At 44.1% G+C, this 144,179-nt stretch overlaps 4 protein-coding genes across 6 annotated transcripts; 1 reads left to right on the forward strand and 3 right to left on the reverse strand.

Annotated features, from left to right (window-relative positions):
• Positions 1–53,810: 53,810 nt before the first annotated feature.
• On the reverse strand, positions 53,811–56,462 carry LOC109753754 (pentatricopeptide repeat-containing protein At2g33760). Of its 3 annotated transcripts, none has more exons than XM_020312678.4 (2): positions 54,538–56,462; positions 53,811–54,442 (listed from the first exon to the last, which is right to left on the reverse strand). In XM_020312678.4, the coding sequence occupies exon 1, from the start codon at positions 56,418–56,420 to the stop codon at positions 54,678–54,680; it is 1,743 nt and encodes a 580-aa protein (XP_020168267.1). In that variant the 5' UTR covers positions 56,421–56,462; the 3' UTR covers positions 53,811–54,442; positions 54,538–54,677. The 3 variants fall into 3 exon arrangements, with proteins under 3 accessions (XP_020168267.1, XP_040260187.1, XP_040260186.1); XM_040404253.3 differs by having other exon boundaries at positions 53,811–54,134; positions 54,288–56,462; XM_040404252.3 differs by having other exon boundaries at positions 53,811–54,200; positions 54,288–56,462.
• Positions 56,463–65,711: 9,249 nt separating this feature from the next.
• Positions 65,712–73,878, forward strand: LOC109753580 (probable CoA ligase CCL8). Its single transcript, XM_073510731.1, has 17 exons — positions 65,712–66,034; positions 67,089–67,261; positions 68,026–68,205; positions 68,524–68,725; positions 68,939–69,027; positions 69,224–69,292; positions 69,695–69,748; positions 70,027–70,134; positions 70,216–70,314; positions 71,270–71,362; positions 71,458–71,535; positions 71,624–71,725; positions 72,380–72,470; positions 72,598–72,671; positions 72,949–73,128; positions 73,496–73,549; positions 73,630–73,878. The coding sequence occupies exons 1-17, from the start codon at positions 65,839–65,841 to the stop codon at positions 73,666–73,668; spliced, it is 1,881 nt and encodes a 626-aa protein (XP_073366832.1). The 5' UTR covers positions 65,712–65,838; the 3' UTR covers positions 73,669–73,878.
• A 437-nt stretch (positions 73,879–74,315) lies between these two features.
• LOC109753801 (protein NRT1/ PTR FAMILY 1.1-like) lies at positions 74,316–76,776 on the reverse strand. The gene is made up of 4 exons (XM_020312732.4): positions 76,587–76,776; positions 76,112–76,329; positions 75,480–76,036; positions 74,316–75,395 (listed from the first exon to the last, which is right to left on the reverse strand). Exons 1-4 carry the CDS (start codon positions 76,678–76,680, stop codon positions 74,510–74,512), a joined length of 1,755 nt encoding a protein of 584 aa, XP_020168321.1. The 5' UTR covers positions 76,681–76,776; the 3' UTR covers positions 74,316–74,509.
• A 9,197-nt stretch (positions 76,777–85,973) lies between these two features.
• On the reverse strand, positions 85,974–88,542 carry LOC109753570 (protein NRT1/ PTR FAMILY 1.2-like). Its single transcript, XM_020312497.3, has 3 exons — positions 88,119–88,542; positions 87,795–88,012; positions 85,974–87,709 (listed from the first exon to the last, which is right to left on the reverse strand). Exons 1-3 carry the CDS (start codon positions 88,210–88,212, stop codon positions 86,255–86,257), a joined length of 1,767 nt encoding a protein of 588 aa, XP_020168086.1. The 5' UTR covers positions 88,213–88,542; the 3' UTR covers positions 85,974–86,254.
• Between the last annotated feature and the right edge of the window lie 55,637 nt (positions 88,543–144,179).

Genomic DNA, 144,179 nt, shown 5'->3' on the forward strand with positions numbered 1-144,179 from the left:
ATCGCTGCCGCACGCTCCTCTCCCTCTTCTCCATTGCAAAACCACCTCCTCTCCTCTCCATCATCTCCATTCCAAAACCACCGTCTCGCCTCTCCCTCTTCTCCATTGCAAAACCACCTCCTCTCTCCTCAGAGGAGGATCCCCTGACGTAGCCCATCCTGCCATTGAGACACTGACACATGGGTCCCACCAAGCGCGGGGCCCACCTGTCAGCGATCGAAAGGCAGGGGAACCTCTCCTCTCCATCATCTCCATTCCAAAACCACCGTCTCACCTCTCCCTCTTCTCCATTTCAAAACCTCCCCCTCTCCTCTCCATCATCTCCATTCCAAAACCACCGTCTCGCCTCTCCCTCTTCTCTATTGAAAGACCACCGTCTCTCCTCCCATCTTCCAAAGCTAGCACCGAACCACTCAGAAGGACATCTATGGAGGGGATGCAGCAGCGAATCAGGCAGATCGCCGGCGGCGACCAGGCAAAGTTAACCAGGTTAAAGGAGATCCTTACTTGGTTTGACAATGAGTGGGAGATTTCGAGGACGGTGAGGGCCATCTGGCAATGTATGCGAAAGAGCGAGACGACAGCGATGAGGGCGACGATGTACTCCTCGGTGGCAGTCACGCCGCAGTCCTTCGAGTTCATCGAGTATCTCCTCTGGGCGATGGAGCAGACAAATTCACCCGAGGCGAAAGTCAAGCGGAGGTGGTGGGCGTGCAGGTCGAAGGTCGAGCACCCAGGGATAACGAATCGATCGAGTACGGTGTGCCGTTCGTGAGGGTGCAGAGCCAGCCGGAGCCACAGGAGTATTCGTTCTCCCACCGCAAGAGGAGGCCAGATGGCACGGCGTTGCTTCCTCGCCGTTCTCCACGGTTCCCTCGAGGCTCGCCTCGTTTCAACGGCGTCGGTAGGGTTTAAGGTAAGCTTCGCACTAACCTAATCTTCCATCTTCTCATGCTTACAATCAGTGTGACAACTAATAAAAATCATGCTTACAATCAGTCTCCGAGTACTACGCCAATCACCCTAAAATAGCTCTGGACCGTTGGGTCAAAGTTGTGACACTGTGTACAAATAAAGAAAAATAGATTGGTGCTTCTTTCAGAAAAGAGTACACCCCTAGAAAACTGCCAATATAAGCTACTAGTATTTTTTTGAGTCTAAGCTACTAGTATTTGGTTAGAGGATTTGCTGCCGAGAAAGATCCATCCACAGTGAGCGCCACACATCCCACTGATGGTGGTGGATGCCAATGCTTAGATGGAGCAGGGTTGGTGTCGGTAATTTTTACTTGACACCTCGCACTCTGCATATATGCCGGTTCCATCCGTACATTTGTGCAGTTCCACCAAAATGCAGCTGAATAACACTGTTTGCACAGATAATGAAAAGGCGTGATTACATTATAGGGGCACTAGTTGATGAAACATACACTAATAAACAGAAGAAAATATTACATCATACTGGAAATCGACCGAAGTCTCCCCGATACACCTTCTGCCAGTGATGAACATCAGTGTACAACGGTAGTACAAGGAGGGGCCTTCAGACATTCAAATCTCTATTTTTTTGCAGATCAACTAAAATTAAGCACCCCAGTTTGCATAAACGCTTAAACATTAACAATGGGACTAGTTGATGAAACATACATTAACAAAGAGAAGCACTTTATTTATCTACATTGGAAATGAAATGATAGAGAAGACACTCGCTCTATTTTAACTGTATTATTACTTCATTTTATCAGTGACACTAGGGTCAAGCAGGTGGCAAACGAGGTGTACTGTGCGTCGCAAGGATGAAGGCCGGTGGTGCTTAGACTGGGATGCTGAAGCTGGCTCTTTCAGTCCCTATCTTCCCCCTATTGTTTCTGTGGTAGCATTTGGGTTGTAATCCAAACTTGGTCGAGCTGGTGCTGCGTCCCCCTACCTGCCTAGCTTATGTGGCGAACTTGTCTCCTACTAGTACTCAGTCCGTTCTAGTAGTAGTTGCATAACTGCCCGTTTACACTAAGATGTTGTCGGATAATGGTTCTCTGTGGTTGGGTTTCTTTAATGAAATCGGAGGGAACCCCCTCTTTCGATATATAAAAAAACAGTGGCACTAGCGGTGCCAAAACATTGCCTCAAATTAATAGTGCCACTAGATTAAGGTGCAAAATAATAACATTACAGCTTTATCATGGCAGTGCCAAAATAGTAGCACAAGGGCAGGATCAACATGTAGGATCTTTGGCAAACGGTCAGACCAAAGAGGAACATACCTCGTGATGGGAACCATATCTGTAGTCAACGCCATCGTAGAAGGGATGACACCAGTCACCAACATGGATGATTCAATTCATGGGACCTTTTGGTGCAGTTCACCTAAAATGAAGCAATGTCCCATGAGCTAGCAGCTTCTTCTTTTTTTAAGAAAAGGGCTCCAGCCCCGGTTCCATTTCCATCAGAAAACGAAACCCACAGAGCTTCTTCTTCATTAGTTGCAATAAAATTGAGCAACATCAAGGTTGGTTGTGAAGCTCCTGGAGAGTAGGCGGACCAGGACAGTTGCATCTCTAACGAAAAGAAGCAACTTATCTTAATGGGAAATTTAGCAGGACATGAAAAAAAGTGCCATTGATTCATATTACTAGAGGCATTACATTGAAAACAACATTGGTTTAACGTGTCCTTACTTTTAACAGTGCGACTGCTACATTTTACCAGTGGCATTACATAAGAGCGGCTCGGAGTAACAAACATCAGAAGAGGATATCTGGGTTGGTCCCATTTTTGTTCGGTATATAGCCACTTTATACTGTGTGAGGCTAGCAAATCTAGTGCTGGACTTACTCTGTTGACTTATCCCCCAGTCCCCACTTTCTTTCCTTTTTCAACCAATAGATCGAGTTTATATTGAGTTTGTACTGCGTTCCCTTTATTTCCCTTAGACCTAGAGACCAGTTGGATAGCCAGTCTCTGCTACTTTTCGCCCCCATTATTTCCTCTTTCGACCAAGTCCTAGATTCAGGTAACAAATCTTCCCCCACCCCCACCCCCTTTCTTCCTTGTTTGAACCAAGTACTACTAGATTGAAGTGCATGAACTAGTTTTACCTCTTAACGGTAAAAAATTAGGTGGTTTTCGAACAGCCGATCGATCCTATCTACACGAGGGGGCCTAAGAAATAGTAAAAGATACAAATGCAGCGACGTCAGGAGCTCGGGAAGTAGAGCAAGGCCAGTTTAGAAGTAAGTTATCCCTGAGGGTCGCCGGGATGTCGCTAGGTGGGCGGCGGGAGGCCGGATCTGCCCACACTACGGCGGCGAGGAAGAAGGGGTGGGAGGCCCTCCCTCGCCAGCGATGCTTGGGAGAGAACGGCAAGGCACGCTGATTGGGACGCGCCGGCTGTGGGTATGAGCCGTCGCCGAGGACGACCGCGTGAACGTTACACCTTCTCACCTTCCCCGGCGGAGAGGATCCTGCTGGATCTGTGACCAGCGGTGAGTAGAGAGAGAGTGTGTGGCCACCGCTATTGTGTTTAGATATGGAGAGGACGAGGCAGTGTGAAGAGAGAAACACTAGCAAGCAAGCGCGGAGGCTCCTGCCTTTATAGTGGAGTACTAGTTTTCTTTTGTCTACCGGCCGGAGCCGGCTTGACCTCGGCAATGACTGTCGAGAAGTCTTCATGCACGTGCCCCGGAGGCGCGGTTGTCGTCATTTTGATCTGAAGCACCGGATTATAACATATAACACGAAAAAATGCCACATGACAAGAAATCATAACCTCACTGCCCAAAGGAGACAAGATGAATCCCGACAGACAAACTAGACGAGGATCAAAGATCAAATTAAAGATAAACTCATAGAAAAGGGGTCCGTCAATAGATGTCCTAATTAACATAGCCGGCTTGACCTAGATGGCAGCCGAGTAGTCTTCGTGCATGTGCCCCCAATGACTAGCCCAACTCAGTTGTCCCTGTTTAACCCTCGCAGTGATCCGAAGCACATGACACCTAATTTTGCGAGATGACAAGAAACCTTTTTTTAGATTTCTCACCAGAACTACAACCCTGTACAACACAGCCTGCACAATATGTAGACGATAGCCAATCCAGGCGTGTCTGCTGGAGTCTGGTCACATGCATGGATGAACTGATCTTTCGTGTCTTGCAGGGATCGTCCAGGTACCAACGTATGCACTCCTACAACACTTCTCTAGTAGTACTATCGCCCGTCTCTCTCTTCTATAACTCACCCGACTTGCGGGGCCAGGGAGTGTGCCTATGATCGGTTCTCAATTGCGGTCCCACATGTGTGTGCAAATGCAATATGACGCGCGTTCCATTCGGAGAGCGGCGTGCCAGACCGACCGACCGTCTGGGGTGCGACGTGAACGCGACGGGCGTGCTGTATACTCCGTACATGTGTACCACCGTTTTCTTGAGGCTTTGCTCCATGGCGCAATCCATGGATACAAAATTAGTATACGGTACTATTTAAAGTCGAGGGCGGGGCTTTTCCCGCGCGGTAGGCGGGGCAGTTCCACCTAGTCGGTTCGACAGAGACGCGAGAAGATGAGGGAGTAGGCTGCTACAAATGTAGGGCTGTGTGATTTGACATCGAGTTACTTCTCGACAGGTGGGGGCCCGGTGATTTGACTTGTCATCATCATTTTAACTGCGGCGCTACGACCGGCGTGAGTCTCCCGATTCCTGACCACCTCCATACAGGTGCCTCTCCCGATGCTCCACCATGTAGAGGTTGGCTCTTTCTTGAGAGCCCACTCTTCCACTTTTTCCTTGCCTCTTTCCCCCACATATGCAAAAAAGCCATGTAAAGCGGGCTTATAGCCCACTATTGTACTTGATCCTACAGGTGCTAAGCCTGCCACATAGGCATAAAGTCTGATGTGGCAAGTTAATTAAGAAGAGAGAGACTAGTTTGGTGACCCCAGGAAGAAATGGTGATAAGCGCATGTACCTAGATGAAGCAAACTTAGCAACGAAAAACTAAGCACCTATGCATTGGGGACTTGAGTTGCTAAGCCATTTAATGCCCATAGCACCTCATCTAAGCACCATTTCATTGGAAGAGGTCACTCCTTGGCAAATACAATAAATACTACGAAGAAAGAGATGGAGAGAAGTAAACAAAAATACTCTTATAGCCAACCTTATAGCTAACCTTGTTGTATGAGTGACTAAGTGATGACTATGTATGACATGCCAACATCAGATAGCCTAACACACCGTTTTAAATCTCCAAGTGCGCAACCGCGCGAGCGAGGCGACGGTCGTGGTAGGCGCGACCATGATACGGGCTGCTGGCAGCCCTTGGATCTGAGATCGAACGGTCGCATGCTAAGTTGCTGAAAATTTGCAGAATAACCCTCCAGGATAGGATATTCACCCATAGGTCTAGAATCACGCCATGCAACCGTTCGATCTCAGATCCAAGGGCTCTCGGAAGCCCGTATCATGGGAGAATGGAAAGCTTCATATCACCTGTAATTTTCCCGATGCTTGACATGACATCGAAAGCCATTTAATTGGGCGTCGAGTAGACATGACATCTAATATGGCCCCCATAGTACTGTGCATGAATCCATTTATCCACCAGGCAAGCCACTACCCTGCCATTCGCACGCCCCCCCCCCCCCCCCACTCAACATTTGTACAATCGATAAACCGCTCCTACTCGTCCCATCCTTTCACATTACGGCAGTTCCACTAATCCTAACCCTCCTCCCAAATCCATGGCGTCCCAAATCTCCATGATCGGCGGTGAGTACAAGGTAAGAACCATCACCGGCGATGAGTTCAGCGTCATCTACACCCGTTCTTCTGCAACGGTGAAAGAATGCCTTGCTCGCTTCACACGCATGTTCGAAAACTCAAATGATGAGTGGATCGCTGGGCTAGATGTTGAGTACACCACAGTCCTGGGAAGCGAGAAGAAACTAAAGGAGGCAGAGAAGAAGAAGCCCGCCGTGATCCAGGTTTGCGTGCATGACTTATGCTTGGTCTACCACATATGCCATGCCGACGTTGAGTGCGAGGAATTTAAGAAGTTCCTCAAGGGCGGCCGAGTCAAATTCGTTACTGTAGACTTTAGGAACGACAAGGAAATCCTGGGTCGAATAGGCCTCGTTGTAGGCCAGCCCTTCGATCTCCAGAAGGCCGGCCTGGTGTCCTCCCTTGATCAGCCTTCAATGCTGACCCTGGCAGGAGCCATGGTTCATCCTTCGTACGGTAAACTAGAGAAACCTCCATACACGTTTCATCGTCATGCATGGCAGTGGAATGTACTAGATATAGACCACATCCATTACGCTGCAATGGATGGCTACCTTTGTTTCAATATCTACAAGGGTTGGATGAAGAGCAAGAGCCAAGTGTGCGGTTCAAGCAAAGAAGTATCGCCCAAGAGGAAGAGGGACAAGGACGAAGTCGAGGACGTGGACGAGGACGCCGAATAAGGTGGCAGTGTCATTGCTCATGGTGGTTCTAATGCAGTGTCTACCGGATTAGTTGCTTAGTTTAATTTCTGGTGTGCTTAGTTTTATTTGAGGGGTGTGTTGTGCTGAGCCCCCAGCAGAACTATGTTATGTTTCTTCTCGTTATATTTCGTACATTTCATCTTTTAGTTGGTATAGTACTACCACTCGTTTCTTGACATTATATACGTACAATATATATGGCCAACATCATATAGCCAGCAGTTTAGTTGTCAAAGAATTTTAGGGTGCTTAGTTTTGTCAAAGAATTCCAGGGTGCTTAGTTTTATTTGAGGGGTGTGTTGTGCTGGACACCATTAACTTATCATTGTGAGAATCAGCTTATTTTTGTCATGTAACATGGTCAACGGGTTTGACGTGAAAATAACAATGTCTAATGGCATTTCTGAGCAAACATCTAACTTAACGATGGCATTTTTTAGATATCTAATTGCATTTTTGAGCAGGCATCTCACGGATCGATGGCATTTTTTGAGTAGTTGTAACTTCTAATGGCAAAACTAAGTGGTGATACACAACTAGTGGAATAAATAATAAGAACCCAAGAATTAAATAGGTATGCTAATTTCTTTATTTCTTTATACCTTTGTGTGCGAAACAATATACGCTGCCTCCCCCCAGATTTTCTTTACAGAGGCAACATAGAACTATATGAGTGCCCTGTTAAATTTTGGAATTATTCCGGGTTCGTTTGGCCTTTTTTATACATTAATTGAGTTTCTGGTCATTTAATGTGCAGAATTCAAATTTGAACTACAAGCACATGCTCCCGTGCACCAAAGTTGACTGAAAAATCACATCTGTGTCCTCGGGTGAATTTCTAGGCCCCATGCAAGAAATGGGAATGAAATTCAAACATCCGGGCATCGTGGTTCGGCCGAGAACATTGAGAAGCTTGGTTTTAAAATTCTTGTAAATCCAAAACACGCCTGAAAGTCATGAAACTTGGCATGGTGTCATGTCATGGTACTACCATGCTGTGGTAAAAAAAATTGCAGAATAGGAACAAGTTTTGGTATAAGCTTTTTGCAAACCGGAGCTTCTCTCAAGAAGGCTCGTGGTTCTGAGAGGGAACGTGTCACCTTTGTGTGCATAATTCAAATTTTAAATGCAAGCACATGCTCCAATGCACCAAAGTTGGTTGAAAAATCACATGTGTGTCCTCGGGTAAATTTCTAGGTCCCATGCCAGAAATGGGAATGAAATTCAAACATCTGGGCGTCATGGCTCGGCTGGAACTTGGTTTTTTAATTCCTGTAAATCCGAAACACGCATGAAATTCATGAAACTTAGCTTGGTGTCATGACATGGCACCAACATGCTGTGGTAATTTTGCTGTCCGATTTGCGAAGGCGCACACATTAACAATCAACAAAGTCATTTTGGAACAAGTGTTGTCACGTTACAATCGGAAACACAAGTATTATTGAAACCGTGGGCGTTCTATTTACCATTTACGTGCCGCCACGCGTCCCCTTTTTTTATTAGCTAGGAGGCGCCGTGCAGGGTAGCTATTTGAGTATGAGAGGCGTGCGATCAGAACCCTGCGCGTGCTTATCGGGAGGAGAGCCCTTTGACCTCCATCTGCCGTCCACCTCTCTCCCAAGGTCTCCATTAATGGCACCCGAGCCTCTGTTTAATGGTGTGGCAATGTCTCACTCGACTGAGATTTAAGAGAGAAAAAAGAAAATCTGAAAAGAAAATTTTGCACGGATCTTGATGTAAGATCCGATGGACCTATATAGCATCTACTGCGACTTATAGCAAGACTGATGAATATATATAAGGACGACGAGAGTGGATAATAATTGTCTTACATAATTAGGAACATAATTAAAAAGCCACATGCGGCTACGCCCGAAATACACAAGGGCAAAAGAAGAAGGAAGACGCATACAACGATCTGGCTCGCTGATCTCTACTTTCTTTATGCGCTGCAGGTCGCGGAGACTAGTTCTCGCAAAAAGTGATGATCTCTTTCATCAGTTTCATGTCCTTAATACGCTGCTTGGCAGCATCCACGGATTCCTCCACCAGCCTGTTGTGCTCGATGCGGAGCATGACATTCTCGTCCATAAGTTTCTTGACGATGATGCCTGTCCTCTGCAATAAGGCAGCGGTCTCCTCCGCCTGCTTCGCCCTTCCGGCGATCTTCGCCCTCAGCAGGTCGCGCTCGCCCCGGAGCTTCGCATTGCCCTCCCCTAGTTGCCGGATGATGCCGGTAGCCTCGTCCTGCAACCTCGCCCAGCCGGAGATCTGATCCATCTGGCTATGGACCATCGCACGCATGCCCTATAAGAGTCCTCGCCTACCCGCGAGAAATTTTCCCAGGCCACCGCGGCGCGGCGGGACCTCCGTGCTGCTTCGGCGGTGCGGCGGGACATCTCTGCTGCTTCCGCGGCGTGGGCGGACCAGTCTGCTACATCGACGGCGCGGCGGGACCTCCGTGCTGCTTCGGCGGCGCGGCGGGACCTCTGTGCTGCTACTGCTGCGCGACTGGACATGTCGGCTGCTTTTGCGGCGAGGCGGGACATCTCTCTTGCTTCCTCTTCCATGCTCACCTCTCCCTGGTGGAAATCTCTCGACCCAGAACTCACGCTGGCCATGGCTTGATTGACTTGATTGTTTTTTGTGGATGAGGAGTTGAGGAGGAATGTGCAGTCATCTTAGCATAGTAGTATTTATAACCGAGTACTACTAGTACGCTCCTAAGTGGGAAACCATTTAGGTTGTGATCGGTGTGAACAGGTTTGCAATTAAATATAGCGTGGTAGTAGTAGTAATTTGGAATGTGACGAGACGCGCTCAAAATTTATTGGCGGTTCTAGTTTCGAAGTGCGGCACTATTCCCGGATGGCGTAACGTCGGCACGTTTTCTCGGCCGTGGTGTAGCATATGCCATGGTACTAGTTCTTTTTCTACTGTTGCGTACGTGCAAAAACTGGCACCGTCAGATACATAACTTACGCTTGGCGTTCGACAGGAATAGCCTCGTGGCGAGCTATAGACTAGTCTTTTTTCAGACGCATTACACCTATCTCTCGGGACTTCTCGCACGCACCATCACTGCTCCCTAGGTCGATGCCACCCACATACACTTGTACTCTGAGAAGAGGTGCACGCATGCACTCGTCCTCTCTCACACACGCATCTGTAGCTACGAATTGTAGTGTTCTCAACTATCCGATTGGCTCTATCATAGGTTTCACGTTGCTCCTTGGCCTTGAGATTGAGAAGTTTAAAACGCGGAGGCTAAGATGGAGGCGCGAGGTTGTGGTTAATGTGCGGGCCGCACACGGCACCAACACGACACGAGCTTCGTCTGCCTGGTGCGCATGCAGTCGGGTGAGTTGTCCAAGTATAGACACAACCAGGCCCTCGTTGGTATCCGCGCCTCGACTTTGGCTGGTCATAGTGGAGAGTAGCATAGACTAGTTACTAGTCTATGTTACTAGTACCTTCATAGTGGGTAGTGTCATATAGTATATGCATAATTTGGCGACGACCGCTCTTTATATGTACCACTTTTTTTCTTTAATTACATCTTGTTAGTTTTGCTCCATGGCGCAATCCATCGATACTACTACTGTACAAATGTATACATTTTTTAAAAGGCTAGAGGGCAGGGTAGTCTAGCTTGGTCCTTTTCACGAGAGGCGAGGGCCTTTGTGATTTGATGGCTCATTACTGCTGGAAGGCGGGGCCTTGTGATTTGATTGCTCGTATAAATGTGCCGACGACCTAAGGAGGAGCAAAGAACCATGCGGTATACTCAAGTTTTCCACTGGAGTACGACGGAGGAGCACGAAACACGGCATCCCAGTTCCATATCCTCTACTTTCTACTCTTATTATATATTACTAGCAAGAGGCATTGTTCTATTGGCGATAAAGAATGATATAATTTGCTAGTGATCTCATTTTTAGCATTGTTCTATTCATGCCTCGCAGAGAAGGTGACACGTGCGGCCAAACACCCGAAGCAAAATAAGAAACACAGGAGCAAAAGAAGAAGGAGGATTATCACCCCAAAAAAAGAAGGAAGACGCACACACAAGTCTGGGGCGCTGCTCTCACTACATGAAGGGTCGCTGGCCGCGGAGTCGTAACTGCTTCTTCATCGCCTCCACGACCTCCATCTCCTTGCGCGTCTCCTCCGCCATCTTCATCATTGTGTCCATGACACGGGATTTCTCGACGCGAGCCTTCATCATCTGTTCCACGGCCGCATTATGTACCTTCACAGCAGCCGGGTGCTCGATGCGGAGCTTCGCCAACTCCTCCTTCTGTTCCATGACGAGGGCCTGCAACATCTTCATCGAGGAACTACTATTCTCATGCAGCTTCTTCCAGCCGGCGTTCTCCTCCTTCAGCAGGTCGAGCTCGTGGCAGAGCTTCGCCATGTCCTCCTGAAGTTGCAGGATTTCGCCGGTCGCCTTCTTCTCCAAGGCAATGCTCTTCTTCAGCAGCATCACCAAGCTGGCGGTCAACTCCCCCTGCTCATTGAGCTCAGCAGGCATGTCGTCGAGGCTCTCCTTCAGCAGCTCCACCAAGCCGTGGATGAACTCCTTCTGCTTATTGAGTTGATCGGGCATCCCGTCGAGGGATAACGACTCCAGCGCCGCCAGCTTGGCATGTTCGCCTCCGCGTCTAGGGCGCTCCTGGGAGCCATCGCCTGCCCGTGAGAGATCTTTCGAGGCCTCTGTGTGGCGGAGAGCCCTCTTTTTTCCGCAGCCTTGGTTGCCACTCCCTTGTTACGAGTAGTTCTCGACCTGGAGCTCTGCACACCGGCCATGGCAAGGACGGACGAAGGAGGACTTATGAGGAGGAAGGTAGAGTAATTTTCGGTTAGGTAGTTCCCCTTTTTATAACCTAAGTACTAGCACTAGTACTGAAACCTGCATAGTGGGAACACGTTCAGGTTTGGTACGTACTGGTAGGTGTGAGCAGGCTTGCACTTAATTGTAGCACTAGTACTTTCGAATGTGATGGGAACAAGGTAAAGATTAATTGATGGTTTTTGGTTTCGAGGCCCGAAACGGCTCCCGATGAGTTTAGTGGAACATAAATTTCAAGTAGACTACACTGCTCAGATGCGTAAATATTATGTTACTGTCAAAAATTGGCACAAAATACGAAGGAGACCAATGGAAGTACTACTAGCAACCCATGATTTAACTACTCGCATGCGCACAGTGGAGTAGTAATGTCTTTATTCCGCCCTCACGTCCACTCAATTTGCATGCGCTGTATTAATTGACCATCAATGAAGTGAAGGACTTTACACGCGTCAAATTATCACATGGGGTGGATCTTGGTACAAAATTATGTCAGCCCGTGTACCCGCGTGTGCGTGCGAGGGAATGAGTGCGTGCGTGGCATGCGTGCACATCTTCGCTTCATGCATGTACCGCCAGTGCGGCTCAGGGAGGACGAGTACATTCTTCTGGAACCAGCATCACGTCACTGTGATCAATCCACACAAGGATGTTGCGACAACGCCTCCACATGTGCCATGTGGCTTCATGAACTGTAAGAGAGACACTGTGTAGCGTGCCATTTTGTTTTGCACATACTCGAAGTACTAGTAAGGTACACGTGCATTGCACGCGTCAGATTTTGCAACCAAATTATGAATAAATACCACACTGTAGCATGTAAGCTCTGAGTCATATATGCCTGATGTAGACCTTCGTTTAATTCTTATAGCTCATCTCATCCAAAATCAATTATTTTTATAAAACAAAACCTAGGGCCTCTTTGATTCGTAGGATTTCCAAAACGCGGGAATAGGAGGAACATGGGATTAGAGTGGAATGTCGTCTTGAATCCTACAGGATGGTACGAGTGTTTGATTGTGCATAGAAAAAACGCAGAATTCTTTCAAAGAGGTTTGAGTGGATGGGATGTTTCCTATGAAATCTAGTGCAAATGAATCATATGGAAAAATTCCTATGGTTTACAATCCTACAAATCAAACAACCAAGATAGGAAAATTCCTAAGGATTAGAATCCTCCAAAATTCCTTCGAGAATCCTTTGAATCAAAGAAGCCCTTAATCTATGTTATGATTCATGGAATTGTGCGTTGTAAAGCATAAAGTAAAAACAAATAATGGCAATTCAACTAGAAAAAAAGTTTGGGCAGTTATGATACGGAATTCTAGAACAAAGGACCACTTGTGTTTTGAGATTTGTGCATTATGCTTAAGTTCAACCATGGAGTCTGCTAGATTGTACATGTGGCAAAATCCGATGGGGGCTAGAAGATGGTGCAAGGGGCCGAGTGGAGCGAGACTATGAAGGAGTGCACAACTGCGAGATCGATATTTAGAGAGAGGGGGCGAGAACGTGCACTGTTGCGCGCAGTGGCGGAGCCATGAAAAATGTCCCATGAGCTAGGGGGCCAAGCATTGCAAATCCTTTACGAGGAGGGCCAATTCATCAACTTAAACCATTTTTACCAGCAATTGTCTAATGATCACATTCATATTAGCCTCGATATATAGTGATGTTAGGGGGGGCATGGCCCTTGCTGCCCCTGTCTTCACCATTGTGCGCGCGTGTGAGAGATGAAGCGGAAGGCATGGATGATGAGAGGGCGGCGTTGGATATATATTTAATGTGGGTGTATTAGCTATATATGTAATCCTATATATAGAGGTATAGATTGATCGATGTGGACGTGGGAAAGAGGGTGAGACCTCACTAGATATATAGATTGATCGGTTTATGTGGAAAACTATGAAAGACCTAGCTATATACACACACATAGAGGAACATCGATCGTTGCACATGCACGTGAGAGATAAAGAATGCCCGATATGATGGAGAGGGGGATGTGTGTGTGTGTGTGTGCCTTCATGGGAGACCGACCTGAAGAGAAAGATTGCATGTGTGCGATGGATAATGCCAACTGGTAGTGTGTGTGTGCATGCATGCACGAGAGAAAGTTAGTGGTACAATTATAAAGAGAAGACCAATGTGTGGGTGTAAAAGAGTAGGTGAGGTCATAATCAATGTAAAGTTGAATCCAAATATTTGAATAAGATATCATGATGTTTGAAACCCATGCATGCATGAATATAACGGAGATCTGCGCGGTGTGGTTTGGAAACGAGCATATGTTGTAATGTATACACATTGAACAAGGTCGGAATGGTTTGAATTTGAGATACCAATGGCAGACATCGTTTGGCCACATTGCATCCGTGCATGGACACACTATTCTAATTGGAGATGATGGGTGGCTTTCGCATCACATATCTATATCTATACCCCTATATATATTATATTGTATATTTTTTATATAGTGTGCGGATAACTTTAACTTTGAAATATGGTCGTTGGATGAGGCCAATCCGATGGTGCAGAGCTCGCAAATTTGAGCACTACTGGCCGTTGGATATCATCTAGATTCCACCAGATTTTGCCACATGAACAATCTAGAAGACTCTATGGTTGAACTTAAGCATAATGCACAAACCTCAAAACACAAGCACTTCTTCTTTGTTCTAGAATCTTCCGTATCAGAATTGCCCAAATGTTTTTCTACATGATTTGTTTTTACTTTATGCCTTACAATGCACAATTCCATGAATCTTAAAATAGATTAGCTTTCTTATAAAAACTAGATGATTTTGAATGAAATGAACTATAAAAATTAAACGAACATCTACATCATGCATATATGACTCAAAGCTTACATGCTATAATGTGGTATTTATTCATAATTTGGTTGCCAAATCTCATGCGTGCAATGCACGTGTACCTTACTAGTCTAAATGGTGTCTGTGTGTTGTGCGTGTTAAACACATTGTACGTAGTATATCATACTAGTCTAAATTGTATTTTTTTTCTTTTGGGTACACGTTATGCTTGTTCTCCCGAAATTTCAAGCCGCGCCTTGTTATGCCGAAATTTCAAACTAGCGTCTCTGTCTATGGTGCTGCGAAACTCCCGCCTCTTCAACCTGCGCCTTGTTAGCCCGAAATATTTAAGATAAATCTTTGTCTCGTTGTGCTCCGACAACTCCCTCCATCTCAACCCACGCCTTGCTATTCCAAAATTACAACGCACGCGAAAACTCCCACCTCCAGTGAAATCCCGACACGCGAAATGCCCGTGATACCCCTGAACCGAAAGAACTGCCTCAAATCGGTGGGGGGTACTTTCGTAACTTACCCCACATTTCGGACAAGCGCGTCCCTAAGCCATGGTTCCCCACTCCCATCCCATCGGCCCACCTATTCGTACACCGAGGCCGGGAAAACCCGTGAAGCCCCACACCCTCCTCCGTCCGCCACCTAGCCAGAGCCTCTTCCCCGACGACTCGTCCACAGCAACACCTCGACGTCCCTCATCCACCGTACCAGATGAGGATCCGTCGTCGATCTGGTCGTCCCGCCGGTTCAGCCACCCCGTCCTCCACCTCCAAGGAGCTGCCCCGTTGTTCCCCTCGTCTTTCACGCCACCTCCATTCTGATACGTCTCCAACGTATCTATAATTTTTGATTGCTTCATGCTACATTATATTCTGTTTTGGATGATTAATGGGCTTTGTTATACACTTTTATATTATTTTTGTGACTAGCCTATTAACCGGAGGCCCAGCCCAAACTGCTGTTTTTTGCCTATTTCAGAGTTTCGCAGAAAAAGAATATCAAACGGAGTCCAAACAGAATGAAACCTTCGGGAGAGTTATATTTGGAACGGAAGCAACCCAGGGGACTTGGAGTGCACGTCAGGGGATCAATGAGAAGATCACGAGGTAGGGGGCGCGCCTACCCCCCTGTGCACGCCCTCCACCCTCGTGGGCCCCTCGTGGCTCCCCTGACCGACTTCTTTCACCTATATATATCCATATACCCTAAAACCTTCGGGGAACAGAATAGATCGGGAGTTCGGCCGCCGCAAGCCTCTGTAGCCACCAAAAACCAATCGGGACCTTGTTCCGGCACCCTGCCGGAGGGGGGATCCCTCATCGGTGGCCATCTTCATCATCCCGGCGCTCTCCATGACGAGGAGGGAGTAGTTCACCCTCGGGGCTGAGGGTATGTACCAGTAGCTATGTGTTTGATCTCTCTCTCTCTCGTGTTCTTGTGGTGATACGATCTTGATGTATCGCGAGCTTTGCTATTATAGTTGGATCTTATGATGTTTCTCCCCCTCTACTCTCTTGTAATGGATTGAGTTTTCCCTTTGAAGTTATCTTATCGGATTGAGTCTTTAAGGATTTGAGAACACTTGATGTATGTCTTGACGTGCTTATCTGTGGTGACAATGGGATATCATGTGATCCACTTGATGTATGTTTTGGTGATCAACTTGTGGGTTCCGCCCATGAACCTATGCATAGGGGTTGGCACACGTTTTCGTCTTGACTCTCCGGTAGAAACTTTGGGGCACTCTTTGAAGTACTTTGTGTTGGTTGAATAGATGAATCTGAGGTTGTGTGATGCATATCGTATAATCATGCCCACGGATACTTGAGGTGACATTGGAATATCTAGGTGACATTAGGGTTTTGGTTGATTTGTATCTTAAGGTGTTATTCTAGTACGAACTCTATGATAGATCGAACGGAAAGAATAGCTTCATGTTATTTTACTACGAACTCTTGAATAGATCGATCCGAAAGAATAACTTTGAGGTGGTTTCGTACCCTACAATAATCTCTTCGTTTGTTCTCCTCTATTAGTGTCTTTGGAGTGACTCTTTGTTTCATATTGAGGGATAGTTATATGATCCAATTATGTTATTATTGTTGAGAGAACTTGCACTAGTGAAAGTATGAACCCTAGGCCTTGTTTCAACGCATTGCAATACCGTTTGTGCTCACTTTTACCACTTGTTACCTTGCTATTTTTATATTTTCAGATTACCAATACTCATACCTACCATCCATATTGCACTTGTATCACCATCTCTTCGCCGAACTAGTGCACCTATACAATTTACCATTGTATTGGGTGTGTTGGGGACACAAGAGACTATGTGTTATTTGGTTGCAGGGTTGCTTGAGAGAGACCATCTTCATCCTACGCCTCCCACGGATTGATAAACCGTAGGTCATCCACTTGAGGGAAATTTGCTGCTGTCCTACAAACCTCTGCACTTGGAGGCCCAACAATGTCTACAAGAAGAAGGTTGTGTAGTAGACATCAAGCTCTTTTCTGGCGCCGTTGCCGGGGAGGTTAGTGCTCGAAGGTATATCTTTAGATCTTGCAATCGAATCTTTTTATTTCTTGTTTTATCACTAGTTTAGTCTATAAAAGAAAACTACAAAAATATGGAATTAAGGGTGCCTCATATGCTTCATCTTTTTAATGTCTTTCGTGGAAATGATGGGAAGGAAAATTGTGCTCAAGTACTAGAAGAAGAATTACATACAATGCTTGGCATAAAATATGTGAATGATGAGCATGATTGCAATATTGTTAGTATGAATTCTTTGAATACCCATGATGCTAATGATATGCAAACCCACAAGCTTGGGGATGCTATGTTTGATAAAGATGATATGTTTAGTCCCCAAGTTTTGATGAGCAAATTTATTATGATGAAAGCATGCCTCCTATTTATGATGATTATTGTGATGACACGTATGCTATAAAGAATAAAGATAACCATGAAACTTGTCATCATAATTTTAATTTTCAATTGGATTATGCTTCACATGATAGTTATTTTGTTGAGTTTGCTCCCACTACTATTCATGAGAACAAGTTTGCTTATGTGGAGAGTAGTAAAATTTCTATGCAAGTAGATCATGAAAAGAATGCTTTATGTGATGGTTATATGGTTGAATTCATTCATGATGCTACTGAAAATTATTATGAGAGAGGATCATATGCTTCTACATATTGCAATAATATCAAGTTTACTCTCTATGTGTTGAAAATCTTGAAGATTTGCTTGTTTTACCTTCCTATGCTAGTTGATTATTGTTCCCATAAGTTGTTTGCTCACAAAATCCCTATGCATAGTAAGTGGGTTAGACTTAAATGTGCTAGTCATATGCTTCATGATTCTCTCTTTATATTTCAATTCTTATCTTTTATGTGAGCATCATTGAAATCATCATGCCTGGCTAGGGGCGTTAAACGATAGCGCTTGTTGGGAGGCAACCCAATTTTATTTTAGTCTCTTGCTTTTTGGTTATGTTTAGTAATAAATAATCTATCTAGCCTCTGTTTAGATGTGGTTTTATGTTTTAATTAGTGTTTGTGCCAAGTTAAACCTATAGGATCTTCTTGGATAATGGTTATTTGATCTTGCTGAAAATTCCAGAAACTTTCTGTTCACGAAAACAATTGTTAAAAATTACCAGAACGTGATATGATACTGATTCCAATTGAAGAAGATCAATAAACAAATTATTTAGGTCTTCCTATTTTGTAAGAATTTTTAGAGTTCCAGAAGTTTGCGTTAGTTACAGATTACTACAGACTGTTCTGTTTTTGACAGATTCTGTTTTTAGTGTGTTGTTTGCTTATTTTGATTAATCTATGGCTAGTAAAAGAGTTTATAAACCATAGAGAAGTTGGAATACATTAAGTTTAACACCAATATAAATAAAGAATGAGTTCATTACAGTACCATGAAGTGGAGTTTTGTTTTCTTTCGCTAACGGAGCTCACGAGATTTTCTGTTAAGTTTTGTGTTGTGAAGTTTTCAAGTTTTGGGTAAAGATTCGATGGACTATGGAATAAGGAGTGGCAAGAGCCTAAGCTTGGGGATTCCCAAGGCACCCCAAGGTAAATCCAAGGACACCAAAAATCCAAAGCTTGGGGATGCCCCGGAAGGCATCCCCTCTTTCATCCTCATCCATCGGTAAATTTACTTGGAGCTATATTTTTATTCACCACATGATATGTGTTTTGCTTGGAGCGTCATTTTATTTTTCGTTTGTTTTGCTTGCTGTTTGAATAAAATACCAAGATCTAAAATTCTTGAATGTTGGAGAGTCTTCACATAGTTACATAATTATACAACTACTCATTGATCTTCACTTATATCTTTCGGAGTAGTTTGTTGTTTGCTCTAGTGCTTCACTTATATCTTTTAGAGCACGACGGTAGTTTTATTTTGAAGAAATAGATGAACTCTCATGCTTCACTTATATTATTTTGAGAGTCGTAAACAGCATGGTAATTTTCTTAAATTGGGAAATTAATCCTAATATGTTAGGTATTCAAGACTAGTAAAAAACTTTCTTATGAGTGTGTTGAATACTAAGAGAAGTTTGATGCTTGATGATTGTTTTGAGATATGGAGGTAGTGATATTAAAGTTGTTCTAGTTGAGTAGTTGTGAAATTTAGAAATACTTGTGTTGAAATTTGCAAGTCCCGTAGCATGCACGTATGGTAAACGTTATGTAACAAATTTGAAACATGAGGTGTTCTTTGATTGTCTTCCTTATGAGTGGCGGTCGGGGACGAGCGATGGTCTTTTCCTACCAATCTATCCCCCTAGGAGCATGCGCGTAGTGCTTGTTTTTTGATGACTTGTAGATTTTTGCAATAAGTATGTGAGTTCTTTATGACTAATGTTGAGTCCATTATACGCACTCTCACCTTTCCACCATTGCTAGCCTCTTCGGTACCGTGCATTGCCCTTTCTCACATTGAGAGTTGGTGCAAACTTCGCCGGTGCATCCAAACCCCGTGATATGATACGCTCTGTCACACATAAACCTCCTTATATCTTCCTCAAAACTGCCACCATACCTACCTATTATGGCATTTCCATAGCCATTCCGAGATATATTGCCATGCAACTTTCCACCGTTTCGTTTATCATGACACGTTCATCATTGTCATATTGCTTTGCATGATCATGTAGTTGACATCGTATTTGTGGCAAAGCCACCATTCATAATTTTTCATACATGTCACTCATGAGTCGTTACCCATCCCGGTATACCACCGGAGGTATTCATATAGAGTCATACTTTGTTCTAGTATCCAGCTGTAATCATTGAGTTGTAAATAAATAGAAGTGTGATGATCATCATTCATAAAGCATTGTCCCAATATAAAAAAAGAGAAAGGCCAAATAAAAAAAGGAGGCCCAAAAAAAGAGAAAAAAAAGGGACAATGCTACTATCCTTTTACCACACTTGTGCTTTAAAGTAGCACCATGATCTTCATGATAGAGAGTCTCTTATGTTGTCACTTTCGTATACTAGTGGGAATTTTACATTATAGAACTTGGCTTGTATATTCCAATGATGGGCTTCCTCAAATTGCCCTAGGTCTTCGTGAGCAAGCAAGTTGGATGCACACCCACTTAGTTTCTTTTGTTGAGCTTTCATGCATTTATAGCTCTAGTGCATCCGTTGCATGGCAATCCCTACTCCTTGCATTAACATCAATCGATGGGCATCTCCATAGCCCGTTGATTAGCCGCGTTGATGTGAGACTTTCTCCTTTTTTGTCTTCTCCACATAACCCCCATCATTATATTCTATTCCACCCATAGTGCTATATCCATGGATCACGCTCATGTATTGCGTGAAGGTTGAAAAAGTTTGAGATTACTAAATTATGAAACAATTGCTTGGCTTGTCAACGGGGTTGTGCATGATGAGAGCATTTTTGTGTGACGAAAATGGAGCATGACTAAACTATATGATTTTGTAGGGATGAACTTTCTTTGGCCATGTTATTTTGAGAAGACATAATTGCTTAGTTAATATGCTTGAAGTATTATTACTTTTATGCCAATATTAAACTTTTATCTTGAATCTTTCGGATCTGAATATTCATACCACAATTAAGAGGGTTACATAAATTTATGCCTAGTAGCATTCCGCATCAAAAATTCCGTTTTTATCATTTACCTACTCGAGGACGAGCAGGAATTAAGCTTGGGGATGCTTGATACGTCTCCAACGTATCTATAATTTTTATTGCTTCATGCTATGTTATATTCTAATTTGGGTGATTAATGGGCTTTGTTATACACTTTTATATTATTTTTGGGACTAGCCTACTAACAGGAGGCCCAGCCCAAACTGCTGTTTTTTTGCTTATTTCAGAGTTTCGCAGAAAAAGAATATCAAATGGAGTCCAAACGGAATGTAACCTTCGGGAGAGTTGTTTTTGGAACGGAAGCAATCCAGGGGACTTGGAGTGCACATAAGGGAAGCAACGAGGAGAGCACGAGGCAGGGGGCGCGCCCTCCACCCTCGTGGGCCCCTCGTGGCTCCCCTGACCGACTTCTTTCACCTATATATATCCATATACCCTAAAACCTTCGGGGAATAGAATAGATCGGGAGTTCGGCCGCCGCAAGCCTCTGTAGCCACCAAAAACCAATCGGGACCTTGTTCCGGCACCCTGCCGGAGGGGGGATCCCTCATCGGTGGCCATCTTCATCATCCCGGCGCTCTCCATGACGAGGGGGGAGTAGTTCACCCTCGGGGCTGAGGGTATGTACCAGTAGCTATGTGTTTGATCTCTCTCTCTCGTGTTCTTGTGGTGATACGATCTTGATGTATCGCGAGCTTTGCTATTATAGTTGGATCTTATGATGTTTCTCCCCCTCTACTCTCTTATAATGGATTGAGTTTTCCCTTTGAAGTTATCTTATCGGATTGAGTCTTTAAGGATTTGAGAACACTTGATGTATGTCTTGCCGTGCTTATCTGTGGTGACAATGGGATATCACGTGATCCACTTGATGTATGTTTTGGTGATCAACTTGCGGGTTCCGCCCATGAACCTATACATAGGGGTTGGCACACGTCTTCATCTTGACTCTCCGGTAGAAACTTTGGGGCACTCTTTGAAGTACTTTGTGTTGGTTGAATAGATGAATCTGAGATTGTGTGATGCATATCGTATAATCATGCCCACAGATACTTGAGGTGACATTGGAGTATCTAGGTGACATTAGGGTTTTGGTTGATTTGTATCTTAAGGTGTTATTCTAGTACGAACTCTATGATAGATCGAACGGAAAGAATAGCTTCATGTTATTTTACTACGAACTCTTGAATAGATCGATCCGAAAGAATAACTTTGAGGTGGTTGTACCCTACAATAATCTCTTTGTTTGTTCTCCTCTATTAGTGTCTTTGGAGTGACTCTTTGTTGCATGTTGAGGGATAGTTATATGATCCAATTATGTTATTATTGTTGAGAGAAGTTGCACTAGTGAAAGTATGAACCCTAGGCCTTGTTTCAATGCATTGCAATACCGTTTGTGCTCACTTTTACCACTTGTTACCTTGCTGTTTTTATATTTTCAGATTACCAATACTCATACCTACCATCCATATTGCACTTGTATCACCATCTCTTCGCCGAACTAGTGCACCTATACAATTTACCATTGTATCGGGTGTGTTGGGGACACAAGAGACTCTTCGTTATTTGGTTGCAGGGTTGCTTGAGAGAGACCATCTTCATCCTACGCCTCCCACGGATTGATAAACCTTAGGTCATCACTTGAGGGAAATTTGTTGCTGTCCTACAAACCTCTGCACTTGGAGGCCCAACAACGTCTACAAGAAGAAGGTTGTGTAGTAGACATCACATTCCCACACCGCCGTCTTCACCTGCACCACCGGAAGAGCATCATCATCACCGTTTCCTCGGATGAAGCTGCGGCCTAATCGGTGCCACCAAAGAGGTTGTACACTAATCGCCGCATTTTCTTCTTGATTCGATCTCACGGTGCTGCCGGTGCTTGGTCCCGAGCCGACACGGCGCGGCTCCATCCACGACGGCATCGCCGGCCACTTCCTCCACGGTGTCGCTCCCTCGGCGGCGACGTCCACATCAGTAGGAGCTGCTGCTGCTTTAGCTCTCGCTCGCGCTGCTACTCTGCTCTTGCTCTCGGTCCCCTGCCTGGTCTGCTCTTGCTCTTGCTCTTTCTCGCGCTGCTGCTCTCGCTCTTGCTCTTGCTTGCGATGCTGCTCCGATTTAGCTACACTTCAGTCGACTGAATCGACTTTTGGGTCAGTCGATTTTCAGGTGGTGGGGGCGCTCACCGAAGTTAAGGAAGAACCAGCCGCAGCGGGGAGGGGGGCTCGCCGGAGAGGTACCCCACTATCTATCTTAGGGTTCAGGGTGGGGCGGTGGTCGCCGGCGGTGGTGGGGCGGTGGCGTGGGGATCGCCGGAGAAAAAGCTCGGCACGGGGGGGGGGCCTACAGGGATGGCCGGGGCGGCGGTGGACCGGCGGTGGGGAGTGTTTTCGGGGCGGGCGGGGCGGCGGGGACGGCTATTTGGCCGGTGGTGGCTGGCGGCTCAGGGTGGTGGAGGTTGAAGATGAACTGCAGGCCCTTGATTTCGTATCCAACAGCTGCAAAATCGACTGACCAGAGATGAAAAAGTCAGTCGACTAACGTGTAGCCTCACCACTAGTGCGTTCAGTTTCGACAGTAAAATTCAGTTTCGGCAGCAAAATTCAGTTTCGACAGTTAAGTTCTGTTTTGACAGTTAAATTCAGTTTCGACAGTTAAGTTCAGAGATGAACGGCTGATGTATACATCTAGCACTTTGTGTTTATGTATTTTACGTCATCTATTGGAGAGGCTATTAGAATTCCACTCAAGTTAACGTTGTCTCTCTTGTCCTGCTTTAGCCTCGGCGTCGTACAACTCACCGGAGCTGCTCCAACGACGAAACCCTCCATCACAGTGGAGCAGTACCTTAGGCTCCATCTCCAGACGTCTAAGATCTTCTTCCCCTCCTCTGACAGCCAAGTCAGCCGGAGCATCCTCACCGGCCAACCCAATCACGCTGAGATCGACATGGCTTCGCCAAAGAGGTTGTACACTTGTTGCATATCTTTTTTACTCTACATGTTATATATATTGTCCACTGAGCACACGGAGTAACGGGAAATATGATTATTTTATCCTACTATATGACAAGCAGTGAGGTACCAGGCAACTTAGCTATCCGTGATGGACTCTCTTGAACGCCATCATTATTTATCTCTGCGGGTTTGAGCTGTGCATTTGTCGACGGCCCTGGGAGTTGAGCTAGTAGCAGTGGCCTGGGTCCAAAGTAATAGAAGTAGCACAAAAAAACATTTTTTTTAGTGTAGGCTTTTCCTTGCTCAAGCCTGCCTACTGGAATCGCCAGTGCTTCAACGAAAAAGTGAATGAAAAACATAGGAATTGGAAAGTTTTGTATGGTACTACTTTTCATGAATTTGGTGCAAAGGAATGGAGCAAAGGAAAACTGTAGGATTTGTTCCTTTAGTGTCTCCTTGAAAGAAAAACCGTAGGAATTTTAATTTCCACTTGTCCTCCTTTTCAAATTCCTATTCATGAAGCACAAGACTAAGAGATAGTAGCATAATAGCATTATAACCGTACATTTTCTTGTGGTTTGACTTAATCTCACCATGCTTCTTTGCATCCTGTGATCTTCCAATTCTTGTGAACCAAACACCCAGATTGGCAGAAATCCTGTGTTTTTAAATTCTCTGTTTTGCACGTGCATTCCTATCCTATTCCTGTTTATTTCCTATCCCTGCATTGTTAGAATCCTCAAATTCAAACAAGCCCTTACACAATTACTTCTATTACAGATATGTGTCAAAGAAAGCCTTGTGTGGTTTGTCCTGCTCCTGCAGTGCTGTGTTCCACCCCAGCTCAGCTGCTCCAACGACGGAAGGGATCACCACAGCAGGGATCCGCTCTCCAGACTGTCTTTTGCCGCCTCAGATCTTCTTCCCCGCCGTTGGCAGCCACGACAACTACATTACCATCATCAACTGAGCAGATGACCTTGAGGACTACACGGGTCCGCAAGAGAGGTCGCACTCTTCCGTGTCTGCTTACGTTATGCATCGCTTAATATGATGACATGCTACTTTATCGTCGTGTTCACCTATTAGACTCCGAGTCAGGTCCAAACTTATGCTGAAACTTGAGTTTTTAAATGGTTGTGGGGTACATATTGGGGCAGCAATCAGTACTATCTATCTACTATCTGGTTAATCTCGGGTGTCTACTATGAGTTTCATGTTGGGTGCAAACAAACATTAAAGGAGCCATTATCTGTATTTTTTAACTAAAGATATTATCTGCCTGCTATCATTGGTTTTGGATCTATCCACAGTTTGCTACCATCACTCTGGATTTGTGCATGCACTCCTTACATAATCTCACTATGTTTTATTCCTATGCATGTCAGTTATTGTACACAATGGAACTGAACATGTAGAGCAAAAGAGAGGAGCCTTGCGTGGCAATAAAATTTCATGCAGACGTCGCTCCATGGTGGGTGCAAAGGCAGCCCCCCCTCCACCCATTTCGGATCGTAATCAAGAGGAAGATAACTGTTCTGAGGGGGATTCAGAAGCAGAAGACCACTCCTATTTACCCCATGAGGTCTTCACTCTAATTTGGCATGCTGATGTTGGTTATATCATGCATATGGTGCCTTGCATTACTTACTTTATACATCAAATATGTCAACTGCTTAGTTTAGACATGCTTTGTGTGAATGCCATATGTTTAGTTTATTCATCGTTTATGTGAATTATGCAATGCCATCTTGTTTAGCCAGGCATCATATATGTGAATTTTGCAATGCCATCCTGCTTAGCCAGTCATCTTATATGTGAATTATATCAGGCCATCCTTTTTTTCGTTACGTATTACATTTGTCAACAATGTTAGTACATTCAACTACTCTTCGTGTGCATCAGTGCTACCTCTTGAGCACTGCGTTGGTTTTCCCTTGAAGAGGAAAGGGTGATGCAGCAAAGTAGCGTAAGTATTTCCCTCAGTTTTTTAGAACCAAGGTATCAATCCAGTAGGAGGCTACACACGAGTCCCTCGCACCTACACAAACAAATAAATCCTCGCAACCAACGCGATAAGGGGTTGTCAATCCCTACACGGTCACTTACGAGAGTGAGATCTGATAGATATGATAATATTTTTGGTATTTTTGTGATAAAGATGCAAAGTAAAATAAAAGGCAACGAAAATAACTAAGTGTTGGAAGATTAATATGATGGAAAATAGACCCGGGGGCCATAGGTTTCACTAATGGCTTCTCTCGAGAGCATAAGTATTTACGGTGGGTGAACAAATTACTGTTGAGCAATTGACAGAATTGAGCATAGTTATGAGAATATCTAGGCATGATCATGTATATAGGCATCACGTCCGAAACAAGTAGACTGAATCCTGCCTGCATCTACTACTATTACTCCACACATCGACCGCTATCCAGCATGCATCTAGAGTATTAAGTTCATAAGAACAGAGTAGCGCTTTAAGCAAGATGACATGATGTAGAGGGATAAACTCATGCAATGTGATATAAACCCCATCTTGTTATCCTCGATGGCAACAATACTATACGTGCCTTGCTGCCCCTACTGTCACTGGGAAAGGACACCGCAAGATTGAACCCAAAGCTAAGCACTTCTCCCATTGCAAGAAAGATCAATCTAGTAGGCCAAACCAAACTGATAATTCGAAGAGACTTGCAAAGATAACCAATCATACATAAAAGAATTCAGAGAAGATTCAAATATTGTTCATAGATAAACTTGATCATAAACCCACAATTCATCGGTCTCAACAAACACACCGCAAAAGAAGATTACATCGAATAGATCTCCACAAGAGAGGGGGAGAACATTGTATTGAGATCCAAAAAGAGAGAGGAAGCCATCTAGCTAATAACTATGGACCCGAAGGTTTGAGGTAAACTACTCACACTTCATCGGAGAGGCTATGGTGTTGATGTAGAAGCCCTCCGTGATCGATGCCCCCTCCGTCGGAGCTCCGGAACAGGCCCCAAGATGGGATCTCACGGGTATAGAAGGTTGCGGCGGTGGAATTAGGTTTTTAGCTCCGTATCTGGTAATTTGGGGGTACGTAGGTATATATAGGAGGAAGGAGTACGTCGGTGGAGCAACATGGGGCCCACGAGGGTGGAGGGCGCGCCCCCTTACCTCGTGGCTTCCTGGTAGCTTTCTTGAAGTAGGGTCCAAGTCCTCTGGATCACGTTCATTCCGAAAATCACGTTCCCGAAGGTTTCATTCCGTTTGGACTCCGTTTGATATTCTTTTTCTGCGAAACTCTGAAATTGGCAAAAAAACAGCAATTCTGGGCTGGGCCTCCGGTTAATAGGTTAGTCCCACAAATAATATAAAAGTGTATAATAAAGCCCAATAATGTCCAAAATAGAAGATAATATAGCATGGAGCAATCAAAAATTATAGATACGTTGGAGACGTATCAAGCATCCCCAAGCTTAATTCCTGCTCGTCCTCGAGTAGGTAAATGATAAAAATAGAATGTTTTATGTGGAATGCTACTTGGCATAATTTCAATGTAATTCTTCTTAATTGTGGTATGAATATTCAGATCCGAAAGATTCAAGATAAAAGTTCAATATTGACATAAAAAATAATAGAAAAAAGTCCATTTTACTATCCTGAATAAAATGGGTCGTCCACTTAACCCCCTGATCTATTTTTCGGCCTCTTCTACCCCCCAAACAAACCAAAACCGGACAAAGCACCCCCCTGGCTGGTTTGTCTCCACCTGTTGCTGATGTGGCACTAGTCAACGGCGGTTTTGACCTGGGTGGGGCCCCCTTGTCAGGTCTCTCTCTCTCTCGGGTCGCCGCACCCCGCTCGACCTCGCCTCACTTCTCCGCGGTGTCGACTCCGTCGCCATCCGCCCCGTCACCGCTCCGGCCGCGCGCCTGCGCCGCCCCGCCTCCTCCCCGAGCTTGCGCCGTCGTCCCCGGCCGCCCCCGCGCGTTGCACGCCCCGGTCGCCGGACCCCGCTCGCCCTCGCCTCGCTCCTCCGCGGCGTTGGCTCCGCCGCCATCCGCCCCGTCGCCGCTCCGGCCACGCGCCTGCGCCACCCCGCCTCCTCCCCAAGCTTGCGCCGCCGTCCCCGTCCGCGCCCTGTGCCGCTCCTCGCCGCTCTGCACTGGCCGCGCCCGCGTCGCTGCGCCTGGCCGCGCCCGGCCTCCCCCACTCGGCGCGCTGTCTCCGCCTGCCCCAGCGCCGGTCCGGCCGCCTGCCGGCTCCGCGCGCACCGGCTGCCACCGCTCTGGCCGGCTGCTACTGCAGTAGGGGGGCGCCCCTTTTTTTCTTCTATTTCTTTGATTTTTTTTAAAAAACTGATGAGTGGGACCCATGTAGCGACCAGACCTCAAACAGTCTGATCTACCGTGCACCAGTGTCATCCCTGGATCAGTAATGCTGACACGCACAGTACTTGGAGGATTTATAACAGAGTAGCAATCACACACTTATTACATCGAGTATCTCAAGAGAGAAATAAGTATGACAAATATGGCTTAAGGCCATCTAGAACGATAACAGCGGAAGACTTGGAAGATAAGTGAGTCCATCAACTCCAACGGCATCACTGAGTATAAGACCACGACCTAAGGCACCTTACTCGTCGTCTGAAAAGTCTGCAACATGAAACGTTGCAGCCCGAAAACGGGTCAGCACATGGAATATGCTGGCAATGTAACACATAGAGAGTAATGAACAGAATAATGCTATACTACATGCATATATGGCTGGTAGAAGGCTCTATGGTTACAGTTTTGCGAAAAGCCAATTTTTCCCTACTGCAAAGGAATAAATTTTATTTAACTATCATGGTGGTTGTTAAACATTGAGAATGGTTGACAGCATTCTCAATCCCAATTAAGTATCATCATCAAAACCCAACAAAATTAATTAAAGTAACATGATGAGATTCACATGATAATCCAGATACTAGATACTCAAGGTGTCCATAACCGGGGACACGGCTAACCATGATTAGTTTATGCACTCTGCAGAGGTTTGTGCACTTTTCCCCACAAGACTCAATCTCCTCTGTTAGATTTCTCGCACTACATGGTGTTTGAGAAACGGATGACCGAGACACAGTCTTTCAGAAGTGTTTGCACTTTACGAATGGGTAGACAGTACCACCTACATCCCCTACATCTGCTAGTCTACCACTGTAAGAGTTCACACGACCTACTCAACTATGCTAGAGCCCATAATAGCTTGTGGCTGCACACGGAAGTTTCTAGCATGAATAATCTCATGATCCCTTTGAGCCTGGGTGGCGGTCCAAAGAAAAACAGGCAGTCCTAAAATACCCAGGTACCTCAATCCACCCAGATGTGTGTTTTAGTTGCCACCTTAAGTTTAACCATTAATTAACAATCTCACATCTGTCATGGTAACACTCAAACCCAATCCACGTCTACTAGCATAGCATAACGATATAAGCAACGTAGAAGTAACTCCCAAGGGTTTGATAATAAACAGGGCAATAGGTACTACCTCATCTACTTCCCAGAACCCACAATTTAATTAGATCCTAATCATGCAATGTTTGAGGGTCGATCTAATGCAATAAAACTGGGTAGTAAAAGAAGTATGATCAAAGTGTTACTTGCCTTGCTGATGATCCGTGAAACCTAGAGATTCGAAGTAGCAAGCGGCGCACTTCGGGTACTCTATCGCAAACAAACAAGCATACAGTAAGCACTCAACTAATGCATAAGTAAAACTCAAATAAAAGATCTAACCAGAAAGTTCAACTTAAGAACTCCGGTTTGCAAAAAGAATCAAATCAAACGAAGCAACGAAAGTCAAACGGCGAAAGAAACAAGCTTCGTTTACTAATCTGGATCTAGGTCAAATTTTACAGTAGCAAAAACTTGTTTGAGTTGGTTAAACGGAAAGAGAATTTCGAGACGAAACTCTAGGCGCTTGAATCGCCTGATTCCGATACACGAGCGAAAAGTTAAACTAAAACGAAAAACAGATCGGAAATCGCGATCGGGAAAAATCGCGGAAAATCCGACGAAAAAGAAAACTGACGAACAATTAATCGAACGGACGTTCGTTAACAGCAACTAAACGGTGAACACGTTCGTTAAAACGAACGGACCGGCGAACGTTCACTAACTAACTAAACCAAAATAAAATAAACCGATCTATAAAAAATTAACCTAGGGTTTCAAAATAAACCGAATCGGTTTTCCGGCGAAAACCGGCGCGGCGGCTACCTCGGTCCGGCGGGATTCGGGGGGGTCGGGCGGGGCTCCGGCGGGCTTCGGGAGAGGGCAGCGAGGGGCGGCGGGGCTGCGGGTGGGGCGGCGGGGTCGACGGGAGGCGACGGCAGCGATGTTCGGCGTCGGGGCGGCGGCTCCTCGCGGCGGCGGCGTTCGGCGACTCCGGCGGGGCGGGTTTTGGCGGCGGCGGGTCCAGTCGGGGGTGGCGGGGAACGGGGCGGCGGTGGCGGTATATATAGGTGGGGGAGGTGGCTTGGGGGAGGGGGCGACCTCGGGGAGGAGTCCCGGTCGGACTCGCATCCGGCGGCGGCGTCCTAGCGGACTCCAGGTGGGAGACGGCGACGCGGGCATGGGCCGGCCTGGCTCGGCTAGGCCTCGGCCCAGTCGGGCGCGGGATCTCTTTTTTTTTTATAAATAATTTCACCGAAACAAAAAAAATCCTAGAAAAATAAATAAAAATCTAAAAATGCCAGAATAAAATTTTCACCGTCTAATTAAAATAATTAGAACGAGATGAACAATTTCTTGGCCCTAAAAATGCAGTTTTGAAAACGTGCAATTTTTCTAATGCAAATAATGCAAATAAAAATCCGATAAAATCAAATATTTGATTTTAATATTTTTCCTCCAATATTTCAATTATTTTGGAGAAGTCATATTTTCTCCTCTCATATATTTTAATATGAAATATTTTTCGGAGTGAAAAATAATTAAAACCAAAAATCCTCGTTTCATTATTTGATAAAAATCAAATATGAAAACCGGGAAAATCCCCAACTCTCTCCGAGGGTCCTTGAGTTGCTTAGGATTTCGAGGATTTGCCAAAATGCAATAAATATGCTATGCAATGATGATCTAATGTATAACATTCCAAATTAAAAATTTGGGATGTTACAAACCTACCCCCTTAAGAGGAATCTCGCCCTCGAGATTCGGGTTGGCTAGAAAATAGGTGAGAGTGGTCCTTTCGTAGATCTTCCTCTCGCTCCCAGGTGGCTTCGTCCTCGGTATGGTGACTCCACTGAACTTTGCAAAACTTGATAACCTTGCTGCGGGTGACTCGGCTGGCATACTCAAGAATCTTAACTGGTTTCTCCTCATAGGTCAAGTCACTATCCAGCTGAATCGCTTCCAAAGGCACCGTATCTCTCAGTGGTATCTCAGCCATCTCTGCGTGGCACTTCTTCAACTGGGAAATGTGAAATACATCATGAACTCCTGACAATCCTTCAGGCAATTCCAGCTTGTAAGCAACTTCTCCCATACGCTCCAAAACTTTGTATGGTCCTACAAAACGTGGCGCTAACTTTCCCTTAACTCCAAAGCGCTTAACTCCTCGAAGTGGTGATACTCGTAGGTAAACTCTGTCTCCGACTTCGTAAACTGTCTCCTTGCGTTTAGAATCCGCATAGCTCTTCTGCCTGGATTGGGATACCTTGAGTCTATCGCGAATCAACTTCACTTTCTGTTCAGACTCTTTAATCAAATCTGGTCCAAACAACTGGCAGTCTCCAACTTCGTCCCATAACAATGGTGTTCTACACCTCCTTCCGTATAAAGCTTCGAAAGGGGCCATCTTCAAACTGGATTGATAACTGTTGTTGTAAGAAAACTCTGCATACGGCAAATTGTCATCCCAACTAGATCCATAATCTAGCGCACAAGCTCTCAGCATATCTTCCAAAATCTGATTGACTCTCTCGGTCTGTCCGTCGTCTGTGGGTGAAAGGCTGTACTGAACTCTAGCCTGGTACCCAAAGTTTCATGTAACTGATTCCAAAACTTTGAAGTAAACTGGGTTCCTCTATCTAATACAATGGTCCTCGGAACTCCATGCAGACATACGATCCTGGTCATGTATATCTTTGCCAACTTAGCACTGTTGTAAGTGGTCTTCACTGGGATGAAATGAGCTACTTTCGTTAAACGATCGACTACAACCCATATTGAGCCATAGCCTGAACGAGTCCTTGGCAATCCAGTGATAAAATCCATTCCTAACTTGTCCCACTTCCATTCGGGTATCGGCAATGGCTGTAATAGTCCTGCTGGCTTCTGATGCTCTGCCTTCACTCTCTGACATACATCACAAACTGCTACATACTCCGCAATATCTTTCTTCTTTCGGTCCACCAGAAAGTATCCTTCAAATCCAAATACATCTTGGTATTTCCTGGGTGAATCGAATACGGTGAATCATGGGCCTCTTGCAGAATCAACTTCCTAATCTCGGGGTCGTTAGGCACATAAACGCGGTCCTCAAACCATAATGTATCGTGCTCGTCCTCACGAAATCCCTTGGCCTTTCCTTTGCTCATGTTCTCCTTTATCTTGGCAATCTCCTTGTCGGTCTTCTGAGCTTCCCTGATCTTATCCATCAGAGTAGACTGAATTTCTAATGCTGCTACATAGCCTCTCGGAACTATCTCCAAACATAGCTCGCGAAGATCCTCGGCTAATTCTTTCGGTAACTCTCCGGTCATGAGTGTGTTGACATGGCTCTTGCGGCTCAACGCGTCTGCTACTACGTTAGCCTTTCCGGGGTGATAATGCAATCTCATATCATAATCCTTTATGAGCTCCAACCATCTCCTTTGCCTAAGATTCAACTCCTTCTACGTGAAGATGTATTTCAAACTCTTGTGATCCGTGTACACCTCACAGTGGTTTCCGATGAGAAAATGTCTCCATGTCTTTAGCGCATGTACTACGGCTGCTAACTCCAAATCATGCGTAGCGTAATTCAGCTCATGGGGCTTAAGCTGTCGTGAGGCATATGAAACAACTCTTCCTTCCTGCATCAGCACTGCTCCAAGTCCTCGACGTGAAGCTTCGCAGTAAACTTCATAATCCTTGCGCTGATCTGGCAAAATCAACACTGGTGATGTAACCAAACGTTTCTTCAATTCCTGAAACTAGCTTTACATTCCTCCGTCCAATTGAACTTGGTGTCTTTCTTCAATAGCTTCGTCATGGGTTTTGCAATCTTCGAGAAATTCTCAATGAATCTCCGGTAGTATCCTGCGAGTCCAAGAAAACTCCGGATTTCTCCAACTGACGGGGGTGATTCCCAGCTTGTTACTGTGTCAACTTTGGTGGGGTCTACTGCTATTCCTTCTCCGGATATAACGTGTCCGAGGAATCCAACTTCCTTCAGCCAAAACTCACATTTGCTGAACTTGGCGTATAACTGATGTTCTCTGAGCTTCTCAAGTACCAAACGCAAATGCTCCTTATGCTCCTCTTCGTTCTTTGAGTAGACCAAAATGTCATCAATGAATACTACGACGAACTTATCCAGAAACTCCATAAACACTTTGTTCATCAGGTTCATGAAATAAGCAGGTGCGTTAGTCAGACCAAATGACATAACGGTATACTCATATAGCCCATACCTGGTGGTAAAAGCCGTCTTAGGTATATCCTGCTCTCGAATCTTCAACTGATGGTATCCCGATCGCAGATCGATCTTGGAAAATACCTTAGCTCCTTGCAATCGGTCAAACAAATCATTGATCATCGGCAGTGGGTACTTGTTCTTGATGGTCACTTCATTCAGTCCTCGATAATCAACAACCATCCTTAACGATCCATCCTTCTTCTCCACTAGAAGCACTGGCGATCCCCAAGGTGAAGAACTTGGGCGAATATAGCCTTTATCCAGTAACTCCTTAATCTGCTTCTTAATCTCCTCCAAATCTTTTGCGGGCATTCTGTACGGTCTCTTAGATATTGGCCCTGTGCCTGGCAAAAGTTCAATCAAAAACTCAATGTCTCTATCCGGTGGCATGCCTGGCAACTCTTCTGGAAATACATCCGGGTAATCCTTCACCACTGGTACTTCCTCCTATACAACTCCTGATAAGGAATTTACTTGAGTCCTCTTCGGCACATGCCGGGATACATACTTAATCCTTCTTCCTTCTGGGGTGGTAAAAAAAATCGACTTACTGGCGCACTCAATATTCCCTCCAGACTTCGATAACCAATCCATGCCTAATATCACATCCAATCCTTGCGATTCCAGTACTATTAGGTCCGAGGGAAACACGTAGTTACCAATCCTTAATGGTAACCGATCACACCATAAACTAGCCATATACTCTGCTCCTGGCGAGGTTACTAACATGGGTGACCTAAGGGCTTGGGTTGGCAGTTTATACTTATCCACAAATCCCCTTGATATGTATGAATGTGATGCACCAGTATCAAAAAGAACGAGTGCAGTAAATGACTTAACCAAAACCTTACCTATTACTGCATCTGGCTGAGTTTCAACCTCCTCCACGCTAACATGGTTCACATGTCCTTTGTTGAAAGGGTTCGGCTTCTTCCCGGAGCTTCCATTGCCATTTCCATTTTTAGCTTCGGGACATTCATTAGCATAATGCCCAGTCTTCTGGCACTTGAAACAAGTGACTTGGCTCAGATCTCTCTTGGCTGGGGTTGATGGGTTGGTACGGTTCTGGCCGTTGCTTCCTCCATTCCAGTTACCATTCTTGGGTCCACTATGGTTGTGCGAACCTCCTGCTCCATGGGTATGCTGAAAAGGTCCTCCCGAATTTGGGGTAAAACGTGGCTTCTGATGAGCTCCAGAATTGTATTCCCTTGTCCATACTTCCTCTTGCGGCTTTCAATCTGCTGTTGCTTCCCTTCAATCATGAGAGCTCTATCTACCAACTCCTGGTAGTTGTTGAAGGTTGCTACCATCAACTGCATACTCAGCTCATCATTCAGTCCTTCCAGAAACTTCTCCTGCTTGGCTGCATCTGTAGCAACGTCATCTGGAGCATAACGTGCTAACTTACTAAAGTCCTCCACATACTGGCCTATGGTGCGTCCTCCTTGGCGTAGGTTGTGAAACTCACGCTTCTTCATAGCCATAGCTCCTGCTGAAACATGGGCAGTACGGAAAGCTTGCTGAAACTGGTCCCATGTGACAGTGTCAATAGGGTGTGTGGCTGTGTAATTCTCCCACCATGATGATGCGGGTCCATCAAGCTGATGTGCGGCAAAACGCACTCTCTCCGCATCTGTGCATCCTGCAGTGGTCAACTCCCTTCCAACTTTGCGGAGCCAATCATCTGCAACAATCGGCTCGGTGCTGCTGGAAAACACCGGCGGGTTCAGTCTCAAGAAACGGGTTAAGTGATCAATAGGGGGTGGTGGTGGGTTGTTGTGGTTGTTGTTGTTGTTGCCTTGGTTCTGTACTAACACTTGCATCAGGGCATTCTGCTGCTAAATCAACTGAGTGATCTCCGGTGGGAAAACAAATCCGATGTCGCGTCTCGGAGGCATCTGATAGGTTTAGAAAAGATGAGAATTTAGAATAGAATGAGGTCTAGAGAGAAAACACTACCCATATGCTCATGAGGCAAACACAATCAATATCACTCAATCAATTCAAACAAGGCATACAATCGATCTAACTATCGTTACAAAGTGCTCGGACTATACTATATATACATGGGGGAATACTACTACTGATTATGGTGGTCTACTAGAAATTTTGTTCGGTCGAAGACTCCATGATATTTGCTCTAGCTTCATCAACAAAATCATCTTCACTGGGGTCCGAGTTGGTGTCGTAGATGATGATGTAGTTATCCGGGCAAGCGCAATCATCATCTTCTCCTCCTGGTGCTGGGTCTCCCATGAATACTCCGACCTTCTTTATCAGGTCGTCATTCTTCTCCACCAGTGCGATGATTTCCTCCATATAATCCTCGCGTGTAGCCTGAGTTCTTCCTCCAACTCCGTGATCTTGGTCAATGCCTTCTTCAGATCTATCATGTCTGCGCACATCTGGTTCTCCTGGCGACGAATGTGTTCGTTTTGCTCCTGGATGAAAGCTGCAATTGATCCATCCTTCTTGGTGCTGATCATCTCCCATTGCTCATCCCCGCGTCCACAAATCTGATAAATAGTATCCTTAAGCTCCCTGTGGTAGACTTCCCCAATGCGTCCCATAGTGATGTCGGCTGGGCCTCGGCCCAGTCGGGTGCGGGATCTCTTTTTTTTAATAATTTCACCAAAACAAAAAAAATCCTAGAAAAATAAATAAAAATCTAAAAATGCCAGAATAAAATTTTCACCGTCTAATTAAAATAATTAGAACGAGATGAACATTTTCTTGGCCCTAAAAATGCAGTTTTGAAAACGTGCAATTTTTCTAATGCAAATAAAATTGCAAATAAAAATCCGATAAAATCAAATATTTGATTTTAATATTTTTCCTCCAATATTTCAATTATTTTGGAGAGTCATATTTTCTCCTCTCATATATTTTAATATGAAATATTTTTCGGAGTGAAAAATAACTAAAACCAAAAATCCTCGTTTCATTATTTGATAAAAATCAAACATGAAAACCGGGAAAATCCCCAACTCTCTCCGAGGGTCCTTGAGTTGCTTAGGATTTCGAGGATTTGCCAAAATGCAATAAAATATGCTATGCAATGATGATCTAATGTATAACATTCCAAATTGAAAATTTGGGATGTTACAACCCACCTGCAGGTCAAATACCACCTTTGGCCGTGTCCACGTCACCATCCGGTCTGGGTAAACCACTTAGGGTGTTTTTTTTGTCCGGTATGAGATTGTTTAGGGGGGTAAAGGAACCGAAAAATAGATCAGGGGGTAATGTGAACCACCCACTTTTTTCAGGGTAGTAAAATGGACTTTTTTCAAAATAATAATACTTCAAGCATACTAACTAAGCAATTATGTCCTCTCAGAATAACATGGCCAAACAAAGTTCATCCCTGCAAAATCATATAGTTTATTCATGCTCCATTTTCGTCACACAAGAATGCTCTCATCATGCACAACCCCGATGACAAGCCAAGCAATTGTTTCATACTTTAGTAATCTCAAACTTTTTCAACCTTCACGCAATACATGAGCGTGAGCCATGGACATAGCACTATGGGTGGAATAGAATATGATGATGGGGGTTATGTGGAGAAGACAAAAAAGGAGAAAGTCTCACATCAATGAGGCTAATCAATGAGCTATGGAGATGCCCATCGATTGATGTTAATGCAAGGAGTAGGGATTGCCATGAAACGGATGCACTAGAGCTATAAATATATGAAAGCTCAACAAAAGAAACTAAGTGGGTGTGCATCCAACTTGCTTGCTCACGAAGACCTAGGGCACTAGAGGAGGCCCATTGTTGGAATATACAAGCCAAGTTCTATAATGAAAAATTCCCACTAGTATATGAAAGTGACAAAACAAGAGACTCTCTATTATGAAGATCATGGTGCTACTTTGAAGCACGAGTGTGGTAAAAGGATAGTAACATTGTCCCTTCTCTCTTTTTCTCTTCTTTTTTTTGGGCCTTCTCTTTTTTATGGCCTTTCTCTCTTTTTTTTATTCCTCACTTGGGACAATGCTCTAGAAAATGATGATCATCACACTTCAATTTATTTACAACTCAATGATTACAACTCGATACTAGAACAAAGTATGACTCTATATGAATGCCTCCGGCGGTGTACCGGGATATGCAATGAACCAAGAGTGACATGTATGAAAGAATTATGAACGGTGGCTTTGCCACAAATACTATGTCAACTACATGATCATGCAAAGCAATATGACAATGATGAACGTGTCATGATAAACGGAATGGTGGAAAGTTGCATGGCAATATATCTCGGAATGGCTATGGAAATGCCATAATAGGTAGGTATGGTGGTTGTTTTGAGGAAGATATAAGGAGGTTTATGTGTGAAAGAGTGTATCATATAACGGGGTTTGGATGCACCGGCGAAGTTTGCACCAACTCTCAATGTGAGAAAGGGCAATGCACGGTACCGAAGAGGCTAGCAATGGTGGAAAGGTGAGAGTGCGTATAATCCATGGACTCAACATTAGTCATAAAGAACTCACATACTTATTGCAAAAATCTACAAGTCATCAAAAACCAAGCACTACGCACATGCTCCTAGGGGGATAGATTGGTAGGAAAAGACCATCGCTCGTCCCCGACCGCCACTCATAAGGAAGACAATCAAAGAACACCTCATGTTTCAAATTTGTTACATAACATTTACCATACGTGCATGCTACGGGACTTGAAAACTTCAACACAAGTATTTCTCAAATTCACAACTACTCAACTAGCACAACTTTAATATCACTACCTCCATGTCTCAAAACAATCATCAAGCATCAAATTTCTCTTAGTATTCAACGCACTCGTAAGAAAGTTTTTACTAATCTTGAATACCTAGCATATTAGGATTATTTAAGCAAATTACCATGCTATTTAAGACTCTCAAAATAATATAAGTGAAGCATGAGAGATCAATAGTTTCTATAAAACAAATCCACCACCGTGCTCTAAAAGATATAAGTGAAGTACAAGAGCAAAAACTATATAACTCAAAAGATATAAGTGAAGCACATAGAGTATTCTAATAATTTCCGAATCATGTGTGTCTCTCTCAAAAGGTGTGTACAGCAAAGATGATTGTGGTAAACTAAAAAGCAAAGACTCAAATCATACAAGACGCTCCAAGCCAAACACATGTCATGTGGTGAATAAAAATATAGCTCCAAGTACAGTTACAGATGGAAGTGGACGAAAGGGGGGATGCCTTCCGGGGCATCCCCAAGCTTTGGCTTTTAGGTGTCCTTAGATTATCTTGGGGTGCCATGGGCATCCCCAATCTTAGGCTCTTGCCACTCCTTGTTCCATAATCCATCAAATCTTTCACCCAAAACTTGAAAACTTCACAACACAAAACTCAGCAGAAAATCTCGTGAGCTCCGTTAGCGAAAGAAAACAAAAGACCACTTCAAGGTACTGTAATGAACTCATTCTTTATTAATATTGGTGTTAAACCTACTGTATTCCAACTTCTCTATGGTTTATAAACTATTTTACTAGCCATAGATTCATCAAAATAACCAAACAACACACGAAAAACAGAATCTATCAAAAACAGAACAGTCTGTAGTAATCTGTAACTAACGCAAACTTCTGGAACTCCAAAAAATCAGCCAAAATAGGAAGACCTAGACAATTTGTTTGTTTATCAGCAGAAATTAGAATAAATATTTTATCACGTTCTGGTGATTTTTTATAATTATTTTCGTGAACAGAAAGTTTCTGGAATTTTCAGCAAGATCAAATAACTATCATCCAAGAAGATCCTATAGGTTTAACTTGGCACAAACACTAATTAAAACATAAAAACTCATCTAACCAGAGGATAGAACAAATATTTATTCCTAAACAGAAGCAAAAATAAAAAAATAAAAATAAAATTAGGTTGCCTCCCAACAAGCGCTATCGTTTAACGCCCCTAGCTAGGCATAAAAGCAAGGATAGATCTAGGTGTTGGCATCTTTGGTAGGCAATCCATAAGTGGCTCTCATAATAGATTCATATGGTAATTTTATTTTCTTCCTAGGGAAGTGTTCCATGCCTTTCTTTAATGGAAATTGGAATCTAATATTCCCTTCCTTCATATCAATGATTGCACCAATCGTTCTAAGGAAAGGTCTACCAAGAATAATAGGACATGATGGATTGCAATCTATGTCAAGAATGATAAAATCTACGGGCACATAGTTCCTATTTGCAACAATAAGAACATCATTAATTCTTCCCATAGGTTTCTTAATAGTGGAATCCGCAAGGTGCAAGTTTAAAGAGCAATCATCAAAATCACGGAAACCTAGCAAATCACACAAAGTTTTTGAAATTGTGGAAACACTAGCACCCAAATCACACAAAGCATAGCATTCATGATCTTTAATTTTAATTTTAATAGTAGGTTCCCACTCATCATAAAGTTTTATAGGGATAGAAACTTCCAACTCAAGTTTTTCTTCATAAGATTGCATCAAAGCATCAACGATATGTTTAGTAAAGGCTTTATTTTGACTATAAGCATGAGAAGAATTTAGCACGGATTGCAACAAGGAAATACAATCTATCAAAGAGCAGCTATCATAATCAAATTCCTTGAAATCCAAAATAGTGGGTTCATTAATATCTAATGTTTTGATCTCTTCAATCCCACTTTTATCAATTTTAGCATCAAGATCTAAAAACTCCGAATTTTTGGAACGCTTTCTAGGTAAAGGTGGATCATATTCAATCCCATTATTATCAAGATTCCTATTGCAAAACAAAGATTTAATAGGGGACACATCAATAACTTTTAGATCTTCATCTTTATTTTCAAAGTTTTCCGGCTTAGCGGCCATCTTATTAACTAAGGTAGCCTACTTATCCGATATTTCAGCTATTAACTTCTCAAGATGAGCAATTTGGGATCTCAAACCATCAAATTCTTTAGACATATCATCGAGCTCTTTATTCATATAACTCATAAAGCTTTTTTGTTCCTTAACCTCGTTTCTAAAGAAATTATTATGCTCAAGTTGTAAGACCATAAAACTCCTGACATTGCCATCGATCTCTTCCAACCTTTTAAGGTGAAGATCACCAAATTTAGGCAGAGCCATCGTGACAAACAAGCAATCCAACACACGAGCAAACAAGAAGCAAGCAAAAAAGAGGCGAACGAAAAAAGAGAGGGCGAATAAAACGGCAAGGGTGAAGTGGGGGAGAGGAAAACGAGAGGCGAATGGCAAATAATGTAATGCGGGAGATAAGGGTTTGTGATGGGTACTTGGTATGTTGACTTTTGCGTAGAACTCCCCGGCAACGGCGCTAGAAATCCGTATTGCTACCTCTTGAGCACTGCGTTGGATTTCCCTTGAAGAGGAAAGGGTGATGCAGCAAAGTAGCGTAAGTATTTCCCTCAGTTTTTGATAACCAAGGTATCAATCCAGTAGGAGGCTACACACGAGTCCCTCGCACCTACACAAACAAATAAATCCTCACAACCAACGCGATAAGGGGTTGTCAATCCCTACACGGTCACTTACGAGAGTGAGATCTGATAGATATGATAAGATAATATTTTTGGTATTTTTGTGATAAAGATGCAAAGTAAAATAAAAGGCAACAAAAATAACTAAGTGTTGGAAGATTAATATGATGGAAAATAGACCCGGGGGCCATAGGTTTCACTAGTGGCTTCTCTCGAGAACATAAGTATTTACGGTGGGTGAACAAATTACTGTTGAGCAATTGACAGAATTGAGCATAATTATGAGAATATCTAGGCATGATCATGTATATAGGCATCACGCCCGAAACAAGTAGACCGACTCCTGCCTGCATCTACTACTATTACTCCACACATTGACCGCTATCCAGCATGCATCTAGAGTATTAAGTTCATAAGAACGGAGTAACGCTTTAAGCAAGATGACATGATGTAGAGGGATAAACTCATGCAATATGATATAAACCCCATCTTGTTATCCTCGATGGCAACAATACTATACGTGCCTTGCTGCCCCTACTGTCACTGGGAAAGGACACCGCAAGATTGAACCAAAAGTTAAGCACTTCTCCCATTGCAAGAATGATCAATCTAGTAGGCCAAACCAAACTGATAATTCGAAGAGACTTGCAAAGATAACCAATCATACATAAAAGAATTCAGAGAAGATTCAAATATTGTTCATAGATAAACTTGATCATAAACCCACAATTCATCGGTCTCAACAAACACACCGCAAAAGAAGATTACATCGAATAGATCTCCACAAGAGAGGGGGAGAACATTGTATTGAGATCCAAAAAGAGAGAGGAAGCCATCTAGCTAATAACTATGGACCCGAAGGTCTGAGGTAAACTACTCACACTTCATCGGAGAGGCTATGGTGTTGATGTAGAAGCCCTCCGTGATCGATGCCCCCTCCGGCGGAGCTCCGGAACAGGCCCCAAGATGGGATCTCACGGGTACAGAAGGTTGCGGCGGTGGAATTAGGTTTTTGGCTCCGTATCTGGTAGTTTGGGGGTACGTAGGTATATATAGGAGGAAGGAGTACGTCGGTGGAGCAACATGGGGCCCGCGAGGGTGGAGGGCATGCCCAGGGGGGTAGGCGCGCCCCCCTACCTCGTGGCTTCCTGGTAGCTTTCTTGACGTAGGGTCCAAGTCCTCTGGATCACGTTCATTCCGAAAATCACGTTCCCGAAGGTTTCATTCCGTTTGGACTCCGTTTGATATTCTTTTTCTGCGAAACTCTGAAATAGGCAAAAAAACAGCAATTCTGGGCTGGGCCCCCGGTTAATAGGTTAGACCCAAAAATAATATAAAAGTGTATAATAAAGCCCCATAATGTCCAAAACAGAAGATAATATAGCATGGAGCAATCAAAAGTTATAGATACGTTGGAGACGTATCAAGCATCCCCAAGCTTAATTCTTGCTCGTCCTCGAGTAGGTAAATGATAAAAACAGAATTTTTGATGTGGAATGCTACTTGGCATAATTTCAATGTAATTCTTCTTAATTGTGGTATGAATATTCAGATCCGAAAGATTAAAGATAAAAGTTCAATATTGACATAAAAATAATAATACTTCAAGCATACTAACTAAGCAATTATGTCCTCTCAAAATAACATGGCCAAAGAAAGTTCATCCCTACAAAATCATATAGTTTAGTCATGCTCCATTTTCATCACACAAGAATGCTCTCATCATGCACAACCCCGATGACAAGCCAAGCAATTGTTTCATACTTTAGTAATCTCAAACTTTTCAACCTTCACGCAATACATGAGCGTGAGCCATGGACATAGCACTATGGGTGGAATAGAATATGATGATGGGGGTTATGTGGAGAAGACAAAAAAGGAGAAAGTCTCGCATCAACGAGGCTAATCAATGAGCTATGGAGATGCCCATCGATTGATGTTAATGCAAGGAGTAGGTATTGCCATGCAACGGATGCACTAGAGCTATAATAATATGAAAGCTCAACAAAAGAAACTAAGTGGGTGTCCATCCAACTTGCTTGCTCACGAAGACCTAGGGCACTTGAGGAGGCCCATTGTTGGAATATACAAGCCAAGTTCTATAATGAAAAATTCCCACTAGTATATGAAAGTGACAAAACAAGAGACTCTCTATTATGAAGATCATGGTGCTACTTTGAAGCACAAGTGTGGTAAAAGGATAGTAACATTGTCCCATTCTCTCTTTTTCTCTCATTTTTTGGGCCTTCTCTTTTTTTATGGCCTTTCTCTCTTTTTTTTATTCCTCACTTGGGACAATGCTCTAGAAAATGATGATCATCACACTTCAATTTATTTACAACTCAATGATTACAACTCGATACTAGAACAAAGTATGACTCTATATGAATGCCTCCGGCGGTGTACCGGGATATGCAATGAACCAAGAGTGACATGTATGAAAGAATTATGAACGGTGGCTTTGCCACAAATACCATGTCAACTACATGATCATGCAAAGCAATATGACAATGATGAACGTGTCATGATAAACGGAATGGTGGAAAGTTGCATGGCAATATATCTCGGAATGGCTATGGAAATGCCATAATAGGTAGGTATGGTGGCTGTTTTGAGGAAGATATAAGGAGGTTTATGTGTGAAAGAGCGTATCATATCACGGGGTTTGGATGCACCGGCGAAGTTTGCACCAACTCTCAATGTGAGAAAGGGCAATGCACGGTACCGAAGAGGCTAGCAATGGTGGAAAGGTGAGAGTGCGTATAATCCATGGACTCAACATTAGTCATAAAGAACTCACATACTTATTGCAAAAATCTACAAGTCATCAAAAACCAAGCACTACGCGCATGCTCCTAGGGGATAGATTGGTAGGAAAAGACCATCGCTCGTCCCCGACCGCCACTCATAAGGAAGACAATCAAAGAACACCTCATGTTTCAAATTTGTTACATAACATTTACCATACGTGCATGCTACGGGACTTGCAAACTTCAACACAAGTATTTCTCAAATTCACAACTACTCAACTAGCACAACTTTAATATCACTACCTCCATGTCTCAAAACAATCATCAAGCATCAGACTTCTCTTAGTATTCAACGCACTCGTAAGAAAGTTTTTACTAATTTTGAATACCTAGCATATTAGGATTATTTAAGCAAATTGCCATGCTATTTAAGACTCTCAAAATAATCTAAGTGAAGCATGAGAGATCAATAGTTTCTATAAAACAAATCCACCACCGTGTTCTAAAAGATATAAGTGAATTACTAGAGCAAAAACTATATAACTCAAAAGATATAAGTGAAGCACATAGAGTATTCTAATAATTTCCGAATCATGTGTGTCTCTCTCAAAAGGTGTGTACAGCAAAGATGATTGTGGTAAACTAAAAAGCAAAGACTTAAATCATACAAGACGGTCCAAGCGAAACACATATCATGTGGTGAATAAAAATATAGCTCCAAGTAAAGTTACCGATGGAAGTGGACGAAAGAGGGGATGCCTTCCGGGGAATCCCCAAGCTTTGGCTTTTAGGTGTCCTTAGATTATCTTGGGGTGCCATGGGCATCCCCAATATTAGGCTCTTGCCACTCCTTGTTCCATAATCCATCAAATCTTTCACCCAAAACTTGAAAACTTCACAACACAAAACTCAGCAGAAAATCTCGTGAGCTCCGTTAGCGAAAGAAAACAAAAGACCACTTCAAGGTACTGTAATGAACTCATTATTTATTAATATTGGTGTTAAACCTACTGTATTCCAACTTCTCTATGGTTTATAAACTATTTTACTAGCCATAGATTCATCAAAATAAGCAAACAACACACGAAAAACAGAATCTATCAAAAACAGAACAGTCTGTAGTAATCTGTAACTAACGCAAACTTCTGGAACTCCAAAAAATCAGCTAAAATAGGACGACCTAGACAATTTGTTTGTTGATCAGCAGCAATTGGAATAAATATTTTATCACGTTCTGGTGATTTTTTAAAATTATTTTCGTGAACAGAAAGTTTCTGGAATTTTCAGCAAGATCAAATAACTATCATCCAAGAAGATCCTATAGGTTTAACTTGGCACAAACACTAATTAAAACATAAAAACTCATCTAACCAGAGGCTAGAACAAATATTTATTCCTAAACAGAAGCAAAAATAAAAAAATAAAAATAAAATTAGGTTGCCTCCCAACAAGCGCTATCGTTTAACGCCCCTAGCTAGGCATAAAAGCAAGGATAGATCTAGGTGTTGGCATCTTTGGTAGGCAATCCATAAGTGGCTCTCATAATAGATTCATATGGTAATTTTATTTTCTTCCTAGGGAAGTGTTCCATGCCTTTCTTTAATGGAAATTGGAATCTAATATTCCCTTCCTTCATATCAATGATTGCACCAATCGTTCTAAGAAAAGGTCTACCAAGAATAATAGGACATGATGGATTGCAATCTATGTCAAGAACGATAAAATATATGTGCACAGAGTTCCTATTTGCAACAATAAGAACATCATTAATTCTTCCTATAGGTTTCTTAATAGTGGAATCCGCAAGGTGCAAGTTTAAAGAGCAATCATCAAAATCACGGAAACCTAGCAAATCACACAAAGTTTTTGAAATTGTGGAAACACTAGCACCCAAATCACACAAAGCATAGCATTCATGATCTTTAATTTTAATTTTAATAGTAGGTTCCCACTCATCATAAAGTTTTCTAGGGATATAAACTTCCAACTCAAGTTTTTCTTCATAAGATTGCATCAAAGCATCAACGATATGTTTAGTAAAGGCTTTATTTTGACTATAAGCATGAGGAGAATTTAGCACAGATTGCAACAAGGAAATACAATCTATCAAAGAGCAGCTATCATAATTAAATTCCTTGAAATCCAAAATAGTGGGTTCATTAATATCTAATGTTTTGATCTCTTCAATCTCACTTTTATCAATTTTAGCATCAAGATCTAAAAACTCCGAATTTCTGGAATGCCTTCTAGGTAAAGGTGGATCATATTCAGTCCCATTATTATCAAGATTCATATTGCAAAACAAAGATTTAATAGGGGACACATCAATAACTTTTAGATCTTCATCTTTATTTTCAAAGTTTTCCGGCTTAGCGGCCATCTTATTAACTAAGGTAGCCTGCTTATCCGATATTTCAGCTATTAACTTCTCAAGATGAGCAATTTGGGATCTCAAACCATCAAATTCTTTAGACATATCATCGAGCTCTTTATTCATATAACTCATAAAGATTTTTTGTTCCTTAAGCTCATTTCTAAAGAAATTATTATGCTCAAATTGTAAGACCATAAAACTCCTGACATTGCCTTCGATCTCTTCCAACCTTTTAAGGTGAAGATCACCAAATTTAGGCAGAGCCATCGTGACAAACAAGCAATCCAACACACAAGCAAACAAGAAGCAAGCGAAAAAGAGGTGAACGAAAAAAGAGAGGGTGAATAAAACGGCAAGGGTGAAGTGGGGGAGAGGAAAACGAGAGGCAAATGGCAAATAATGTAGTGCGGGAGATAAGGGTTTGTGATGGGTACTTAGTATGTTGACTTTTGCGTAGACCTCCCCGGCAACGGCGCCAGAAATCCTTCTTGCTACCTCTTGAGCACTGCGTTGGTTTTCCCTCGAAGAGAAAAGGGTGATGCAACAAAGTAGCGTAAGTATTTCCCTTAGTTTTTGTGAACCAAGGTATCAATCCAGTAGGAGGCTACACACGAGTCCCTCGCACCTACACAAACAAATAAATCCTCACAACCAACGCGATAAGGGGTTGTCAATCCCTACACGGTCACTTACGAGAGTGAGATCTGATAGATATGATAAGATAATATTTTTGGTATTTTTGTGATAAAGATGCAAAGTAAAATAAAAGGCAACAAAAATAACTAAGTGTTGGAAGATTAATATGATGGAAAATAGACCCGGGGGCCATAGGTTTCACTAGTGGCTTCTCTCGAGAGCATAAGTATTTACAGTGGGTGAACAAATTACTGTTGAGCAATTGACAGAATTGAGCATAGTTATGAGAATATCTAGGCATGATCATGTATATAGGCATCACGTCCGAAACAAGTAGACCGACTCCTGCCTGCATCTACTACTATTACTCCACACATCGACCGCTATCCAGCATGCATCTAGAGTATTAAGTTCATAAGAACAGAGTAACTCTTTAAGCAAGATGACATGATGTAGAGGGATAAACTCATGCAATATGATATAAACCCCATCTTGTTATCCTCAATGGCAACAATACTATACGTGCCTTGCTGCCCCTACTGTCACTGGGAAAGGACACCGCAAGATTGAACCCAAAGCTAAGCACTTCTCCCATTGCAAGAAAGATCAATCTAGTAGGCCAAACCAAACTAATAATTTGAAGAGACTTGCAAAGATAACCAATCATACATAAAAGAATTCAGAGAAGATTCAAATATTGTTCATAGATAATCTTGATCATAAACCCACAATTCATCGGTCTCAACAAACACGCCGCAAAAGAAGATTACATCGAATAGATCTCCACAAGAGAGGGGGAGAACATTGTATTGAGATCCAAAAAGAGAGAGGAAGCCATCTAGCTAATAACTATGGACCTGAAGGTCTGAGGTAAACTACTCACACTTCATCGGAGAGGCTATGGTGTTGATGTAGAAGCCCTCCATGATCGATGCCCCCTCCGGTGGAGCTCCGGAACAGGCCCCAAGATGGGATCTCACGGGTACAGAAGGTTGCGGCGGTGGAATTAGGTTTTTGGCTCCGTATCTGGTAGTTTGGGGGTACGTAGGTATATATAGGAGGAAGGAGTACGTTGGTGGAGCAACATGGGGCCCACGAGGGTGGAGGGCGCGCCCAGGGGGTAGGTGCGCCCGCCTACCTCGTGGCTTCTTGGTAGCTTTCTTGACGTAGGGTCCAAGTCCTCTGGATCACGTTCGTTCCGAAAATCACGTTCCCGAAGGTTTCATTCCGTTTGGACTCCGTTTGATATTCTTTTTCTGCGAAACTCTGAAATAGGCAAAAACAGCAATTCTGGGCTGGCCCTCCGGTTAATAGGTTAGTCCCAAAAATAATATAAAAGTGTATAATAAAGCCCAATAATGTCCAAAACAGAAGATAATATAGCATGGAGCAATAAAAAATTATAGATACGTTGGAGACGTATCAATCAGCCATTTGACACGGTGATGGAAAATTCTGGAGTGAAAACAAGGTCTTCAGAGCAGACTATGCTATCTGACGAAGCGCATATCTCGCTGGTTACGGATAGCTCCTCGGAGGAGTATTCAGAGACAGATGACCAGTCCTATTTCCCCCCAGGTGTATGCTCTAATTAACTTGGCAGGGTTATGTTGCTCATATCGTGCATATGGTGTCTTGCATTGCGATGTCATTTGATTAGTTTAGACATGCTTTGTGTGAATGCCACCTGTTTAGTGTCTAATTACCATATATGTGAATTATGCATTGCCATCTTGTTGCAAGACATTATATATGTGAATTATGCAATGCTGTCTTGTTGCAAAGGCATTATATATGTGAATTATGCAATGCTATGCTGTTGAGCCAATCATCATGTATGTGAATTATATCATGCTTTCATTTTTTTGTATTACGTGTTCCATTTGTCGACAATGTTTGTATATTCAACTACTCTTCCTGTGCATCAGCCATTTGAAGCGGTGATGGAAGTATCTGGAGTGAAAACAAGGTATTCGGAGCAGACAATGCTACCTGTTGAAGCAGACATCTTGCTGGATACAGAGAGCTCCTCAGAGGAGGATTCAGAGACTGATGACCAGTCCTATTTCCCCCCTGAGGTCTATGCTCAAACTTGGCAGGGTTATATTACCCATGCCATGCATGTTGTCTTGCATTGCTTAGTTTTTACATCATATATGGATTGCCATCTGCTTACTTGCTTACTATATAAATCATATATTTGAATTATATCATGCCATCATGTTTACATACACAACATCTATCTGAATTATGGCATGGCAACCCATTTAATAAAGACATCATATAGTTATATCATCTCATCCTGTTTAGTGTTTACAGTCATCATATTTTGAATTATGTCATTCTATCCGGGAATTATATCATGCTATCATGTTTCCATAGGCGGCATGTATGTGAATTATGGCATGCCAACCTATTTAATAAACACATTATATAGTTATATCATGTCATCCTGTTTACATAGTCATCATATTTTGAACTATTTCTTTCCATCTTTTTTAGTTAGCCATCACAATGTGAAATTGTATCATGCTATCCTGTTTAGTTAGCCATCATATATGTGAAATTGTGTCATGCTATCCTGTTTGGTTAGACAACATAAATGTGAATTATTTCATGCCCTCTTTTATTCCCCACTATCCATTGCACCTGTCTATCATACAATGTCTGTACATTCAATTACTTTTCTTGTTTATCAGCCATTTGAATTGGAGAGGGTGATGGTAGTATCTAAGGGAGTAACAACACGGTCTTCAGAAAAGATAGTGCTACCAGTTGATGCAGATAGAACCACGGTTGTACTTGCCCAAGAACCAGCCCCACCACACATAACCCAGACTCTCGCAGATTGTACCCCTACCCAGTTGGACAGAGAACCAGCTACACCCCTTCTAACCCCAACCCCAGCAGATAGTAACCCGGTTCCAGTTGACACAACACCGTCTCCACCACAGAGCACCCAAACACGAGCAGTTAGTAAGGGAACTGCAGTGCCCAAAGCACAAGGACCACCACTCCGAATCCCAACTCAACGCTTAAAGGAGAAGAAGAATTGTTCTCAGGTCAGGTTCTGTAGCTATGGTTCATACTCCTTTGCTCTTGCACCACTGTATTTACTCAGACCAACTATTTTCAAATTTGAAGGATGGAATTGAAACTCCAATGGCGCAACAGGTATGTTTTAAACTTGTTTCTTTAACTGGTTTGCTGTTGTAACTTGCTCTATATTGATTTCAGTTTCAATTGAATAAACAATTATGTTCTCATGTCATGCACATTACAAGTGTCTCTATGGTTTCCCACACTTATATTCTGTCTATTCTGCTTTGTCTTGAACAAATATTATTTGAACTGTGTCTCTATCTTGATTTGGCAACAAAAACTAGAATGATATAGACCATAAAGTGACCATGGTACATAGATATATGTTTGTTTCATGTTGTTATCCTGTGCACTTTACTACTGAACTAATTTACCAAAATGAGTTTCATATACAACATGGTAAACCTGTGATGTGTCTGCTTGTTTCTCTTTTAGAATGCGGACAAAATATTGGAGAACAGTACCCCGTTATGCAATGGTGAAGGAAGTAATGCAGATAAGGTTCAATATAGTGAGACATCCCTGTTGGTCTCCAAGAAAGCCGATAAAAACTACCTTGACGACAGTGAGAGAACCCATAAGTCCTGTCTTGATGTAGTGTTCGAGTTACTGGCCACTACTGCTGGCACAAGCTCTTCGAACTCGCTGCCTGAATCAGTTCGTCTTCTTGAGTCTCAGCTTCAAGTTGAAAGACATCGATTAGATGTGTTGCGACAGGAAGCTGAAGGATTGAGGAAGTCCGTGCATAATTCAGATGCATAATTTTTGGTGCAACAGCAAGCGCTGGAGGATTTAAGCGCCAAACAAGAGAAAGTTAATAAGCTTGCTAAGCATCTTGCCAGCATTATGGGTACCCAGGATATTGTTTCTTGAGATCTTCTGAGGTGGTTTCAGTTCTGGACTTGTTTTGCTGCGGCGTTTATTTGCACTGGTCGCCAACTTTGACAACCAGTGTATATGATATGTTGCTTTGTTCCCTATATTTGCACTGGTGGCGAACTTTGATGCCCAGTGGATGTAATATGTGTAATAGCCGTGATAGCCTAGCGTAAGTTGCTTGCTTATTTATTTCGTTGTTGTCTTGTTTATTTGTTTGCTTGTAGTCAGTGCTGTTCTTTTTCCGCGGTTTGCTAGTGGCCGCAATAACCTTTTTTTTAAACTAGGCCACAATAACCATGGGCTACATATTTACTGTAGTGACACTGGGCCTTCTACGGGCCGTAGAAACAATGGGCCTTCTACGGGGCGTAGAAACAATGGGCCTTCTACGGGCCGTATCATCAATGGGCTTTCTACGGGCCATATGATCGATTGCCCAAACATGGGCCAATAACATACCTCTTTATGGCCGTAAACGGGCTAGAGTTGGAATCGTCCGTTCATGGGCCGACCGTAATGGGCCGTCGTTAATCGGTCGTATTTAATAACGCTATGAAAACGGCCCAACGTATTAACGGGCCACAAACGGGCTGACTATAAGCACGGGCTGAATTTGGCCCACAAGCAGAAAATGACAGTAACGGGCCGTAAGTAACCGAATGCTGGAAATGAGCCCAAGAATAAATGGGCCCTGAGAAGGCCGAAATATATCATGGGCTGGAAACGGCCCAACGGAATAATGAGCCATTAATGGGTATAAAGTGATACACTGTTCATTACGGGCCAGTTTTACCATGGGTCGTTAATGGGCCGAGGGTTACTAAGGGCCTCATATGGGCCAAAAGACGTCATGGGCCATACATGGGCCGGAAGTTAAAACGGGCTGGAATTATATTGGACGGCCCAGATGACGCTACTGGACCTAATTCGGATAGGCCGTAAACGGGCCCTGGGTTAGCGGGTTGTAAATGGGCTATATGCGAACATGCCGTTAACAGGCTTGCCGTGGGCCGTCCCGCCACCTTTTGACCAAGTCAAACGGGCCTGGGCCTCTGTTGGGCCGTGCCACGTGTCGACGTATCATAGGCGCTTTGGGTCCAATGAGTGGATGACATCTGTCCCAACGGTGAGCCGACACGTGTTTCCTCCAGCCAATGATGATTTTACACGTGGAAAACCCCCATTGGTCGGGGCTGTTAACGGGTTATCGGATCCAAAACCGGACCCGATAGCTTAACGGCGTTCCGTTACGGTGGATGCCACGTGTCGGTCACCCTTGACGAAAGCACTTCTGTGACGCGCGATTTATCGTCATAGAAGTGGACACTTCTGTGATGATAATTTTGGTAATGTCATGGAACACTTCTACGACAGCACAGGTATGACTATCTTGATTCTGTCATAAATTTGTCATGGATGTACATGCATGACAGAAAACGTGACCTACTGTGACAAACACGTATCATCACGGAAGTGTATTTTTTTGTAGTGCTTGCATAATAACCATGCCACCGCTACAGCTATACTAAGTTTTCAGGTTAAGGAGGTGTACGGACCGTTAGTGAACAAAAGCCTTCCCATTATTTTGTTTAAACAGTCGAGTTCCTTGTGGTTGATTTTGTATCTTGCTCGAGGACGATCAAGGTTTAAGCTTGGTGGGGTTGATGAGTGATATTTTTGCACTAATTACACCGTTGTTTAAATCAGATAATTTCGGAATATCTGAGAGAATACTTAGATACTACCACTAATGACTAATTAATGCAAGAAATTGCGAAATCCTTTGTTTAATGTGTTTCCATAGGAAATGGACCCAGACATGAAAGAGAAACATCACAGGGAAAGAAGCACCAAGTGTGGTAGCCAAGCCAAGCCAATTGGGTTCTCCACTCGCCAGGAAGGCAACAGAGGAAACGACGACACACGATACGACTACGCGCTCGTGCCATCGGTCATACCACACGCCATCAACATCGTTGCGTCCAACCAAGCACACTTTATAAAAGGGCCCAAGTCTAATTCACAAGAGAGAGCCGCCATTGACAAAACATAGAACCATAAGCCATCAACAAACCCTAGCCGCTGCCATTTTCCATCTCATCTCCATAGCTATCACCGCCGTAGTCATTCTCTCCTGATTTAGCCATATTGTAATCGTAGTAACGCAGTCGGCAAGTATTGTAAGGCTATTCATCAATCAATCATTCATCTTTATGACATCTTCAATGATTTCTTCTTACGATCCGATCACAATGTGTGAGTAATTTCTTAAGGCAACACGTTGAGACAAGGTCTTGCAAACCTATGCATTTTTGCATGGGATCATTGGAATGACTTTGCTTGATTGATGTTATTCGTCTGTGTGATTCGCAACGGGGTTATCTTTTGTCTTCTTCTCGTTCTAAGGCCCTACAGGTACACATGATCCCGTAGATCGATCAAGGAGGTAAAAGGCGAGGATGCGTGGAACACTATTATGAAAACCAGTGACATAAAGAATTAGTATGATAGCGGAGAGCAATTCCTTGGGAATAAATGATGTGTAGTCATTAAACGTCCAATACTTTTGTCTGAAATAATCTTAATAACCAAGGTAACCCCGCTTGACGGTAAGGGAGAGCGATTGGACAACCAACTCCCACTGCAGGTCGTGACGTACTTTGGATGCACCCCCCACTTTATCGCGTTGTGAGCACATCGTAACGGTGTCTTCCGGGACTATGTTTACTATCAAGATGAGACCACAAGCACAAGTACATGGTTGTGAGTGTAAGTCCTCATACCCATGCCTATTTCCATATCATTGTTTACATCCAAAAGGTTGATAAAAGGTCCGATTGAAAACTAGAACATTTTGCAAGAAGCCGAGAACAATAACTTGTTTGAATCTTTGTCATAGAGTACATCCTCCATGGATTCGACACCCAAGGTTACTCCTTGGGGAAAAGGTAAGGGGACTTTGTGCAATCCAAACTGGATCTTAAAGTGTCATAAAAAAACACAAGGTTGTGGAGGAACAACTCCACCTTCGCTGCAAAGCGTACAACGCTAGACTTGAAGGAGGTACTTCAAGGTGACGTGCTAGATATCACTCTAGAGGCAAACATATGCTGATATGTCAGCAAGAGTTCAATCATAAACTCATAGAGCACAAGATCTAGTCCTAGATCTTAGATAAGAACACCAAATTCTGTTATAGATAGTGGGGTACATATACAAACTAGAGACGAGGATCTCTATTTATAGGCTTTGAGAAGTCTTCACATCTCAACTTCTACTTATAGCTAGAACACTCTAGAAAACATTGCTTAAGATACAATATTCCACTCATAGCTAGAAGACTTTAGAAAACAGTAACTAAAACTAAGAAACAAGAAAATACTATACTAGAGTAGAAGTAGAAGTAGTCAAATGGATTTGACTTATGATTTTATTTTTATTTTTCCTTCTCTATTGCTCCTCATCAGGTTTTCTACGGCATCTGGCGACGATGACAAGAAAGTCGAACCATCCAATAAGCACCAACCCCAATTACACGAGGGGGCCATGTTGGTGATGGTGCTGGTGTCCATGATTTGCTCTGATGAAAGCTGGTAGCATGCAAGATTGCAAGTGACAAAGATAATGTACTTCCCAAAGGACAATGACAAAGTAAGTCCATGCTCACAAGTTACAAGGGCAGTCTCCATTGAAGTGAAGTGTATTTTGCTCATTATTCCTCAACGGAATATAAAGTTTGGTACATGAAACTCAATAATCTTCTGGTCTTGGCCGTTTAGCAGTTGCAATTTACAAACTTACACACGACCTTAATGGGTGTCAGTCACCACTCACCAATGTGGGCAATCTTCAGAGCAAAGCTTCAAATGTAGTCGATTATACACAGCTTTTGCATGATAATTCTCCGAGCGCAATGAGTCAGGCACATAATCAACTCCGAGCACAAGAAAATAAGAAATGTATTCACATGGCAGATGGACATCAAAGAATCAACCTGCTGCATCGATTAGACAGATGAATTTGCTTCAGAAAACTGGTGTTGGACTTGATGTGCCCTCACCTGCAGGCATTATTGAGGACCGAGACAGAATTATCGAAAGCAAAAGTCCGACCACATAAGAATGGTACTTGGATGCATGCACTGTACCTCACTCTTCAGTCTTTCGGATGAGCTAGCAAAGAATACCAGAGCTGTTTTGTTGTCTTTCAGCATCCTGACCCTTTAAATTATGTTCGGAGTTCAGAAATATGTAGGTCGCTGGAATTGTGGATGTTCAGCAAAATGAGAAGCATTGGACCCATCTGACAATGAAATGGATGGAGGTAAGCAATCGTATTTTGATGCAATATCAGGACTGTGTATCACAAAAATCACCCCACAGCTTGAAGTAGAATACCCTGAAGAGGTTATCTTCTAGTACTGGTGATAACTGATGGCAGAATTCCAGGACAGGCAGTGTATGTGAATGTAGTTGTTCATTTCCAAGAAACTACTATTAGTACCAGGCAACTGTACCTAACGACAGATGAGAGTTTGTTACCAATATTCCAGACACGAACACTTGCCATCTTTAAAATGGTGAAAACGGTGCTTATCCCTGACAACAATCTCTCGATTCTCCACAGATGACATAAACTTGATGGCGAGATGGCAATCCCCGCATATCCTCAGGTTTTTTATTACTCTGATAGGAGTGGTGCTCCCAACGCTCATCATGAGCCCATATGCTACTGCCAGTTTTTCACTGTGATATCTAAGTGCACCCTCTCTCTCCTCCTCCTCTAACTCATGCAGAACTGACTCAGTTTCAGGCATGTAGCCAGCAGCACTAATCCTATGAATCAGTTCTTCCAAGTACTGGTAAATCTCTGTAGTCTGTGGATGAGACTTTTCACCCATGCGAAATAAATGGGAAGTACCTCCTAGCTCAATCAAGCTGAATCCTATCTGCTTCTTCAATCTTCTCTTGATCATGGTATTCCTCACCTTCTCAACATGGTGCATTTTACCAGACAGAGCATAAATATTAGAAAGCAAAACATGGTAAGATGGATTCTCAGGCTCGAGAGCAATCAATCGCTCAGCCACCTCCACCCCAAGATTAAAATTCTTGTGCATCTTGCATGCCCCAAGTACTGCTGTCCAAACTTCAGGCCCTGGCTCTCCAGGCATATAATCGCTTATAAATTGCATTGCTTCGTCAAGAAGTCCAGCCCTTCCAAACATATCAACCATAGAACAATAGTGCTCGATACGAGGGACCAGTCCATAGATCCTCTTCATGCAAGCAAAAGCATCACGGCCCTCCATAACTAACCCAGCGTGTGCACATGCAGATAGAACAGCAACAAACGTGACATGATTGGGTGGCGGCCCCTCGCGTCTCATCAAATGGAACAGCTTGATCGCCTCATGACCATGGCCGTGCATTCCATATCCAGCGATCATGGAAGTCCATGTAACCACGTTCCGCTCCTGGAGCGCATCGAACCATCTGCGAGCTTTGTCCACAACACCACACCTGGCATACATGTTGACAAGAGCAGAGCCAAGAAAAACACTGATGTCCATTCTTTCAGAAACAATACGTCTGTCCACTTCACGCCCCAGGTCCAGTGCACCAGCCTGTGCGCAAGCAGAGAGCGTGGCTACAAACGTCATGGAGTCAGGCACCGCCTTCACCGCCTGCATCTCTTTATACACCTCAATCGCCCGCTCGGCAAGCCCATTCTGTTCGTACCCAGAAATCATTGCATTCCAAGCCACAACACTTCTATCACGAATTGCATCGAACAGCTTGCGTGCAACACCCAGTTGGCCGCACTTGGAGTACAGCACAAGAAGCGCCGTCAGCACGAAACGGTCCGAGCCAAACCCGAGGAGGATGGAGTGCGCGTGGATGGCCGTGCCGGTTCGGATAGCGGACAGGTCGGCGCAGGCCTTGGCGACGGCGGTGAAGGTGAAACTGGAGAAAGGAAGGGCGGCGGAGAGGAGGATGCGGTAGAAGGCAATAGCGGCGACCGGGAGGCCGTGGTGCGCGGCCGTACGCGTGAGGGAGGAGAAGAGGAAGGAGTCGGGTGCGGGGTGGGAGGTCGCGAGGAGGTGCGCGTACGGGGCGGCGCCCGCTGCGACGGCGAGCGTGGCCAGCTTGGTGATGAAGGGGAGGGAGCGACTGTGGCCTGTGACGATGATGCGCGCGTGAGCTTGTTTCAGAGCGCCAGCACGAGGGCCGGCGAGGAGGAGCGAGCTGTATTCCGGCGAGGGGTGGTGGGAGTCCATCCCGGAGGGCTGGAAGCCTGGAACAGAATTGAGGAATTGAATATTCCCTTTCGGGCGGGAGCTGGTAAATACACACACGGTGGAAGGGTTCGCTTCAGCAACCAGATATACCCTTCTCAACATGGTGAACTGAAATATTTCAATAAGATTTTTTTGTGGGGAATTTCAATAAGACTTGAATTGTGCAGATTACAAAATTTTAGATTAATAACACATGAATCAAAAATTTAAACACATACGACTTACTCCCTCCGTCCCATAATATAAGAGCGCTTTGGAGTATTATATTTGATTGTGTATATTGGCAAAATGTTTATTGAATATAGGTAGAACAATAGAATGACGAATATTTTCCCATGCATGGTCCCAAGTGCAATAAGAGAGGAAGGAGGAAAAGAAGGGTGAAAGGTTTAAGGGCTACATGAAGATACAACCCAAATAGAGAGAAAGAGGGAGAGAGAGAAGGGGGATTGTCGTTGACGTGAAAGGCAACAAAGACCAAGCAAGCTGGGCTCACAAGGTTCATCGAGGATTTCAAAAGTCATGTTTACTGACACTAGCATCATGGAGGCGAACCAATAGAATTGGATCAATACTGTGCGTACCAACATCAATGAGCGTAACTCCAGAATTTGATCATGCAATCAAATTGTGCATGATTATTAGACTATATTTGATTCAACTCGTGTGAACTTGGAACACTATGTTGCTTGATTTTAAAAAAAAAATTGTGGAAATGTTTGTGATAAAATATTTATTTTTCAAGTTGTTTTATTTGGTGGAATGGAACAAATAGACTGCAAAATGATAATTTAAACAAAATTGATGGACAAGTGGGGACTCACTTGGATACCATGGTATAACGTGTCCCAAAAAATGGGCAAATGCAGTGGTTTTTTTGGAGATGCCCTTACATCCCGAACTGATAGAGGCAAAGTTGTCTCGTCTTTCGATGAGATGGTGGCTATCGTTTTGGAGGAAGTCGACTTTGACGATCCGACTACGAACGTGCGAGGACGTCGCGCCTTAGCAATCGCTAAACCAACTCCGAAAGGTTATTGACCACACCGGAGCACGATCAACCTGACCACGAAGGTCTGTTTCCTGCAGGCAAACGAAGAACAAGCAAGAAAATAAGATTGCAATCTGAATATTGCGAATATAAGAGGAAATCTTTATTGATCAAGGTGGGGTTCTGTGACGCATTTGTCTGGTCGTTGAACACAAACGAAGTACGCGAAGTTGCAGCTATGATGAACTTTAATTAAACAAAACTCAAAGTCTAAACGACGCCCTAAGGGCTGTATATATGGAGGAAGGGGGGGGGGGATTTCGTGGCCCTTGGAGGAGGGGTCCGAAACCAACCCTAACTCTTGTTTCCCCACACATATGGACTCTAAAAACAACCTATACTTAAGTATTTCAAAAGGGCCTGACCCAATAATAAGGTGACGCAGCACCTAGAATAGCCTCTGGACAAAATTTATGAAGTGGCATCTTGTATATTTCGTCCAAGGCTTCTTGCACTCCTTATGGTGGCTTCAAAGTCCTGAAATCATCACTTGTAACTCCATTCTTGTTCTTCTTGCGCATGCCATCATCTTCATGCTTGGTCTTGCTCCAGTGTTCATCCCTCTTATCCATGCCAGGCCCTTCATTTGTAAGAAAAACAAATGTATCCAATTTAGCCAGCATCATATTCTCATGAACATTAGAATCATTACCAAGAAACGAAAGTACCTGATAATTTAATTGGCGTGTGCGAGCTCTAGTAATTGGTCCAGTATGTATAGCAGCAGGGGCTGTGGGTGTAACATTAGTATTGATGTCCTCATCATCCTCCCCTTCTTAAAATGAAGTCGTCCTCGACGGAAGCTCATCTTCCTCACCCAAATAAGGCTTCAAATCTGCAATGTTAAAAGTGGGACTAACCCCAAAATCTGCAGGCAGCTCAAGTTTATATGCATTATCATCTATTTTCTCTAACACCTTAAAAGGACCATCAACACGTGGCATTAGCTTTGATTTGCGCAAATTAGGAAACCTATCCTTACGCAAATGTGACCAAACAAGATCTCCAGGTGCAAAGACAACACGTTTTCTACCCTTATCTCCAATAAGTTTATATTTAGCATTCATGCGCTCAATATTTTCCTTAGTTAACTCATGCATTTTAAAGATCAATTCAGCACGTTGTTTAGCATCAAAATTAACCTTCTCCGAAGATGGAAGAGGCAACAAATCAATAGGTGCACGAGGTAGAGAACCATACACAATTTCAAAAGGGCACATCTTAGTAGTAGAACGCAGCGACCGATTATAAGCAAATTCAATATGAGGCAAGCATTCTTCCCACATTTTCTTGTTATTCTTCAAAACAGCCCTAAGCATGGTAGACAATGTTCTATTGACTACTTCAATTTGTCCATCAGTTTGGGGATGACATGTAGTACTAAAAAGCAGTTTAGTCCCCAACTTAGCCCATAAACATCTCCAAAAGTGGCTAAGAAATTTAGTATGACGATCTGAAACAATAGTATTTGGCGCACCATGCAAGCGAATAATTTCACGAAAGAACAAATCAACAACATTAACAGCATCATCGCTTTTATGACATGGTATAAAGTGTGCCATTTTCGAGAATCTATCCACGACAACAAATATGCTATCCCTCCCCTTCTTTGTTCGAGGTAAACCTAAAACAAAGTCCATAGATATATCTTCCCAAGGAACACTAGGTACAGGCAAAAGCATATATAAACCATGAGGATTGAGTCGTGACTTAGCTTTTTGACATGTAGTGCAGTGAGCAACAAAACGCTCAACATCCCGTCTCATCTTTGGCCAAAAAAAATTTGTAGCAAGTACGTCCCCCGTCTTCTTCACGCCAAAGTGTCCCATTAATCCTCCACCATGCGCCTCCTGCAACAACAAAAGACGAACAAAGCTAGCTGGAAGGCATAGCTTGTTAGCACGGAACACAAAGCCATCATTAATAACAAACTTGTTCCATGTTCTTCCTTCTTTACAATTCTGCATTACATCTTTAAAATCAGCATCATGAACATATTGATCTTTGATGGTCTCCAAACCAAATATTTTGAAGTCAATTTGTGAAAGCATAGTATAGCGACGAGACAATGCATCAGCAATAACATTTTCTTTACCCTTCTTGTGTTTAATGACATAAGGGAAAGTCTCAATGAATTCAACCCATTTAGCATGTCTACGATTCAGTTTAGCTTGACTTTTAATACGTTTCAAAGATTCATGATCAGAATGTATAACAAATTCTTTGGGCCATAAATAATGTTGCCATGTCTCTAAAGTCCGAACAAGAGCATATAATTCTTTATCATAAGTAGAATAATTCAGACTAGGCCCACTCAATTTTTCAGAAAAGTATGCAACATGTTTACCATCTTGTAATAACACACCTCCTAATCCAATTCCACTAGCATCACATTCGAAAATCAGTAAGTTGGAGTAAAGGAGCATGTGTCAACTTATCTTTCAATACCGTGAAGGCTTCTTCCTGTGTGGTACCCCAAACAAAAGGCACATCCTTCTTTGTAAGCTCATTGAGAGGTGCAGCAATGGTGCTAAAATCTCTCACAAAACGCCTATAGAAACCAGCGAGTCCAAGAAAACTCCTCACTTGTGTGACCGTTTTGGGCTGCGGCCAACTCTCAATAGCTTCAATCTTGGCTTTATCAACTTCAATTTCCTATGGAGTAACAACATAGCCAAGAAAAGATACTCGGTCGGTGCAAAAGGTGCACTTCCCAAGGTTACCAAACAAACGTGCATCACGTAGAGCAATAAAAACAGCACGTAAATGTTCCAAATGTTCTTCCAAAAATTTGCTATAAATCAGTATATCATCAAAATAGACTACCACAAAAGGCATGACCAACCACTCATATAAACCAAACTTAGTTTTAAATGTTGTTTTCCATTCATCTCCTAATTTCATACGAATTTGATGGTATCCACTACGCAAATCAACTTCGGAGAATATTGTAGAGCCACTCAATTCATCAAGCATATCATCTAGCCTAGAAATAGGATGACGATAACGAATAGTAATATTATTAATGCCTATACAATCAACACACTACGCGACGTACCATTCTTTTTAGGCACTAGTATAATAGGAACAGCACAAGGACTAAGAGATTCGCGTATATAACATTTGTCGAGCAGCTCTTGTACTTGACGCATAATCTCCTTCGTCTCCTCTGGATTGGTACGGTATGGTGCACGGTTGGGTAGCGATGCACCGGGAATTAAGTCAATTTGATGCTCAATCCCTCGAATTAGGTGGTAATCCCGGTGGCACGTCTTGTGGGAAGACGTCAGCGAACTCCTGCAAAATGTTAGTGACAGCAGGGGGCAAAGAGGAAGGCACATCCTTGAATGAAAATAATGCCTCTTTGCACACAAAAGCATAGCAAACAGATTTGCTAAAATCTAGCTCATCAATATCAGATTTGGTGGCAAGTAAACATGCACTTTTCAATTTAATTTCAGAAGCAACACTAGTGGTTTATTATTAGGCTTCATTTGTTGCTCAAATTCTTTTGCCACAATCTGATTTTCACTCTTATTTTTCTCCTGTTTTGCTTTATTAGCTCTATTAATATCATCTTTCAAAATGGAATTAGGAGTCATATGAAGCAAAGTAATATTTTTATCCTTATGAACAAGAGTATACTGATTGTTTCTACCATGGTGTGCAGAATTTTTATCAAATTGCCCTGGTCTACCAAGTAATAAGGAACATGCTTGCATAGGTACCACATCACAATCAACATAATCAGCATATGTAGAGATACTAAAATGCACACGAACAGTATGTGTTACCTTAACCTTGCCGCTGTTGTTGAACCATTGGATGTAGTAAGGATGTGGATGTGGTCTTGTGGTAAGAGATAGCTTCTCAACCATCTCCATGCTAGCCAAGTTGTTGCAGCTCCCTCCATCTATGATAACGTGAATAGAACGTTCCTTCACAACTCCCTTTGTATGGAACACATTATGCCTCTGATTTTGCTCGGCTTGTGTAACCTGCACACTCAAAACACGTCGATCAACCAAAGATTCATACCTGTCAGCATCTTCAGGAGCCATGTATTGCGTCTCATGATCAGAATCATCTCCACCATGTTCTTCACGTGTAATAAGAGCCAAAGTCTCCTCATCATAGTCACTAGCGGACTCATACCCACCATCTCATCGAAAGACGGGACACCTTTGCCTCTATCAACTTGACACGACGATGCAACCGCAAATTCAACAAAGCAAAATACTGAAAAGACTATGCGAAGACTCAGACTGGTTTGGATATGATGAACTAACCCTAATTTTTTTGTGGCTTTTTCGTGGACTGTAGGTATGAAGAACAGACTCGATCTAAACTACGAAAAACTGTAAAATCTCACCGAGCAACCTGAAAATCTGATACCACTTGATAGAGACAGAGGTGTCCCGTCTTTCGATGAGATGGTGGCTATCGTTTTGGAGGAAGTCGACTTTGATGATCCGACTACGAACGTGCGAGGACGTCGCGCCTTAACAATCGCTAAACCAACTCCGAGAGGTTATTGACCACACCGGAGCATGATCAACCTGACCACGAATGTCTGTTTCCTGCAGGCAAACGAAGAACAAGCAAGAAACTAAGATTGCAATCTGGATATTGCGAATATAAGAGGAAATATTTATTGATCAAGGTGGGGTTCTGTGACGCCTTTGTCTGGTCGTTGAACACAAACGAAGTACGCGAAGTTGCAGCTATGGCGAACTTTAATCTAAACAAAACCCAAAGTCTAAACGACGCCCTAAGGGCTGTATATATGGAGGAAGAGGGGGGATTTCATGGCCCTTGGAGGAGAGGTCCGAAACCAACCCTAACTCTTGTTTCCCCACACATACGGACTCTAAAAACAACCTATACTTAAGTATTTCGAAATTACATGGGCTTGACCCAATAATAAGGTGACGCAGCACCTAGAATAGCCTCTGGACGAAATTTATGAAGTGGCATCTTGTATATTTCGTCCAAGGCTTCTTGCACTCCTTATGGTGGCTTCAAAGTCCTGAAATCATCACTTGTAACTCCGTTCTTGTTCTCCTTGAGCATGCCATCATCTCCATGCTTGGTTTTGCTCCAGTGTTCATCCCTCTTATCCATGCCAAGCCCTTCATTTGTAAGCAAAACAAATGTATCCAATTTAGGCAGCATCATATTCTCATGAACATTAGAATCATTACCAAGAAACGAAAGTACGTGATAATTTAATAGGCGTGCGCGAGCTCTAGTAATTGGTCCAGTATATATAGCAGCAGGGGCTGTGGGTGTAACATTAGTATTGATGTCCTCATCACGAACTTGAAAAACTAATTTCATTCATTTCACACAATTGTTATTCCTCAAGCAACTATTTTCTCAATTTAGCTATAGGAGAGACAACGATGAAAGAGAGTATCGCAACCCGGGATTGCTTCATGGGTGATGGGGAGGGAGGGTGGGGCTGAGATATTTTGTTTGGATCGCCGGTTGAATTAGACAACTGTCGAGCTCAAGACAGGACACCATAACCGACCGCATCGTCGAATCTCACCGGAGGTGGTGACAACGCGACTCACCATGACATAAATGCAGATGAGGGGGTGGACCTAGATTGGTTCCGGTCCAGGCGGCAACGTGAGGAGGAGGAGGAAGAAGAAGAGTAGCATTCCTTAGATTCATTTTCAACTTTTTTAGTCAACATTTACTAGGTGGTCCCTTCCTTGGACATGGACACAGACGCGAATCTGGTGAACATGGTTTCACGCCCACCCCTTATGAATAGTAAATTAAAAAAAACTAGAAAAATAAAGAAACAACCAATTTTTTTATAACATACATAGTCGACCGCTTTAGCTCCGCATGATGTTTTACAAAGAAATGGCATCCATTGTATTATGAGAAAAAAATGATAAATTGAAGCTTTATTAGAAAAAACCGTTTGATGAATGGTAAGGTCTCAATTGTATTTTGTTCACTGAGGGCTTCTCCAACGCCGACCCTCAAACCGCCCGCATTCGTCCAAAGCGCGTTGTCTGGACCGTGAAAGCCTTCCAACGCGAACCTGTATCGGTTCGCCGAGCGGTTAGGATGTGTTTTCTCCCGCAAATTGGAGATAAAGTGGGGGAAGTTTTGTGGGAGTCCGGACAGCAGACACGTAAGACTCCGACACCCCCGGCCTACCCAATCCCCCCTCGATCCCATTTCCTTCCACTCCGTCCCTCCCCCTTGCTTTGCATCCGCACCCTCCACCTCCGCTGCCGCTACTGCATGCCTCTGGCCGCCAAATAGGCATTGTCGGACATCTGCAACCAGCACTGACGCGCCGCTCGCCAACACGACGACGCTGTCCACCCTGGAGCCTTTTGTACCCAGGTACACTCTGCCGCCCTTTAGACGGCCCCCTGGCGGACACCACACTCGGCAGGTGTTCGATCAAATGTCATTGAGCTTATTTTCGAACGCTATGTCATTTGTTGTGCGATGCGTGGTTGGTCGTATCTGCAGATTTCGTAGATAGGAGCAGAGGGAGGACCTTCTGATAGCAAGTGCATGAATTGTTTCACGCACGAAAACACATTACGCTCTACGGCATATATATCATTCAACAACGTAATGTGAGGTCATCATCGTATCGCCGGTATGCTATTCATACCAGCGTCACCAAGTTGTAACATGGTTCGTCAACTAGAGGCAAGGTGGCCATTGCACGTAGCAGATGATGAGATCGTAAGTATTGTTTCCTCTTGCTCAACTTGTTGATTGATTCGTTCACTCAATGTTGACGTGCACATTCTGTAGCCCGCACGCGCTGCCGTGACGTACCACAAGACAGAGACCGACCATTTATGTACACACACTGTTGTATGAAGCTGAATGGGGAGCATGTGTGGGAGGGCATGATCCGTTGATGAAAAACTTGTTGGACATCCGGTTAATCTAGTCAAATTTGAGACATTATTATACTAGACTTAATTTTGCATGCTATGTATGGATGATTTGTGATATTTTCTATCCGAACTTTGATGAATATCGGCCGGTTTGCATGAATTTCGTCCGATTAGTTCAAATGTGGGTTGAAATGTATTCGGGCAGTGTTGGATGGCGGCCTCCCGCATTTGTGTCCACGGACTAGTCCCCCTGTCCACGGATGGATGCGGGAGGAAATTTGCGGGCCGCCGTTGAAGATGCCCTAAGAATAATATGTGTGTCAATACTTCACTAAACTTCACACGTGAGTAAAATGGTTTGCAAAGTTTGATACCCCATTTTTTTTTAATTTTCCTAGTATTTTTTTTGTAAATTTACTATTCACGTGATGTAAGTACCCATATTCATCTTCGTATTTTTGCTAAAACCGTCCACTTTACAACTCTTATCATTTTGCAGGTTTTGACCTTTGTCCTTTTCTTTTCTTGCACTTGGATTTGCCTCGCGCGAAAGAGATTGAAATACTAAACATTTGAACGCCAATTTTAGGTCAGAACACATGGCGCATCAGCGTGCACGCTTCCTCCTGTCCATCAAAGAAAGACCACGAAGAAAACATATGTCTTAGTCTGCAAAAAAGAAAAAAAAACCTTGGTTGTCGGTTCTCGCATGTATGTTTCAGACTCAACATGAGACACATGAAAGAGGCGCTGATCTTCTGACGTAAGTCATGTGACTTTGGGTCACTGATGTGTGAGCCAGCCCTTCAGATGGCCTAATGATTTTAAATCACCCAATTTAAGTCAGTCAATCATCTCTCTCTAAAAAAAAGAGTCAACCTCAACCACATAGTGAAAGGATCTATCTGTATATAGCTGCTCCCTCCGTCCGGAATTACTTGCCGCACTATCCATTTCTCCGACAAGTAATTCAGGACCGAGGGAGTATTAGCGAAGGGGGTTCGCAAAATGAACATGAAGCTTCCATCAGCTCGGCTAATCTGGGAAATCCATGCTAAATCAAACGACTGAAACTGCCTTTTCTATTTTTGCACACTCATGATTGCTTCCGTGTTCTATTGCACAGTACTCCCTTGTCCATCATATACGACCTGTGCTGTTCGTGGCGCAACCCACATCATCCATCAGCGCTGCAGTCGTGCACGGAAGCAGTACAACGATGTCGATGTCGCCCAGGTACCTGGAGTCAGTGTGACCCCCCGACGGAGCCGATCAAGCGGACCAGCCAGCCGCACCAAACCAACTCCACACCGGAGAAACCCGCGAGCGGCACCAGTACCAGCTACGCGGCGTGCGGCCCCCTCCCCGCTTGGCACGAGCAACCTCGTAGGACGCATCCTCCCCACGGCCAGCACCACTCCACCCCCAGTCCCCCACCTACCGGGGCAGCCCGTAAATGCGCGCGCAGGCGTGGGCGCGCGGGGGGGCGGTGGCGCGCTTGATGACGCCATTCAATTGCCCCACGGCCCACGCCTCCTCCCCCCACCTGCTGCTGCCGCGGCTGCTGCTGCTCCGCTCCTCCTCTTATAGCCTCCTCCCCTCTCGCCTCCGACGCCAATTCGCCTCGGACTCCTCCACCTCGCCAGCCTCAGGTCAGCCCCTCCGTCCGTCGCTCCTTTTCCCTCCCAGCCCTCCTTCTGCTTCGCCTTCGCACAAGGTGTTCGTCCTTTTGCCTCAACCCCGCGCGCCGTCCGGCTGTCTTGAATTGCCGTCGGCGGTCCCTCGCCGTCGCGTTGCTCTGGCTTAGCATCGCTCGCTCCGCGCTGAAGCTGATCCGTGCGCCACTCTTCCCTGCTCTGATTTGTCGGAGCTGAAGGTGTCCGCTGTTCAGCTTCACTGGATGCCGGCGCAGAGAGGGGAGAGTAGTAGCAGTAGCCGCCGATTCACGGGGTGGTCCCTTCAGGCGTCCGCGTTCTAATTTTGATGCTTCCACAAGGAATTCGGTGTACATCTGCCCGAATTCGAGTAGGATATGCTCATCAGTGATCACTCGAGCTGTTTCTCTAAAGAAAACAAAATGATCACTGGAGCCCTTGCGATGGTAGCACGGATTAATAGTCCTAATGGATTCAGAACCTGCCTCTTGGGCCTCGTGATGTCACGTTCTCTCTAGAACTATGCAGCATTAACTGTTAAGCTAGTACTGCTCCCATTACTACAGTTTGGAGGGCCAATTATTGATGAAATGACGAGGGGCTAAATAGGACAACATGAGCAAAAATGCATTGCACTTACATTTTGATAAGAGCTGGAGAGGCTAAACGACTTGCATGGTAAATCATAGGGAGTAGTGAACTAGTTATAATTGTGCAGCCGTGCCGCTTCCAGAATGACTTTGGCAATGCAGCAGTTCATAGTTACTCTTGTGTGTGTGGTCAAACTGGATGTTGCATTGTGGTTTGTAAGCATACTTCTCAAAGAAGTGGCCACAGGGATCAGGTTTATTTTGGTACTGTGGTAGTCGGCTAGGACTATTGGGCTCTCTATTCCCATTTGCTTTCAAACCAACTACTGCTTACTGCTTTCTATGGCACGCAAAGGCAGTTGATCATTCATCTCAATATCTGGTTATAGTTTGAAGCATAGGACTACATTTTCCATTTAGTTTTTTTTCCTGATGTTTCTATTATCTTGCTTGTGCCTCAGTTGACAGCACCAGACAGAGTTCTCGTACGTTTATGGAGGTTGTTCGAGAAGTCTATAAGCATGGCTCTGCACATGGTGCCCGTGCGGCTATAAGAGCTGACCAGAAGAGTTACAGCCTTGTCCAGCTTATTTCGTCTGCACTGGATGTCCACAATATTTTGTGCAGAAAACATGTACCACCAATCCTTTTTCCATATCGTAGTTTTTTGTGTATATTCACTTGAGATGTCCGTTAGCCATGAGGTGATTAGGATGACTATCCTGACCTTATTTCTAGGTCCTGAAATTGATAGTTTATTAGTTTCCCTTCTCCTTTTGTTGTTATAACTTTTTTCGTAAGGCTGGGACTGAAATTTTCAACTAATTGGGTTGACGTGATAATATGCAAGTTCAAGCTCCCCAAAAAGTGCAACTTCAAACTTTATGATTTAGCTGAACCACTCTTGGTAGGTTGAGTGCCTTCTGGACTTCTGGTCATTCCTCTTCTAATACAAAAGGACAATCATTTTGGTTAGGGTGCGGGTCTGAGACTGGGAGGGTATAACTACTTAAGCTATTAGTCTGCCCTGCCTTATCCTTGCATGTTTGCTAGAAGGCGTCACAAAAGTTGCACAAGTGTTCAATAGGGTTCTTCCCTATCATTTCCATAAAAAGATGACTGGACTGCACAAGTTAGCCTTTACAAAGTGCAGCCGAGTTTTTTTAGTAGCTCTAGTCAAACTCCAGTTATGTTAATGAAGGACATGTGCAGTCATTACTCTTTTTATGCTTCCACCTTTACTTCCCAAAAATATGGTAGTTCACCATTCAATTTTGTTATGACCAAGATATATAAGTCGACTGAGCTTTGGTTAACTTATCATTCTGTTAACTGTCCGATGCATGTTGATAATGCCTTAGAGAAAACTCGGTTAAACTATTCTTTTTAATGGCTCAGGATGGTAAAGATTCTTCTGTCAATGGAGCAAAAGGTTGCGGTGCTCGTATTGGCATCGTGGCTAAACCCTCTCCTGAATTTGTTGCTGGGATATTTGGAACCTGGCTTTCTGGTGGAGTTGCAGTACCCCTTGCACTTAGCTATCCTGAAGTTGAACTTCTGCATGTCATGAATGACTCGGTTTGTTCCAAATTTATTGCAGTATCCCCCCCCCCCCTCTTTAATATATCAGCTTAAGTATGAAACATTTTTATTTTCTAGTGGGATATTATGTATTATTTTTCACATTGCTGTTGTCAGCAAGGGTTGAATTTAGAAATAAAAGTTACAGAAGGTCATGTAGCAAGGGGTGTTCCTTAAATGCACCATAGAGGGGCTGTCTAGAGCCTAGACATCTTGTAGCATATCTAGATTTAAAAATTTGTTGTATACGCACATATGTTTACAGTACAATGGACTATCCGATGTGTCTTTGTTTCTAACTTCCGTAACTTACAGGACATTTCTATGGTGTTAAGCACAAAAGAGCATCATGGCATTATGGAAAGCATCTCTACCAAATGTTCCACTCGTTATTCTCTTCTTCCAACTGTGGAAAGTATACCTCCGAAGATAGATGCCCAAGAGCCTTTAAGTAGTGTAGTGACTTCATCAGTTTCTAGCTTAATGGCTGAGATTGACACTTTAAAGAAAATTAAAGGTGATTACTAATGTTTATTTTACCGCAAATTTATATTTCATTTATGTTGCTGCTTTTACGCTGATGTTTCACTAGTGGAGTATGTTCACTAGTTAATCATGAACATATGTTCAACAGTTAACCATGAACATATGTTCAACAGTTAATATTATTTTCCAAATATGTCGTATCCTCCTGCTATAAACCTAATTATGCTGGAATTTTGTTATGCAGGAGATGATCCTGCTCTTATCCTTTACACAAGTGGCACAACTGGTAAACCGAAAGGAGTAGTCCACACTCATGAGGGGATACTTTCTCAGGTGCATTTTATCATCTTTAAGTAGATCTATCGTACAGTTTTAGAAACATTCTAATTGAAATTAACACTTTTGGTTACTTTGCTGTTGCTATGAGCCTATTATTGATATTTCCGCACTCTTTTCATGATCCTTTTATTTATTTGAACTGGTCTGTGAGTCTTTAATATACATACCATTTTATTTACTGGTTTCGCAGGTTCAAATTCTGACAGAGGCATGGGGATATCAAAGTGAAGATCAGTTTCTCCACTGTCTTCCACTGCACCATATCCACAACAAATGCTAATACTAAATAATATATAAGGATCTTGGACCATATTCTACACGTACATATCAATTCGCATGATTTCCAAACAAGAACCTTCTTTTGTTATTTATTCAAGTATTCAGCTATACAGATACATGTTTGGATGATATCTCCTACTTTTCTTCCTTGGGAAATGGTTCATATCTTCAGTTAACTAGTTAAGCTTTCCCATACTGTAGTCATCACGCCTTTTTTTCAGGTTTAAAATGCCAAGCACACGCACTAGAATAGTAGTTAGAACCTCATCTAACTCACAATGTCTGATTGCAATTAGACAGCTTTCACACCCTTACTTCTGATTATTATATTTGGAGGAACCATTCTGCTTTGTCAATTTTATGAGGTCCTTAACTTCGATTACATGTGCATGGTCTTTTCAATGCTCTATTTGCGCCTCTCTATTCAGGATCAGTGGTAAGTACCCTCATTTACTTGTTGTATTACGTAAAATGCTTTATCTAGGAATCTACAATGGTTTGTTTGATCAATAGGTATTATGGTTTGGTTTAGGTGAACCATCTTCTGTAGCTCTTGGATTTATTTTCTGTCATCTTTTGTAGCTCTTGGAACTATTTTCTGGTCACTTAATGTGTCTATTTATTTGTTCTTTAGCCACGTAAGATTAATTGTTTCTAGCACATCTGTGGAGTTGCTTTCATGGTAAGTTAGTAACACATTTTCTCTGATTACAGGTCGAATTTTTGCCAAAATTCAGTGTGAGGGGAGTATGGCAGAGATGGCGCGAGTCATATCCCAACGACGGCAGTAAAAATGATGAGGCTATTACAGTATTTACTGGAGTACGATTCTATGGCATATACATATTTTCGTCGTCAAATTGGTTGAGTTGTTAGGGTGATTTGATTCGTCCTGAATGCCAGGTTCCGACAGTGTACACACGCCTACTGCAAGGGTACGATAGTATGAATCCTGATCAACAGTCTGCCTGTTCTTATGCCGCAAAGCAGCTGAGACTAATGGTAAGTCCCATGTATACGTTGTCACTAATTATATTGATTCCCTTATCTTGGTTTCAGCATTGAAATTTGAATGTTGAATGCCCCTTGTAAAGTTTGTTAATGATCTGGCTTAATCTTATCATGTCTTGCACTTCCTTTCTTTGCTGAGTACATCTGTACATGCAAACCACTGCATCTCTATTGTTTAGGTAGAAAGAAGAATATATCTTCCTATCCCTGATATGTTCCACCTGAAAAGGTCAACAATTCCCTATAAATGAGATTGAGAACTCAATCATATTCCTTCCCTTCCAAATTCTCTACGCTACCAGAATAACAAGGTTGTCAAAGCTGCTTCTTTTACGACCTTGAGGGACCTCTCTTGACTTTGTCCACCAATCTTCAAAGGAAGACCAAATAGTGGAGTGAATTGTGATCACATTGCGCCAGTTGAGCACTTCACCATAGTTAACATTGATCACTCCACACCCGACAATCTTCCCTGCAAGGTTTAGCTGAATACTACTCCAATGCTTCCCATTTCCACGGCCAAGAACCCTGAATTTCAGGGTTAAGCGTGGTTCCTTGTACCATGTCAAAGATATTGAGAACCTGGATGAAGACTGATTGTCAACAGGGTTTGATGCAACTGTGATTGTTAACGGGGTTCAATGTCCTTGATCCAAGCTGCATTGCCCAGAGCTTCTACCAAAGTTTATTTTCTGCCGTCTCGAGCGATGAAGACAGTTCTCTGCAGCCCTCTTTTTTGCACTTGCATTTGTGTCGAATTCTGGTGTTTTTCCTATTACTATATTTCTCATTTCTACTATTCAAAGAGGCCCTTAATAGTTTTAGCCTGCACGCTTTGTTAACAACTTAACTTTATCTTGATTTGCATTGATATTTATCTTGATTTGCATTGATATTACGCGAGTTCTCTATATCTGTGCTACTAACAGTCACTGAATCGCTGTAGATGTGTGGATCATCAGCACTTCCTTCCCCACTCATGAAACGGTGGCAGGAAGTGACAGGCCACCGTCTTTTGGAACGCTATGGCATGACTGAGGTTACAGCATAAACTCTTCCATCTGAAATCAGTGCACACTAACTTTGGTTTAATATGAATTTTGTAATGGCTCCTAACAGCTTATTTGGTTATAGTTTGTCATGGCACTGTCTAATCCATTGCATGGTGCACGGAAAGAAGGTACAGTCGGTAAACCTCTTCCACGTGTTGAGGTATGCTATGACTCCATTGTAGTTAGGAATATAGTCAAACTGATTTATTCTGTATTGCTTCATGGCATTTAAGCATCTTTTTTCTCAGGCCAAGATCATTATGGATGATGGTACTGAAACTAAAACTGGAGTCGGTGAGCTCTGTATTAAAAGTCCGTCCCTTTTCAAGGAGTACTGGAAAAGACCGGAGGTATAATTTCAGTTCAAAGAACCCTCTGCTAATTCATCACCCATTAGCTTCTAGATGCATGTGAAAAAAAACTGGAGTCCTTTTCGTACTTCTATCATATAAGAATAGTTATTGGTAGAGGAAGTCCGATGATTGCATCCTTAGTTTACTACTAATAGGTACAGTTTCTTGAATGTGTACAAGTTTTACAGTGCCATCATATATTCCTTCCCTCGGATGCTAATTACATTCTTTGATGCATGTAAGGAAACTGGATTCCTTTTCACGTTTTTTTTGTATAGATTCGTTATTTGTAGATAAAGTTTGATGATTGCATCCTTAGTTCACTACTGATAGGTATGGTTTCTTCAATGGTGTACAAGTTTTACAGTGCCATCATATGATTCCTTCCCCCAGATACTACTAATTACAGGATGTTATTGTTGCATTTGTTCAGCCAATCTGTAGTCCACTTGCTAAAATGCACATTTTCTTGTTTAAATACGATCTTATCTATTAATATAACTTATGAGGTGCTTTAGCATGTACTCTACTTCTAAGTTACACCATATGAAGTTATTATACTTTCTTACCTATAAAGAACCAAATGAAGGATTCATTGTTGTGAATTTAATACCATTGCTTTGTTATTCACATGACAAATTTCTGATGCAGGTTACAGCAGAATCATTTATTGATGGTGGGTTCTTCAAGACTGGTGATACGGTAACCGTAGATGAGGACGGATACTTCATAATTCTAGGGCGTAAGTACCACTTTACAGCCCTGCAGTTGCATGCTCTTCTGGTTTCCTGTTTTCATTTTGACAGTGATATTATGGCTACAGTAAAAGAATATTGGGATTCTCAGCCTCAATTGTTTTAATTGTGTAGGCACAAATGCTGATATCATGAAAGTTGGTGGTTACAAGTTGTCAGCGTTAGAAATTGAGGCGGTTCTGTTAGAGGTAAATTACCATTTTACTGAAAACTGCCTCTTCAAGTGTCTAAAATATTTGAAAAATTGGAGCAGCTACTGCACTGAAAGAACTGCTGATATTTATGAAGCTCTAATTTGTCTCCGTTCTCAGTAACGTTTTGCTTTCTCCACAGTAGACAATGAACGTTTTGCTTTCTCCACAGTAGACAATGTTATGCTAAAAGCTTCGCCAAAGGATTCTTGGTGCAGTTGATTAAAGTCCTACGTTACTCATCTTGCTTTATATGGTTTGCTTTGTTGTTCAGCATGACACTGTACTAGAGTGTGCTGTTCTTGGCTTGCCTGATGAAGCTTATGGGGAGGTCATATGTACAATAATTGTGCCCAAGGAGGACGCGAAGGAAAGGGCTGAACAGTCTTCGAAGCCAGCACTAACCTTAGAAGAATTGACAAGTTGGTCAAAAGATAAACTTGCTCCATACAAGGTTTGCCTACAGAACTTCCATTTTTCCCCAGCTGCTTTACAGTATTGCTTTCTTAGATGGTTTTCGCCGCCTAGTTGTTTTCTGTAGCTTTCTTTGCCAGGTATTATCAAGTTCGCAATTTGCGTGTTGGTCTATGCAAAGGGTGGTTTCCCATCTGAATTATATTTACAATCGCATCTGCTAATTCTAAAATTATTAATCCTCTAATTATGTTAATGAACATTCAGTTTCAGTAATGCCAACAAATATTTATCTGATAATTTTTAAGAAATTCACATATGGTACATGTTCATAGCTACTATCTTGTCAGCCCGAACACATTAAGTTTTCTCGTTATAGAGTTAATTCTTTTTCTACGCATTGGTAGATTCCGACGAGATTGCACGTATGGGACTCTCTTCCTCGGAATGCCATGGGAAAGGTGCGGAAATATATAATATGCTTTATCTTTAGGAGCATCTATGTTGAGTTTGCTACTGATTTCATTGTTGCTTATTTCAGGTTAACAAGAAGGAGCTTAAGAAATTATTAGAGGTGTAGCCATATTTACATTGATGTACCTATTTTTCAATCGCACCCTTCTGCGAGGCAGACATATAGTGGTGTCAGCTAATAATTTTGTTCTGTTCGACAATAATGATAATTTAGAGCAACTATAGTAAATGTGCAAGTAAATAATGCACACTATCCTATGATATCTTAAAAGCGAGAATGTGAAATAACTAGAAGTTCCATGTGCCATAGGGAAAAGCATAAGCATACATGTTATGTACTCCCTCCGTTCCTAAATATAAGTCTTTTTAGAGATTTCAACAAGTGACTACATACGGAGCAAAATGAGTGAATCTACACTCTAAAATATGTCTACATACATCCGTATGTTGTAGTCTATTTGAAATGTCTAAAAAGACTTATATTTAGGAACGGAGGGAGTACTTATTTAGTGTCGCCGTCCCCATTATATGATATGCTGAAACTTACCATCTATATAAGTTTTTGCTCATAATAAGGGAAGACTTAGTGATGTCTAAAACATGAGGGAAAATCATAAGCATAAATATTTTTGTGTGCTGTTTAGTTGAAATTAGATGGCTGAAGGTTTTTTTTTTCTGAGGAACTAGCCTCTCTGTTGAGAAGAAGAATGAGGTAAACATTTGCAAAAAAGAAAGAACCGTGTATACTCCGGCTTTGCTGATGAATGGCAAGGCGAGCCGCACAGATTTCTTCCGTGCCCGGGGAACTTTGAAACATTAACCACAGTTCAGAGCAGTTTGGTTCAGAGAAGGGAGAACCAACCCCGCAACCTGCGGTTTTTGCCCTCTGAGTTCAGACTCACGTTAAAAATGGCCTCATTGTGACACCCGAGCTCAGCATTACAAAACTAGGCCATCGGCCGTTCCCTCTCACCTTCACCCTCCTCCCACTCCACGTTCTTCCCCTCCTCGCCGTACTTCCAGGCGCACCAGAGGAAGTACACGAAGTTGACGGCGCCCAAACCGGCGAGCAGCCAGTAGTAGTAGTCGTAGTGGCCCGCGTTGAGATCGCTGGAGAGCCAGCTCGTCCTCCCCCCGCGCCTGCTCGCGTCGTCCACCACCTTGACGATCAGGCTGTTGACCAGGTTGCCCACCCCCATGGCCATGTAGAGCAGCGCCATGCTGAAGCTGGCCATGCTCTTGGGCAGCTCCGTGTAGAAGAACTCGAGCTCCCCGATCACGCCGAACGCCTCCGCCAGCCCCATGAGCGCGAACTGCGGCACCAGCCAGAACGCCGACATGCCGGCGCCGCCGCCGCCGGCCAGCTCCAGCCTGCGCCGCGCGCCCTCCACCGCGCCGGACACGGCCATCGCCGCGGTGGCCAGCAGCAGGCCCACGCCGACGCGCTGCTTCATGGTGAGCCCCCGCGGGTCGCCCGTCACCCGCCGCAGCGCCGGCGCGATCCACCTGTCGTAGCTGCCCGACCACAGCGACATGGTCACCATGTTGAACATGGTGAGGGAGCAGCCCGGCACGCGGAACTGGCCCACGCCGATGCGCCGGTCCATCTCGTTGGCCTGCAGCACGGCGTAGTTCTGGCTCATGGCCTGCGCCAGGAACACGGTGGACGACCAGATCGGCAGGATCCGGACGGCCGACTTGAGCTGCTCCACCTGGTCCACCGTGCACAGCCTCCTGCCGCCAACGTTGCCATCACGCTCTGAGGCCGCCGCGCCAGTGCCGGGTAAGTCCACGCCCCCGTTGTTGCTGATGATGCAGGCCTTGTTCAGGAACCTGAGCGGATTCAAATCAAACATCGCCATATATGTCACAGATGAACAATCATTGAGTCGATCATGCCTTTCACTCTGCACTCACCTCAACCTGTCTGTGGGGACAGTGAGCTTGCAGTCCTTGAGATGATGGTACACGCCGTCCTCCGTCTTCGCCGGCAGCTGCACCCTGTAGTTCCTGATCGCCGCCACGAGGGCGGCGCCTATCCCGGCGAACATTTGCTTGGACCCCTTCTCCTTGACGTAGAGGCGGGAGCCCAGGAGGAAGCTCACCGCGGAGAGCATCATGAGGCCCATCGGAACGGCGAACCCGGCCTTCCACCCGACGTTGTCCTGCACGTAGACGATCACGGTGACGGCGACCGTGAAGGCCACCCCGATGGACGCGTAGTAGGCGTTGAAGTAGGCCTGCAGGATCCTCGACCTCCTCTCCTTGGGGTGCCGGGAGAACTGGTCCGCGCCGAAGGCCATGGAGCACGGCCGGATGCCGCCGGCGCCGATGGACAGGAACGTGAAGCCGGCGATCAGCCACGCAAGGTGCCTCGGCCCCGGGGGCGCGCACTGCTCCCCGGCAAGGCCGACGCCGCACGGCGGTGGCCGTGCTCCGGGTATCATGGCGCTCAGCCATAGGAAAACGATCCCCTGCAGTAAGTGGTTCAAATTTAGCGCAAGTGAAGCATTGACACGGTCTTATTTGGGAGTAGCTTTTACGCTTACTGTTAGGCACGCGATGGAGCCTAGCGAGATGGCCATGAATCGGCCTGTGTACATGTCGGCTATGAGCGCGCCGGGAATGGGCGCGAAATTTGCCGCCGCAGCCCACACGAAGAGCGTCGCTCCGGCGGTGACGTTGCTCAGGTGGTACTGCTTGGTGAGGTACATGATCATGTTGGTGTTGAGCCCGAACCCCGCAACTTTCTCCAACATTTCATTTGCTGCGGATGCAAAGGTCAGAGAGAACACTATGTACCATTACAAATTGAAGGGATGTATAGTCAGTGAAAATATATGGAAATACTACATGGATGAACAGCAGTTGGGTATCCTACATGGATTGAAGGAAATCATGTTTATCCAGGGGACTTTCTTGTCTCATCAATGATCATTCTCAGTTGGGTGTCCTATTCCTACGGCAGTGCTGCACCTACCAGTCCATGCCGGGGCAGAGTAAGGGGAAAATATTAGTACATACCTATGATGAACGGCAGGGCTACGAATCCACCTCTCCCTTTCACTTTGTGAGCATCGGATTCGGACCTATGCGCATCGCCTTCCTGGGTTTCCATCGATCTTCTGCAGAGATAAAGGTCGGCAGCAGGTAGGTAGCTGGGGGCGGTGAACAGCACCAGCTCCCGTGCTGGATCGTATCCGTTGTTGCTTGCCGAGAGGTGATGGAGTTTCAAACTATGTCAGGATGCCTGCTGGGAAATGCAACTCTGAGATCGCCGAAGGAAAGAACATGCTCCTGCATTCTCCTTGGAAATTGGCAGAAAGGGGCCAGGAATGGGATAGGTGAAGGGGGGAAACGAGGGGCGTCTACAAGATACCACACATTCTTCCATTTAAGGTAGGAGAAGGGGAAGAAACTCGTGACCTTCTTGCATAAAAATAAAACCAACACACAGGAGGAAAAGTTGTTTTTAAAAAGACGCTGATAGTGAAAACGCGCGGTGCATGTATGCATGTATCATCACTTTAAAGGACGCGTCTAGCGGGCAAACGGCTGCCCGCTAGCGCCATGGAGCGGCCGATCATTTTAGAAATTTTTTGTCCTCTTCCTCAATTAGGAAAGCTTTTCACTTGATTACTTTTTTCACGACTGGCTAATGTATCCACGGTCATCCCACTGCCCATGCATTTTGTTCTGTTGTGCATTTAATTCATGGTTTTAAAATTCAAAAAGTCATAACTCCCTAACCGTGCATCGAAATTAAGTTCCGTTTTCACTATTGGAATCGTTGCGACGTGCTCCTCGAAATTAGATCCCGCATGTGTATGTTTCGGCGAAATTTTTTGTGTGCAACTTAGGCCCCGTTAGGTGCAACTGTGTGATAGTCGATGTTCAACTACCTGATAGTTGATGTGCAAATTTCTCCCGATGTGTGGTTTTCACTGATGGCACCTCCACCCCAAACTCCCTCCTACCAGTGAGATGTGCAACTTCGTCTGCTGCCTCGGCCAACTTCCTAGTAGTTGATGTGCAACTTTTCCCATGTCTGTAGATGCCCATTTTAAGTGTTTGTTGCCTTGACCAACTGCCTAGCAGTGGATGTGCAACTTCGGATGCTGCCCTAGCCAACTGACTAATAGTTGATGTGCAACTTTCCTTTGTACCTCGTGGATGTGTGGTTTTCATGCTAGCATCCCTTCCCAACCACCTCTGCTAATGAGATGTGCAATTGTACCCCCCCTCTTTAGGCAACTTTTCTTTACCCTCATGGGTGTGCAGTTTTTCACCATTCAATAATCCCTTGTGAGTGAGATATGCAACCTCGTCTGTTACCCCGACCAACTGCCTAGTAGTGCAACTTCGTCTGTTGCCTCTACCAACTGAAACTACACATCCACATATAGGGAGGTGAAGAAGTTGCACATGGACTTCTAGATTGTTGGCTGGAACAACAGACTGAGTTGCACATATTATTGGTAGGGAACAGTGTGCCAACAGTAAAAACTACACATCCACATGTACGGAGGAGAATAGTATATCGATTATTAGGTAGTTAGCCGGGGCTGCAGACTAGTTACACATCACAAAAAGTTGGTTGTCCACGTTGCTAGGGGGCAAAGCTCATAGGAAATTGGATCATGGAGCTTCAAAATTGGTTTTAAAAAAAGTTACACGGCGTAGTACTAAAGTTGCACCATGTAGTAATAGAGTTGCATTATATAGCACCAAAGTTGGCATCGGAAAATTTTTGTCGATACATACCCATGTGGGATCTAGTTTCGAAGATCTCGTCGCGTGGATTCCAAAAGTGAAAACATATTTGAATTCCGACGCGCGGTTTAAAAATTATGTCCTTTTAAATTTTTGTCATGCAATAATAAATCCATTGCCCACCTACCTTACATGCATGTTATCCTGACACACACAGCGCATACCCTACTAAACGACAGACATTTTAAACCGCGTGATGGAGAAAGACTCCGACCAAATGGCATCTGCCAACGCATACCGGCCGGCCGCTCGCGCTAACTAAAAAGCGCGCGTGCACGAACAAGAATTTAGGCACTTTAAATGTTTCTCTTGAAACTTTAATACTCCCTCCGTCTAGGTGTATAAAGACTAGCCACAATGGGTAGTAATATAAGGTAGTAACATGTGCATGTTACTACTCTATGTTACTACCTCTATAATGGGGAGTAACATATGTGTGGTAACATGCAACACTTCATTTATTAAGCTATAGACTCATCTTGCCTTGATATGTGTGATGTTACTCATACTAGTAGTAACTAGCTATGTTACCACATGCCTCTCTTTCTTCATTTATTGCTTGTCACATTATCTATTTTATCTAGATATGTGTGATGTTACTACCTATAGTACTCCCATTGTGGGTAGTCTAAGCCATCTTAGATTGCGCACCACGACCAAGGCGGAGGGGAAAACGAGAGAACTTAATGTCTTTTTGCTAATTAATAGCATTGAATACAATGAACTAACCACTGCATGTCATGTTTATTAGTCTCAAGTCATTAAAAGCATGCACGGCCCACATCTCTTATTTTATTTTGAAAAACCCCACACATTAATTAATTAATAATGTTATTACAATCGTTCATTACAAAATTCGCCACACAGGGCGGAACGCTATTAAGAAGAATCAGATCAGATTTACTTATAAAGCTAAACTTCGCAATTTCATGAGCCACCTTATTGGCATTCCGATTTATTTTCGCAATTTTAAAATTTTTAAGCATCTTTGATATATTCAAGACTTCTTTCTTCAGATCAACTAGCGAGGACCTGTCATGATTCTCATTTGCAAGGAAAGAACGGACAAAAGCACAATCAGTCTCCAAAATAATGGACTGGTGAAGAGTAATACCTATGTAAAGGCCTGCCAGGCAAGCACACAGCTCAGCTTCATTCACGCTGTAGCACTGACCCAGAAAGTCCCACGAAGATATAATTACTTCGGCAGATGAGTTCCTAACAACCACCCCCACACTGGCCGCATTAATACTCTCCACATAGCTGGCATCGACATTGATCTTGATATAATCTTCTGGTGGAGGTTTCCATCCAACCTGTTGTTGTGATGTTGCGAAAACTGGTGTAGCACCTCCCATTTTTCCTTTACCTTTGTTACTAGGAACAACCTCGACAATGTCGTGACAGGACATAAAAAAAGACCAATAGTTTACCACAAAAATTGCAGAAGCAGCAATGGATTCTTGCCCTTTTCCAAAGATTAAATCATTTCTCACGTGCCATGCTCGCCAGAAAAGAAACAAGAAATTAGACCCATGTTCACCCCCACACTGGCCCACATCTCTTATTGGTTGATATGTCACGAAATAAGAAACGAGGAGGGAGTTAATGTACCGTGCCTAAGTGTTTTAGAATTATTCGGTTTTCGTAAGGTGACTTACACACCTAGACAGAGGGAGTATGTTTTAGCTCTCATACCGTTAATTCGATTTACAATCCGGATTCATTGTCGTTCTTGTCTCGATGAGATCTTTGAAATTAGACCCATGTTGTTACGTCTTTTCGACATTATTTTTTTTGCTTTCAAAGTTGCCACCTGATTTTTTTTTGCTTTTATGAAATTCTCATGTAAACCGAACTTTGGTATTAACACATTGGTAAATTCAGTACAAATACAATGTCAGCTTCAACAATAGTGGGATGGCAACTTTAGAGTTCAGCTATGTATTTTTCTTTTCCTATCTTAATGAAATCAGTAGAGCTCTTGCCTTGCTCGTAAAAAAAGCATGCATCCATGAAGATGCTCTACACACTTTAATTCCATGGGCAACATCCCGTCGCGCTAAACATAGTGAGGGAATGTTTGCTCCTATAATTTCCGGCGAAAAAGTCATGACTTCAACCACTACAGTGCAGGGCATTTTACCTTGAGACCACATGGGCATATTCATAAAGGAATAATGTAGTCGTCCTTTACCGAGAGAAAATCGTGAGCCATAGTACTGAGACATGAACATACAAAAATAATAAAACCATCGGTTTTCCACAGCCGAAGAGAAAAGCCAAAACTAAAGAAAAGCGGTTTGTACCTCTCTAGATTTGTTGAAATGACAAGCCACACCACCTTGGCCAACGCCGCTCATTCACCGACCTAATTGAAGCAATTGACATCGTGCCAACAGTGCCAAAGCTTCCGAAGGGGCTTAATGTTCAAGATGCTGGTTATTGTCCAATTCAGAATGATAGATCTAAATTTTCACCTGCATGACGAGACTCTAATGGTTAAAGAGCTAAACATGAAATTGAAGCAGTTGACCTTAACGCCGCTCATTCACCGACCTAATTGAAGCAATTGACATCGTGCCAACAGTGCCAAAGCTTCCGAAGGGGCTCAATGTTCAAGATGCTGGTTATTGTCCAATTCAGAATGATAGATCTAAATTTTCACCTGCATGACGAGACTCTAATGGTTAAAGAGCTAAACATGAAATTGAAGCAGTTGACCTTGTACTGACAATCCCAAAGCCGTCCCGTGTGCCAATTGATGGCTCACATCTCTATGGAATCGCCTCTGGGAGGGAGCAACATTAAAGATGTCGGTTACCGCCCAATTCAAAAAGAAATATGCGTTTTCACCTGCAAGACAAGACTAATGGTTGAAGAGCTAACATGGCTCCCTAATGATACCACACACAATCAAGGAGAAAAAGGTGCCCAAAAAAGTCATCACATCTCTAGGGCAATGCCTCCAAGAGAGAGCAAAGTTCAAGATGTCGTTGTTGCCTAGTTTAGAAAGACAGATCTGACTTAGGACAAAGCTAGAATTTCAATTAATTTGTAATGAAGGAACTATATACACATCGACGATTAGGTAGCCAATGGCTCTACAAAGCCCCTCTCCTACATACACATCGATGATTAGGTAGCTTCAAAGCCAATATCAACTTGAGTAACAACGGTGATCGCCTAAGTTGTCAGCGGTTGGATAAACCCTCGGGTTTTGGAGTTTATTGTAACGGTCAAGATATAAACTATGCTTGTTCTTTTTTTTTGCGAGCAAATTTCTGAGATATTAATATTCAATCATGCCAGTACAACGAACATAAGAAATAATAAAAATTACATCTTGATTCGTATACCACCTAGCGACGACTACAAGCACTGAATCAAGCCAGTTTTAGGGTAAAAACCCTTATAGGGACGGATAGAGAAGACTTTACATGACCGCAACAACCTTTCTTCTCCAAAATTGCATACATATTGAAACAAATCATGATATGATCATTAAAATTCATGTCAAATGAATCCTAAAAAACAAAACACAAATAGTACTAATTGGTACATAGTTCATGAATTGATAAGCTCAAATTCAACAAACTCAACACAATTCGTCACAAATAAAACAAAGTTCATGGGGACTTAAGAGTTTGCTGGGATGGTAGGAATTCAGTGGAGGTGCTTCTGCCGCCACCGAGAAGCTGTAGGTCCACCATCTCTTTCGACATAGGCACAGTGTCGGTCTATGGACTCTACTGTTGCCGAATTGTCGGTCTTTTATCTTTCTGTTTATCAGACTACTGGTGTTTGGCTGTGTGCATCCTAGTTATGCAGAGGCCGGGTGATACTCTTAATGCTTTGTATCACTTTGATGCTACATTTTGAGATAATAAAAGCGCCCTTTATCGAAAAAAGTTTGCGGATAACTCCAGGCTCACCAGAATTGCATAGTTCATGCCTTCATGGATAGTTTCATGAGTTGTGACAACACTCTCAAGGATAAACCGCCCCCAGTGGACGGGTGCTTGCAGGGAGACAATAATCGATGACCAATGGGAGAAATTCTATTGGTTGTAACCTTGCTGAGAATCTTCACAGAACAGTTACTCAGACTTATAGGCCTGAACTTTCTCATATTCGTACCATCTGGCTCTTTAGGAATCAGAGTAATAATACCATAGTTAAGTTTTTGAATATCTAAAGCCCCACACTCAAAGTCTCTAACTAAAGCCATGAAATCATTCTTAATAACTTCCCAAAAATCTTGGTAAAAAAAGACAGTCCATCACGCCATGATGGCTTCTTTAATTTCCTTGTAGATAAAGCCTTTTCCATAAGTTCGTTTTCACTATTAGCAATTCCTCATTAGACCAAAAATGGTCCCCCCCAGGTGAATGTTAGGTCTAGGTTCAAACCCAAAAAGTTTTATAAAACTTAGTAGCAACCTCAAGCATATCTTTAGTGGAGTACACAGACCCGTCATGCCCATCCAGGACAGAGAGGTGATTTTTCCTTCTATGTTGATTGGCTACATCATGAAAATAAGCAGTATTTCTATCACCCTCTAAAATTTTCCTATTTCTAGATCTGCCACATGACAGTCTCCTCTTTCTTCCAAATATCCTGCAACTCAGACTTTTTTCTCTCATCCTGACGATATCCTCAGAAGATACCAAGTGTTGCTCTAAGAAAACATCCAAGATATCAAATTCCTGGAGTAAAGCTTATTTCTTGTCTTTCTTCATATCAGCTTCCAAATTAATATTCCACCCTTTAACTTTCTTTTGAATGTTACCCTTTAAATTTCTATCTAAATAATTTAACTTTAAATTGCCAAGTCTCAATTGCAGAAGAAAAGGGGAAAGGAGTGGACCAGATTTTATGAACCAATGGAACAAAATCAGGGTGCCATAGCCACCATTTTTCAAATATGAAAGGCTTGCCAACACATCTTCTACTAACATCAATATCAAGGAGGAGGGGACATGATCACTTCTCACCCTAGGTACATAGGGTGGTTAGACGAAAATGGCTATCCCAATCAGTGGAAGAGAAAACTCTATCAATCGTTGCAAAGAAGAGATTGATTATTACTCCGGGTATAAACCCTATTAGCTAGTTTACTTTCTGTGAGGGCACATTTATTAATCCAGTAATTGAATAAAAAAGGACCAAGAATTATTAACCACTCCAGAGGATTTGTCTTTAGCTTCTCTAACTAATTAAAGTCGCCACCAAACATCACATGATAGGATAACCCACTCATAGTGTCATGAAATTCAGCAATAAAATCAACTTTACCTACAACATAAGTTGTGTCATGAACTACAATAAGATGCGAGCAAAACCATCAGATCTGTTTTAACTGTAAGAATCATGTAATATTTTGTAAAAATTTAACCAAACTCAAAAGTATTTTCATTAATGCCTACAAGGAGGCCACCAACAGACCAACAACAAATAAAATATGCCAAGAATAACTGATAGAACCAGCTAAGGCGTTGAGAAAAGAATCTTTAGTCTCTTGGAACCCAACAAAGTCAGGTTTGAACTTAGTAATCAGGTCATACCTGTAATGTTCCAAAAAACACCAATTATGACATCGGGTGGGATAGGCTACAAAGCCTAGATTTGAGAGCAATATCTACATCAGCTATAGAACCAACAGTACCCGGTGTTTGTAGTTAGTAGATATAACAATTTTAGGAGTACAAACTCCAAAATTAGTACATAATCAACTAATTCTTCAGATAAGGAACTCTTAGGGTTTTGAGGAGAAAAATTTAAATATTGTTCGTCTCACTCCTAATCATGTCTCTAATGGTCTTTTCCGATTGCCAATCACACCTCCACTGGCTAAAAGTTTTTCCCCCTCCCCTCCCGCGGGCGTCCGGGAGGCAACCCTAGCGCCGCCGCCGCCACCCCTCCTTCTCCCTCTCCTCCCTCGCTGCCGCCATGGGGCACGAGCGGGCGAAGCCTGGTTGTCGCTGGCGGCGGCGGGGCCATTTCGTCTCCTTGCGCGGGAGGTGCGGCGCGGGCCGGATCTCGCCGGCGGGGATGTTGCGCTTGATGCCGGGCGTAGCGGTGCGGCGGTGCTCCGGAGTGGGCCAGCCATGGCGGCGTGGCGTCGGGCGACGGGCGGCATGGTGGTGGTGCAGGTCGGCGGGTGGCGGCGGCTGCCTCGCAGCAGCGCCTCGGCGCCACATCTGGCACTGCGGGTCGCGGGCGGCCCGTCTCGCCGTGGATCTCTGGTGGAGGGGCAGCGCGGCAGCGGTGGAGGTGGGCGGCCCCGTCCAGCCGGGCCCTTGCGGCTGGACGGCGGCGCTCGGCGCGGGAGGGCCTCCCTGGTGACCTCTCATGGTTGCGGCTCGGTGGTTCCGTGCTCCCTCCTCCTCGGCAGCGGGCGGTGGCCGGCGCTCTCTTGCGGATCTGGGCGTTCGGCTTCGGGGGCGAGACAGGGGGTCTCGGGGGAGCTGGTAGGGGGGACGGGTGCGCCGTTGCGTACCTCGTCGCCGGCGCAGAGGTGCCGGTCGTAGCCATAGGCCGCTCCTCCTCCTCCCCCTTCCCCCGGCCGACTGGGCACGGTTCCTCTTGAGGTAGTGGTCGCCGGTGGTTCTGAGGTGGTTGGGCTCGTGGATCTTGTCCAAGGCGTGACCTTTGGGGCTTCTCGGGGTGGTCTGGGGGCGGGGCGGCGGCCCTGGAGGTGGGAGTCGCGTTGGTTGTAGGCGGACTGCGCGACACGGATACGGGCGAGCAATCATGGCCGCCTGGGTGGCATGGTTGCAGGTGGTTGGCGTACCGGGGATGCAGCGGAAGGGTGGAACACCGGGGTTCATCACTTACCTGTCCGTACACGGGTCGACGATGGCGGCGTCCGCGGACGTCATGTTCCTCCTTGCAGGCTCCGTCGTGGTGCTCTCACTCCTCCCGTCTTGTTCCGGGTGAAAACCTGATCTTTGGGTCGGACGATGGCGACGGTCTGTGGTCGTGCCCTTCTTGGAGGCATCGTCTTGGAGCCCTCGGTCCGGCGTTGTCCATTGCACTTCTTCCCGGATGATCTCTCATCTTGATGGTGGTCTCCGTCGGCTACAAGCGGTTCTTTTGCTCATTTTGTTGATACTTGGTAGTCGTTGAGGTTATGTGTCGGTGCCCGGCATTCTTGTATCTTGCCTTGGGTTGTGTGGCGTGCGTTTGTATCGGTTGCTTGGATGTAAGTGTTGGTGCTTTATATATAAAGCGGGGGAAACCTTTTTTCATGATCATGTCTCTAATAATAGAGGATTTCTCAGCATCATTGCAACCAATTTTTAATAGAGAAAGGCGCGTGCGAGGTCAAAGCACAGCACGCCGCCCGCGGAATGCCTTGCCTAGCATTTCTGCTGTTCTTGCTTGGTCTCTTCCTCCCCCTCCTCAGCCGCCAACGCCATCACCATTGATGCTCGCTACTGTTCCTCTACTTCGACTGCATCCTCGAAACTCTCCGCATTGCTATTGATGAAAACTATGAAGCTGCCAATAAGCAGGCCGAGCAAAACGCCGCCGCCACCGCCGTGACTTTGTCATGGCCTACTGGAAGATATAATATGTTCATCTCCTATTTATGTCCTAGGCGTACTTGCTGCTCATGTTTACATATCAATATAAGCTTAATATTGTTTTTGCCATCATCATAAGTTATTTATGGGTTAAATCAATGGAAAATTGCTAATTTACTCAACACAAAGGAGGATGCAACTAGAAACATGTAACATGACCGAATGATGAATGATGATATAGACCGGGTGTATCCGTTGTTTCTACACTAACGTAGCACATCAATATCACAATTCACAATTCAGCAATTTCGCAAGAGAGAAAGGCGCGCGCAAGGTCAAACGAGCGCACCAGCACACTGCGTCACTGCCCGGCGAATGCCTTGCCTATCATTTGTGCTGTTCTTGTTTGGTCTCTTCCTCCTCCGCCTCCTCAGCCGCCAACGCCATCACTCTGATCTGCCCTTCCTCGCCGTACGCCCAGCTGCACCAGACGAAGTACACCAAGTTGGCCACGGACAGCGCCGCGAGAACCAGATAGTAGTAGTCGTAGCGGCCCCTGTTGAGGTTGCTGGACAACCAGCTGTCGCGCCCGTCCCTCCCGGTGGCGCTGTTCATGATCCCCACGATGGCGCTCCCCAGCACGGCGCCGAAGCCAATGCCGAGGGCGAGCAGCGACACCCCGATGCTGGACATGCTCTTGGGGAACTCGGAGTAGTAGAACTCGATCTGCCCAATCAGGTTCAACGCGTCGGCGAGCCCGATGAGGCAGTGCTGCGGCACAAGCCGCATCGCCGACATGTGCCCCACCGCGTGTTTCTGGTCCTGGAAGCCCTCCGCGATGGCCGCGCCGCGGCGGAGGGCCTCGGTTCGCGCGGCCACGGCCATGGCCACGACGAAGACCGCCAGCCCGGCTCCCATGCGCTGCCGCAGGCTGAGCCCGCGCGCGTGGCCGGTGAGCCGCGAGAGGGGCCGCACGAGCACGCGGTCGTACAAGGCCACCCAGACGGTGAGCGTGATGATGCCGAAGACGCTGTAGGAGGCGGCGGGGACCTCCACCTTGCCCATCTGCCGATCCATCGTACCTGCCTGCAGCACGGGGAACATCACCTGGGCGACGATCACGCCGGGAATGATCCCCGTGGACCATATCGGCAGCACGCGGATGACGGCCTTGGCGTCCTCCACCTGCTGCACCGTGCACAGCCGCCACGGGTCACACGCCGACCCGTCGCTGTGGAGCTCCTTGCTCGGGTTCCTCAGCACGCACGCCCGGTTCATGGACACCATCTTCTTGGTGGGAACTCTGGGTCTGGAGCCAGCTTTGTTGTGGAAGCACGACGCCTCGGCCGTCTCCGGCGGCAACACCTCGCGCCGGTTCTTGTAGCTGGCGACGAGCACCTGCACGATGCCCACCAGCACGCTCCTGTCGGCCTCTGCCTTGAGGTACAAAGGCGAGCCGGCCAGGAAGAGCATGAGAGCGGCTAGCATGAGCACGACGGGCACGGAGAAGCCGACGACCCACCCCATGTGGTCCTGTATGTAGACGATGACGAGGACCGCAACGACGAGGGAGATCCCCAGCACGGTGTAGTACCAGTTGAAGAAGGTCTGCAGCCTCCTCACGTTCTTGGTGCTATTGTCCCGCTTGTCCAGCTGGTCCGCTCCGAACGCCAGCGCGCACGGCCGGATGCCGCCCGCCCCGAGCGACATGAGCAGGAACGACGTGAACAGGAGCGGCAGCTGGCACGTCAGCATCGTGCACGCGCTCGGGTTCGCCGGGTCGCACCCCGGAGTCTTCTTGTACACCGGCAGGATCGCAGTCACCAATAGCAGGCACATCCCCTACAATTAACGTACACCAACAAGATCAATTAGGCTGCAAGATCGGTGCAAGAGGAACGGGCGGGGTGCACTGTGATCTGCTTACCGAGAGGCTGACGACGCATCCCACGGCGATGACCGGGAAGCGGCCGAAGAAAACGTCCGACAGCACGCCGCCGCCGATGGGCAGGAAGTTGGTGAGGGCGGACCAGAGGTAGAGCACCATGGCGCTGGTGGCCGGCGTCATGTCGTAGCGCTTGGTGAGGTATACGACCATGTTCGCTTGCAGCCCGTACGTCGCCACCTTCTCGAAGATCTCGTTCGCTGAGATTCCAGTCCATCAGAGGGTGTCATCTCATGAGCGTGTTAATTCGTACAGCAAAGGGAAGTTGGCTAACTAAGGTGCATGATCGATGCAAGGCTTGCTTACAGATGATGAACGGTATGGTTCTGAGGCCGCCCTTCCTCCTCGCCGCAGGGACAGGGACAGGGACGGCTGCTTCCTCCATGGCCGAGACCTCCATGCTCTCTGCCTAGCTAGCAAGTGCTCCTGCAATCCAACTGCAACGACGGAGAGAGCAAGATATATAGACACAGATACTTTGTAGACGCAACAAGAAGATCCCGGGAGATGCTTTGTATAGGCAACAAGAAGAAGAGGCCGAGCGAGGCGATTTATACGGGCAGCTGACCAGTGATGACATCAAAGCTCACCGAAGATGCACATGAAAAGGGATTAGAAAAAGAGAAGAAGAAGCAGCTGAGCAGCTCCTGGGCACGAGGGATAGAGACAAGTGCTGTAGCTCAGCACTCCGTACGCTAGTCTAGTAGTGTGCGGGCTAGCTGTGAACCATCGCTAACTGCCTAGGTTCCGGCGGAGATTGGGAACGGCCGGCCCTGCCTTTGAGCCCCGGCCGGACGATCTATCTGATGGGGCTTTTGAGAGAAGCTTTGGGGCATGCCGGACACGTCGCTTCGGCAGAGATGTGCATGCGTATGCATGTCGTTGGAATGCAGGTACTCGTACGTCAACGTATCCCCTCCCTTGCCAACCATGAGACGAGAGATTTGGTTGCGCAATTACATCGTCAAACTTGTAGCATTGCACTATAGCAATGTGAGATTGATGTCGACGGACTCAAGGATCTACGTTTTCAAGATTTCTCGTAGCTGGGGTCGCCCGCTTAGCAAGCCCCGCACGGTCATTTTCAGACGCTGTCCCGGCGTGGACTCTTTCTGACGGCATAACATTTTTCTCCACACATAATGACTTTAAAAATAATCCTAGACAACTTTTGAAAATAATAGTAGCTTTTAGATGATTTTTTTATAGCTACTGAATCAACTATTAAAAGAGAGTTGGTAAGTTGTCCTCACCTCCTCCCCCGTGGTTTCTACCTTAGTTTTTTTTTTCCTTTCCACGTCGCTCTGGTTTGAAATAAAAATATATACTTTGATTTCCTTGTCCTACTATAAACCATGTTCTGTATTAACTCAGTCAAATCTTCTCAAAATCCTGCATTAGCTCAATCAAATCAAATCAAAATCTCAATTAAATCAAACATTCATTGCCTTCCCAACACATAATCAATCAAATCAAATCTTAACAAAACCTAAACTAAATCAAATACTTTCATTGTCTTTCCTTACTTATACTCAAATCTTAATAACACCTAAACTAAATCAAACATTTTCATTTTCTTTTCTTAACTGTACTCAAAATCAAATCTTACCAAAATCTTGAATATGGTGGGTGTAAGGTATATGCTGGACACCATTAATTTTTAACACAGTACAGACACAGATGCTCATACATACGCACATACACTCACCCCTATGAACTCACGCACACACACGCTATCCCTATGAGCATCTCCGAGAGACTGAGCTGGCACATCATCTTGAGGTTGACGAAGTCGCTACGAATGCCTTCGTAGTCGATGGAAACATCTCCTCCCACTGAATGCACTTCACCGGAAGACCTGAAATAAAACCAGGAAAATGCGACCACCAATGCCAAGTCTATGACTTGAACCTTGGTGGGTTGGTTCCACCACACGGAATCTACTCCCTCCTCCTGTAATGTAAGACGTTTTTTTGACTACAGTAGTGTAAAAAAACGTCCTACATTATGGCACGGAGGGAGTAACCATCTGAGTTACGCTTAGTTCGCAGACACGACTGGTGTTGAGCCATTAGAATATGTATACCCCTAATGCAACGCACGAACAGTTAGCTAGTTATTATAACATTGTACAAGTTTCAGATTTTTTTACACGACTTCTCAAAAATGCAATTCATGGGTTTCAACCAGCCTAATTCAACTTCCAAGAAAATTCGCTAGCACCTTGTTCGCCTCCCATGAATTGGACTAAAAATTCAAGAGCTGAAATTGGATTCTTGGGAATCGTAAATTCCAAAGTAGAATCCCTTGAGTTACAATAGACCAACCAATTATTTACTTTTTGTCTCGAAAAGGCTGGACTTTATTCGCTCAAAATGGAGCATCAAAGGGATATAAACACAATGAGCACACACCCAGCTTCTGCTTAGCTAGGATGCACACGGCAACGTCCGGCATGATCGGCCCTCCTTGATCTGGTCATCGATGGGTTCCAGAACTGCTGACGGTTATCTTGCCCAGGAGGTCTGGATCAGATAGTATCCGGTCGTGCGCGTCCAGATCAGCCTATGAGGTTCTGAGGGCGCAGCATGAAGCTCTGGAGTTTGTTGATACCATGGAACATGCTGGCCTCTCGATTTCCATGGAGTAGATAGCGAAGGAGAAGGTCATGGTGGCTGAGATCGGAGGATTAGTTAGTCGGACAGGCCTTGGTGGCGATGGAGTTAGCCAGGTGTTTGATAACTCTCAGAAGCAGCACTGATAAATGGGGGGCGGCAGCATTGCAGGATTTCATTTTGGTGGTGCTCTTTGGGTGCCGAGTCGTGACTTTCAGGGTGAAAGGGGTGAAAGCCTAAGGTCCGACCTTCATTGGTTGTGCCTGGCAATTGCCTTGTTGAAGGAATTGTTTTGAGTGCTCGGACTTCCTCCAGGGTGAAAACCTAAGATCCTGGATTGGGCAATGACGGCGCTTGTGCATTGTTCCCTTCTTGAAGGCATTGCGTTTGGAGACCTCTTATGTTTTCTGGGTGTTATATTTGGTGGTGGTTGGTGTGCTACTGCTGAGAGGAGTTGATCGTTGTGGCGAGACCTTTGTTTTCCCTTTCTTTTTTTGTTTTTCTCCTTTGGATGTGTGCATCCTGGATGTCTTGTGACATTAGTTGCAGAGGCTGGGTATAATTGATATCTTCGTGATATTAATATATTCTCCTTTTTGGAAAAAAGCTAGGATGCACACAACAAACACCAACACCAACACACATACAAAAAAATCACTCCGACAACTAAACAAGTCAAATGAGACCAAAGCTATGCCTTGGTGGAGTTAAAAGGAAAAACTCTGAAGCGATCAAAACAATGATCAACAATCTACAACAACAACCATATATGTAGCAACCATCTCTTGAATCACCAGTACAACGAGAAGGATTCTCCAACAACAACGCCTTCAAGAAGGGAACGATGCTCAAAGGCCACCATCACCGGATCCAACCACCGATGATTAGATCATGGGTTTTCCCCTGAAGTACAAGTTCGAGCTAATCCAAGAAATGCCTTAAACAAGGTAATTACACAAGAAACATTGTCATTGTTGGATATAACTAGTAAGGGCCAGACCTCAGATTCTCACCACGGAGCTCGGGCCGATGCTTGAGAAGCACCACCAAATCGAAGTCATCTGTGTTGTCACCATCACTTACGTGATCCCAACAAATACATTCATCGCACGGTATTGGTGTGAGATGCTACGCAAGTGAAGACCATGATCACACAAGCAGGCAGTGGAGCCGCACCAAGAATCAATCGTTGATGGTGTCATACGCCGGGGTGGCTCAACGAGGGGAGTGCGACATAAGGCCTTCCAGGGGGGCACAAGGCCTAACTACAGGAGGGAGCCCTAATGAGAAGATAGTGTCCTGACGACCATCTTTCCTCCCAAGCAAAGGGCGGCGGCGCCGTAGATCACATCTATCCTCCTGTAAAACCCTAGCTTCCACCGTCTATATAAGGGGGGCTAGGGGCCTCTCAATCCCATCTATTCTTAGATAGACAAACTCTCAGTAGCAACCTCATACACCATTATGACCCTTCGCACGAGGTATCCCTCCACCATGACTAACAAATGCAAGCAGGATGTAGGGTATTATTCTCTTGAGGCCCAAACATGGGTAAAATCCCCGTGCGACCTTCGATCCAAGACTTCTATCTAAGCTTGGACCCCTACCGAGGGATCTGACGGTTTTCCGCGCCGTCAGTTGGCGTGCCAAGAAGGGGGCGCGTCGGCTGGAGATCGATCTCAGATCGGATCTTCCCCAGCCTCCAGTGGGCCCCCGCCGGGGCAGAGCCTCACCTTTGGCTCCCTCACCTTCACCACCAATGGGGCGACCCAGGTCAACATAAATCCACCGACCCACCCTGCACGCACAATCTACATGGGTGCCATGTCAACAGCCACGATGACCTCCGTATGTGCCTACCGCCAATCCAGCAGATCGCGCCGACATCTCCATCGACTATCGTGGCATCTTCGCCACCAACTTTGGGTCTCTCATACCCGTTTGGGCTCCAGAACATTGAACCCACATACTTGCAGGTCATCCTTGAATGAATGTATGACTAGATCAGCCAAGAGGTCGACGTCTAGTCAGACGAGTTGGGCTACTCAACGTCCTCGTCTCCGATCTCTGAATCCAACGATGACAGCTGATACGTCTCCAACGTATCTATAATTTTTGATTGTTCCATGCTATTATATTATCCATCTTGGATGTTTTATATGCATTATTATGCTATTTTATATCATTTTTTGGGACTAATCTATTAACCTAGTGCCCAGTGCCAGTCACTGTTTTTCCTTGTTTTTGTCTTTTACAGAAAATCAATACCAAATTGAGTCCAAACGGAACAAAACTTTTTGACGATTTTTCTTGGATCATAAGAAACCTAGGAAGCTTCGGGAGGAGTCCAGAAGGCCCATGGGTGAGTCACAAGCTCACCAGGGGCGCCCTATGAGCTTGTGGGCCCCTCATGGCTCCTCTAACCCTAATCTTAGCTCCATACATACCCAAATATTCCCACGATACTAGGGGGCACACCAAAAATACTTTTCCGCCGCCGCAAGCTTCTGTTCTTGTGAGATCCCATCTTGGGGGCCTTTTCTGGCACTCCGCCGGAGGGGGATTTGATCATGGAGGGCCTCTACACCAACCTTGCTGCCCTTCCGATGATGTCTGAGTAGTTTGCCACAGACCTACGGGTTCATAGCTAGTAGATAGATGGCTTCTTCTCTCTCTTTGATCTTCAATACAATGTTCTCCTCGATGTTCTTGGAGTTCTATTCGATGTAATCTTCTTTTGCGGTGTGTTTGTTGAGATCCGATGAATTGTGGATTTATGATCAGATTATATATGAATATTATTTGAGTCTTCTCAGAACTCTTCTATGCATGATTAAGATAGCTTTGTATTTATCTCCGATCTATTGATTTGGTTTGGCAAACTAGATTGATTTATCTTGCAATGGGAGAGGTGCTTTGTAATGGGTTCAATCTTGCAGTGTCCTCACCCAGTGACAGAAGGGGTAGCAAGGCACATATTGTATTGTTGCCATTAAGGATAAAAAGATGGGGTTTATACCATATTGATCGGATCAATCCCTCTACATCGTGGCATCTTACTTAAGGCGTTATTCCATTCTTGTTAACTTAAATACACTAGATGCATGCTAGATAGTGGTCGATGTGTGGAGTAATAGTAGTAGATGCAGGCAGGAGTCGATCTACTTGTCACGGACGTGATGCCTATATTCATGATCATTGCCTTAGATATCGTCATAACTTTGCGCTTTTCTATCAATTGTTCAATAGTAATTTGTTTACCCACCGTATGCTTTGTTTCAAGAGAGAAGCCTCTAGTGAAAACTATGGCCCCGGGTCTATTTGTCATCATATTATTTTCAGATCTATAAACCAAAAACACAAAAAAAACCTTGCTGTAATTTATTTATCTTTACTTTATGTTGCACTTTTATTTATCTTTTATACCTATCTCTATCAGATCTCATCCTTACAATTCACTTTGAAGGGATTGACAACCCCTTTTTCGCGTTGGGTGCAAGTATTTGTTTGTTTTTGTGGGTGCAACTATTGGAGACTTGTGTGTTCCTCCTACTGGATTGATACCTTGGTTCTTAACTGAGGGAAATACTTATCTCTACTTTGCTGCATCACCCTTTCCTCTTCAAGGGAAAAACCAACGCAAGCTCAAGAAATAGCCACAATGCACCAGCAGCACCTGCACCCACCTTCTGGGCATCGAGGACTAAACCGCGCCAACCTCACACATCTCCACCAGCCCGCCCCGACCTCACAGTTGGTCGCCATGGTCTGCAACAACTGTTTGATCGACCACACCTAGGAGTACTACTTCATTTACGAATCCATCTCGGGCTGCAGTGTCAACACGGCGGATTTAATTTTGTTTTCTAACAACAAGGACAACGACGAAGACACGATCTACACCTCTCGCAATGCTACTTGTGAGCTGCCTTGGGATTTCCTTGAAGAGGAAAGGATGATGCAGTATAGTAGAGATAAGTATTTCCCTCAGTTAAGAACCAAGGTTATCAGTCCAGTAGGAGTACCATGCAACAACTCATTAGCAATACCTACACACAAAATAGAAAATACTTGCACCCAACTCAAACAAGGGGTTGTCAATCCCTTGGCGGTTAATTGCAAGGATTAAATCTCGTAGTCATAGATAGATAAATAAAAACACAAAATAAAATGACGTAAATAAAAGTGCAGCAACATATTTTTTGATTTTTATATATGATTTAGATAGACCCAGGGGCCATAGTTTTCACTAGAGGCTTCTCTCTTGAAGATAGCATACGGTGGGTAAACAAATTACTGTTGGTCAATTGATAGAAAAGTGAATAATCATGACGATATCTAAGGCAATGATCATGTATATAGGCATCATGTCCGAGACAAGTAGACCGACTCCTGGCTGCATCTACTACTATTACTCCACACATCAACTGCTATCCAGCATGCATCTAGAGTATTAAGTTCATAAAGAACGGAGTAACGCCTTAAGCAAGATGACATGATGTAGACAAAGTAAACTCAATTAATATGAATAAACCCCATCTTTTTATCCTTAGTGGCAATGATACAAATATGTGTCATTTCCCTTTCTATCACTGGGATTGAGCACCACAAGATCGAACCCATCAAAAATCAATCTAGTTGGCCAAACCAAATTAATAGATCGGAGAGAAATACAAAGCTATAATAATCATGCATAAAAGAGTTCGGAGAAGACTGGAATAATATTTATAGATAATATGATCATGAACTCACAATTCATCGGATCCCAACAAACACACCGCAAAAATATTACATCGAATAGATCTCCAAGAACATCAAGGAGAACATTGTAGTGAAGATTAAAGAGAGAGAAGAAGCCATCGAGATACTAGCTATGGACCCGTAGGTCCGTGGTAAACTACCCAGAGATCATCGGAGGGGCAACAAGGTTGATGTTGAGCCCCTTCGTGGTTGATTCACCCTCCGGCAGAGTGTCGGAAAGGGCCCCCAGATGGGATCTCTCGAGAACAGGAACTTGCGGCGGCGAAAAAAGGGTTTCGGATGGCTCACTGTTGGTTTCCAGATTTTAGAGAATTTATAGAGCTGGAATTAGGTCAAACGGGGAACGAGGGCCCCACAGGACACAAGGGCGCGCCTACCCCCTGGGGGCGCTCTGGTGGCTTGTGGGTCACTCTTTCATCTTTTGTCCCTCTCCCAAAGCTTCGAGGGTCTCTTATGTCCAAAAAAAATTCTTCAAAAAGTTTCGTGGCAATTGGACTTTGTTTGGTACTGATATTCTGGAAAACCGAAAACAGGCAAAAAACAGCAACTGACACTTGGCACTAAGTTAATAGGTTAGTCCCAAAAAATGATATATAATTGCGTATAAAACAACCAAGATTGATACTATAATAGCATGGAACAATAAAAAATTATAGATACGCTGGAGACGTATCAAGCATCCCCAAGCTTAATTCCTGCTCGTCCTCGAGATGTAAATGATAATAAAAGAATTTTTGATGTGGAATGCTACCTATCATATTCATCATGTAATCTTTCTTTTGTGGCATGAATATTAAGATTCGAATGATTCAAAGCAATATTCTATAATTTGACATGAAGACATCAATACTCAAGCATACCAACAAATAGTCATGTCTTTCAAAATATCAATGCTAAAGAAAGTTATCCCTATGCCGTCATGCTCAATCATTGATCCATTCATGAAACACACTCAATATTAACTACACCCAATGCACAAGTATGACAATAGTGCTCTCCAGTTGGTACTTATAAGAGAAGGTGATGACTCAAAATAAAAATAAAAATACATAAAAGTAAAATGGATAGGCCCTTCGCAGAGGGAAACAGACATTTGCAGAGGTGCCAGAGCTCAAAGCTTAAAACAGAGATAAATTATTTTGAGAGACGTGCTTTTCCTGTCAACGTCATGACCGAATGTTTCCAATATCTCCCATGTTAGACACATTATATGTGGTTCCCAAATAGAAAATAAAGTTTTACTCCCCCTCGACCATTCTTTCACAATCCATGGCTAGCCGTATCCATGGGTGCCTTCAAAACTTTCAACTTTCAAGGGGGGGTTATTTCATTTTTGATTTTGATTCATTATGGGACTGGGCATCCCTATTACCTGCCACTTTCTCGTGCAATGACAAGTAAATAAACACTCATCGTGAGAATAACCCATCTAGCATGAAAGATATTGACCACCCCCTATCGCTCCATGAGCGGTACGAGCACACAAAACGGAAAATTATTTGAATGATTAGAGTTGGCACATGCAAATTTACTTGGAACGACATGTAAATACCGCATATAGGTAGGTATGGTGGACTCATAAGGCACAACTTTAGGTTTAAGGAATTGGATGCACAAGCAGCATTCCCGCTTACTACAAATGGAGGCTAGCAAGTAGATTAAGAAGCGACTAACCAGAAAATGAAAACGGTCATAAACATGCATTGAGAATAAGTAACACTGAATAATGCACCATAAGTAGGATATAACTTTGTTGCATAACTATTGACTTTTCGTGCATGCATAGGGAATCACAAACCTTAACACCAATATTCTCACTAAACCACAATTAATCACTAGTACAACCCACATATTATCATCTTCATATCGTAAAACTATTGCAAGGAATCAATCTTATCATATTCAGTGATCTACATGAAAGTTTTTATTATATCCTTCTAGAATATCCATCACATTAGGACCAAATTCATATCTTGTGCATATTGCCATTACTATTATTGTTGGGAACGTAGTAATTCAAAAAAATTCCTACGATCACGCAAGATCTATCTAGGAGAAGCATAGAAACGAGCGGGGAGAGTGTGTCCAAGTACCCCCGTAGACCGAAAGCGGAAGCGTTTAGTAACGCGGTTGATGTAGTCGAACGTCTTCACGATCCAACCGATCCAAGTACCGAACGTACGGCACCTCCGTGTTCTGCACACGTTCAGCACGATGACGTCCCTCGAGCTCTTGATCCAGTTGAGGATGAGGGAGAGTTCCGTCAGCACAACGGCGTGGTGACGGTGATGATGTAGTTACCGGCGTAGGGCTTCGTCTAAGCACTATGACGATATGACCGAGGTGTGTAACTGTGGAGGGGGGCACCGCACACGGCTAAGAGAAGACTTGGTGTATCTTTGGGGTGCCCCCCTCCCACGTATATAAAGGAGGGGGGAGGAGGAGGCCGGCCCAAGGGGGGTGCGCCAAGGGGGAGTCCTACTTGGACTCCTAGTCCAAGTAGGATTCGGCCCCCTCCTTCCTTCCTCCGGAGAGGGAAAAGGGGAAGGGAAAGAGAGGGAGAAGGAAAGAGGGGGCTGGCCTCCTCCCCTAGTCCAATTCGGTTTGGGCAAGGGGGGCGCCCCTCTCACGTGGCCTCTCTCCTCTCCTCCAATAAGGCCCAGTAGGCCCAATACTTCTCCCGGGGGTTTCCGGTAACCTCCCGGTACTCCGGAAAAATGCCCGAATCACTCGGAACCATTCCGATGTCCGAATGCAACCTTCCAATATATGAATCTTTACCTCTCGACCATTTCGAGACTCCTCGTAATGTCCGTGATCTCATCCGGGACTCCGAACAAACTTCGGTCATCAAAACACATAACTCATAATACAAATCGTAATTGAATGTTAAGCGTGCGGACCCTACGGGTTCGAGAACTATGTAGACATGACCAAGACACATCTCCGGTCAATAACCAACATCGGAACCTAGATGCTCATATTGGCTCCTACATATTATACGAAGATCTTTATCGGTCAAACCGCATAACAATATACGTTGTTCCTTTTGTCATCGGTATGTTACTTGCCCGAGATTCTATCGTCGGTATCATCATACCTAGTTCAATCTCGTTACCGACAAGTCTCTTTACTCGTTCCGTAATGCATCATCCCGTAACTAACTCATTAGTCACATTGCTTGCAAGGCTTATAGTGATGTGCATTACCGAGAGGGCCCAGAGATACCTCTCCGATACTTGGAGTGATAAATCCTAATCTTGATCTATGCCAACTCAACAAACACCATTGGAGACACCTGTAGAGCATCTTTATAATCACCCAATTACGTTGTGACGTTTGATAGCACACAAAGTGTTCCTCCGGTGTTCGGGAGTTGCATAATCTCATAGTCAGAGGAACGTGTATAAGCCATGAAGAAAGCAATAACAATGAAACTAAATGATCATTTATGCTAAGCTAATGGATGGGTCTTGTCCATCACATCATTCTCTAATGATGTGATCCCGTTCATCAAATGACAACACATGTCTATGGCGAGGAAACTTAACCATCTTTGATTAATGAGCTAGTCAAGTAGAGGCATACTAGGGACACTCTGTTTGTCTATGCATTCACACATGTACTAAGTTTCCGGTTAATACAATTCTAGCATGAATAATAAACATTTATCATGATATAAGGAAATATAAATAACAACTTTATTATTGCCTCTAGGGCATATTTCCTTCAATTATCAACTCTCAAAATAATATAAGTGAAGCATGAGAATGAATCTATTTCTTCAAAATATAATCACCGCCGTGCTTTAAAAGATATAACTGAAGTACTAGAGCATCTGCCTAACTCACGAAAAATGTATGTCCCTCTCAAATATGTGTGCCAGCAAAGATGATTGTGACAAACTAAAAATAAAACAAAACAAAGACTCATATAATACATGACGCTCCAAGCAAAACTCATATCATGTGATGAATGAAAATATAGCTCCAAGTAATGTTACCGATGATTGGTAGAAGAAAGAGGGGATGCCTTCTGGGGAATCCCCAAGCTTAGATGCTTGGGAGTTCCTTGAATATTACCTTGGGGTGCCTCGGGCATCCCCAAGCTTACGCTCTTGCCACTCCGTATTCCTTCATCCATCGTGGTCTCACTCAAAACTTGAAAACTTCAGCACACAAAACTCAACAGAAAACTCGTAAGATCCGTTAGTATAACAATCAAATTATCAACTTTAGGTACTGTTGTAAACCCGTTCATATTTTATTATTGCATTATACCTACTGCATTCTAACTTAACCATGGCTTATACCCCGTAATACAATCCATAGATTCATCAAAACAAGCAAACAATGCAGCGAAAATAGAATCTCTCAAAAACAGAACAATCTAACCCGAATTATGCTCATACTTCTGGAACTGTAAAAGTTCTGAAAAAATAGGAAAACATGGAAAATTTGTATGTCAATCATGTGTAAATAATTCAGATCAAAAGCACGTTCCAATGAATTTAAACAATCTGTTACTGGGCGCAAAAGTTTCTGTTTTTTCACATAATCAAATCAACTGTCATCCCAATCACCCCTAAGGCTTCACTTGGCACAAACACTAATTTAAACACAAAAACACAACCATAACAGTAGCATAATTGTGTGCAGACCAAAAAATAGAAAAGATAACTGTTGGGTTGTCTCCCAACAAGCTCTTTCTTTATAGCCATTAAGATAGGCTTGGGATATTAATGATGCTCACATAAAAGACAAGAATTGAAGTACAAAGAGGCCATCATAAAACATGTGACCTACACATTTAAGTATAACATACTTCCTATGCATAGGCATTTTATAGGAAAACAATTTATCAAGACAAGCAATTTCTAGCATATGCAAATAGGAAGAAGGAAGCATTAATAATTTCAACACAAAGAGAGGTGATTTAGTAACATGAAAATTTCTACAACCATATTTTCCTCTCTCATAATAATTACATGTAGGATCTGTTGGGGAACGTAGCATGCAATTTCAAAAAAAATTTACGATCACGCAAGATCTATCTAGGAGATGCATAGCAACGAGAGGGGAGAGTGTGTCCACGTACCCTCGTTGACCGAAAGCAGAAGCGTTATGTTAATGCGGTTGATGTAGTCGAACGTCTTCACGATCCAACTGATCCATGTACCGAACGTACGGCACCTCCGTGTTCAGCACACGTTCGGCTCGATGACGTCCCTCAAACTTTTGATCTAGTAGAGGGTCGAGGGAGAGTTCCGTCAGCACGACGGCACGGCGACGGTGTTGGTGATGTGATCTGCGCAGGGCTTCGCCTAAGCACTACGACGCTATGACCAGAGGAGTAAACTATGGAGGGGGCACCACACACGGCTAAGGGAACAATTGATGTGCCTTTGGGGTGCCCCCTGCCCACGTATATAAAGGAGGGGGAGAGAGGCCGGCGGTGAAAGGATCGAGATGGACCTAGAGGGGGGGGGGTGAATAGGTACAATTACAAATTTTAGTTATTACTTAGCAATTTTAGGCAGTAATGCGGAATAGGAAATTGAGCCTAACAATTGCAAGTATGATGCTAAGAGCTAAGCAAGATAAACAAGTAACACAAATATGTGAGTAAGCAAGCACAATATGATATAAGTAAGTTCTAAGAGACAAGTAACCACAAGTAGAGAGTTAGGGTTAGGAATAACTGCAACTCCGATAGACGAGGATGTATGCCGATGTTCACTTCCTTGGAGGGAAGCTACGTCACCGTTTAGAGAGGTGGATGTTACCACGAAGGCACACCAACGCCACGAAGGCTCACCCTATTCTCTCTTTGAGACAACACCACGAAGGCGTATCTCAACCACTAGTGGTAGACCTTGGGGTGGTCTCCAAACCCTCACAAACTTTTCCGGGGGTAATCACAATGGTCGATTCCTCTCCGAAAGACTCCTACCGCCTAGGAGTCTCCAACCTCCAAGAGTAACAAGAACGATGGGAAAAAGCTCAAGACTTTCTCAAATCACGATTTCCTTTGGTGCAAAGAAGGGGAAGGAGTGGATCTATCACTTGAGTGGACAACTTCTCTCAAATGCTCTCAAATCCCTTAGGGATCTAAGATTTGGTGTGGAAGAGTGAGAGAGAGAGTGAAATGTGTTCTTGAGGATATTTTAAGTGAGTGGTCAACCCTCACACGGGATAGGAGGGAGATATTTATAGTATGCCTCAATAAGTGGCCGTTGGAGCTCAAAACAGCACTGCAGCGTCGGACGTCCGATGTGCGATGGACGATCGAAGGCTCAGTAGACACCGGACGTCTGACAGGGACCGGACGTCCGATGTTTTGGCACGGTATAGAAGATACTGAACGACCAGAGGATCCCAGACGTCCGATGTTTAGGCTCGGTGGAGAGAGTACCAGACAACCGAAGAATATCAGACGACCTAGGGCTCGGCAGACAACGGACAACCGACAGGGACCGGACGTCCGATGTTTTGCCACTGTATAGAATATACCGGATGACCGGAGGGTACCGTACATCCGATGTTTTGGCTCTGATGAAAGATTGCCGGACGTCCGGTGAATACCGGACGTCCGATGTTTTGGCTCTGTCAAGGAGGAGCCGGACGTATGGTTAGTACCGGTCGTTCGACAGAGATGAAAACTAGATAATGATTTTGAAATAGATTTTGAGCAAGACTCTCACAAGACCCTATGTTCCCCTCTTAATAGTGCGGGATCCCTATACTCAAGAATAAACATAAATATAGTCTTGTTTCTTCGTTCTTGATGAAGTTAAATATTTCCGAAGATATAATCCACACACAATTGATTCTGAGGGGACTAAAACCTGAGATATACTTGACAAACTTTGTTAGTCCCCTATGAGTATATTATCATCAACATCAAAATAATATTAAGGGCATGATTGCACTTTCAATCTCCCCCTTTTTGGTAGTTGATGACAATATACACATAGTACAAAAGAAATAAAGGTTGCTCTATGCTCTAAGACAAATTTATTTAGGAGCTCCCCCTCTCAACCATAATTATTGCAACATTATATGGAGAGCTCCCCCTCACAGAGACAACCATCAAGAATATATGAGCACAATATCAAGAAAACTTGATAAAAACCATCATCATAAAAGCATATCACCATAATATCATAATATCTCAACATTCATAGAACATAGTTCATAGGACATAGTGGTTCATCATTACAACATAAGACATAGATATAAAGTCATACACCCACTCACGGCATAAAGCATAATGGTTCAACATAGATAGCTAGTACTAGTTCTCCCCCTTGGCAAGAACTACCCAAAAGGGGCAGAGAGAACGCACAGACAGTCAAAGGTCATCATCATCATCATCAATAGGAGCTCCACTACCACCAGCATCGTTGAGGAAATCAGCCCACTCAGGCCCCGAAGGAAAACCAAAGTCTGAAGGAGGAGCCGCCGGGAGACGCTCATCGTCACTCACATCAGTAGCACCAGAGTCATGAAGACGAGACTTCAAGGCATTCTTGGAAGTGATCAACGGTGGCCGACGATGGGGTGGCGGCCACGACCACCACCTCCCGCCTTCGGGCCGCGGTGGTGGAGCGGGTGATGGCCATGGTGGCCAGCAGTGTGGTGGCAGCCACGACGGCCACCTCCCGCCTTCGGGCCGCGGTGACGGAGCGGGAGATGGCCCTGGCTTTCGACGGTGGTGTGGCAGCAACGGCGACCGGCAACAGCTGCCGACGGGCAGCGGCGGCGGAGTGTGTGGTGGGTGTTCTGCGCACACCCAACAGGGACGCCACACGCACTACATTACGCCGGGGACTGCGCTGCCGCCGCGGTGTAGCCTCCTAGCTGGAGCTGTCTGATACGTCTCCAACGTATCTATGATTTTTGATTGTTCCATGCTATTATATTATCCATCTTGGATGTTTTATGGGCTTTACTATGCACTTTTATATTACTTTTGGGACTAACCTATTGACCCAGAGCCCAGTGCCAGTTTCTGTTTTTTCCCTTGTTTCAGTGTTTCGCAGAAAAGGAATATCAAACGGAGTCCAAACGGAATGAAACCTGCGGGAATGTGATTTTTGGAACGGAAGCAATCCAGGGGACTTGGAGTGCACGTCAGGGAATAAATGAGGAAGGCACGAGGCAGGGGGCGCGCCCACCCCCCTGGGCGCGCCCTCCACCCTCGTGGGCCCCTCGTGGCTCCCCTGACGTATTTCTTCCTCCTATATATACCAATATATCCTAAAACCTTCGAAGAACAGAATAGATCGGGAGTTCCGCCGCCGCAAGCCTCTATAGCCACCAAAAACCAATCGGGACCCTGTTCCGGCACCCTGCCGGAGGGGGGATCCCTCACCGGTGGCCATCTTCATCATTCCGGCGCTCTCCATGACGAGGAGGGAGTAGTTCACCCTCGGGGCTGAGGGTATGTACCAGTAGCTATGTGTTTGATCTCTCTCTCTCTCGTGTTCTTGAGGTGGTACGATCTTGATGTATCGCGAGCTTTGCTATTATAGTTGGATCTTATGATGTTTCTCCCCCTCTGCTCTCTTGTAATGGATTGAGTTTTCCCTTCGAAGTTATCTTATCGGATTGAGTCTTTAAGGATTTGAGAACACTTTATGTATGTCTTGCATGTGCGTATCTGTGGTGACAATGGGATATCACGTGATCTACTTGATGTATGTTTTGGTGATCAACTTGCGGGTTCAGTGACCTTGTGAACTTATGCATAGGGGTTGGCACATGTTTCATCTTGACTCTCCGATAGAAACTTTGGGGCACTCTTTGAAGTTCTTTGTGTTGGTTGAATAGATGAATATGAGATTGTGTGATGCATATCGTATAATCATACCCACAGATACTTGAGGTGACATTGGAGTATCTAGGTGACATTAGGGTTTTGGTTGATTTGTGTCTTAAGGTGTTATTCTAGTACGAACTCTATGATAGATCGAACGGAAAGAATAGCTTCGTGTTATTTTATTACGGACTCTTGAGTAGATCGATCCGAAAGAATAACTTTGAGGTGGTTTCGTACCCTACCATAATCTCTTCGTTTGTTCTCCGCTATTAGTGACTTTGGGGTGACTCTTTGTTGCATGTTGAGGGATATTTATATGATCCAATTATGTTATTATTGTTGAGAGAACTTGCACTAGTGAAAGTATGAACCCTAGGCCTTGTTTCAAAGCATTGCAATACCGTTTACGCTCACTTTTATCATTAGGTACCTTGCTGTTTTTATATTTTCAGATTACAAAAACCTATATCTACCATCCACATTGCACTTGTATTACCATCTCTTCGCCGAATTAGTGCACCTATACAATTTACCATTGTATTGGGTGTGTTGGGGACACAAGAGACTCTTTGTTATTTGGTTGCAGGGTTGCTTGAGAGAGACCATCTTCATCCTACGCCTCCCACGGATTGATAAACCTTAGGTCATCCACTTGAGGGAAATTTGCTACTGTCCTACAAACCTCTACACTTGGATGCCCAACAACGTCTACAAGAAGAAGGTTGCGTAGTAGACATCAAGCTCTTTTCTGGCGCCGTTGCCGGGGAGGTGAGTGCTTGAAGGTATATCTTTAGATCTTGCAATCGAATCTTTTTGTTTCTTGATTTAGCACTAGTTTAGTTTATAAAAGAAAACTACAAAAAAAATGGAATTGAGTTTGCCTCATATGCTTCATCTTTTTAATATATTTCGTGAGTATGATGGAAAGGAAAATTGTGCCAAAGTGTTAGAAGAAGAATGCATTAAAATGTTTGGCACTAAATCTTTAAATGATGAGCATGATTGCAATGTTGTTAGTATGAATTCCTTGAATATCCATGATGCTAATGATATGCAAAGCCACAAGCTTGGGGAAGCTATGTTTGGTGAAGATGATATTTTTTGTCCCCCAAGCTTTGATGAGCAAATTTACTATGATGAAAGCATGCCTCCTATCTATGATGATTATTGTGATGACACGTATGCTTTAAAGAATAATGATAACCATGAAACTTGTCATCTTGATCTTAATTTTCAATCACATGATAGTTATTTTGTTGAGTTTGCTCCCACTATTGTTCATGAGAAGAATTTTGCTTATGTGGAGAGTAATAAAATTTCTATGCTTGTAGATCATGAAAAGAATGCTTTAGGTGCTGTTTATATTGTTGAATTCATTCATGATGCTACTGAACATTATTATGAGAGAGGATCATATGCTTCTACATATTGCAATAATATCATCTTTCCTCTCTGTGCGTTGAAAATCTTGAAGCTATGCTTGTTTTTCCTTCCTATGCTAGATGATTCTTGTTCCCATAAGTTGTTTGCTCACAAAATCCCTATGCATAGGAAGAGGGTTAGACTTAAATGTGCTAGTCATATTCTTCATGATGCTTTCTTTATGTTTCAATTCTTATCTTTTTGTGAGCATCATTGAAATCATCATGCCTAGCTAGGGGCGTTAAACGATAGCGCTTGTTGGGAGGCAACCCAATTTTATTTTAGTTTCTTGCTTTTTGGTTCTGTTTAGTAATAAATAAATCATCTAGCATCTGGTTATATGTTTTAGTTAGTGTTTGTGCCAAGTAACACCTATAGGATCTTCTTGGATGATAGTTATTTGATCTTGCTGAAAATTCCAGAAACTTTCTGTTCACGAAAACAATTGTTTAAAATCACCAGAACATGATAAAATACTGATTCCAATTGCAGCAGATCAATAATCAAGTTATCTAGGTCGTCCTATTTTGGTAGAATTTTCTAAGTTCCAGAAGTTTGCGTTAGTTACAGATTACTACAGACTGTTCTGTTTTTGTCAGATTCTGTTTTTCGTGTGTTGTTTGCTTATTTTGATGACTCTATGGCTAGTAAAATAGTTTATAAACCATAGCGAAGTTGGAATACAGTAGATTTAACAACAATAAAAATAAAGAATGAGTTCATTACAGTACCTTGAAGTGGTGTTTTTTTTCTTTCGCTAACGGAGCTCACGAGATTTTCTGTTAAGTTTTGTGTTGTGAAGTTTTCAAGTTTTGGGTAAAGATTTGATGGACTACGGAATAAGGAGTGGCAAGAGCCTAAGCTTTGGGATGCCCAAGACACCCCAAGGTAATATTCAAGGACAACCAAGAGCCTAAGCTTGGGGATGCCCCGGATGGCATCCCCTCTTTCGTCTTCGTTCATCAGTAACTTTACTTGGAGCTATATTTTTATTCACCACATGATATGTGTTTTGCTTGGAGCGTCATTTTATTTTCTTTAGCTTTGCTTGCTGTTTGAATAAAGTACCAAGATCTGAAATCCTTAAATGTTAGAGAGTCTTCACATAATTGCATAATTATTCAACTACTCATTGGTCTTCACTTATATCTTTCGGGGTAGTCTGTCGTTTGCTCTAGTGCTTCACTTATATCTTTTAGAGAACAATGGTGGTTTTATTTTGAAGAAATAGATGAACGCTCATGCTTCACTTATATTATTTTGAGAGTCTTAAACAGCATGGTAATTTGCTTAATCCTAATATGCTAGGTATTCAAGACTAGTAAAAACTTTCTTATGAGTGTGTTGAATACTAAGAGAAGTTTGATGCTTGATGATTGTTTTGAGATATGGAGGTAGTGATATTAAAGTTGTGCTAGTTTAGTAGTTGTGAATTTGAGAAATACTTGTGTTGAAGTTTGCAAGTCCCGTAGCATGCACGTATGGTAAACGTTATGTAACAAATTTGAAACATGAGGTGTTCTTTGATTGTCCTCCTTATGAGTGGCGGTCGGGGACGAGCGATGGTCTTTTACTACCAATCTATCCCCCTAGGAGCATGCGCATAGTGCTTGGTTTTTGATGACTTATAGATTTTTGCAATAAGTAAGTGAGTTCTTTATGACTAATGTTGAGTCCATGGATTATACGCACTCTTACCCTTCCATCATTGCTAGCCTCTTCGGTACCGTGCATTGCCCTTTCTCACATTGAGAGTTGGTGCAAACTTCGTCGGTGCATCCAAACCCCGTGATATGATACGCTCTTTCACACATAAACCTCCTTATATCTTCCTCAAAACAGCCACCATACCTACCTATTATGGCATTTCCATAGCCATTCCGAGATATATTGCCATGCAACTTTCCACCATTCCGTTTATCATGACACGTTCATCATTGTCATATTGCTTTGCATGCTCATGTAGTTGAAATAGTATTTGTGGCAAAGCCACCGTTCATAATTCTTTCATACATGTCACTCTTGGTTCATTGCATATTCCGGTACACCGCCGGAGGCATTCATATAGAGTCATACTTTGTTCTAGTGTCGAGTTGTAATCATTGAGTTGTAAATAAATAGAAGTGTGATGATCATCATTTTCTAGAGCATTGTCCCAAGTGAGGAATAAAAAAAGGCCCAAAAAAATGAGAGAAAAAGAGAGAAGGGACAATGTTACTATCCTTTTACCACACTTGTGCTTCAAAGTAGCACCATAATCTTCATGATAGAGAGTCTCTTGTTTTGTCACTTTCATATACTAGTGGGAATTTTTCATTATAGAACTTGGCTTGTATGTTCCAACAATGGGCCTCCTCAAGTGCCCTAGGTCTTCGTGAGCAAGCAAGTTGGATGCACACCCACTTAGTTTCTTTTGTTGAGCTTTCATATATTTATAGCTCTAGTGCATCCGTTGCATGGCAATCCCTACTCCTTGCATTAACATCAATCGATGGACATCTCCATAGCTCATTGATTAGCCTCGCTGATGTGAGACTTTCTCCGTTTTTGTCTTCCCCACATAACCCCCATCATCATATTCTATTCCACCCATAGTGCTATATCCATGGCTCACGCTCATGTATTGCGTGAAGGTTGAAAAAGTTTGAGATTACTAAAGTATGAAATAATTGCTTGGCTTGTCATCGGGGTTGTGCATGATGAGAGCATTCTTGTGTGACGAAAATGGAGCATGACTAAACTATATGATTTTGTAGGGATGAACTTTCTTTGGCCATGTTATTTTGAGAGGACATAATTGCTTAGTTAGTATGCTTGAAGTATTATTACTTTTATGTCAATATGAACTTTTATCTTGAATCTTTCGGATCTGAATATTCATACCACAATTAAGAAGAATTACATTGAAATTATGCCAAGTAGCATTCCACATCAAAAATTCTGTTTTTATCATTTACCTACACGAGGACGAGCAGAAATTAAGCTTGGGGATGCTGATACGTCTCCAACGTATCTACAATTTTGGATTGTTCCATGCTATTATATTATCCATCTTGGATGTTTTATGGGCTTTACTATGCACTTTTATATTACTTTCGGGACTAACCTATTGACCCAGAGCCCAGTGCCAGTTTCTGTTTTTCCCCTTGTTTCAGTGTTTCGCAGAAAAGGAATATCAAACGGAGTCCAAACGGAATGAAACCTGCGGGAACGTGATTTTTGGAACGGAAGCAATCCATGGGACTTGGAGTGCACGTCAGGGAATAAACGAGGAAGGCACGGGGCAGGGGGGCGCGCCCACCCCCTGGGCGCGCCCTCCACCCTCGTGGGCCCCTCGTGGCTCCCCTGATGTATTTTTTCCTCCTATATATACCAATATATCCTAAAACCTTCGGAGAACAGAATAGATCGGGAGTTCCGCCGCCGCAAGCCTCTGTAGCCACCAAAAACCAATTGGGACCTTGTTCCGGCACCCTGCCGGAGGGGGGATCCCTCACCGGTGGCCTTCTTCATCATCCCGGCGCTCTCCATGACGAGGAGGGAGTAGTTCACCCTCGGGGCTGAGGGTATGTACCAGTAGCTATGTGTTTGATCTCTCTCTCTCTCTCGTGTTGTTGAGGTGGTACGATCTTGATGTATCGCGAGCTTTGCTATTATAGTTGGATCTTATGATGTTTCTCCCCCTCTACTCTCTTGTAATGGATTGAGTTTTCCCTTCGAAGTTATCTTATCGGATTGAGTCTTTAAGGATTTAAGAACACTTTATGTATGTCTTGCATGTGCGTATCTGTGGTGACAATGGGATATCACGTGATCTACTTGATGTATGTTTTGGTGATCAACTTGCGGGTTCAGTGACCTTGTGAACTTATTCATAGGGGTTGGCACTTGTTTTCATCTTGACTCTCCGGTAGAAACTTTGGGGCACTCTTTGAAGTTCTTTGTGTTGGTTGAATAGATGAATCTGAGATTGTGTGATGCATATCGTATAATCATACCCACGGATACTTGAGGTGACATTGGAGTATCTAGGTGACATTAGGGTTTTGGTTGATTTGTGTCTTAAGGTGTTATTCTAGTACGAACTCTATGATAGATCGAACAGAAAGAATAGCTTCGTGTTATTTTACTACGGACTCTTGAATAGATTGATCCGAAAGAATAACTTTGAGGTGGTTTCGTACCCTACCATAATCTCTTCGTTTGTTCTCCGCTATTAGTGACTTTGGGGTGACTCTTTGTTGCATGTTGAGGGATATTTATATGATCCAATTATGTTATTATTGTTGAGAGAACTTGCACTAGTGAAAGTATGAACCCTAGGCCTTGTTTCAAAGCATTGCAATACCGTTTACGCTCACTTTTATCATTAGTTACCTTGCTGTTTTTATATTTTCATATTACAAAAACCTATATCTACCATCCATATTGCACTTGTATTACCATCTCTTCGCCGAACTAGTGCACCTATACAATTTACCATTGTATTGGGTGTGTTGGGGACACAAGAGACTCTTTGTTATTTGGTTGCAGGGTTGCTTGAGAGAGACCATCTTCATCCTATGCCTCCCACGGATTGGTAAACCTTAGGTCATCCACTTGAGGGAAATTTGCTACTGTCCTACAAACCTCTGCACTTGGAGGCCCAACAACGTCTACAAGAAGAAGGTTGCATAGTAGACATCACTGTCCTCTGATGACGGCAGAGTGGCTGAGCGACGACGATGGACCGGTGCCATTGGCGATTGCGGGAGAAGCAGACGAGATAAGCTACAGGGAGGGAGGGAAAAATGCGACGCATGACTCGCCGACCGTGAGGGTTTTTATGGCAGGCCGGTAAGCATTGGGATTTTGGGGGATTTCACCGAGTCGGGCGGGAAGTTTGCGCGGGAACGGGCTCACCGACGATTCATTGGCGCCACCGTTTGGCCAAAAGAACGCCCCCGCGCGCTACGCAAACTTGCGCTGTAAGCCGTCTGCGCAAAGGGGTGACAAGACGTGCGAGAGGAGGACGTGAGGACACGCCCACATACAGTTAATAAAAAACGTTTGCGATTTAGTTACCTACTATACCCTGTCCTGATTTATAAGTCGGATTTAACTAATAAAATACGAATGCATGTCGCCATAGATTATATCGTTGGAGTTGTATTTGAACATAGTTTCCAGCTATACAATTTTTGTAACATGCATTAACACTTTTTTGGTTAAATTTAAGGTTATACACCAGCAGGCGTTTGCCCGCAACACACACGGCTTATTCCATCACAAACAGCTCTGATGGATCAACTGTCTGCCACGTATCGCACACGCAACTCTAATATGATTCGTGCTTGATGTCTCCGACATCGCTCGCACAGTTCGTCTTATTTGCCACGTATCACTGTGTCATCCTCTGCTCGCGTCCCTCGGCAAGCTCTGCTCGCCGTTAGGCGCCGCAGCACGCTATGCTCACCGTTAGGCTCCGCGACGCGCTCTATCGCGTCCGTTGGCGCGCTCTGCTCACGTCCGTCGGCGCGCTCGACTTGTGGACAGCTTTTCCTTGAGGCGACCGTACAGTGCTCTGCTCGCGTCCCTTCGCGCGCGCTCTGCCAGCGGTTGGGCGTGCGCACGATCACGTCGGGGGCCCATATGCGTGCGGTTGCGCCGCGTGTGTTGCCACACGATGCAGTTACGTGCGGCACGCTGGAGTTACGCGCTGCAAATTAGAACTGCCATCAGGGCCTGGCGATATTCCTGGCCGTCCGGCTTCTCCTTTAATTCCCGCGGCCGTTATAACCTTAGTCTCTTCAACCTTTCGATCGCGCCCCACAACACAACAAGCACACCCACAATGACACATAGAGAGGGGATGTCCGGCGGCGCTCCAATGGAGTTCGGCGAGCATAGAGTGGAGACCCACGCGAGGGAGACAGATCTCTCGGTGGTGTACACCATCGACCCGGCCGTGGTGGACGACTACATCAACAGCGTTGAGCAGTTGCTTGCTGGAGACAAGTACAAGGTGATTGGCATCGACCTCCAGTACACCGCCGGTCGTCCCAGCATAGATCAGAAGGTTGCCGTCGCCTAGTTGTGCGTGCGCCATCATGTCCTCATCTACCACTACTGCATGGCCACAGAGCCTTGCGACCATTTCAACAGGTTTGTCAACAGCACCGCCTACAAGTTCGCCACGGTGAATACCAAAGACGATGTAAAAGCGCTCAGTGTTACGGGCTTGGCCTGCAAGAACCTTGTCGAAATCCGTGACCACTACAGAGACTGGGGCAGCACGAAGCAGGACTCCCTGGTCGAACTCGCCTCGGCCATCATCGACCCCTACTACGAAAAGATGAAGCAGGATGCCCAGAGAACAAGTCCCGTATCCTTGCACAAGGCCTGGATGCGGCAACTGGATGAACCCCACCTCAGGTTCGCGGCCAAGAGCGTGTACACATGCTACGAGATGCACAGGAGGATCGTTGACATGAGGAAGTGCCTCGTTACCCAAATTGACGAGCCCGGATCGAGCCACAAGAAGAGCAAGCGTCACAAGAAGTAGATGATGATCAAATGATCGTTTATGCTAGTTAATCATGCATGTAATATATAGTTTACTTTATTGGTGTGTGTGGAAATGTCATGTGTGTAGTAGCCACCTATGTAATTATGCATGTAATAGTTACTTTGGTGTGTGCAAATGCCATGGTTGTAGTAGCCACCTATGTAAGTGGATGTTTAATTTGGTTATGCAAGCATGTCCTTATAAGTGTGTGTGTGTATATATATATATATATATGTTGTTGTTCTGTATGCAATCCCATCGCACGACACACACGTCTTATTAGCAGCAACCGTCTGTGTTCTTATCGGTCTTTAGACACATTTCTGATTACAGACATGTTTGCCGCGTATCACACACATCTTGTTAAGTTGAACCGTTTCTGTTCTCATGTCTCAACGCAAACAGTTCATCCGAGTGAATGGCATGCCGTATATCACACACACCTTTGATCTGGCTGACCGTTTCTTTTGTGTTGCCTAATCACAAACAGTTCATCCGAGTGAACCGTATGCTGTGTATCGCACACGCCTCCATCTGGCTGCCCGTTTCTTTTGTTCCTCCTCATCGCAAACAGTTCACTGAATTGAACCGTATACCCTTCATCGCACACCGTGTTTGATGCATCCGTCATCGCAAACGTTTTACACATTTCTGACGGTTTTCATACAGCACCGCTTGCGATTATGGCATCACACACAGTTTCTTGAAGGGTCTCTGATCGTAGTGTCGCGTTAGCAGCATCCTGCAGTAGTGTACATGGACTAACTGAGGATGAGATGGAGTCGTTCCATGGGTACCAGTTCATCCATGAGGAAGATTAGTTGAAGCTCAACTGGTATGAAATATAATGCTCCTATCATCACTTTGTAGCTGTGAGAGTTTTTCATTTTAGTTGCCAACAATTCCTCTTGCAAGTTGAAAACTTGAGTTCTCCGTAGTTCTAAGATTGCATCTGTAATGATTTAACACTAGCATTAGGCAGCCTTTAGAGCTCCAAACTGTAGTTAACTAGAAGTATCCAAAGACACTCGTATGGAAGCTAGTGAAGCTAAGTCACATGCTCGAGGGAAGACGGTTAGCAAACCTAGCACCTGCTCGCCTCCCACCCCCTGCAGTTGAGGGAAGAAGGCCCTGCTAATAAACCTTCCACATATTTTTCATTTAGAAAAGCTAAAGTTCATTCAGCGACAAGAAAGCCCTCCTAATAGGGAGAGAACGCCCCCTCCCTTTGTATTCATGGTGCAAACGATTGTTCGCTCTAGGGTGTCTCATTCGAGCGAACGGTGCCACCATAGAGTGTTGCCTTGAAAAACCTCTCCTAGGGAACAGTTCAGCAATTTTCATGCTATAACAGAGATAGCGGTCATGTTATAACAGAGAGATTAGTCATGCTGAGAAGAAATAATTGCAGTGCTACAGCAGAAAAAAATTATTGTACTACAACACAGAAAATTGCCATGCATTTGAGGGATTTGCCATGTTGAAGAAAAAGGAGAAGTTGCCCACATATCTAGGATTTGCCATGATGCAGCAGGGCGAATAGCCATGCTACGCAAAGAAGATGGCATACATGCTTCCAGTAATTGTCATGCTACATCATATGAGAATGTCGTGCTAAACACGGGTTGTTCACTCGGGATGGTGCGTGGGAGGGAACGCTTGCATCGTTCTCTCGGGGTGGTGCGTGGGAGGGAACGCTTGCGTCGTTTTCTCGGGAGGGTGCATGAGAGTGAATGGTGTGCCGACGGGAATTGCCACATGTCACCGCTTTGAGATTCGTGCATGGGATCACACGCATCACGCAATGTTCTCTCAAAAAACCACTCCAGAAAACATTCACTCTATGTGATTTCCGGTTTCCAAATAGTCCTCCTAGGATTGGAGGTAGATGTTTGGCTCTTGGGTGCCAGTGCATCGGATTTTCATTTTTAAATAGTAACTGCAAAAAAGTCAAAAGATCATGAAACTTTTTGGCAACAAACATGACCAAGTGGTGCACTCGTGTTAAAAAATTCACCGAGGAATAAGTCTGTTATTGTGGGCGAAAAAAAAGTAAATTCAACACTATATACTCCCTCTGTTCTCTAATGTAGTGCGCATAGATTTTTTGATAAGTCAAACTTTGACTAAGTTCATAGAGAAACTTCAAATGTATAAAATATGAAACTACATGTTATCATGGATCTAATGACATATGTTTGGCATTCAAGATGTAAGATGTAAATATTTTTCTTTTCACAAACTTGTTCAAAGTTTGTGATGTTTGACTTTTCAAAAAAAATCTACATGCACTACATTATGAAACCGAGGGAGTACAAGTTACTATTCACGGTTTTTGTCCTAAAAAAATATTTTTCCCCGGAAGTTTTCCATTGATGATATTTTTTATATGGGTACAATAATAGGTCAAGTTTATTTTCAAAAAGCTTCAGATTTTCAACCTTTTTGAAAAATATTAAACATTTTTTACAATTGCTAATATATTTTTTGGTTTGGCGAGGGTGAGAAGGAGGATAGGTGGCAAAACAAATATGATGCCCCATTAAACTAAAGGACGTGGATCTATTATGGTCTTGAGTGACAGTTATTGTGTCAAGCGCGTGTGTCATTTTTTTCTTCCATTACAACGCACGGGCTCTTTTGCTGGTAGTACTCCAATACAACCACGTGCATCGTGGTGCGATTGGCCATCCGACCGATCGAGTGATGCATGCAAGCGTTTGGGTACAAAACGGCACCGATCAGCCGTTGTCCGTATGATTGCAGCATCCAAAACAGCATCGCTCGCTCGCGTCGGTATGTACGGACGGCCGTTTCCGCTGGCATGCAGCTGCAGCCAGCCAATCCCAACACGTACGACTCGGTGTGTGTGTGTGTGTGAGAGCGCGACTCCTCTTTGACTCGGCCATGCCAGGAGAGATGTCTTTCCATCTATCTATCCATCCCGCTCGAGGTACCACGTGCATGCCCGGCGTGCGCGCTGCCGGTGCGGTCATGCGGCGGCCAGGCCATCGACCGACCCCGTAACAAACCGCAGCGCCCGTGCCGCCCACGCCTCCGGTGCGGTGCTCGCGCCGGGCCAGGCGATGATGCACACACGTACGGGGTACGGCTCCATCCATGTCCTGTCCAGGTTTCCTCGATCGGCGCACGCGTCCGCGCCCCTCGTCGTGGAATTATATGGGCAGGAGCCCGACGTATCAGCCGAGCTGATGTGTGTCTGCCTTATCCTGGGCGTTTGGCTACTGCGGGCAGGATTTGAATTTGCTGTTTTCGATGGCACTTCCGTCCGTACCACTCAGTTGTGCCGCTCTATAGTAGCTGAACTCGCTTCTTCTTTTGGCCAGTGGTGACGCGCGTGGTTGTTAAGAGGCGTCTACTTTGTGCAGGTGTGCTTAGCACAAAATTGTTGCAATCCTACTACAAGTTAACGAGATCTACGCATCTTGAGCTAGAAAGGTACTCCTTTTCCCACCCGCAAAAAAGAAAAAAGAAAAAAAAGTACTCTTTTTCCGAAGATGGTCCATTTTTAAGCCATGAAGATATGTAAGCGAGCAACGGGGTCTCCCAGTCACCGCCCCAAGATTTGCCTCAAGATGTTATTTTCAAGATTTCGGTGATATCTCCTATTAGGTTCCCGATTGATTTACTCACTCCGAGATACACTCACTAGTTCATACCGATTATATAGAGGGCGGTTTGTTCTTGGGAAGGAAGAAAGAAGGAAAAAAAAAGCGAAATGTCGCCGCCGTGCCCTTCATGCTCTACTGAATGCCCATCCCTTTGTGGCCTCTCCCTTATATAGCTGTGGATGATGTGCCGGGTCGAGTCGTAGTGTGATTAACCCAGTTAGGGCCAATTTGTATCGCCTGTTAGGTCGCACGATTTGGGCTGGCTTTGCGATGACACACCCTTCTCGCTGGTTGGTCCCCGTGTGTGGGATCCTGCCATGGTAGCGCTTCTTGTTGCTCATTCAGTCGCTTTCATTGCCATGGTAGTGTCTAGTGCTGCCGACATCCCCTCCTCCTTGAGAATTGGCATGTCCCCAAGCTAGGAGCGCCGGGTAGCGCTCGCGGATGCTGGCAGCGTCTTCCCAGGTGGCATCGAGGACATATGAGTCGGGCCACCGTACGAGGAGTTGCTCGTGCCTGCCGGAAGGAGTGTGGCACCATCTGCTATTGAGGATCTCGATTGAAATCGTGGGTTCAGTGGTTGGTACGAGGAGATCCGTGGCAGGAGTAGTTCCCAGGGCGAGGGCCTTGCGCAGCTACGAGACTTGGAACACCGGGTGCACCTTGGAGTTGTCGGAGAGCTCGAGTTCATAAGTGACTAGATTTTTTTTTGCAAATACCATAAATGACTAGATTGACGGTGTAGAGGATCTTGACGGGGCCGAAGTAACGGAACGAGAACTTGTGATTGGAGCGCTTCTCAACCGATGTCTGGATAAAGCTGCAACTTGACGAAGATGGAGTCTCCATGGGCAAAGGTACGTTACGTGCACCGCTTGTCTACTTGCACCTTCATGATGTGGTAAGCTCAGTAGAGATGTTTTGTGAGAATTTGTTGCATCAGCTTGCGTTCCTCGAGCCATTCCTTGAGTGAAGGGTCAATGTGGATGTCGCCTCAATTTCCCGATGCCTAGGGTCGTGGTCATAGAGGGCGGAAAATGGAGAGGTGTTGAGCATCGAATGGTAGCTTGAATTGTACTAAAATTCCACAAGCAAGAGACATTGACTCCAACTGTTAGGCCAAGCACGTATGCGTTGGAAATATGCCCGAGAGGCAATAATAAAATGGTTATGATTATATTTCCTTAATCATGATAAAGGTTTATTATTCATGCTAGAATTGTATTGACTGAAAACTTAAATACATGTGTGGATACATAAACAAATACCGTATCCCTAGTAAGCCTCTACTAGACTAGCTCGTTGATCAAAAGATGGTTAACGTTTCCTAACCATAGACATGTGTTGTCACTTGATGATGGGATCACATCATTAGGAAAATGATATGATGGACAAGACCCATCCGTTAGCATAGCATATGCTCATTCAGTTTATTGCTACTGCTTTCTTAATGTCAAATACATATTCCTTCGACCATGAGATCATGCAACTCCCGAATACCAGAAGAATACCTTGTGTGCTATCAAACGTCACAACGTAACTGGGTGATCATAAAGATGCTCTACAGGTATCTCCGAAGGTGTCTGTTGAGTTGGCATGGATTGAGATTGGGATTTGTCACTCCGTGTGACGGAGAGGTATCTCTGGGCCCTCTCGGTAATACAACATCACAAGAAGCTTGCAAGCAAAGTGACTAAGGAGTTAGTTACGAGATGATGTATTACGGAACGAGTAAAGAGACTTTCCGGTAACGAGATTGAACTAGGTATGGAGATACCGACGATCGAATCTCGGGCAAGTAACATACCGACAGACAAAGGGAACTACGTATGTTGTCATAAAGGTTCGATCGATAAAGATCTTCGTAGAATATGTAGGAAACAATATGGGCATCCAGGTCCTGCTATTGGTTATTGACTGGAGAAGCGTCTCGTCATGCCTACATCATTCTCGAACCAGTAGGGTCCGCACGCTTAACGTTCGTTGACGATATAGTATTATATGAGTTATGTGACTTGGTGACCGAATGTTGTTTGGAGTCCCGTATGAGATCACGGACATGACGAGGAGCTCCGGAATGGTCCGGAGGTAAAGATTGATATATAGGATGATAGTATGTGGACTCTGGAAAGGTTTCAGAATGCATGGGGTATTTATCGGATCACTGGAAGGGGTTCCGGGAGGCCACGGGAGAATATTGGGCCAAACGGGCCAACGAGGGAGAGCACACCGGCCCACATGGGGCTGGTGTGCCCCACCTCATGGCGCCAGCCCTAGGGAAGTAGGGGAGAGGGCCAGCCCCCTCTTTCCTTCTCTTCCACATGCAGGTAAAGGAAAGGGGGGCGCCTCCCCTCCTGCCCCCCCCCCCCACGCGCCTAAGAAGGAAGGGGGCGGCCAGCGCAGGAGCCGAGGGCGGCCGCTGGCCCCCTTGGGGGCGCCCCAAGGGCTGCCTCCTCCCCCCTCCACCTATATATATATATGTGAGGAGGGAGAGGGGGCAACACACACCACGATCCCAAGCCGTGTGCGGCGCCCCCTCTCCTTCTAGTTCTAGCTCCTCCTCCGTCTATGTCCGTTGTGCTTGGCGAAGCCCTGCGGATAGTTTCACCACCACCGTCACCACATCGTCATGCTGCCGGAACTAATCTACTACTTCGCCTCTCTTTCTGGATTGAGAAGGCGAGGACGTCATCGAGCTGAATGTGTGCTGAACGCGGAGGTGCCGTACCTTTGGTACTTGATCGGGACGGATCGTGAAGGTGTACGACTACATCAACCGCATTGATAAACGCTTCTGCTTAGCGATCTACAAGGCTACATCGGTGCTCTCCCCCTCTCGTAGCTATGAATCTTCATGGATAGATCTTGCGTGTGCGTATAAATCTGTTGTTTTCCATGCAACGTTCCCCAACAGTGGCATCATGAGCCAGGTCTATGCATAGATGATATGCACGAGTAGAACACAAAAGAGTTGTGGGCAGTGAGGTTCATATTGCTTCCCACCAATGTCTTATTTTGATTCGGCGGCATTGTGGGATGAAGCGGTCCGGACCAACCTTACATGTCCACGCACATGAGATCGGTTCCACCGACTGACATGCAACTTATTTTGCATAAAGGTGGCTGTCGGGTGTCTGTTTCTCCTACTTTAGTTGAATCGGATTTGACTATGACGGTCCTTGTAGAAGGTTAAATAGCAACTTGATAATCACCGTTGTGGTTTTGCGTAGGTAAGAACGGTTCTTGCTAGTTGCCCGTACCAGCCATGTAAAACTTGCAACAACAAAGTAGAGGATGTCTAACTTGTTTTTGCAGGGCATGTTGTGATGTGATATGGTCAAGATGTAATGTGATATATGTTGATGTATGAGATGATCATGTTTTGTAATAAGTTCACGACTTGCATGTCGATGAGTACAACAACCAGCAGGAGCCTTAGGGTTGTCTTTAATTATTGTATGACCTGCTTGTCAATCACTTAAGCGCCATGTAATTGCTTTAGTTTATCACTATGTGTTAGCAATAGTTGTAGAAGCAACAGTTGGTGAGATGACCCCGACACAATGATGGAGATCAAGGTGTCGTGCTGGTGACGATGGAGATCATGCCGATGCTTTGGAGATGGAGATCAAAAGCACAAGATGATGATGGCCATATCATGTCACATATTTTGATTGCATGTGATGTTTATCCTTTATGCATCTTATTTTACTTAGAACGACAATAGCATTATAAGATGATCTCTCCATTTAATTTCAAGATAAAAGTGTTCTCCCCGAGTATGCACCGTTGCTAAAGTTCGTCGTTTCGAAGCACCTTTGATGATCGGGTGTGACAGACTCTACATTCACATACAACGGATGTAAGCCAGTTTTGCACATGCAAAATACTTGGGTTAAACTTGACGAGCCTAGCATGTACAGACATGGTCTCGGAACACTAGAGACCGAAAGGTCGAACGTGAGTCATATAGTAGATATGATCAACATAGAGATGTTCACCATTGAAGACTACCTCATCTCACATGATGATCGGACATGGGTTAGTTGATTTGGATCATGTATCACTTAGGCAACTTGAGGGATGTTGATTTAAGTGGGATTTCATTAGTAATTTGATTATTTGAACTAAAATTTATCATTAATTTAGTCTTAATAGTTTTTGCATATCTACGTTGTAGATCAATGGCCCGTGCTACCATTTCCTTGAATTTTAATGCGTTCCTAGAGAATGCTAAGTTGAAAGATACTGGTAGAAACTACATGGACTGGGTCCATAACTTGAGGATTATCCTCATTGCTGCACAAAATAATTATGTCCTTGATGCACCGCTAGGTGACAGACCTACTGAGGGAGTCCTAGATTGAGGTGTCCTCAGGCGTCCGGTCTGTGTGATATGGGTCGGACTGATGGGCCATGAAGATACAAGATAGAAGACTTCCTCCCGTGTCTGGATGGGACTCTCCTTTGCGTGGATGGCAAGCTTGGCGTTCGGATACGAAGATTCCTTTCCCTGTAAACCGACTCTGTATAACCCTAGGCCCCTCTGGTGTCTATATAAACCGGAGGGTTTAGTCCGTAGAGGCAATGATAAATCATACAGGCTAGACTTCTAGGGTTTAGCCATTACGATCTCGTGGTAGATCAACTCTTGTAATGCTCATATTCATCAAGATCAATCAAGCAGGAAGTAGGGTATTACCTCCATCAAGAGGGCCCGAACCTGGGTAAACATCGTGTCCCCCGTCTCCTGTTACCATCGACCTTAGACGCACAGTTCGGGACCCCCTACCCGAGATCCGCCGGTTTTGACACCGACATTGGTGCTTTCATTGAGAGTTCCACTGTGACGTCAAAGGCAGGGTCGATGGCTCGCCTTGTTATCAAGGACAGTATCACCTCCGGAGGAGCCCTGGCCTCAGGCCAAACCCTCCGGCTGGGCGGCTTTACCATGGCCGCCCGTTCGGCCGTTAAGCCAATGATGACCTCTCAGGTCATCAAAAATCGTCTCCGTGTGGACTCCGGATACTCCAAACGGATGGATCCTGCGGAGTTGTCGTCCTTAAACAAACTTTTGGATCACATCGCTGCCATGGGAGTTGCTACAGACTACGACCGAATTGGGCTTAAACCCGATCAGAGAGAAATTAAATCTCCGCCGGTCACCCATCAGATAGCGGTCGTAGAGGAGCAAAACAACAACTCTTCCCCTACATTGAAAACGAGCTATGTTCGGGTTTCCGAGTTCCAAGAACCGGATATCCGTTTGCGGGATGACACTCCCAGCCCCTCGAACTTCGAGCCGAGCGCCGAGCCTGGAAAATCATCTGACATCCCGGAGCCCGAACTAATAAGTTCGGTAGTTTTCCAGACTCCGGACTCCACACCGGGTCAGGGTTCGGATTTAAAGCCACCCACCTACCACAAGCAATATTCGCCAAGCAATTCCGGTCCTCCGGATATGTGCGACCTCATGCACGTACGACAGCAGTCTCAGGAAACAGTCCATCACTTTTGGGCCAGATTCCTCCTTGTCAAAGACAAGATTGAAAATTGCCGCGACGAAGACACGATCTCAGTATTATGCAATAATTGCACGGATGAAGGAATCCTCAATGCCATCAACCGATGTCACGTATTACACTTCGCTGACTTGGCGACGATAGTACAGAAGTACTGCGCAATGGAAAGTGCCTGGAAAACCCAGACAACTCGCTGGGAACCATTAGCATTCACTCAAACCCTCTGGCAGGCAAAAAGGATGCACCCTCGCGGGGCACTTGACCCCATAGTGAAGAAAACTAAGCTCATTACGGGACGTGGAACTGTTCTGGAGGGATGGCTCGATAGGCCATGCAAAATACACACAACACCGGATACCATACCAACCCACGGCCTTAGAGCATGTTGGATACTCCGGCAGGTGGCCAAGAGCGGCGAGGATATCCTCACCAAAGACACCTTAGAGCAACACCCCCCCCGGAGGACGACGACCTCAGAGTATTGATGGTCTTCGAGACTTTTGCCTCAAACAATCGGCGCAAGAGGGCACTCCGCGACCTCGCCGAAGTCTGCCAAGTCGCAGCAATAAACCCCTGGAACGACACGGCCATAACCTTCAATGCCAGTGACGAACCAAGATTCCGGTCAGTCCGGGCACCAGCCGCCTTGGTCCTCAATCCAATTGTGGATGGCTTTCGGCTCACTAAAGTGCTCATGGATGGCGGCAGTGGGCTAAACCTCATCTACGAGGACACGCTCAATAAAATGGAAATAGACAGGAGCCGCATTGAGCAAAGCAATACGACCTTCCGAGGGATCATTTCCATCCGGGAGGCGCGATGCACGGGGAAAATCACACTCGATGTGGTATTCGGCATGCCGGAGAACTATCGGTCCGAACAGATAACCTTCCAGGTGGCCCCTTTCAACAGTGGATATCACGCCCTGTTGGGGAGAGACGCATTCATGCACTTCCAAGCTATACCTCATTACGGGTATATGAAACTCAATATGCCCGGGCCCAATGGTATTATCACTCTCGCCAGTGATCCGGACATAGCACTCCGCGCCAAAAACAAAACCGCATCCCTGGCCCTCGAGGCACTATCCGAATCCCTTGCGGCCGAAGAGTTAACTGCACTATGCTCCATGATGGATAGGGACGACGTAATCCTTGATAAGCGGTCCAAATCCACCTCCTTCAAACCAGCAGACGAAATAGTCAAATTTCAAGTCCACCCGACGGACCCCAAGAAGACAGCTTCCATCGGGGCTCAGCTGGACCCAACGGTCGACGCCACACTACGAGCGTTCCTGCGCAAGAACTGGGACATATTCGCCTGGCACCCTTCTGATATGCCAGGAATCCCACACAGGATGGCCGAACATAGCCTCAATATATTGAAGGGATTTAAGCCGGTCAAGCAAACACTGCGGCGCTTTTCCGAACCCAAACGACAAGCTATGGGGGAGGAGCTAGCCAAGTTAATTGAGGCCGGATTCATCTGAGAAATAAAACACCTGGACTGGCTACCAAAGAAGGATAAACCCTGGCGCCTGTGCGTCGATTTCAAAGACCTCAACAAGGCCTGCCCTAAGGATCCCTTCCTCCTCCCCCGCATTGATCAAATCATTGATGCTACTGCAGGACACGAATCATTGTGTTTCCTCGACACATACTTTGGATACCATCAAATCAAAATGAAGGAGTCCGATCAAGCCGCAATGGCATTCATTACCCCACACGGGCCTTTCTGCTTCAACACTATGCCCTTCGGGCTTAAAAACGCCGGCGCCACCTACCAACGCATGATTCAAACATGCCTGGAGAAACAAATCGGCAAGACAGTTGAAGCATATGTGGATGACGTCGTCATCAAGACTAGACATGTCGAGTCATTAATAGACGACCTGCGTCTCACATTCGACAACCTCCGCACATATGACATCATGCTCAATCCGTAAAAGTTGTTTTCGGCGTTCCCGCTGGAAAACTGCTGGGCTTCATCGTTTCCAATAGAGGAATTGAGGCAAATCCAGCCAAAATCCGAGCTTTGTCACAGTTGGCTACGCCAACAGATCTTAAACAGGTCCAAAAACTACCCGGATGCGTGGCAGCGTTAAGCCGCTTTATCTCCAGATTAGGATAAAAAGCATTGCCACTTTATCGCCTTCTCCGACGCACCGACCACTTTGAGTGGACGGATGCAGCAACGGCCGGACTGGAGGAAATAAAGGCTCTTTTAGTGAGCAACCCAGTCCTGGCCACTTCGAACGTCGGCGAACCCATGTTATTATACATCTCGGCAACACACCAGGTGGTGAGCGCGGTGCTCGTCGTCGAGCAAGAGGAGGACGGACACAAATTCCCACTTCAGAAACTGGTCTACTACGTATCCACTCTCCTCACACCATGCAAATCCCGGTACCCTCATTACCAAAAGATAGCATATGCGGTCTTCATGGCATCCCGGAAGCTACGACACTACTTTCAGGAGTGCTCGATCACGATGGCTTCCGAAGTCCCACTCAATGACATAATAAACAATTGCGACACCACAGGCCGGATTGCCAAGTGGGCCATTGAGCTCCTGCCATTCGACATAACATACAAACCACGCGGAGCCATTAAATCCCAGGTATTGGCCGACTTCGTCGCCGAATGGATAGAGGCCGAACTCCCTAAAGAGTAGGTACATATTCCAACTGGGTCATGCACTTCGATGGCTCTAAAATGCTGGCCGTTTTAGGAGCGGGCGTCGTCTTAACGTCCCCCACTGGAGACACAGTCCAGTACATACTCCAAATATTATACACAGACTCCAACTACGCAGCCGAATACAAGGCATTATTGCACGGTCTTCGGATGGCTGTCTCCATGGGCATACAACGCCTGGGGGTGCGCGGGGATTCAAATCTCGCAGTATCCCAAATAAATGGAGACTTTGATGCAAAAGATCCGAAGATGGCAGCCTATCATAACGCCATACTAAAAATATCAGCTCGGTTCGAGGGACTCGAGTTTCATCACGTGGCTCGAGAAAGCAATCAAGCGGCGGATGTCCTTGTTCGCATGGGCGCGAAGCGTGACCCCGTCCCACCTAACATCTTCTTCGAAAGGCTTTTCAAGCCGTCCGTGGTGTGGCAGGATGAGAGCGGCAACACCAGTCCGGATCCGATTATACCCCCAGATTCCGAACACAATACCGATATCGTCGGGGGCTCAGCCACCAAAATAACACCATCGTCCCATCTAATAATGGCAGTAATTGCCCCATGGACCGAACCCTTCTTGGCCTACCTTAATAGGCGAGAACTCCGTGAGGATCAGAATGAGGCTCGCTGCATTGTTCGGCGTTCGAAAGCCTATAAGGTCCATGATGGAGAGCTCTACAAGAAAAGCGCTACCGGAGTCCTTCAAAGATGTATCTCCAAAGAAGAGGGACGGCAGCTCCTGGCCGAAATCCATGTTGGTCTCGGCGGTCACCACGCCGCGGCTCGGGCACTTGTCAGTAAAGCCTTCCGTACAGGTTTCTGTTGGCCGACGGCCCGAGCAGATGCACAGGACCTTGTCCAAACGCTGTGTCGGATGCCAGATTTTCGCCAACCAAAGCCATATGCCGCCTACCGCTCTACAAACAATCCCCATTACTTGGCCTTACGTGGTCTAGGGGCTTGATATGGTCGGTCCCCTTAAAGGAGGAAGCCATAAGAAAAAATATTTGCTGGTCATGGTAGATAAATTCACTAAGTGGATAGAGGCCAAGCCAGTTAAAATGGCCGAGGCCGGACCAGTGATAGACTTTATATCCGGTGTTGTGCGCCGTTATGGTGTCCCACACAGCATCATCACCGATAACGGCTCCAATTTTATAGCCAATGAAGCGAAAACCTGGTGTGCTAACCTGGGCATTAAGCTCGACTATGCCTCCGTCTATCACCCACAAACAAACAATCAAGTCGAACGAGCTAATGGTCTTATCATGAGCGGCATTAAGCCTAGACTAGTGCGGTCTTTGAAAGAATCAGACAAGCACTGGGTCAAGGAGCTCGACTCCGTACTCTGGGGGCTGCGAACCACGCCCAGTCGCACTACCGGATACACACCATTCTTCATGGTGTACGGCGCAGAGGCCGTTTTGCCCTGCGACATCATTCATGACTCACCTTGAGTGCGCATGTATGAAGAGAGAGAGGCCGAGCTTGATCGGCAGGACAGTCTAGATACCCTGGAGGAGGAGCGCGATGTTGCAAAAGCCCGTTCTGCATTCTATCAACAACAGGCTCGCCGATACCAAAGCAGAGAAGTGCGGGCCAAGACTTATAATGTCGGCGAACTCGTTCTACGCTTGCCAGAGAAGAAAAAGGACAAACTCAAGCCCAAGTGGGAGGGTCCCTTCATTATAGATGAAGTTCTCACTGGAGGAGCGTACCGCCTATGTGATGCATCAGACAATCGCTAAGAGCCGAACCCGTGGAATGCTGCCAGACTCCGACGATTCTACGCCTAGCGTCGGACTCTTCGTTCGTCTTCTTCTCCCTTTTGTTTCCATTTTTTCTCTCTTTATATTTTTTTAGCTCTATAGCTTTTGTGCGGCCAGACCGCACACCTATGACGTACACATCTTAAATGTATACGCCCATAATACCTGGGGGCTTCTTTTACAGAAGCTTATTGTTATTATTATTATTATTATTATTATTATTGTTATTATTATTATTATTATTATTATTTTCCGAGCATTAAGCTCACCACATATGTGTCCTTTCCGCATATGTACCTTTTCTTCGCCATTATATGCACCGTTATGACTTCAGTTTTTGCCAAGCTGAGTTGCCTGGCTCCTGTGCTTATGCCCTACGTTCCCGTTTGTTCGGCTAGGGCATAAAGGGAGCACCTCTGCGATTGTTAAAGCTGGGTCATCCGGACGTGTACCTCAGACTGGGTGAAGCCGAAAGCTAGCGTTCTTAAGGGAATATTCGGTTGGCAAACTAAAGACGTTATACCCTCATTACAATATGAACCCCCAGATGTTACGTATACTGCGATTTTTTCAATCACAGTTCGGGCATGCACACTACCGCATGTTTACCCAGGGAAAGGAACCCTTAACGGAACTATTCTCCCTGGAAGATGATTCTTACAATCAACATGTAATATAACATAGCTAGCCGGATACAACTTGTCTGTTCAAGCAACTATAACCCCTACGCCTGGTTTCCACACATACCCCGGTCTATATTGCCACTCCGGTATTCGGAAACACTCCGCACCTTCGGGTCCAGAGGTCGAAGCGAAAAGGTCCGCCATGACAATCATTTTACAATCCGGCTAGGGACAAATTTGTCAATTTAAGTAGATAGTCACTTGGACTCAAAAACTTCTTCCTCTATGTCGTCTAACAGGCAGTCTAGATTACAATCCTGTTGGGAAAACTTGGCGGCTATCTTTACTTGGTCATACACCAAACTCACTGGAATTTCTTGTCCATCTGACCCCCGAGGTCCGACCCGGGCCATATGATTCGGATCAAGCTTGGTGTACCGCGTCTTCACCATAGCCCAGGCCTCTCGCGCACCTTCTCGGCAAGCCGATATCTTCCATAATCGAAAGCGGCGCCGAGCTCCCTGGAATAGCTTCACAAGCTCTCCCATACTTCCTGGAAGGGAGGCGGATGGCCACAAGCCCTTGGCAACACTCCGCATTGCTTGCCGAGCTCGCTCGTGCACTTGGGATAGCTCTTGCAGTAGATCGCCTTGAGATCCGGGCACTTCCTCTTCGGGACGGCCGGTCAGCATACCTGCAGACATAAATCTGTCAACTCATTTCTTTGCCAAATTATACAGAGGTAAGTTCAAAAAGCATACTGAATATGCCGCCTCTTAGCCTCCTATTTTCTTTTACGGTATCCGCTAGCTGGGCTCGCACATCTTTTAGCTCTTCGCCTAGCAGGGTGTTGTAATCCTGCAGCTTGTTCTTCTCTTCCCTGACCCGTGTCAACACACGTTCGCCTGCGGCCAGTTGCCTTTCGGCATGTCGTTTACCTGCCTGCATGACCTCAATTTCCTCTTTTAGTTGATCTGCTGATCCTGTCATCGGAAATGCAACGGTATTAATATTACTGGTGCATGATCATACTTTTTCTGGATGGAGGGGAACATTACCAGGTGGTGCCTCTTTGGACTTCCCCAGTTTGGCGGTAACAACAGCCAGGTGAGTACGACACTTTTCCAGCTCCTGAGATAGCATGTTCTTCTTCTCTGTGAGTACCTGATTATACAACGATCCTTAAATCAGTTGTTTCAAGTCTGGGGGGCTACTGGTGCATGATTACTAGATCTATACAATGCGTGCTTACCCGCATATCTTTCAAATACTGGTCAGTGGCTCTGGTAAGCCCATCCCGAGCAGCTCGGATGTACGCATCACCTGAGTTGAAGGCGTCGAACGCCTCTTTACTAAAGCCGGGGTCGCGAAGAGCGGCCCTCCGGCGCCGATGATGCATGGCACTTTCTACTTCAGAGTTCGTGATGGATACATTATCCAAATCCTTTGAAGGTGGAAAATCCGGCGTCACTCCTCTGTCTGCTCCCGCCCTAGAGGCAGGGTCTGGAACCTGATTGGTGGAGATGTGACCGGCAGGATCCCCGGACATAGTTCAGCGGACGCTCTTCCTGATATAATACAACGAACAATGTCACGGTTCGATGTGACTGTCATGGGGCATATTTAAAGCCATACCTCTTTGATGAAGGCTCGACCGCATTGTCATTTGCCTTCCTATTTGAGGAACCGCCTGGCGCGGGCACCGCTCTCTTATGAGACGCCTCTGATGCAGCATGGTGCGTCGAGTGCCTTCCCTTTGGAGCACAAGATAGTGCGGCGGGTGAGGCATGACGAGAAAGCTCCGTCGGAGGAAATGTCTCCTGGCCACTTACATGTGATGCAGGAAGGAGGTCGGGATAATCGGCCATGATGGCCACTTCTGTGCCATCGTAGTTCTCCTGGTAGAAGACCCCCTCTCTGAGCTCTACAAATATGTCTGGATCTTCTTCGAATCCGGGATCGAGGTCCCGGTTATGGTCCTCCGGCTGTGGATCGGGGCTATGTATCCCCGCTGTAGCCTTCCGCCATTCCTATTGACGGACGGGTTAATGTCAGTCAGACATGACTCGGGGAGAGGATTGAATAAAGAGGTGGGATTAAAACTCACCCAGCTAGGAGGATTGTACATGGAAAATCCCTCTCGGCGCGTAAGACGAGTGAATTCCTCTTTCTCACCTTTATACAGATCGGCCAATATTGTGGCCAGGGCAGTGTGGGAATCCGAACCCTTTCGTCCGCAGCGTGAGGTGTCATCTTCACCGTTGTAGTGCCACATAGGGAGCCCCCTGAATTGGAGCAGCTGAACACCTCGCGCTATGGAAGTTGCCATTACCTCGATTATTGATAATCCGGACTGGGCAAGTGTCCTTATCTTTCCCATCAATTGCCGAACTTCTGCGCTGTCTTCCTCCTCGAGGCTCCAAGGACGCCAGTTGTGGCGTTTCCTCAGCGGAGCACTGGAAAATTCGGGAAGGCCCATTCGAACTGGGTCAGGGAGAGCGACATCTTCCATATAAAACCACTCTGAGGGCCACTCTTCGGATGCCTTCTTCGGCGTGCCGGATAAATATCCGGTCCCGCCTATGCGCCATATCTCGGCGCCGCCCACCTCGAATACGAATCCCTTTTGGGTACGAGGGACGAGGCAGAAATGTTTCCTCCATAATTCAAAATGGGCCTCGCAGCCCAGGAATAGCTCGCAAAGAGCGACAAAACCCGCGATATGCAGGATGGACGCCGGAGTAAAGTTGTGCAGTTGGAGGCCATAATACTCCAGGAGACCTCGGAGGAAAGGGTGGATTGGAAACCCGACACCTCTTAACAGGAAGGGTACGAAGCACACTCGCTCCCCCCTGGTTGGATTAGGAAAATTTCCGCCAGGGCTTCGCCTGTAAAGGGGGTTAATCCTGCCCGGACAGGGACTAGATCCGCGGGGGGAAGGAATCCCTGCGCTTGAAGCTTACTCAGCTGGTTATGGGATACTGAACATTTCTCCCAATCGCCTTTTCCGGAGCCGTGGGGGCGGGAGGAAGAACTGGGAACACTATCCATGCTCGAATGGTTTCTCCTAGCAAGCTCTAAGGATTTTCCGCCTGGGGTGAGATGGCATCTGGGATCCAATCCCCTTAAATATGTGCCTTTCTTACATGGCCAGGGTGTTATGTTCAAAAAATACTCTGACCTTTCATGTTCGCCCGACACGTGGAAGCCGAAGCATTGGGGGCGCAGAAGCCAAGGGGTACGACATTAAATGGAAGGCCGAGTATAACTCTTCGGATCAAACGCTTTGAAGTATTCGGAGGAAGAACCCGCCTTGCAATGCCGAAGACTATTAGCACGTCGGATACATCGTCATTGAAGCCTGGTTCGGGGGCTACTGAGGGAGTCCTGGATTGAGGGGTCCTCGGGCGTCCGGTCTGTGTGATATGGGCCGGACTGATGGACCATGATGATATAATATAGAAGACTTCCTCCCGTGTCCGGATGGGACTCTCCTTTGCGTGGATGGCAAGCTTGGCGTTTGGATATGAATATTCCTTCCCCTGTAAACGGATTTTGTACAACCCTAGGCCCCTCCGGTGTCTATATAAACTAGAGGGTTTAGTCCGTAGAGGCAATTATAAATCATACAGGGTAGACTTCTAGGGTTTAGCCATTATGATCTCGTGGTAGATCAACTCTTGTAATCCTCATATTCATCAAGATCAATCAAGCAGGAAGTAGGGTATTATCTCCATCAAGAGGGCCTGAACCTGGGTAAACATCGTGTCCCCCGTCTCCTGTAACCATCGACCTTAGACGTACAGTTCGGGACCCCCTACCCGAGATCCGCCGGTTTTGACACCGCCACCTGTTGTAGGAGCTGGGCCCAGTTCTTTTGCCAGAATCCGACCCCTACCCAGCTTCTCCCAAAATCTTTGAGCCCCATTTGTGACCCTAACTAGATAGGATTGTAAAACAAATGGGGCTCAAAGATTCTAGGAGAAGCTGGGTAGGGGTCGGATTCTGGGAGAATCCCTAGATTCTGGCAAAAGAACTGGGTCCTGATGCAGATGTTATGAACGTTTGGCAGGCTCGATCTGATGACTACTCAATAGTTCAGTGTGCCATGCTTTATGGCTTAGAACCAGGACTCCAAAGACCTTTTGAACGCCATGGAGCATATGAGATGTTCCAAGAGCTGAAGTTGATATTTCAAGCCAATGCCCAGGTTGAGAGATATGAAGTCTCCAACAAGTTCTATAGTTGTAAGATGGAGGAAAACATTTCTGTTAGTGAACACATACTCAAAATGTCTGGGTATCGTAACCACTTGACTCAGCTGGGAATTGATCTTCCAGTTGAGAGTGTTATTGACAGAGTTCTTCAGTCACTGCCACCAAGCTACAAAGGCTTCGTGACGAATTACAATATGCAAGGGATGACGAAAATGATTCCTGAGCCCTTCGCGATGCTGAAATCGGCGGAGGTAGAAATCAAGAAGGAGCATCAAGTGTTGATGGTTAACAAGACCACTAGTTTCAAGAGAAAGGGCAAGGGAAATAAAGGGAACTTCAAGAAGAATGGCAAGCAAGTTCCCGCTCCCATGAAGAAGCCCAAAGCTGGACCCAAGCCTGAAACTGAGTGCTTCTACTGCAAAGGAAATGGTCACTAGAAGCGGAACTGCCTCAAATACTTAGCGGATAAGAAGGATGGCAAAGTGAACAAAGGTATATTTGGTACACATGTTGTTGATGTGTTCCTTACTAATGCTCGTAGTAGCGCCTGGGTATTTGATACTGGTTCGGTTGCTCACATTTGTAACTCGAAACAGGAGTTGTGGAATAAACGAAGATTGGCTAAGGACGAGGTGACGATGCGCGTCGGAATGGTTCCAAGGACAATGTGATCGCCGTCGGCACGCTACCTCTACATCTACCTTCGGGATTAGGTTTAGACCTCAATAATTGTTATTTGGTGCCAGCGTTGAGCATGAACATTATATCTGGATCTTGTTTATTGCGAGACGGTTATTCATTTAAGTCAGAGAATAATGGTTGTTCTATTTAGATGAGTAACATCTTTTATGGTCATGCACCCTTAGTGAATGGTCTATTCTAGTTGAATCTCGATCGTACTGATACACATATTCATAATATTGATGCCAAAAGATGCAAAGTTGATAATGATAGTGCAACATACTTGTGGCACTGCCGTTTAGGTCATATTGGTGTAAAGAGCATGAACAAACTCCATGCGGATGGAATTTTAGAATCACTTGATTATGAATCATTTGGTACTTGCGAACCATGCCTCATGGGTAAGATGACTAAAACTCCGTTCTCCGGAACAATGGAGCGAGCTAATGACTTATTGAAAATAATACATACCGATGTATGCGGTCCAATGAGTGTTGAAGCACGCGGCGGGTATCGTTATTTTCTAACCTTCACAGATGATTTGAGTAGGTATGGGTATATCTACTTGATGAAACACAAGTCTGAAATATTTGAAAAGTTCAAAGAATTTCAGAAAGAAGTGGAGAATTGCTACTTCTTGAGCTTGTGTTGGTTTTTCCCTTGAAGAGGAAAGGGTGATGCAGCACAGTAGAGATAAGTATTTCCCTCAGTCAAGAACCAAGGTATCAATCCAGTGGGAGAAACGTGCAAGTCCCCAATAGATGTACCTACACAAAAAATAAAACACTTGCACCCAACGCGATAAAGGGGTTGTCAATCCCTTCACGGTCACTTGGAAAGGTGAGATCTGATAAAGATAAATAAAACTAAATAAAAGATAAAATATTTTTGGGTTTTTTGGTTTATAGATCTAAAAATAAAAGATTGCAAAATATTACATCAGAAACTAATATGATGGAAAATAGACCCAGGAGCCATAGGTTTCACTAGAGACTTCTCTCATGAAGGCAAATAATACGGCGGGTGAACAAATTACTGTTGAGCAATTGATAGAAAAGCACAAAGTTGTGACTATATCCAAGGCAATGATTATGAAATATAGGCATCACGTCTGTGTCAAGTAGACCGACTCCTGCCTGCATCTACTACTATTACTCCACACATCGACCGCTATCCAGCATGCATCTAGAGTATTAAGTTCATAAAGAACGGAGTAACGCCTTAAGTAAGATGACGTGATGTATAGGAATTAACTCAAGCAATATGATGAAAACCCCATCTTTTTATCCTCGATGGCAACAATTCAATACGTGTCTCGCTACCCCTACTTTGTCACTGGGTGAAATCACGCAAGATTGAACCCAAAGCTAAGCACCTCTCCCATTGCAAGAAAAACCAATCTAGTTGGCCAAACCAAATCGATAATTCGAAGAGAAATACAAAGATATCAAATCATGCATATAAGAATTCAGAGAAGATTCAAATAATATTCATAGATAAGCTGATCATAAATCCACAATTCATCGGATCTCGACAAACACACCGCAAAAGAGTATTACATCGAATAGATCTCCAAGAACATCGAGGAGAACATGGTATTGAGAATCAAAGAGAGAGAAGAAGCCATCTAGCTACTAGCTATGGACCCGTAGGTCTGAGGTAAACTACTCACGCTTCATCGGAAGCACAATAGAGTTGATGTAGATGCCCTCCGTGATCGAATCCCCCTCCGGCAGGATGCCGGAAAAGGCCTCAAGATGGGATCTCATGGGAACAGAAGGTTGCGGCGGTGGAAAAGTGTTTTCGTGGATGCTTCTGAGGATTTTGGGATATATGTGAATATATAGGAGGAAGATCTAGGTCAGGGAGTCACCGAGGGGGCCACAAGGTAGGGCCCCCCCCCCTAGGGCGCGCCCTCCACCCTTGTCGCCACCTCGTGGCTCTTCTGACTTGCACTCCAAGTCTCCTGGGTGTCTTCTGGTCCAAGAAAAATCCTCGTGAAGTTTTATTCCGTTTGGACTCCGTTTAGTATTCCTTTTCCGCGAAGCTCAATAACAAGGAAAAAACAAAAAATGGCACTGGGCTCTAGGTTAATAGGTTAGTCCCAAAAATAATATAAAATAGCATATTAATGCATATAAAACATCCAAAACGGCTAATATAATAGCATGGAACAATCAAAAATTATAGTTACGTTGGAGACGTATCAAGCATCCCCAAGCTTAATTCCTGCTCGTCCTCGAGTACGTAAATGATAAAAATAGAATTTTTGATGTGGAATGTTACCTAACATATTTATCCATGTAATTTTCTTCATTGTGGCATGAATGTTCAGATCCATAAGATTCAAAACAAAAGTTTAATATTGACATAAAAACAATAATACTTCAAGCATACTAATAAAGCAATCATGTCTTCTCAAAATAACATGGCCAAAGAAAGCTATCTCTACAAACTCATATAGTCTGGCTATGCTCCATCTTCATCACACAAAGTATTTAAATCATGCACAACCCCGGTTTTAGCCAAGCAATTGCTTCATACTTTAGTATTCTCAAACTTTTTCAACTTTCACGCAATACATGAGCTTGAGCCATGGACATAGCACTATAGGTGGAATAGAATATGGTGGTTGTGGAGAGGACAAAAAGAAAGAGATAGTATCACATCAACTAGGCGTATCAATGGGCTATGGAGATGCCCATCAATAGATATCAATGTGAGTGAGTAGGGATTGCCATGCAACGGATGCAGTAGAGCTATAAGTTTATGGAAGCTCAAAAAGAAACTAAGTGGGTGTGCATCCAACTTGCTTGCTCATGAAGATCTAGGGCAATTTGAGTAAGCCCATCATTGGAATATACAAGCCAAGTTCTATAATGAAAAATTCCCACTAGTATATGAAGGTGATAACATAGGAGACTCTCTATCATGAAGATCATGGTGCTACTTTGAAGCACAAGTGTGGAAAAAGGATAGTAACATTGCCCCTTCTCTCTTTTCTCTCTTTTTTTGGTGGGATTCTTTGGCCTCTTTTTTTTGGGGCTTCTTTGGCCTCTTTTATTTTTCATAAAATCTAGAGACTCATCCCAACTTGTGAGGTAATCATAGCTTCCATCATCCTTTCCTCACATGGGACAATGCTCTAATAATGATGATCATCACACTTTTATTTACTTACAACTCAAGAATTACAACTCGATACTAGAACACAAATATGACTCTATATGAATGCCTCCGACGGTGTGCCGGGATGTGCAATGATCTAGTGTAGCAATGACATCAAAAAACAGACAAGCCATGTAAACATCATGCTATCTATCTTACGATCATGCAAAGCAATATGACAATGATGAAGCGTGTCATGGTAAAACGGAACGGTGGAAAGTTGCATGGCAATATATATCGGAATGGCTATGGAAATGCCATAATAGGTAGGTATGGTGGCTGTTTTGAGGAAGGTATATGGTGGATGTAATGCACCGGCGAAAGTGACGCGGCACTAGAGAGGCTAGCAATGGTGGAAGGGTGAGAGTGCGTATAATCCATGGACTCAACATTAGTCATAAAGAACTCACATACTTATTGCAAAAGTATATTAGCTATCGAAACAAAGTACTACGGGCATGCTCCTAGGGGAAGGGTTGGTAGGAGTTAACCATCGCGCGATCCCGACCTCCACACAAAGGATGACAATCAATAAATAAATCATGCTCCGACTTCATTACATAACGGTTCACCATACGTGCATGCTACGGGAATCACAAACTTTAACACAAGTATTTATACCAATCCACAATTACTTACTAGCATGACTCTAATATCACCATCTTCATATCTCAAAACAATCATAAGGAATCAAACTTCTCATAGTATTCCATGCACTTTATATGAAAGTTTTTATTATATCCCTCTTGGATGCCTATCATATTAGGACTAAATTCATAACCAAAGCAAATTACCACGCTGTTTAGAGAGAATCTCAAAATAATATAAGTGAAGCAAGAGAGTTCAGAAATTTCTATAAAATAAAACCACCGCCATGCTCTAAAAAGATATAAGTGAAGCACTAGAGCAAAATTGCCTAGCTCAAAAGATATAAATGAAGCACACAGAGTATTCTAATAAATCACGATTCATGTGTGTCCCTCTCAAAAGGTGTGTACATCAAGTATGATTGTGGTAAACTAAAAAGCAAAGACTCATATCATACAAGACGCTCCAAGCAAAACACATATCATGTGGTGAATAAAAATACAGCCTCAAGTAATTTACCGATAGACGAACACGAAAGAGTGGATGCCTTCCGGGGCATCCCCATGCTTAGGCTCTTGGTTGTCCTTGAATATTACCTTGGGGTGCCTTGGGCATCCCCAAGCTTAGGCCCTTGTCACTCCTTATTCCATAGTCCATCAAATCTTTACCCAAAACTTGAAAACTTCACAACACAAAACTCAACAGAAAACTCATGAGATCCGTTAGCATAAAAAAGTAAATCACCACTTTTTGGTACTGTTGTGAACTCATTATTTATTTATATTGGTGTAATATCTACTGTATTCCAACTTCTCCATGGTTCATACCCCCAGATACTACCCATAGATTCATCAAAATAAGCAAACAACACAAGAAAAACAGAATCTGTCAAAAACAGAACAGTCTGTAGCAATCTAAAAACTTCGAATACTTTTGTAACTCCAAAAAATTATTAAAAATTAGGAAAACCTAGATATTTTTATATCAATCTTGTGTGAAAAATTCAGATCAAAATCACGCTTCTGTGAATTATAAAAATTATTTTACTGGGAACAAAAGTTTCTGTTTTTCAGCAAGATCAAATCAACTATCACCGTAAGCCATCCCAAAGGTCTTACTTGGCACAAAGACTAATTAAAACAAAAAAAACACATCTAAATAGAGTCTAGATGAATTATTTATTGGAAAATGGTAAGGAAAAATATTGGGCTGTCTCCCAACAAGCGCTTTTCTTTAAAGCCTTTTAGCTAGGCATTGATAATTTTGATGATGCTCATATGAAAAACAAGAATTGAAACACAAAGAGAGCATCATAAAACTCGTGACAAACACATATAATTCTAACATAATTCCTATGCATAGGCATTTTATAAGCAAAGAAATTATCAAGGCAAGCAAAAACTAGCATATGCAAGGAAGAAGAAAGAGACGATAGTGATACGTCTCCAACGTATCTATAATTTTTGATTGCTCAATGCTATATTATCTACTGTTTTGGACATTATTGGGCTTTATTATTCACTTTTATATTATTTTTGGGACTAACCTATTAGCCGGAAGCCCAACCCGGAATAGTTGTTTTTTGCCTATTTCAGAGTCTCGCAGAAAAAGAATATCAAATGGAGTCCAAACGGAATGAAACCATCGGGAACGTGATTTTTGGAACGAACAAGATCCAGGAGACTTGGACCCTACGTCAAGAAACAAAAGAGGAGGCCACAAGGTAGGGGGGCGCGCCTACCCCCCCAGGGTGCGCCCTCCACCCTCGTGGGCCCCCTGTTGCTCCACCGACATACTCCTTCCTCCTATATATACCTACGTACCCCCAAACGATCAGATACGGAGCAAAAAAACCTAATTCCACCGCCGCAACCTTCTGTACCCACGAGATCCCATCTTGGGGCCTATTCCTGAGCTCCGCCGGAGGGGGCATTGATCACGGAGGGCTTCTACATCATCACCATAGCCCTTGTTGCAATCTGTGCTAAATTCTCCTCATGCTTATAACCAAAATAAAGCGTTTACCAAACATATCGTTGATGCCTTGATGCAATCTTATGAAGAAAAACTTGAGTTGGAAGTTTCTATCCCTAGAAAACTTTATGGTGAGTGGGAACCTACTATTAAAATTAAAATTAAAGATCATGAGTTCTATGCTTTATGTGATTTGGGTGCTAGTGTTTCCACTATTCCCAAAACTTTGTGTGATTTGCTAGATTTCCGTGATTTTGATGATTGCTCTCTACACTTGCACCTTGCGGATTCCGCTATTAAGAAACCTATGGGAAGAATTAATGATGTTCTTATTGTTGCAAATAGGAACTATGTGCCCGTAGATTTTATCGTTCTTGACATAGATTGCAATCCTTCATGTCCTATTATTCTTGGTAGACCTTTCCTTAGAACGATTGGTGCAATTATTGATATGAAGGAAGGGAATATTAGATTCCAATTTCCATTAAAGAAAGGCATGGAACACTTCCCTAGGAAGAAAATAAAACTACCATATGAATCTATCATGAGAGCCACTTATGGATTGCCTACCAAAGATGGCAACACCTAGATCTATCCTTGCTTTTATGCCTAGCTAGGGGCGTTAAACGATAGTGCTTGTTGGGAGGCAACCCAATTTTATTTTTAGTTTTTTTGCTTTTGCTTCTGTTTAGGAATAAATATTTGTTCTAGCCTCTGGTTAGATGAGTTTTTATGTTTTAATTAGTGTTTGTGCCAAGTTAAACCTATAGGATCTTCTTGGATGATAGTTATTTGATCTTGCAGAAATTTCCAGAAACTTTCTGTTCACGAAAACAATTGTTAAAAATCACCAGAACGGGATAAAATACTGATTCCAATTTCTGCTGATCAATAAACAAATTTTCTAGGTCTTCCTATTTTGGCTGATTTTTTGGAGTTCCAGAAGTTTGCGTTAGTTACAGATTACTACAGACTGTTCTGTTTTTGACAGATTCTGTTTTTCGTGTGTTGTTTGCTTATTTTGATGAATCTATGGCTAGTAAAATAGTTTATAAACCATAGAGAAGTTGGAATACATTAGGTTTAACACCAATATAAATAAAGAATGAGTTCATTACAGTACCTTGAAGTGGTCTTTTGTTTTCTTTCGCTAACGGAGCTCACGAGATTTTCTGTTTAGTTTTGTGTTGTGAAGTTTTCAAGTTTTGGGTGAAAGATTAGATGGATTATGGAACAAGGAGTGGCAAGAACCTAAGCTTGGGGATTCCCATGGCACCCCCAAGATAATCTAAGGACACCATAAAGCCAAAGCTTGGGGATGCCCCGGAAGGCATCCCCTCTTTCGTCTACTTCCATCGGTAACTTTACTTGGAGCTATATTTTTATTCACCACATGATATGTGTTTTGCTTGGAGCGTCTTGTATGATTTTATTCTTTGCTTTTTAGTTTACCACAATTATCCTTGCTGTACACACCTTTTGAGAGAGCCATCCATGATTTGGAATTTGTTAGAATGCTCTATGTGCTTCGCTTATATCTTTTGGGTTATATAGTTTTGCTCTAGTGTTTCACTTATATCTTTTAGAGCACGGTGGTGGATTTGTTTTATAGAAACTATTGATCTCTCATGCTTCACTTAGATTATTTTGAGAGTCTTAAATAGCATGGTAATTTTCTTAAATAATCCTAATATGCTTGGTATTCAAGATTAGTAAAAACTTTCTTATGAGTGTGTTGAATACTAAGAAAAGTTTGGTGCTTGATAATTGTTTTGAGATATCAAGATGGTGATATTAGAGTCATGCTAGTTGAGTAGTTGTGGATTTGAGAGATACTTGTGTTAAAGTTTGTGATTCCCGTAGCATGCACGTATGGTGAACCGTTATGTGATGAAGTCGGAGCATAATTTATTTATTGATTGTCTTCCTTATGAGTGGCGGTCGGGGACGAGCGATGGTCTTTTCCTACCAATCTATCCCCCTAGGAGCATGCGCGTAATACTTTGCTTTGATAACTTGTAGATTTTTGCAATAAGTATATGAGTTCTTTATGACTAATGTTGAGTCCATGGATTATACGCACTTTTCCTCCTTCCACCATTGCTAGCTTCTCTAATACCGCGCACTTTTCGCCGGTATCTTACACCCACCATATACCTTCCTCAAAACAGCCACCATACCTACCTATCATGGCATTTCCTTAGCCATTCCGAGATATATTGCCACGCAACTTTCCACCGTTCCGTTTATTATGACACGCTCCATCATTGTCATATTGCTTTGCATGATCATGTAGTTGACATCGTATTTGTGGCAAAGCCACCGTTTATAATTCTTTCATACATGTCACTCTTGATTCATTGCATATCCCGGTACACCGTCGGAGGCATTCATATGGAGTCATATTTTGTTCTAAGTATCGAGTTGTAGTTGTTGAGTTGTAAGAAAATAAAAGTGTGACGATCTTCATTTTTAGAGCATTGTCCCAAGTGAGGAAAAGGATGATGGAGTCTATGATTCCCCCACAAGTCGGGATGAGACTCCGGACGAAAAAAAAGAGGCCATAAAAAAAGAAGAAGAAAAAGGCCCAAATAAAAAAATGAGAGAAAAAGAGAGAAGGGACAATGTTACTATCCTTTTACCACACTTGTGCTTCAAAGTAGCACCATGATCTTAATGATAGAGAATATCTCATTTTGTCACTTCCATATACTAGTGGGAATTTTTCATTATAGAACTTGGCTTGTATATTCCAATGATGGGCTTCCTCAAAATGCCCTAGGTCTTCGTGAGCAAGCGAGTTGGATGCACACCCACTTAGTTTCTTTTATTGAGCTTTCATATACTTATAGCTCTAGTGCATCCGTTGCATGGCAATCCCTACTCACTCACATTGATATCTATTGATGGGCATCTCCATAGCCCGTTGATACGCCTAGTTGATGTGAGACTATCTTCTCCCTTTTTGTCTTCTCCACAACCACCATTCTATTCCACATATAGTGCTATGTCCATGGCTCACGCTCATGTATTGCGTGAAGATTGAAAAAGTTTGAAAACGTCAAAAGTATGAAACAATTGCTTGGCTTGTCATCGGGGTTGTGCATGATTTAAATATTTTGTGTGGTGAAGATAGAGCATAGCCAGACTATATGATTTTGTATGGATAACTTTCTTTGGCCATGTTATTTTGAGAAGGCATAATTGCTTTGTTAGTATGCTTGAAGTATTATTATTTTTTATGTCAATATGAACTTTTGTCTTGAATCTTTCGGATCTGAATATTCATACCACAATTAAGAAGAATTACATTGAAATTATGCCAAGTAGCACTCCGCATCAAAAATTCTGTTTTTATCATTCACCTACTCGAGGACGAGCAGGAATTAAGCTTGGGGATGCTTGATACGTCTCCAACGTATCTATAATTTTTTATTGCTCCATGCTATATTATCTACTGTTTTGGACATTATTGGGCTTTATTATTCACTTTTATATTATTTTTGGGACTAACCTATTAACCGGAGGCCCAGCCCAGAATTGATGTTTTTTGCCTATTTCAGAGTTTCGCAGAAAAAGAATATCAAACGGAGTCCAAACGGAATGAAACCTTCGGGAACGTGATTTTTGGAACGAACAAGATCCAGGAGACTTGGACCCTATGCCAAGAAACAAAAGAGGAGGCCACGAGGTAGGGGGACGCGCCTACCCCCCCCCCCCCCCCCCAGGGCGCGCCCTCCACCCTCGTGGGCCCCTGTTGCTCCACCGACGTACTCCTTCCTCCTATATATACCTACGTACCCCCAAACGATCAGATACGGAGCAAAAAAAACCTAATTCCACCGCCGCTACCTTCTGTACCCACGAGATCCCATCTTGGGGCATGTTCCGGAGCTCCGCTGGAGGGGGCATCGATCACGGAGGGCTTCTACATCATCACCATAGCCCTTCCGATGAAGTGTGAGTAGTTTACCTCAGACCTTCGGGTCCATAGTTATTAGCTAGATGGCTTCTTCTCTCTTTTTGGATCTCAATACAATGTCCCCCCCCTCTCTCATGGAGATCTATTCGATGTAATCTTCTTTTGCGGTGTGTTTGTTGAGACCGATGAATTGTGGGTTTATGATCAAGTTTATCTATGAACAATATTTGAATCTTCTCTGAATTCTTTTATGTATGATTGGTTATCTTTGCAAGTCTCTTCGAATTATCAGTTTGGTTTGGCCTACTAGATTGATCTTTCTTGCAATGGGAGAAGTGCTTAGCTTTGGGTTCAATCTTGCGGTGTCCTTTCCCAGCGACAGTAGGGCAGCAAGGCACGTATTGTATTGTTGCCATCGAGGATAACAAGATGGTTTTTTTTATCATATTGCATGAATTTATCCCTCTACATCATGTCATCTTGCTTAAGGCGTTACTCTATTTTCATGAACTTAATACTCTAGATGCATGCTGGATAGCGGTCGATGAGTGGAGTAATAGTAGTAGATGCAGGCAGGAGTCGGTCTACTTGTCTCGGACGTGATGCCTATATACATGATCATACCTAGATATTCTCATAACTATGCTCAATTCTGTCAATTGCTCAACAGTAATTCGTTCACCCACCGTAAAATACTTATGCTCTCGAGAGAAGCCACTAGTGAAACCTATGGCCCCCGGGTCTATCTTCATCATATTAATCTTCCAACACTTAGTTATTTCCTTTCTTTTTACTTTCCTTTTATTTTACTTTGCATCTTTATCACAAAAATACCAAAAATATTATCCTATCATACTATCAGATCTCACTCTCGCAAGTGGCCGTGAAGGAATTGACAACCCCGTATCGCGTTGGTTGCGAGGATTTATTTGTTTTGTGTAGGTGCGAGGGACTCGCGCGTAGCCTCCTACTGGATTGATACCTTGGTTCTCAAAAACTGAGGGAAATACTTACGCTACTTTGCTGCATCACCCTTTCCTCTTCAAGGGAAAACCAACGCAGTGCTTAAGAGGTAGCAAGAAGGATTTCTGGCGCCGTTGCCGGGGAGGTCTACGCAAAAGTCAACATACCAAGTACCCATCACAAACCCTTATCTCCCGCATTACATTATTTGCCATTTGCCTCTCGTTTTCCTCTCCCCCACTTCACCCATGTCGTTTTATTCGCCCTCTCTTTTCCGTTTGCCCTTTTTCTCGCTTGCTTTTTGTTTGCTCGTGTGTTGGATTGCTTGCTTGTCACGATGGCTCAAGATAATACCAAATTATGTGACTTTACCAATACCAACAATAATGATTTCCTTAGCACTCCGATTGCTCCTCTTACCGATATTGAATCTTGTGAAATCAATGCTGCTTTGTTGAATCTTGTTATGAAAGATCAATTCGCCGGCCTTCCTAGTGAAGATGCCGCTACTCATCTAAATAGCTTCGTTGATTTGTGTGATATGCAAAAGAAGAAAGATGTTGACAATGATGTTGTTAAATTGAAGCTATTTCCTTTTTCACTTAGAGATCGTGCTAAAGCATGGTTTTCGTCTTTGCCTAAAAATAGTATTGATTCTTGGAATAAGTGCAAAGATGCTTTTATCTCTAAGTATTTTCCTCCCGCTAAGATCATCTCTCTTAGAAACGATATTATGAATTTTAAGCAACTTGATCATGAACATGTTGCACAAGCTTGGGAGAGGATGAAAGTAATGATACGTAATTGCCCTACTCATGGTTTGAATTTATGGATGATTATACAAAAGTTTTATGCCGGATTGAATTTTGCTTCTATAAATCTTTTAGATTCGGCCGCAGGAGGCACTTTTATGGAAATCACTTTAGGAGAAGCTACTAAACTCCTAGATAATATTATGGTTAATTATTCTCAATGGCACACTGAAAGATCTACTAATAAAAAAGTGCATGCAATAGAAGAAATTAATGTTTTGAGTGGAAAGATGGATGAACTTATGAAATTATTTGCTACTAAGAGTGTTTCTTCTGATCCTAATGATATGCCTTTGTCTACTTTGATTGAGAATAATAATGAATCTATGGATGTGAATTTTGTTGGTAGGAATAGTTTTGGTAACAACGCGTATAGAGGAAACTTTAATCCTAGGCCTTATCCTAGCAATTCCTCTAATAATTATGTAATTCCTACAACAACTCTTATGGAAATTTTAATAAGATGCCCTCTGAATTTGAGACTAGTGTTAAAGAGTTTATGAATTCTCAAAAGAATTTCAATGCTTTGCTTGAAGAGAAATTGCTTAAAGTTGATGAATTGGTTAGGAACGTTGATAGAATTTCTCTTGATGTTGATTCTTTAAAACTTAGATCTATTCCTCCTAAGCATGATATCAATGAGTCTCTTAAAGCCATGAGAATTTCCATTTATGAGTGCAAAGAAAGAACCGCTAGGATGCGTGCTAAGAAAGATTGCTTTATAAAAGCGTGTTCTTCAAATTTCTATGAAAATAAAGATGAAGATCTAAAAGTTATTAATGTGTCCCCTATTAAATCTTTGTTTTGCAATATGAATCTTGATAATGATGAGACTGAATATGATCCACCTCTACCTAGAAGGCGTTCCAAAAATTCGGAGTTTTTATTTTAGATCTTGATGCTAAAATTGATAAAAGTGGGATTGAAGAGATCAAAACCCTAGATGTTAATAAACCCACTATTTTGGATTTCAAGGAATTTAATTATGAAAATTGCTCTTTGATAGATTGTATTTCCTTGTTGCAATCCGTGCTAAATTCTCCTCATGCTTATAGCCAAAATAAAGCGTTTACCAAACATATCGTTGATGCCTTGATGCAATCTTATGAAGAAAAACTTGAGTTGGAAGTTTCTATCCCTAGAAAACTTTATGATGAGTGGGAACCTACTATTAAAATTAAAATTAAAGATCGTGAGTTCTATGCTTTATGTGATTTGGGTGCTAGTGTTTCCACTATTCCAAAAACTTTGTGCGATTTGCTAGATTTCCGTGATTTTGATGATTGCTCTCTAAACTTGCACCTTGCGGATTCCACTATTAAGAAACCTATCGGAAGAATTAATGATGTTCTTATTTTTGCACATAGGAACTATGTGCCCGTAGATTTTATCGTTCTTGACATAGATTGCAATCCTTCATGCCCTATTATTCTTGGTAGACCTTTCCTTAGAACGATTGGTGCAATTATTGATATGAAGGAAGGGAATATTAGATTCCAATTTCCATTAAAGAAAGGCATGGAACACTTCCCTAGGAAGAAAATAAAACTACCATATGAATCTATCATGAGAGCCACTTATGGATTGCCTACCAAAGATGGCAACACCTAGATCTATCCTTGCTTTTATGCCT

The sequence above is a fragment of the Aegilops tauschii genome, chromosome 3 (genome assembly GCF_002575655.3).
Source record: "Aegilops tauschii subsp. strangulata cultivar AL8/78 chromosome 3, Aet v6.0, whole genome shotgun sequence".
NCBI classification, from domain to species: domain Eukaryota; kingdom Viridiplantae; phylum Streptophyta; class Magnoliopsida; order Poales; family Poaceae; genus Aegilops; species Aegilops tauschii.

Coding starts and splice junctions, on each gene's coding strand:
- LOC109753801 (XM_020312732.4), bottom strand. CDS start 76,680: ATGGAAACCCAGGAAGGCGATGCGCATAGGTCCGAATCCGATGCTCAC. Junction 76,330..76,586: donor AGCCCTGCCGTTCATCATAG/GTATGTACTAAT, acceptor TTGCATCCGCAG/CAAATGAAATGTTGGAGAAA. Junction 76,037..76,111: donor GCTCCATCGCGTGCCTAACA/GTAAGCGTAAAA, acceptor CACTTACTGCAG/GGGATCGTTTTCCTATGGCT.
- LOC109753580 (XM_073510731.1), top strand. CDS start 65,839: ATGCGCGCGCAGGCGTGGGCGCGCGGGGGGGCGGTGGCGCGCTTGATG. Junction 68,726..68,938: donor CACTTTAAAGAAAATTAAAG/GTGATTACTAAT, acceptor TTTGTTATGCAG/GAGATGATCCTGCTCTTATC. Junction 71,363..71,457: donor AACGCTATGGCATGACTGAG/GTTACAGCATAA, acceptor ATTTGGTTATAG/TTTGTCATGGCACTGTCTAA.
- LOC109753754 (XM_020312678.4), bottom strand. CDS start 56,420: ATGGACTCCCACCACCCCTCGCCGGAATACAGCTCGCTCCTCCTCGCC.
- LOC109753570 (XM_020312497.3), bottom strand. CDS start 88,212: ATGGAGGTCTCGGCCATGGAGGAAGCAGCCGTCCCTGTCCCTGTCCCT. Junction 88,013..88,118: donor AACCATACCGTTCATCATCT/GTAAGCAAGCCT, acceptor CTGGAATCTCAG/CGAACGAGATCTTCGAGAAG. Junction 87,710..87,794: donor GATGCGTCGTCAGCCTCTCG/GTAAGCAGATCA, acceptor CGTTAATTGTAG/GGGATGTGCCTGCTATTGGT.